A 144,179-nucleotide genomic window follows, 5' to 3' on the forward strand; every position below is an offset into this window, starting at 1 on the left:
CTGGATTCTTCTGTTACCAGGCTAAGTTGTTCTTCAGTTGTTTAACTATTTACTTGTAGGTTCAGACCAGTCTGAAATCCAGACCTGTTTTGTGCTACCATTCCACCCCTTGTACTCCGTGTCATATGACAAACATGTTTGGTATGACAAGGGGCGGCAAAGGAGCGTAATGTTAGCACAAACAGACTGGTACCCAGGCTAGGTTCGGAAGGTCTTACAGAACAGAAAAGGGCTAACAGAAGATAATAGTTATTTCTCTGAGATCACAGGGAGAAACCAGTAACTAAGCTCTTAATAATGCAGTCTTTACATGACATTTCCTTACACACAGCTTGTCATTCATACGGCAAGAGACCGCTTGGCTTAGTATTTATGTTTCATGAACAACATGCCAAAACCGATTATTGTCTTATCTTCGCCTGACTGAAGCTTGTGTAAATTTGATAAGAGGATGGAAATATCATGAAAGAGTAACAGAGAAGGTAAATAAACTTTAAGGTTACTGTTCCACCGGTTACAGAACCAGGGGTGCTTATTAGTTCAGGATCAATATCCGGTTGATAGAGCTCCACATCAATATATTCCTAATCAATACGCCCACAACAGCTTTCTATCAGCATGAGAACAACACACATATACAATCCAAGCATCCAAAGCTAAATGACATTTTAATAAAGTCCTCCTTTACAAACAATTGGTAAAATGTTTGCACAATGGGGGAGGGGATAGTCAAATGAAATACTGAGCCTGATGCTTGGATATCATGGCGACGTAGCCCAGATCTGTTTCTGCTGGTGTGACAGAGACCATAAGCCGATGACATGGCAGCACAAACTGATCTGGGACCAGGCTAACGGAGATGGGGAACTCTAACAGGAGGATATTGCTCACAGGCTGAGCTGTATGAGCTAATGCAGTGCAGCGTATCTCTGCAGTCTTCTGCCTGGCGGCCATTTTGTTGATGTATGGTGTCACAACATCAGTGTGGAGAAGAAGGGGGACCTCTTCATCGTGGACCTCTTGTGTAGAACAAGGGCACATCTGTCTTCGGAAGGGTGACGTTCAGGACGCTTAGGGGGGTTTGTTCAAGATTAGGGTGGTACTAGATTAGGGTGGTACTAGATTAGGGTGGTACAGTGGGGATGAGTTATGGGGAGGAAGGTATGGGGTTTAGGTAAGGGTGGGGTAGTATGGGGTTTAGGTAAGGGTGGAGTAGTATGGGGTTTAGGTAAGGGTGGGGTAGTATGGGGTATCGGTAAGGGTGGGGTAGTATGGGGTTTAGGTGAGGGTGGGGTAGTATGGGGTTTAGGTAAGGGTGGGGTAGTAAGGGGTTTAGGTAAGGGTGGGGTAGTAAGGGGTTTAGGTAAGGGTGGGGTGGGGTAGTAAGGGGTTTAGGTAAGGGTGGGGTAGTATGGGGTTTAGGTATGGGTGGGGTAGTAAGGGGTTTAGGTAACGGTGGGGTAGTATGGGGTTTAGGTAAGGGTGGAAGGAGGACCAATGGTAGGGCTATAAGACTAAAGAGTATGGTTTAGGTTAGGGTATAGGCTATTGAGATATTGGGGTTCGGGGTTATTGGGGTTCAGTGTGAAGAGGATTTAGTTCAGAGCAGAGAAGGTCAGCCTGAACTCTTCTCCCTCCAGCAGTTTCCTGTGAAGAAAATATATATTAAAGTGTTGGTCATATCAATGTGTTGGTCATATCAATGTGTTGGTCATATCAATGTGTTGGTCGTATCAATGTGTTGGTCGTATCAATGTGTTGGTCGTATCAATGTGTTGGTCGTATCAATGTGTTGGTCGTATCATTGTGTTGGTCACATCAATGTGTTGGTCGTATCAATGTGTTGGTCGTATCAATGTGTTGGTCGTATCAATGTGTTGGTCGTATCAATGTGTTGGTCGTATCAATGTGTTGGTCGTATCAATGTGTTGGTCACATCAATGTGTTGGTCACATCAATGTGTTGGTCGTATCAATGTGTTGGTCGTATCAATGTGTTGGTCGTATCAATGTGTTGGTCGTATCAATGTGTTGGTCGTATCAATGTGTTGGTCGTATCAATGTGTTGGTCACATCAATGTGTTGGTCGTATCAATGTGTTGGTCGTATCAATGTGTTGGTCGTATCATTGTGTTGGTCATATCAATGTGTTGGTCGTATCAATGTGTTGGTCGTATCAATGTGTTGGTCGTATCAATGTGTTGGTCGTATCAATGTGTTGGTCGTATCAATGTGTTGGTCGTATCAATGTGTTGGTCGTATCAATGTGTTGGTCGTATCAATGTGTTGGTCGTATCAATGTGTTGGTCGTATCATTGTGTTGGTCGTATCAATGTGTTGGTCGTATCAATGTGTTGGTCGTATCAATGTGTTGGTCGTATCAATGTGTTGGTCGTATCAATGTGTTGGTCGTATCAATGTGTTGGTCGTATCAATGTGTTGGTCGTATCAATGTGTTGGTCGTATCAATGTGTTGGTCGTATCAATGTGTTGGTCGTATCAATGTGTTGGTCGTATCAATGTGTTGGTCGTATCAATGTGTTGGTCGTATCAATGTGTTGGTCACATCAATGTGTTGGTCGTATCAATGTGTTGGTCGTATCAATGTGTTGGTCGTATCAATGTGTTGGTCGTATCAATGTGTTGGTCGTATCAATGTGTTGGTCGTATCATTGTGTTGGTCGTATCATTGTGTTGGTCGTATCAATGTGTTGGTCGTATCAATGTGTTGGTCGTATCAATGTGTTGGTCGTATCAATGTGTTGGTCGTATCAATGTGTTGGTCGTATCAATGTGTTGGTCGTATCAATGTGTTGGTCGTATCAAACACAAGTTGTTGTAGATCCAGGTTGACATGTTTGACAGTAAAGCATTTCGTTGTGTTGTGTATTTCTTGCTGCATACTGTGCGTATGACAAATTAACCTTGATGTAATTTGATAGTGGCTGAGAGTGGCTGAGAGTGGCTGAGAGTGGCTGAGAGTGGCTGAGAGTGGCTGAGAGTGGCTGAGAGGGGCTGAGAGTGGCTGAGAGTGGCTGAGAGTGGCTGAGAGTGGCTGAGAGTGGCTGAGAGTGGCTGAGAGTGGCTGATAGTGGCTGAGAGTGGCTGAGAGTGGCTGAGAGTGGCTGAGAGTGGCTGAGAGTGGCTGAGAGTGGCTGAGAGTGGCTGAGAGTGGCTGAGAGTGGCTGAGAGTGGCTGAGAGTGGCTGAGAGTGGCTGAGAGTGGCTGATAGTGGCTGAGAGTGGCTGAGAGTGGCTGAGAGTGGCTGATAGTGGCTGAGAGTGGCTGAGAGTGGCTGAGAGTGGCTGATAGTGTCTGACCAAGGTTAAGGTTACCTGTATGCCGCGATCTCAATGTCCAGAGCCATTTTAACATTGAGAAGGTCCTGGTACTCTCTGAGGTAGCGAGACATCTCCTGCTTTGCCTCGTTGATGTCGCACTCCAGATCGTTTATCCTCACCTGAAACAACAGACCATTTATCCTCACCTGAAACAACAGACCATTTATCCTCACCTGAAACAACAGACCATTTATCCTCACCTGAAACAACAGACCATTTATCCTCACCTGAAACAACAGACCATTTATCCTGAAACAACAGACCATTTATCCTGAAACAACAGACCATTTATCCTGAAACAACAGACCATTTATCCTCACCTGAAACACACAGACCATTTATCCTGAAACAACAGACCATTTATCCTGAAACAACAGACCATTTATCCTCACCTGAAACAAACAGACCATTTATCCTGAAACAACAGACCATTTATCCTGAAACAACAGACCATTTATCCTGAAACAACAGACCATTTATCCTCACCTGAAACAACAGACAATTTATCCTGAAACAACAGACCATTTATCCTGAAATAACAGACCATTTATCCTCACCTGAAACAACAGACAATTTATCCTGAAACAACAGACCATTTATCCTGAAACAACAGACCATTTATCCTGAAACAACAGACCATTTATCCTGAAACAACAGACCATTTATCCTGAAACAACAGACCATTTATCCTGAAACAACAGACCATTTATCCTGAAACAACAGACCATTTATCCTCACCTGAAACAACAGACCATTTATCCTGAAACAACAGACCATTTATCCTGAAACAACAGACCATTTATCCTCACCTGAAACAACAGACCATTTATCCTGAAACAACAGACCATTTATCCTCACCTGAAACAACAGACCATTTATCCTGAAACAACAGACCATTTATCCTCACCTGAAACAACAGACCATTTATCCTGAAACAACAGACCATTTATCCTGAAACAACAGACCATTTATCCTGAAACAAACAGACCATTTATCCTGAAACAACAGACCATTTATCCTGAAACAACAGACCATTTATCCTCACCTGAAACAACAGACCATTTATCCTGAAACAGACCATTTATCCTGAAACAACAGACCATTTATCCTAAAACAACAGACCATTTATCCTGAAACAACAGACCATTTATCCTGAAACAACAGACCATTTATCCTCACCTGAAACAACAGACCATTTATCCTGAAACAACAGACCATTTATCCTGAAACAACAGACCATTTATCCTGAAACAACAGACCATTTATTCTGAAATAACAGACCATTTATCCTCACCTGAAACAACAGACCATTTATCCTCACCTGAAACAACAGACCATTTATCCTCCTGAAACAACAGACCATTTATCCTCACCTGAAACAACAGACCATTTATCCTGAAACAACAGACCGTTTATCCTCACCTGAAACAACAGACCATTTATCCTCACCTGAAACAACAGACCATTTATCCTCACCTGAAACAACAGACCATTTATCCTGAAACAAACAGACCATTTATCCTGAAACAACAGACCATTTATCCTGAAACAACAGACCATTTATCCTCAACTGAAACAACAAACCATTTATCCTGAAACAACAGACCATTTATCCTCACCTGAAACAACAGACCATTTATCCTGAAACAACAGACCATTTATCCTGAAACAACAGACCATTTATCCTGAAACAACAGACCATTTATCCTCACCTGAAACAACAGACCATTTATCCTGAAACAACAGACCATTTATCCTCACCTGAAACAACAGACCATTTATCCTCACCTGAAACAACAGACCATTTATCCTGAAACAACAGACCATTTATCCTGAAACAAACAGACCATTTATCCTGAAACAACAGACCATTTATCCTGAAACAACAGACCATTTATCCTGAAACAACAGACCATTTATCCTCAACTGAAACAACAAACCATTTATCCTGAAACAACAGACCATTTATCCTCACCTGAAACAACAGACCATTTATCCTGAAACAACAGACCATTTATCCTGAAACAACAGACCATTTATCCTGAAACAACAGACCATTTATCCTCACCTGAATCAACAGACCATTTATCCTGAAACAATAGACCATTTATCCTGAAACAACAGACCATTTATCCTGAAACAACATTTATCCTGAAACAACAGACCATTTATCCTGAAACAACAGACCATTTATCCTCATTTATCCTGAAACAACAGACCATTTATCCTGAAACAACAGACCATTTATCCTGAAACAACAGACCATTTATCCTGAAACAACAGACCATTTATCCTGAAACAACAGACCATTTATCCTGAAACAACAGACCATTTATCCTGAAACAACAGACCATTTATCCTGAAACAACAGACCATTTATCCTGAAACAACAGACCATTTATCCTGAAACAACAGACCATTTATCCTGAAACAACAGACCATTTATCCTGAAACAACAGACCATTTATCCTGAAACAACAGACCATTTATCCTGAAACAACAGACCATTTATACAACAGACCATTTATCCTGAAACAACAGACCATTTATCCTGAAACAACAGACCATTTACTGAAACAACAGACCATTTATCCTGAAACAACAGACCATTTATCCTGAAACAACAGACCATTTATCCTGAAACAACAGACCATTTATCCTGAAACAACAGACCATTTATCCTGAAACAACAGACCATTTATCCTGAAACAACAGACCATTTATCCTGAAACAACAGACCATTTATCCTGAAACAACAGACCATTTATCCTGAAACAACAGACCATTTATCCTGAAACAACAGACCATTTATCCTGAAACAACAGACCATTTATCCTGAAACAACAGACCATTTATCCTGAAACAACAGACCATTTATCCTGAAACAACAGACCATTTATCCTGAAACAACAGACCATTTATCCTGAAACAACAGACCATTTATCCTGAAACAACAGACCATTTATCCTGAAACAACAGACCATTTATCCTGAAACAACAGAAACAACAGACCATTTATCCTGAAACAACAGACCATTTATCCTGAAACAACAGACCATTTATCCTGAAACAACAGACCATTTATCCTGAAACAACAGACCATTTATCCTGAAACAACAGACCATTTATCCTCACCTGAAACAACAGACCATTTATCCTGAAACAACAGACCATTTATCCTGAAACAACAGACCATTTATCCTCACCTGAAACAACAGACCATTTATCCTGAAACAACAGACCATTTATCCTCACCTGAAACAACAGACCATTTATCCTGAAACAACAGACCATTTATCCTCACCTGAAACAACAGACCATTTATCCTGAAACAACAGACCATTTATCCTGAAACAACAGACCATTTATCCTGAAACAACAGACCATTTATCCTGAAACAACAGACCATTTATCCTGAAACAACAGACCATTTATCCTCACCTGAAACAACAGACCATTTATCCTGAAAAACAGACCATTTATCCTGAAACAACAGACCATTTATCCCCTGAAACAACAGACCATTTATCCTAAAACAACAGACCATTTATCCTGAAACAACAGACCATTTATCCTGAAACAACAGACCATTTATCCTCACCTGAAACAACAGACCATTTATCCTGAAACAACAGACCATTTATCCTGAAACAACAGACCATTTATCCTGAAACAACAGACCATTTATTCTGAAATAACAGACCATTTATCCTCACCTGAAACAACAGACCATTTATCCTCACCTGAAACAACAGACCATTTATCCTGAAACAACAGACCATTTATCCTCACCTGAAACAACAGACCATTTATCCTGAAACAACAGACCGTTTATCCTCACCTGAAACAACAGACCATTTATCCTCACCTGAAACAACAGACCATTTATCCTCACCTGAAACAACAGACCATTTATCCTGAAACAACAGACCATTTATCCTGAAACAACAGACCATTTATCCTGAAACAACAGACCATTTATCCTCACCTGAAACAACAGACCATTTATCCTGAAACAACAGACCATTTATCCTCACCTGAAACAACAGACCATTTATCCTGAAACAACAGACCATTTATCCTGAAACAATAGACCATTTATCCTGAAACAACAGACCATTTATCCTCACCTGAAACAACAGACCATTTATCCTGAAACAACAGACCGTTTATCCTCACCTGAAACAACAGACCATTTATCCTCTCCTGAAACAACAGACCATTTATCCTGAAACAACAGACCATTTATCCTGAAACAAACAGACCATTTATCCTGAAACAACAGACCATTTATCCTGAAACAACAGACCATTTATCCTGAAACAACAGACCATTTATCCTCAACTGAAACAACAAACCATTTATCCTGAAACAACAGACCATTTATCCTCACCTGAAACAACAGACCATTTATCCTGAAACAACAGACCATTTATCCTGAAACAACAGACCATTTATCCTGAAACAACAGACCATTTATCCTCACCTGAATCAACAGACCATTTATCCTGAAACAATATCCTGAAACAATAGACCATTTATCCTGAAACAACAGACCATTTATCCTGAAACAACAGACCATTTATCCTGAAACAACAGACCATTTATCCTCACCTGAAACAACAGACCATTTATCCTGAATCAACAGACCATTTATCCTGAAACAACAGACCATTTATCCTGAAACAACAGACCATTTATCCTGAAACAACAGACCATTTATCCTCACCTGAAACAACAGACCATTTATCCTGAAACAACAGACCATTTATCCTCACCTGAAACAACAGACCATTTATCCTGAAACAACAGACCATTTATCCTGAAACAACAGACCATTTATCCTGAAACAACAGACCATTTATCATCACCTGAAACAACAGACCATTTATCCTGAAACAACAGACCATTTATCCTGAAACAACAGACCATTTATCCTCACCTGAAACAACAGACCATTTATCCTGAAACAAACAGACCATTTATCCTCAACTGAAACAACAGACCATTTATCCTGAAACAACAGACCATTTATCCTGAAACAACAGACCATTTATCCTGAAACAACAGACCATTTATCCTGAAACAACATACCATTTATCCTGAAACAACAGACCATTTATCCTGAAACAACAGACCATTTATCCTGAAACAACAGACCATTTATCCTGAAACAACAGACCATTTATCCTGAAACAACAGACCATTTATCCTCACCTGAAACAACAGACCATTTATCCTGAAACAACAGACCATTTATCCTGAAACAACAGACCATTTATCCTGAAACAACAGACCATTTATCCTGAAACAACAGACCATTTATCCTGAAACAACAGACCATTTATCCTGAAACAACAGACCATTTATCCTGAAACAACAGACCATTTATCCTGAAACAACAGACCATTTATCCTGAAACAACAGACCATTTATCCTCACCTGAAACAACAGACCATTTATCCTGAAACAACAGACCATTTATCCTGAAACAACAGACCATTTATCCTGAAACAACAGACCATTTATCCTGAAACAACATACCATTTATCCTGAAACAACAGACCATTTATCCTGAAACAACAGACCATTTATCCTGAAACAACAGACCATTTATCCTGAAACAACAGACCATTTATCCTGAAACAACAGACCATTTATCCTCAACTGAAACAACAGACCATTTATCCTGAAACAACAGACCATTTATCCTGAAACAACAGACCATTTATCCTGAAACAACAGACCATTTATCCTGAAACAACAGACCATTTATCCTGAAACAACAGACCATTTATCCTGAAACAACAGACCATTTATCCTGAAACAACAGACCATTTATCCTGAAACAACAGACCATTTATCCTCACCTGAAACAACAGACCATTTATCCTGAAACAACAGACCGTTTATCCTGAAACAACAGACCATTTATCCTGAAACAACAGACCATTTATCCTGAAACAACAGACCATTTATCCTGAAACAACAGACCATTTATCCTGAAACAACAGACCATTTATCCTGACCATTTATCCTGAAACAACAGACCAACTGAAACAACAGACCATTTATCCTCATTTACCTGAAACAACAGACCATTTATCCTGAAACAACAGACCATTTATGAAACCAGACCATTTACCTGAAACAACAGACCATTTATCCTGAAAAACAGACCATTTATCCTGAAACAACAGACCATTTATCCTGAAACAACAGACCATTTATCCTCACCTGAAACAACAGACCATTTATCCTGAAACAACAACAGACCAGATTTATCCTGAAACAACAGACCATTTATCCTGAAACAACAGACCATTTATCCTGAAACAACAGACCATTTATCCTCACCTGAAACAACAGACCATTTATCCTGAAACAACAGACCATTTATCCTCACCTGAAACAACAGACCATTTATCCTGAAAAAACAGACCTCCTGAAACAACAGACCATTTATCCTGAAACAACAGACCATTTATCCTGAAACAACAGACCATTTATCCTGAAACAACAGACCATTTATCCTGAAACAACAGACCATTTATCCTCACCTGAAACAACAGACCATTTATCCTGAAACAACAGACCGTTTATCCTCACCTGAAACAACAGACCATTTATCCTCTCCTGAAACAACAGACCATTTATCCTGAAACAACAGACCATTTATCCTGAAACAACAGACCATTTATCCTGAAACAACAGACCATTTATCCTCAACTGAAACAACAAACCATTTATCCTGAAACAACAGACCATTTATCCTCACCTGAAACAACAGACCATTTATCCTGAAACAACAGACCATTTATCCTGAAACAACAGACCATTTATCCTGAAACAACAGACCATTTATCCTCACCTGAATCAACAGACCATTTATCCTGAAACAACAGACCATTTATCCTGAAACAACAGACCATTTATCCTGAAACAACAGACCATTTATCCTGAAACAACAGACCATTTATCCTCACCTGAATCAACAGACCATTTATCCTGAAACAACAGACCATTTATCCTGAAACAACAGACCATTTATCCTGAAACAACAGACCATTTATCCTCACCTGAAACAACAGACCATTTATCCTGAAACAACAGACCATTTATCCTCACCTGAAACAACAGACCATTTATCCTGAAACAACAGACCATTTATCCTGAAACAACAGACCATTTATCCTGAAACAACAGACCATTTATCCTGAAACAACAGACCATTTATCATCACCTGAAACAACAGACCATTTATCCTGAAACAACAGACCATTTATCCTGAAACAACAGACCATTTATCCTGAAACAACAGACCATTTATCCTGAAACAACAGACCATTTATCATCACCTGAAACAACAGACCATTTATCCTGAAACAACAGACCATTTATCCTGAAACAACAGACCATTTATCCTCACCTGAAACAACAGACCATTTATCCTGAAACAAACAGACCATTTATCCTGAAACAACAGACCATTTATCCTCACCTGAAACAACAGACCATTTATCCTGAAACAACAGACCATTTACCCTCACCTGAAACAACAGACCATTTATCCTCACCTGAAACAACAGACCATTTATCCTGAAACAACAGACCATTTATCCTGAAACAACAGACCATTTATCCTGAAACAACAGACCATTTATCCTGAAACAACATACCATTTATCCTGAAACAACAGACCATTTATCCTCACCTGAAACAACAGACCATTTATCCTGAAACAACAGACCATTTATCCTGAAACAACAGACCATTTATCCTGAAACAACAGACCATTTATCCTGAAACAACAGACCATTTATCCTGAAACAACAGACCATTTATCCTCACCTGAAACAACAGACCATTTATCCTGAAACAACAGACCATTTATCCTGAAACAACAGACCATTTATCCTGAAACAACAGACCATTTATCCTCACCTGAAACAACAGACCATTTATCCTCACCTGAAACAACAGACCATTTATCCTGAAACAACAGACCATTTATCCTGAAACAACAGACCATTTATCCTGAAACAACAGACCATTTATCCTGAAACAACAGACCATTTATCCTGAAACAACAGACCAAAGAAATCAGGTCCAAGGGCCTGTGTTCCAAACGACACCCTAAGTGTTCCCTATGTAATGCATTACCCTGGACCAGAGCCCTGTGTAGTACACTACATGGGAAATTAGGTGGTATTGAGATGCAGCCCAGGTCTCAGACCAGATCTTTATTATTCTAAATATAGAAACAGTGGAAGGACATATTCAGCTGAATAACAGCTTTGGTGTGACCTTCCTCTGTCATTTTGTCTCCTTATGGAGGTGTCCATGAATACTGACAAACCTTGGAGACCTTCACCTCTACACAATGACCACGACGACTCCCTGCACAGACTGATCTATTACTACTGAGGAGAGAGAGGAGGAGGTGGGGAGGAGTGGATAGGTGGGGGGGAGGAGGAGAAGTGGGGGGGAGGAGAGAAAGGAGCAGGTGGGGAGGAGTGGAGTGGAAAGGTGGGGGAGGAGGAGAAGTGGGGGGTGGAGGAGATGTGGGAGAGGGGAGGAGAGAAAGGAGCAGGTGGGGAGGAGTGGAATGGATAGGTGGGGAGAGGTGGGGGGAGGAGGAGATGTGCGGGAGGGGAGGAGAGGAGAGAGAGGAGCAGGTGGGGAGGAGTGGAGTGGAGAGACGGGGGAGGTGATGTGGGGGGTGGATGTAGGAGAGGAGAGGTGGGGGAGGAGGAGGAGAGGTGGGGTGGGTGGAGGAGAGGTGGGGGTTGGGGAGGAGAGGAGAGGTGGGGGTTGGGGAGGAGAGGAGAGGTGGGGGTTGGTTGAAGAGAGGTGGGGGTTGGAGAGTAGAGGTGGGGGTTGGAGAGTAGAGGTGGGGGTTGGAGAGTAGAGGTGGGGGTTGGAGAGTAGAGGTGGGGGTTGGAGAGTAGAGGTGGGGGTAGGAGAGTAGAGGTGGGGGTAGGAGAGGAGAGGTGGGGATAGGAGAGGAGATGTGGGGGAGGTGGGGGTTGGGGAGGAGAGGTGGGGGTAGGAGAGGAGAGGTGGGGATATGGAGAGGTGAGATGGGGTAGGAGAGGAGAGGTTGGGGTTGGAGAGGAGAGGTTGGGGTTGGAGAGGAGGGGTTGGAGAGGAGGGGTAGGGGTTGGGGAGGAGAGGTGGGGGTTGGGGAGGAGAGATGAGGTGGGGTAGGAGAGGTGAGGTGGGGGTAGGAGAGGAGAGAAGGGGGTAGGAGAGGAGAGGTTGGGGTTGGGGTAGGAGAGGAGAGAAGGGGGTTGGGTAGGAGAGGTGGGGGTTGGAGAGGTGAGAAGGGGGTAGGAGAGGAGAGGTTGGGGTAGGAGAGGAGAGCTGGGGGTTGGAGAGGAGAGCTGGGGGTAGGAGAGGAGAGAAGGGGGTAGGAGAGGATAGGTTGGGGTAGGAGAGGAGAGGTGGGGGTTGGAGAGGAGAGGTGGGGGTTGGAGAGGAGAGGTTGGGGTAGGAGAGGAGAGAAGGGGGAAGGAGAGGAGAGGTTGGGGTAGGAGAGGAGAGGTGGGGGTAGGAGAGGAGAGAAGGGGGTAGGAGAGGAGAGAAGGGGGTTGGAGAGGAGAGAAGGGGGTTGGGGAGGAGAGGTTGGGGTAGGAGAGGAGAGGTGGGGGTAGGAGAGGAGAGAAGGGGGTAGGAGAGGAGAGAAGGGGGTTGGAGAGGAGAGAAGGGGGTTGGGGAGGAGAGAAGGGGGTTGGGGAGGAGAGGTGGGGGTAGGAGAGGAGAGAAGGGGGTTGGGGAGGAGAGGTGGGGGTTGGGGAGGAGAGGTGGGGGTAGGAGAGGAGAGCTGGGGGTTGGAGAGGAGAGCTGGGGGTTGGAGAGGTGGGGGTAGGAGAGGAGAGCTGGGGGTAGGAGAGGAGAGGTGGGGGTAGGAGAGGAGAGAAGGGGGTAGGAGAGGAGAGAAGGGGGTTGGGGAGGAGAGGTGGGGGTAGGAGAGGAGAGAAGGGGGTTTGGGAGGAGAGCTGGGGGTAGGAGAGGAGAGGTGGGGGTAGGAGAGGAGAGAAGGGGGTTGGGGAGGAGAGGTGGGGGTAGGAGAGGAGAGAAGGGGGTAGGAGAGGAGAGGTGGGGGTAGGAGAGGAGAGAAGGGGGTTGGGGAGGAGAGGTGGGGGTAGGAGAGGAGAGAAGGGGGTTGGGGAGGAGAGGTGGGGGTAGGAGAGGAGAGGTTGGGGTAGGAGAGGAGAGGTTGGGGTAGGAGTGGAGAGAAGGGGGTAGGAGAGGAGAGAAGGGGGTTGGGGAGGAGAGGTGGGGGTAGGAGAGGAGAGGTGGGGGTAGGAGAGGAGAGGTGGGGGTAGGAGAGGAGAGAAGGGGGTTGGAGAGGAGAGAAGGGGGTTGGGGAGGAGAGGTGGGGGTAGGAGAGGAGAGAAGGGGGTAGGAGAGGAGAGAAGGGGGTTGGGGAAAGCTGGTGCAGTGAAACACTTTCCATATAGAGTAGGGACCAAATCAGAGTCACAGCAGCGTCAGAGTAAGCTACCCCGTGAGCTGCTAGCAGCCTGCTACTGCTCTTTCACATGATCACATCTATATCTACAAGAGTTTTTGGCTATGTTCTTACCCCAGTTTGAAATGGTCACATTATGACACCTATACCTTTGTCACTGTGTACCTTATCTCCTTCTCAGACCATGTACCTCTCCCCCCTGGTTCTATACCTCTCCCCCTGGTTCTATACCTCTCCCCCTGGTTCTATACCTCTCCCCCCTGGTTCTATACCTCTCCCCCCTGGTTCTATACCTCTCCCCCCTGGTTCTATACCTCTCCCCCCTGGTTCTATACCTCTCCCCCCTGGTTCTATACCTCTTCCCCCTGGTTCTATACCTCTTCCCCCTGGTTCTATACCTCTCCCCCCTGGTTCTATACCTCTCCCCCCTGGTTCTATACCTCTCCCCCTGGTTCTATACCTCTCCCCCCTGGTTCTATACCTCTCCCCCGGTTCTATACCTCTCCCCCCTGGTTCTATACCTCTCCCCCCTGGTTCTATACCTCTCCCCCTGGTTCTATACCTCTCCCCCTGGTTCTATACCTCTCCCCCTGGTTCTATACCTCTTCCCCCTGGTTCTATACCTCTTCCCCCTGGTTCTATACCTCTCCCCCTGGTTCTATACCTCTCCCCCCTGGTTCTATACCTCTCCCCCTGGTTCTATACCTCTCCCCCCTGGTTTTATACCTCTTCCCTCTGGTTCTATACCTCTCCCCCCTGGTTCTATACCTCTCCCCCCTGGTTCTATACCTCTTCCCTCTGGTTCTATACCTCTTCCCCTGGTTCTGATTGATTGAGGGTTCTATACTTCTTCCCCTGGTTCTATACCTCTTCCCCCTGGTTCTATACCTCTTCCCCCTGGTTCTGATTGATTGAGGGGTTCTATACTTCTTCCCCCTGGTTCTGATTGATTGAGTGGTTCTGTACCTGATACTTTGTGACCTCTTCCCCTGGTTCTGATTGATTGAGTGGTTCTGTACCTGATACTTTGTGACCTCTTCCCCTGGTTCTTATTGATTGAGGGGTTCTATACTTCTTCCCCCTGGTTCTGATTGATTGAGTGGTTCTGTACCTGATACTTCGTGACCTCTTCCCCCTGGTTCTGATTGATTGAGTGGTTCTGTACCTGATACTTTGTGACCTCTTCCCCCTGGTTCTATACCTCTTCCCCCTGGTTCTGATTGATTGAGTGGTTCTGTACCTGATACTTCGTGACCTCTTCCCCCTGGTTCTATACTTCTTCCCCCTGGTTCTGATTGATTGAGTGGTTCTGTACCTCTTCCCCCTGGTTCTGATTGATTGAGTGGTTCTGTACCTGATACTTCGTGACCTCTTCCCCCTGGTTCTGATTGATTGAGGGGTTCTATACTTCTTCCCCCTGGTTCTGATTGATTGAGTGGTTCTGTACCTGATACTTCGTGACCTCTTCCCCCTGGTTCTGATTGATTGAGTGGTTCTGTACCTGATACTTCGTGACCTCTTCCCCCTGGTTCTGATTGATTGAGTGGTTCTGTACCTCTTCCCCCTGGTTCTATACCTCTTCCCCCTGGTTCTGATTGATTGAGTGGTTCTGTACCTGATACTTCGTGACCTCTCCCCCCTGGTGCTCTTCCAGCTCCTCCAGCTGTTTGTTCAGCGACTCGATGACGTTCCGCAGGGCCTCGATCTCAGAAGAGCGTGATTGGAGCAGCCGACGGTATTCCATGGTCTCCTCCCGGATGGAGCGCACCGCCTCGTTGTTCTTCGACGCCATCTCCGCCACGGACTCAAACTTCCCCCGGTACCAGTCCTCGGCCGCCTGCATGTTCTTATTGGCCAGCCGCTCGTACTGCGCCCGGATCTCCTTGAGTGCCGCAGACAGGTCTGGCCTGCTCACCTCCAAGTCAACACACACGTTAGCCGCCACAACCTGGGCCTGCAGCTCCGCCTGCTCCTCCTCAAACACCTTCTTCAGGAAGCCCATCTCCTCGGCCAGGGAGACAACGCTGGCCTCTGCATCGCAGTTAGACAGCATGGCCCGCCCCACTTCCTCCCGGGCCCTCTGCAGGGCCTCCTCCGCATCCGCACGGCACTGCGCCTCCTCCTCATAGCGCTCCTTCAGCTGCCCGTACACGTCCTTCAGGTAGTCCCTCTCTGCCTCCATGCGCATCTTATCTCCTGTCTTCTGGTCGATTGCAGCCCTGAGGCTCCGGGCTTCACCCTCGTAGAGCCCCTGAAGACGAGACGGGTCCCTCTGCCTCCGCCTGAGAGCCTCCAGCTCTGCCAGAAGGGCCCGGTTCTGCTGCTCCAGGCGCCTCACCTTGTCGATGTAGGTGGCGAAGCGGTCGTTGAGGCCCACCAGCTGCTCCTTCTCCTGACTGCGGAGCCCCAGCAGCTCTGTGTTGAGGCTGGAGGCCTCGGCCAGGTCCATCCGCGCAGACGCGTCTGGCAGTGAGGAAGAGGCGGGTGGACGCTGCTTCCCAGCCGCCAGGCCCAGGGCTCGGGAGGAAGAGGAGGAGTAGAGAGGGGAGTACATGAAGGATTTGGTGGTGGAAGGTCGAGAAGAGCCTCGGTAGCTGTCCCAAGTGCGGCGGTAGGAGATATAAGGATCGTAGCTCATGATGGATGTTTTGTTGGTTTATTTTTTCAAGATTTTTTTTTTGTTAAATGTAGGATGTTTTTTTTTGTTTCAGATGTTAATTTTTTTTTAAAGTCCCCCTTGTTCTGCAGACCATCGGTGAGGATGAGCGAGTGTCTAGCACTGCACCAGCTCAGCGACACTGCAGAGCCCTCGTTTATATACAGCCAGCCCGCCCCCCCCCCCCCCCCCACCAGTGTCTGTGTGTGTGATGCATCAGGAATGTCAGCACCACAACGACCAATAGGAAAGTGCTGCAGTGAGATCACAGGGAGATTGGTATTCTGTCTCACACTCAGCACTATGAAGCAAAGGAGATGTGGAAGGGCATGTTTTTACATTTGCTGCTATATATATATATATATATATATATATATATATATATAGAGAGAGAGAGAGAGAGAGAGAGAGAGAGAGAGAGAGAGAGAGAGAGAGAGAGAGAGAGAGAGAGAGAGAGAGAGAGAGAGAGAGAGAGAGAGAGAGAGAGAGAGAGAGAGAGAGAGAGAGAGAGAGAGAGAGAGAGAGAGAGAGAGAGAGAGAGAGAGAGAGAGAGAGAGAGACGCTATATGTGTTGACAAACAAAATCTAGATAAGTTTAAAAAAATAGTTTAGCCAATATCATGAATCTGTAAGTCAGGGTTCCCCAACTGGTGGCTGAATTTGCTACAGTAATGTAGTGATATCTACCACAACCCTTTACAGACAGAACACAGCTACAGTAATGTAGTGATATCTACCACAACCCTTTACAGACAGAACACAGCTACAGTAATGTAGTGATATCTACCACAACCCTTTACAGACAGAACACAGCTACAGTAATGTAGTGATATCTACCACAACCCTTTACAGACAGAACACAGCTACAGTAATGTAGTGATATCTACCACAACCCTTTACAGACAGAACACAGCTACAGTAATGTAGTGATATCTACCACGACCCTTTACAGACAGAACACAGCTACAGTAATGTAGTGATATCTACCACAACCCTTTACAGACAGAACACAGCTACAGTAATGTAGTGATATCTACCACGACCCTTTACAGACAGAACACAGCTACAGTAATGTAGTGATATCTACCACAACCCTTCACAGACAGAACACAGCTACAGTAATGTAGTGATATCTACCACAACCCTTCACAGAACACAGCTACAGTAATGTAGTGATATCTACCACAACCCTTTACAGACAGAACACAGCTACAGTAATGTAGTGATATCTACCACGACCCTTTACAGACAGAACACAGCTACAGTAATGTAGTGATATCTACCACGACCCTTTACAGACAGAACACAGCTACAGTAATGTAGTGATATCTACCACAACCCTTTACAGACAGAACACAGCTACAGTAATGTAGTGATATCTACCACGACCCTTTACAGACAGAACACAGCTACAGTAATGTAGTGATATCTACCACAACCCTTTACAGACAGAACACAGCTACAGTAATGTAGTGATATCTACCACAACCCTTTACAGACAGAACACAGCTACAGTAATGTAGTGATATCTACCACGACCCTTTACAGACAGAACACAGCTACAGTAATGTAGTGATATCTACCACAACCCTTTACAGACAGAACACAGCTACAGTAATGTAGTGATATCTACCACAACCCTTTACAGACAGAACACAGCTACAGTAATGTAGTGATATCTACCACAACCCTTTACAGAACACAGCTACAGTAATGTAGTGATATCTACCACAACCCTTTACAGACAGAACACAGCTACAGTAATGTAGTGATATCTACCACAACCCTTTACAGACAGAACACAGCTACAGTAATGTAGTGATATCTACCACAACCCTTCACAGACAGAACACAGCTACAGTAATGTAGTGAGATCTACCACAACCCTTTACAGAACACAGCTACAGTAATGTAGTGATATCTACCACAACCCTTTACAGAACACAGCTACAGTAATGTAGTGATATCTACCACAACCCTTCACAGAACACAGCTACAGTAATGTAGTGATATCTACCACAACCCTTCACAGAACACAGCTACAGTAATGTAGTGATATCTACCACAACCCTTCACAGAACACAGCTACAGTAATGTAGTGATATCTACCACAACCCTTTACAGACAGGTTAAATGTGATGGACGTTAGTCCCATTTCAGAAGCCTCATTTCTTTACAGCTATTGAGAAAGGCCGCCGTAGGCAGACATGGCTCTCAAGAGAAGACAGGCTATGTGCTCACTGCCCACAAAATGAGGTGGAAACTGAGCTGCACTTCCTAACCTCCTGCCCAATGTATGACCATATTAGAGAGACATATTTCCCTCAGATCACACAGATCCACAAAGAATTAGAAAACAAATCCAATTTTGATAAACTCCCATATCTACTGGGTGAAATTCCACAGTGTGACATCACAGCAGCAAGATTTGTGACCTGTTGCCACGAGAAAAGGGCAACCAGTGAAGAACAAACACCATTGTAAATACAACCCATATTTATGCTTATTTATTTTATCTTGTGTCCTTTAACTATTTGTACATTGTATATATATATATATAATATGACATTTGTAATGTCTTTACTGTTTTGAAACTTCTGTATGTGTAATGTTTACTGTTCATTTTTGTTGTTTTTCACCTTATATATTCACTTTGTATGTTGTCTACCTCACTTGCGTTGGCAATGTTAACACATGTTTCCCATGCCAATAAAGCTCTTGAATTGAATTGAATTGAGAGACAGAGAGACAGAGAGAGACAGACAGACAGACAGACAGACAGAGAGACAGACAGACATTTGCTGCAATATACATATTGAGAGAGAGAGAGAGAGACAGAGAGAGAGAGACACAGAGAGACAGAGAGAGAGAGAGAGAGAGAGACAGAGAGAGACAGACAGACAGACAGACAGACAGACAGACAGACAGACAGACAGACAGACAGACAGACAGACAGACAGACAGACAGAGAGACAGACAGACATTTGCTGCAATATACATATTGAGAGAGAGAGAGAGAGAGACAGAGAGAGACAGACAGACAGAGAGAGAGACAGAGAGAGACAGACAGACAGACAGACAGACAGAGGCTATATGTGTTGACAAACTAAATCTAGATAAGTTTTAAAAATAGTTTAGCCAATATCATGAATCTGTAAGTCAGGGTTCCCCAACTGGTGGCTGAATTTGCTACAGTAATGTAGTGATATCTACCACAACCCTTTACAGACAGAACACAGCTACAGTAATGTAGTGATATCTACCACAACCCTTTACAGACAGAACACAGCTACAGTAATGTAGTGATATCTACCACAACCCTTTACAGACAGAACACAGCTACAGTAATGTAGTGATATCTACCACAACCCTTTACAGACAGAACACAGCTACAGTAATGTAGTGATATCTACCACAACCCTTTACACACAGAACACAGCTACAGTAATGTAGTGATATCTACCACAACCCTTCACAGACAGAACACAGCTACAGTAATGTAGTGATATCTACCACAACCCTTCACAGAACACAGCTACAGTAATGTAGTGATATCTACCACAACCCTTTACACACAGAACACAGCTACAGTAATGCAGTGATATCTACCACAACCCTTCACAGACAAGTTAAATGTGATGGACGTTAGTCCCGTTTCAGAAGCCTAATTTCTTTACAGACAAGTTAAATGGCCGTTCGTATCTCCAGAGAAGGTTTCGTGTCGGTAGTTACAGATCTGTACTGTACCCTAACAGACAGCCAAACAATGCCATAGCCGAGGCGCTTTCAAGGGGCCATTTTCCATTCATGTCTGAAAAGAATAATCGATAAAGGCTACTGTGATTTCACATGAGGCAAAAACTAAGAGTAGGCTACCCCATCCTCGCAAGACTGGCCCGACGATACAGTACCTCTGTATTCCGGAGACATCTGTGCCATGAATAGGAAGGAGAGAGAGGAAGGGCAGGTTTCTCTGCCCATATGTTTCGGTAATCTGCATCTCGTCATGTATTGTCTTGCGTGCCTTTCAAATTCACCAAAGTAGCCTAAAGTTCGCCTATCCTATTTCATTTGAATTACACAACTTTCTCTTTATAGCTTATTGACTATTACACAAAATAATATGTTTCGTGATAACTGCATTGTGATTTTTAATTCAGTGTATTTTTCTTAACGTTAAGGATCTCAACTTCGTTTTAACGTTTAAATGTTCACACCCCAACCTTTAGTGCCTGCTGAGGATAGTATTGTAAGGACCTGACTAAATCATAAAGGAACAATTGTCCTGTAAGGGTCTTCCTCCTCTTCATCAGATGAAGAGGAGAGGCGAAAAGCATCAGAGGACCAATGTGCGGCGTGGTAAGTGTCCATGGTTCTTTTTAATACGTAAATGTACACATGAACAACTGAATACAAAAACAAGAAATGTGAAAACCTAAACAGTCCTATCTGGTGCAAACACAGAGACAGGAACAATCACCCACAAACACACAGTGAAACCCAGGCTACCTAAGTATGATTCTCAATCAGAGACAACTAACGACACCTGCCTCTGATTGAGAACCATACTAGGCCGAAACATAGAAATACCCAAATCATAGAAAAACAAACATAGACTGCCCACCCCAACTCACGCCCTGACCATACTAAATAATGACAAAACAAAGGAAATAAAGGTCAGAACGTGTCCAGACAGAGGATTGAGTTAATGAATTGATGGTTAATTAAACTTTACACAGGCTACTGTTTGGCCGTAGCCCACGCCAAATAAATGAAGGATACCCCACAAGCCAACCGTGACCTTCTCTTGTGAAGCCTAGACGTAAGAGAGAGAACAAAGGCTAAACTTGGTCTTAACTTCCAATGCTCCATCCCCCTGCCCAACCCCCCTCCACACCACTCCACCAACCGCCAGGGTGCCCGGCATCAGAACATCCCAGGCATTCCTGTGATTGGCAAATAGCAGGTTGATTGGCATGTCGGACGCTGGGAACTGGTAAGTACAACACAACCACCTAATAGCCTAACACATAACACGGGTCGCTACAGTATCTTCTGTCCTGGGGAGTTTTGCCTGCTGAGGATCTTCTGTCCTGGGGAGTTCTGCCTGCTGAGGATCTTCTGGCCTGGGGAGTTCTGCCTGCTGAGGATCTTCTGGCCTGGGGAGTTCTGCCTGCTGAGGATCTTCTGGCCTGGGGAGTTCTGCCTGCTGAGGATCTTCTGGCCTGGGGAGTTTTGTCTGCTGAGGATCTTCTGTCCTGGGGAGTTTTGTCTGCTGAGGATCTTCTGGCCTGGGGAGTTTTGCCTGCTGCTGAGGATCTTCTGTCCTGGGGAGTTCTGCCTGCTGAGGATCTTCTGGCCTGGGGAGTTCTGCCTGCTGAGGATCTTCTGGCCTGGGGAGTTCTGCCTGCTGAGGATCTTCTGTCCTGGGGAGTTTTGCCTGCTGAGGATCTTCTGGCCTGGGGAGTTTTGCCTGCTGCTGAGGATCTTCTGTCCTGGGGAGTTCTGCCTGCTGAGGATCTTCTGGCCTGGGGAGTTCTGCCTGCTGAGGATCTTCTGGCCTGGGGAGTTTTGCCTGCTGAGGATCTTCTGTCCTGGGGAGTTTTGTTAAGAGCCCTGAGCTTGCTCTAAAGTTAATATGCATCGTTTTGCCAGTACGTTTATGGAAACATCTACCAAGGTCAAATTAGTTTTATATTTCATATTTGCTGGATATTTGGTTTTTTATATAGCTATATAGCATGCCATGGCTGTGAAAAGAGTATATTCTGAATCGAGGGTGGATGGAAAACAATCCACAATCCTCATCTCTATCAACATGTTAAATGTGCAACCAGAGGGAAACAATTCTAGACCATCTGAACTCCACACACAGAGACGCATAAAACGCTCTGACCACTTACGAGCAAAAATTAAAGCAGGAAGAACCAGTGACTCGGACTATAGAAAAGTGGTCAGATGAAGCAGATGCTAAACTACAGGACTATTTTGCTAGCACAGACTGGAATACGCCCCCAGGTGGTGAGGGTAGGTAGCAACACACCTGCCACTCATACCCCCCAAAAACTATTTTACGCTATAAAAGTAGCGAGGCTACATACAGACACTGGTTAGTCAGGCTGATTGAGGTAGTATGTACATGTAGATATGGTTAAAGTGACTATGCATATATTATGAACAGAGAGTAGCAGTAGTGTAAAAGAGGGGTTGGTGGGACACAGTGCAGATAGCCCGGTTAGCCAATGTGTGGGAGCACTGGTTGGTGGGACACAGTGCAGATAGCCCGGTTAGCCAATGTGTGGGAGCACTGGTTGGTGGGACACAGTGCAGATAGCCCGGTTAGCCAATGTGTGGGAGCACTGGTTGGTGGGACACAGTGCAGATAGCCCGGTTAGCCAATGTGTGGGAGCACTGGTTGGTGGGACACAATGCAGATAGCCCGGTTAGCCAATGTGCGGGAGCACTGGTTGGTGGGACACAGTGCAGATAGCCTGGTTAGCCAATGTGTGGGAGCACTGGTTGGTGGGACACAGTGCAGATAGCCCGGTTAGCCAATGTGCGGGAGCACTGGTTGGTGGGACACAGTGCAGATAGCCCGGTTAGCCAATGTGCGGGAGCACTGGTTGGTGGGACACAGTGCAGATAGCCCGGTTAGCCAATGTGTGGGAGCACTGGTTGGTGGGACACAGTGCAGATAGCCCGGTTAGCCAATGTGCGGGAGCACTGGTTGGTGGGACACAGTGCAGATAGCCCGGTTAGCCAATGTGTGGGAGCACTGGTTGGTGGGACACAATGCAGATAGCCCGGTTAGCCAATGTGCGGGAGCACTGGTTGGTGGGACACAGTGCAGATAGCCCGGTTAGCCAATGTGCGGGAGCACTGTTTGGTGGGACACAGTGCAGATAGCCCGGTTAGCCAATGTGTGGGAGCACTGGTTGGTGGGACACAGTGCAGATAGCCCGGTTAGCCAATGTGCGGGAGCACTGGTTGGTGGGACACAATGCAGATAGCCCGGTTAGCCAATGTGTGGGAGCACTGGTTGGTGGGACACAGTGCAGATAGCCCGGTTAGCCAATGTGCGGGAGCACTGGTTGGTGGGACACAGTGCAGATAGCCCGGTTAGCCAATGTGCGGGAGCACTGGTTGGTGGGACACAGTGCAGATAGCCCGGTTAGCCAATGTGCGGGAGCACTGGTTGGTGGGACACAGTGCAGATAGCCCGGTTAGCCAATGTGCGGGAGCACTGGTTGGTGGGGGCAATTGAGGTAGTATGTACATGAATGTTTAGTTAAAGTGACTATGCATATATTATAAACAGAAAGTGGCAGCAGCATAAAATAGGGTTTGGCGAGAGTTGGCGGGGGGAACAATGCAAATAGTCTGGGTAGCCATTTGATTACCTGTTCAGGAGTCTTATGGCTTGGGGGGTAAAAACTGTTGAGAAGCCTTTTTGTCCTAGACTTGGTACTCCGGTACCGCTTGCCATGCAGTAGTAGAGAGAACAGTCTATGACTGGGGTGGCTGGAGGTCTTTGACCATTTTTAGGGCCTTCCTCTGACACCGCCTGGTATAGAGGTCCTGGATGGCAGGCAGCTTAGCCCCAGTGATGTACTGGGCTGTACGTACCACCCTCTATAGGGCCTTCCTCTGACACCGCCTGGTATAGAGGTCCTGGATGGCAGGAAGCTAAGCCCCAGTGATGTACTGGGCTGTACACACTACCCTCTGTTGTCGGCTTTGTTGTGCCCTCTTCATGACTGTGTTGGTGTGTTTGGACCATGTTCGTTTGTTGTTGTTGGACACCAAGGAACTTGAATCTCTACCTCAGTGGTCACCAACCGCTTGACTGGTCAATCTCCAAGGCATTAGTAGTCGATCTCCAAGGCATTAGTAGTCGATCTGTAAGGTATTAGTAGTCAATCTCCAAGGTATTAGTAGTCGATCTGCAAGGCATTAGTAGTCGTTCTGCAAGGCATTAGTAGTCGATCTCCAAGGTATTAGTAGTAGATCTCCAAGGTATTAGTAGTAGATCTGCAAGGTATTAGTAGTAGATCTCCAAGGTATTAGTAGTCGATCTGCAAGGCATTAGTAGTCGATCTGCAAGGCATTAGTAGTCGATCTCCAAGGCATTAGTAGTCGATCTCCAAGGTATTAGTAGTAGATCTCCAAGGTATTAGTAGTAGATCTGCAAGGTATTAGTAGTCGATCTCCAAGGCATTAGTAGTCAATCTGCAAGGCATTAGTAGTCGATCTCCAAGGCATTAGTAGTCGATCTGTAAGGTATTAGTAGTCGTGTAAGGTATTAGTAGTCGATCTGCAAGGCATTAGTAGTTGATCTGCAAGGTATTAGTAGTTGATCTGCAAGGTATTAGTAGTCGATCTGCAAGGCATTAGTAGTTGATCTGCAAGGTATTAGTAGTAGATCTCCAAGGTATTAGTAGTTGATCTGTAAGGTATTGGTAGTCGATCTGCAAGGTATTAGTAGTCGATCTGCAAGGCATTAGTAGTTGATCTGCAAGGTATTAGTAGTCGATCTGCAAGGTATTAGTAGTCGATCTGCAAGGCATTAGTAGTTGATCTGCAAGGTATTAGTAGTCGATCTGCAAGGCATTAGTAGTTGATCTGCAAGGCATTAGTAGTTGATCTGCAAGGCATTAGTAGTTGATCTGCAAGGCATTAGTAGTTGATCTGCAAGGCATTAGTAGTCGATCTGCAAGGCATTAGTAGTCGATCTGCAAGGCATTAGTAGTCGATCTGCAAGGCATTAGTAGTCGATCTCCAAGGTATTAGTAGTCGATCTGCAAGGCATTAGTAGTCGATCTGCAAGGCATTAGTAGTCGATCTCCAAGGTATTAGTAGTCGATCTCCAAGGCATTAGTAGTCGATCTGCAAGGCATTAGTAGTCGATCTGCAAGGCATTAGTAGTCGATCTGCAAGGCATTAGTAGTCGATCTGCAAGGCATTAGTAGTCGATCTGCAAGGCATTAGTAGTCGATCTGCAAGGCATTAGTAGTCGATCTGCAAGGCATTAGTAGTCGATCACATTTTAGTACTGTTAGGGGTAGATGCACTTGATTTAGCATCCCTAGTGCCGGGACAGACACATGAACCTTTTCATGTGTCTGAGTGTAGAATTCTGCCCAGAGAGAAAATCAAGTGCACCTATTGGCCTAACACTGGTCAATCAGATAGCTCAAATCACTGTGTCTGCACAGTTTCCTCGAACCGTAGGCTGTAATAAGAAGCCTCTAGTACACAGCAAAGTTAAAACTGTGAGATTCCAAAACTTTTTAAACCGTGACTAGAGAGAGACTCAACGATTAGAGGACAGAGCTGTTGTTTTTCTGAGTAAGTTCATGTTTAAGTCGTTATTCTGCACTGTCAACACTTTTATAAGCCATAAAATGCACATTCTCCCTACTTCCACTGACACTACAAAAAGGACTGCATTAGAAATTCATGAGAATAGGACAGGGTTTACAATAAGCTTGTTATTATTTTTTTAATATCGAGGAATATTTCACCTTCTCTGATTTATAGGAGTAACAACATGAATTGATGCATGAGGCAGAAATAATGCAGTGCGACTTGAGTTTCGCCATCAGCTGGAAAGATGGTCCCCTTTTCTCATCGGAGGGAGGGAGGGTTGGGAGATGGGGGGGGACGGTGAGTCAGATGAGAGGCAGCCTCACCGCTGCCCCCCCCCCCTCCCCTCCCCCATACAGGCCAATTTAGCCCTATTGATATAGACCAATTTATCCCATTTCATATAGGCCAATTCCCACGAGTGCAAAGAGTTAAACAAAGTGTGGCTTGACGATGATACACTACATACACTATACGACCAAACATATATGGACACCTGCTCATCAAACATCTCTTTCCAAAATCATGGCCATTAATATGGAGTTGGTCCCCCCTTTGCTGCTATAACAGCCTCCACTCTTCTGGGAAGGCTTTCCACTAGATGTTGGAACATTGCTGCTATAACAGCCTCCACTCTTCTGGGGAGGCTTTCCACTAGATGTTGGAACATTGCTGCTATAACAGCCTCCACTCTTCTGGGAAGGCTTTCCACTAGATGTTGGAACATTGCTGCTATAACAGCCTCCACTCTTCTGGGAAGGCTTTCCACTAGATGTTGGAACATTGCTGCTATAACAGCCTCCACTCTTCTGGGAAGGCTTTCCACTAGATGTTGGAACATTGCTGCTATAACAGCATCCACTCTTCTGGGAAGGCTTTCCACTAGATGTTGGGACATTGCTGCTATAACAGCATCCACTCTTCTGGGAAGGCTTTCCACTAGATGTTGGGACATTGCTGCTATAACAGCCTCCACTCTTCTGGGAAGGCTTTCCACTAGATGTTGGGACATTGCTGGTATAACAGCCTCCACTCTTCTGGGAAGGCTTTCCACTAGATGTTGGGACATTGCTGTGGGGGACTTGCTTCCATTCAGCCATGAGCATTAGTGAGGTCAGTCACTGATGTTGGGCGATTAGGCCTGGCTTGCAGTCAGCGTTCCAATTCATCCCAAAGGTGTTTGCTGGGGTTGAGGTCAGGGCTCTGTACAGGCCAGTCAAGTTCTTCCACATATATCTCGACAAACCATTTCTGAATGGACCTCACTTTGTGCACCGAGGCATTGTCATGTTGGAACAGGAAAGGGCCTTCCCCAAACTGTTGCCACAAAGTTGGAAGCACAGAATTGTCTACAATTTCATTGTATGCTGTAGAGTTAAGATTTCTCTTCACTGGAACTAAAGGGACTAGCCCAAACCATGAAAAACAGCCCCAGATCATTATTCCTCTTCCACCAAACTTTACAGTTGGCACTATGCATTCGGGCAGGTAGTGTTCTCCTGGCAGCTGCCAATCTCAGATTCGTCTGTCGGCCTGCTCCAGAGTCCAATGGCGGCGAGCTTTACACCACTCCAGCCAATGCTTGGCATTGCACATGGTGATCTTAGGCTTGTGTGCAGCTGCTCAGCCATGGAAACCCATTTCATGAAGTTCCCGACAGACAGCTCTTGTGCTGAAGTTGCTTCCAGAGGCAGTTTGGAACTCTGTAGTGAGTGTTGCAACCGAGGACAGATGATTTTTACAGCTACACGCTTCAGTACTTGGCGGTCCCGTTCTGTGAGCCTGTGTAGCCCACCACTTTTTGGAAAGGTGGCATCCTATGACGGTGCCACATTGAAACTCACTGAACTCTTCAGTAAAGCCCGTGTTTGTCTATGGAGATTGCATGGCTGTGTGCTCAATTTTATACACCTGTTAGCAACGGGTGTGGCTGAAATAGCTAAATCTACTAATTTGTCCACACACATTTGAATATATACTGTATGTTTCTTTATACATTTTGTCTAAAATTCCCCCTGTCATAAAGACCAACCATAAATTGTTTTTGTACAACCCAATACAATAGGGAGTTACGGTAGTGTAAATACACCCTTGTTGCTAAAAGCAGCTAGGGCAGATCCATTGAGACCAGCTCCATTTTGAAGTAGTACATTTTCTTCTTGAACTACTTATATGAGTTGGCAAATAAACTGAAGGGTGCACACTGCCCTCTGGAGGGTGTTGTCTGAACAGGTTTAAAGACAAGGTTGGGGATTTACTGCCCCCTAGAGGGTGTTGTCTGAACAGGTTTAAAGACAAGGTTGGGGATTTACTGCCCCCTGGAGGGTGTTGTCTGAACAGGTTTAAAGACAAGTTTGGTGATATACTGCCCCCTAGAGGGTGTTGTCTGAACAGGTTTAAAGACAAGGTTGGGGATTTACTGCCCCCTGGAGGGTGTTGTCTGAACAGGTTTAAAGACAAGGTTGGGGATTTACTGCCCCCTAGAGGGTGTTGTCTGAACAGGTTTAAAGACAAGGTTGGGGATTTACTGCCCCCTAGAGGGTGTTGTCTGAACAGGTTTAAAGACAAGGTTGGGGATTTACTGCCCCCTGGAGGGTGTTGTCTGAACAGGTTTAAAGACAAGGTTGGGGATTTACTGCCCCCTGGAGGGTGTTGTCTGAACAGGTTTAAAGACAAGGTTGGGGATTTACTGCCCCCTGGAGGGTGTTGTCTGAACAGGTTTAAAGACAAGGTTGGGGATTTACTGCCCCCTGGAGGGTGTTGTCTGAACAGGTTTAAAGACAAGGTTGGGGATTTACTGCCCCCTGGAGTGCTGCCCCCGTGAAAGTTGAAGCCAACAGCGCAGTCGTGAGGCCCAGGTGACAGCATTTACTTCCCAGGTCATGATCTAGTGATGCTTTTAAGACAGCTGGGACCTCTGGTAAAAACAATGACATGACATCCGTGATGTCACAGAGTTTCTGTCTTAGAATTTATTGTTTTTAGGACCTTTTACCAACAGGCTTATTGATTTTAGAGAGCATGCATTTGTTTATGACTTACCTGAAAATTCAGCCCTCCAGAGGACTGGCCTGCTGCTTTTAATACGCAGTACCATCTTGATTTTATTTATGATCCTATTCTGCCACCTAGCGACATTTTAAAGGTACTGCACGTTAAGAACACATTTATTGAGACATTGAAAGGGCATACAGGAACTAAACAGTTTACTTTAACCCTATCGAATATAAAACCTAACATGCTTAGTCTAACCCACCAGTAACCCTAACCTGCTTAGTCTAACCCACCAGTAACCCTAACCTGCTTAGTCTAACCAACCAGTAACCCTAACCTGCTTAGTCTAACCCACCAGTAACCCCAACCTGCTTAGTCTAACTCACCAGTAACCCTAACCTGTCTAACCCACCAGTAACCCTAACCTGCTTAGTCTAACTCACCAGTAACCCTAACCTGTCTAACCCACCAGTAACCCTAACCTGCTTAGTCTAACTCACCAGTAACCCTAACCTGCTTAGTCTAACTCACCAGTAACCCTAACCTGTCTAACCCACCAGTAACCCTAACCTGCTTAGTCTAACTCACCAGTAACCCTAACCTGTCTAACCCACCAGTAACCCTAACCTGCTTAGTCTAACTCACCAGTAACCCTAACCTGTCTAACCCACCAGTAACCCTAACCTGCCTAACCCACCAGTAACCCTAACCTGCTTAGTCTAACTCACCAGTAACCCTAACCTGCTTAGTCTAACTCACCAGTAACCCTAACCTGTCTAACCCACCAGTAACCCTAACCTGTCTAACTCACCAGTAACCCTAACCTGTCTAACCCACCAGTAACCCTAACCTGCTTAGTCTAACTCACCAGTAACCCTAACCTGCTTAGTCTAACTCACCAGTAACCCTAACCTGTCTAACCCACCAGTAACCCTAACCTGCTTAGTCTAACTCACCAGTAACCCTAACCTGTCTAACTCACCAGTAACCCTAACCTGTCTAACTCACCAGTAACCCTAACCTGCTTAGTCTAACTCACCAGTAACCCTAACCTGCTTAGTCTAACTCACCAGTAACCCTAACCTGTCTAACTCACCAGTAACCCTAACCTGTCTAACCCACCAGTAACCCTAACCTGTCTAACCCACCAGTAACCCTAACCTGCTTAGTCTAACTCACCAGTAACCCTAACCTGTCTAACTCACCAGTAACCCTAACCTGTCTAACCCACCAGTAACCCTAACCTGTCTAACCCACCAGTAACCCTAACCTGCTTAGTCTAACTCACCAGTAACCCTAACCTGTCTAACCCACCAGTAACCCTAACCTGCTTAGTCTAACTCACCAGTAACCCTAACCTGTCTAACCCACCAGTAACCCTAACCTGCTTAGTCTAACTCACCAGTAACCCTAACCTGTCTAACCCACCAGTAACCCTAACCTGTCTAACTCACCAGTAACCCTAACCTGTCTAACCCACCAGTAACCCTAACCTGTCTAACCCACCAGTAACCCTAACCTGCTTAGTCTAACTCACCAGTAACCCTAACCTGTCTAACCCACCAGTAACCCTAACCTGTCTAACTCACCAGTAACCCTAACCTGTCTAACCCACCAGTAACCCTAACCTGTCTAACCCACCAGTAACCCTAACCTGTCTAACCCACCAGTAACCCTAACCTGTCTAACCCACCAGTAACCCTAACCTGTCTAACCCACCAGTAACCCTAACCTGTCTAACTCACCAGTAACCCTAACCTGTCTAACCCACCAGTAACCCTAACCTGTCTAACCCACCAGTAACCCTAACCTGTCTAACCCACCAGTAACCCTAACCTGTCTAACCCACCAGTAACCCTAACCTGTCTAACCCACCAGTAACCCTAACCTGTCTAACTCACCAGTAACCCTAACCTGTCTAACCCACCAGTAACCCTAACCTGTCTAACCCACCAGTAACCCTAACCTGTCTAACCCACCAGTAACCCTAACCTGTCTAACCCACCAGTAACCCTAACCTGTCTAACCCACCAGTAACCCTAACCTGCTTAGTCAACTACTGAACGGCTCCGACTCACCTATTGCTGCTCATTGAACTCTATGACTCGACTACACAGCTGATTCCTGCTGGCCTGTTCATTAACACTGCACCTCATTTTGTTAATCTGTCGGCCCCAGCCTCGAACTCAGGTCCTGTGTGTACCTAACTGACCCTCTCTGCCCATTCATCACCATTTACTCGTTGTCGTCTTCGCTCTCCCGACCAACACCCCATGGTTGCTTTACACCCATCTCTAATGTCAATATGCCTTGTCTACTGCTGTGTTGGTTATTTACAATTGTTTTATTTCACTGTAGATCCCCCAGTCCCGCTCAACATGCCTTAGATAGCTCTTTTGTCCCACCCCCATGCATGCAGAGACCTCACCTGGCTTAACTGGTGCCTCCAGAGACGCAACCTCTCTCATCGTCACTCAACGCCTAGGTTTATCTCCACTGTATTCACATCCTACCATATCCCTGTCTGTACGTTATGCCATGAATCTATTCTACCACGCCCAGAAATCTGCTCCTCTTATTCTCTGTTCCCAATGCACTAGACGACCAGTTCTTATAGCCTTTAGCCGTACCCTTATCCTACTCCTCCTCTGTTCCTCTGGTGATGTAGAGGTTAATCCAGGCCCTGCAGTGCCTAGCTCCCCTCCTATTCCCCAGGTGCTCTCATTTGTTGACTTCTGTAACAGTAAAAGCCTTGGTTTCATGCCTACTCCCTAAGTTTGTTTTACTCACTGCTTTAGCACACTCCTCCTCTGTTCCTCTGGTGATGTAGAGGTTAACCCCTAACACCTATTCCCCAGGAACTCTCATTTGTTGACTTCTGTAACAGTAAAAGCCTTGGTTTAATGCATGTTAACATCAGAAGCCTCCTCCCTAAGTTTGTTTCATTCACTGCTTCAGCACACTCTGCCAACCCTGATGTCTGAGCCTTGTCTGAATCCTGACTTAGGAGGTCCACCAAAAACTATGACATTTCCATCCCCAACTACAACATTTTCCGTCAAGATAACAGATCGCTGCCCACACCTGTTCGCCTGTCCAGCATCACTCCTCTAGACGGCTCTGACTTAGAATACGTGGACAACTACAAATACCTAGGTGTCTGGTTAAACTGTAAACTCTCCTTCCAGACTCACATTAAACATCTACAATCCTAAATTAAATCTAGAATCGGCTTCCTATTTCACAAACAAAGCCTCCTCTCATGCTGCCAAAGATAACCTCGTGAAACTGACTATCCTACCGATCCTTGACGATGTCATTTACAAAATATCCTCCAACACTCTACTCAGCAAATTGGATGTAGTCTATCTTAGAGCCATCCGTTTTGTCATCAAAGCCCCATATACTACTCACCACTGCGACCTGTATGATCTCGTTGGCTGGCCCTCGCTACATATCCGTCGCCAAACCCATTGGCTCCAGGTCATCTACAAACCTTTGCTAGGTAAAGCCCCGCCTTATCTCAGCTCACTGGTCACCATAGCAGCACCCACTCGTAGCACTCGCTCCAGCAGGTATATCTCACTGGTCACCCCCAAAGCCAATTCCTCCTTTGGTCGTCTTTCCTTCCAGTTCTCTGCTGCCCATGACTGGAACGAATTGCAAAAATCTCTGAAGCTGGAGACTCACGTCTCCCTCACGAGCTTTAAGCACCAGCTGTCAGAGCAGCTCACAGATCACTGCACCTGTACTTAGCTTGTAAACAGCCCATCTATCTACCTACCTCATCCCCATACTGGTATGTATTTATTTTGCTCCTTTGCACCCCAGTATGTCTACCTGCACATTCATCTTCTGCCGATCTACCATTCCAGTGTTTAATTGCTATATTGTAATTACTTCGCCACCATGGCCTATTTATTTCCTTAACTTACCTCATTTACACTCACTGTATATAGACTTTTTGTTTTCTTTTGTTCTACTGTATTATTGACTGTATGTTTTGTCTATTCCATGTGTAACTCTGTGTTGTTGTATGTGTCGAACTGCTTTGCTTTATCTTGGCCAGGTCACAGTTGTAAATGAGAACTTCTCAACTAGCCTACCTGGTTAAATAAAGGTGTTCTCAACTAGCCTACTTGGTTAAATAAAGGTGTTCTCAACTAGCCTACTTGGTTAAATAAAGGTGTTCTCAACTAGCCTACTTGGTTAAATAAAGGTGTTCTCAACTAGCCTACCTGGTTAAATAAAGGTGTTCTCAACTAGCCTACCTGGTTAAATAAAGGTGTTCTCAACTAGCCTACCTGGTTAAATAAAGGTGTTCTCAACTAGCCTACCTGGTTAAATAAAGGTGTTCTCAACTAGCCTACCTGGTTAAATAAAGGTGTTCTCAACTAGCCTACCTGGTTAAATAAAGGTGTTCTCAACTAGCCTACCTGGTTAAATAAAGGTGTTCTCAACGAGCCGACCTGGTTAAATAAAGGTGTTCTCAACTGGCCTACCTGGTTAAATAAAGGTGTTCTCAACTAGCCTATCTGGTTAAATAAAGGTGTTCTCAACTAGCCTACCTGGTTAAATAAAGGTGTTCTCAACTAGCCTACCTGGTTAAATAAAGGTGTTCTCAACTAGCCTACCTGGTTAAATAAAGGTGTTCTCAACTAGCCTACCTGGTTAAATAAAGGTGTTCTCAACTAGCCTACCTGGTTAAATAAAGGTGTTCTCAACTAGCCTACCTGGTTAAATAAAGGTGTTCTCAACTAGCCTACCTGGTTAAATAAAGGTGTTCTCAACTAGCCTACCTGGTTAAATAAAGGTGTCCTCAACTAGCCGACCTGGTTAAATAAAGGTGTCCTCAACTAGCCTACCTGGTTAAATAAAGGTGTTCTCAACTAGCCTACCTGGTTAAATAAAGGTGTTCTCAACTAGCCTACCTGGTTAAATAAAGGTGTTCTCAACTAGCCTACCTGGTTAAATAAAGGTGTTCTCAACTAGCTTACCTGGTTAAATAAAGGTGTTCTCAACTAGCCTACCTGGTTAAATAAAGGTGACTATATTCCCTCTTTTTGAAACACTTCTGCGTCATCATGTTTATTTTCCAGATGTTGGTGTGTTTCTAAATATACCTGTATAAGCAGCTATCCCCAGTCTAGTGTACAGTAGTATAGACCTTTCCTTTGAATGGCTGTTGTCTGGAACTATTCTAACCCTAAACACTGAGGAGTGGCTTCCGTCTGGCCACTCTACCATAAAGGCCTGATTGGTTGAGCCCTGCAGGGATGGTTGTCCTTCTGGAAGGTTCTCCCTTCTCCATAGAGGAACTCTGGAGCTCTGTTAGAGTGACCATCGGGTTCTCGGTCACCTCCCTGACCAAGGCCCTTCTCCCCGAATTGCTCAGTTTGGCAGGACGCTCAGCTCTAGGAAGAGTCTTGGTGGTTCCAAACTTCAGTCAGAATGCACTGTATAGGAAAGACATTTCAAAACAAACTTGATTTATTTATTTTGTTGACTATGTGTCTTTCCATGTATGAATCTGTTATTCAATGCGGCTTAGACTCTAGGTAATTTCTTTCTGATTGAGCCGACATCTGAAATGTGTCATCCCGAACACGGTAACATTGCCTTAAAGCTGCATGATCAACATGCCTGATCAGATTAAATCCAAGGATTACAAAGCTTTTGACTAGAAGATAATGTATCAGTTGTGAGCTCAAGATTTCTACGCTGACTTCACAACAGGCTTTTTGAAGATGTTGACGTTTCCAAGTCTTAAAGTCAGATACAGATATACTATTCTACTATTCTACTATTATACTATTCTTGGCATCCCAGAACAGAAACTCTCTGGTATTCTTGGCACCCCAGAACAGAAACTCTCTGGTATTCTTGGCATCCCAGAACAGAAACTCTCTGGTATTCTTGGCACCCCAGAACAGAAACTCTCTGGTATTCTTGGCATCCCAGAACAGAAACTCTCTGGTATTCTTGGCACCCCAGAACAGAAACTCTCTGGTATTCTTGGCATCCCAGAACAGAAACTCTCTGGTATTCTTGGCACCCCAGAACAGAAACTCTCTGGTATTCTTGGCACCCCAGAACAGAAACTCTCTGGTATTCTTGGCATCCCAGAACAGAAACTCTCTGGTATTCTTGGCACCCCAGAACAGAAACTCTCTGGTATTCTTGGCACCCCAGAACAGAAACTCTCTGGTATTCTTGGCACCCCAGAACAGAAACTCTCTGGTATTCTTGGCACCCCAGAACAGAAACTCTCTGGTATTCTTGGCACACCAGAACAGAAACTCTCTGGTATTCTTGGCACCCCAGAACAGAAACTCTCTGGTATTCTTGGCACCCCAGAACAGAAACTCTCTGGTATTCTTGGCATCCCAGAACAGAAACTCTCTGGTATTCTTGGCATCCCAGAACAGAAACTCTCTGGTATTCTTGGCATCCCAGAACAGAAACTCTCTGGTATTCTTGGCACCCCAGAACAGAAACTCTCTGGTATTCTTGGCATCCCAGAACAGAAAATCTCTGGTATTCTTGGCATCCCAGAACAGAAAATCTCTGGTATTCTTGGCACCCCAGAACAGAAACTCTCTGGTATTCTTGGCACCCCAGAACAGAAACTCTCTGGTATTCTTGGCATCCCAGAACAGAAACTCTCTGGTATTCTTGGCATCCCAGAACAGAAACTCTCTGGTATTCTTGGCATCCCAGAACAGAAACTCTCTGGTATTCTTGGCACCCCAGAACAGAAACTCTCTGGTATTCTTGGCATCCCAGAACAGAAAATCTCTGGTATTCTTGGCATCCCAGAACAGAAAATCTCTGGTATTCTTGGCACCCCAGAACAGAAACTCTCTGGTATTCTTAATATAATAATAATATAATAATATATGCCATTTAGCAGATGCTTTTATCCAAAGCGACTTACAGTCATGTGTGCATACATTCTACGTATGGGTGGTCCCGGGAATCGAACCCACTACCCTGGCGTTACAAGCGCCATGCTCTACCAACTGTGCTACAGAAGGACCATCTTGGCATCCCAGAACAGAAACTCTCTGGTATTCTTGGCATCCCAGAACAGAAAATCTCTGGTATTCTTGGCACCCCAGAACAGAAACTCTCTGGTATTCTTGGCACCCCAGAACAGAAACTCTCTGGTATTCTTGGCACCCCAGAACAGAAACTCTCTGGTATTCTTGGCACCCCAGAACAGAAACTCTCTGGTATTCTTGGCACCCCAGAACAGAAACTCTCTGGTATTCTTGGCATCCCAGAACAGAAACTCTCTGGTATTCTTGGCATCCCAGAACAGAAACTCTCTGGTATTCTTGGCATCCCAGAACAGAAACTCTCTGGTATTCTTGGCATCCCAGAACAGAAAATCTCTGGTATGTTACTTTCTATCCACAAGAAATGACAGTACATCAACACACGTTTCACTGTTCTTGACTGATTGGCTTATTTGGTAATGCAGGTAGTATGTTAGCGTCTTGGTAATATTAGGTTCCTGTGTTGTTTTAAAGGTAATGCATTAGGTTCCTGTGTTGTTTTAAAGGTAATGCATTAGGTTCCTGTGTTGTTTTAAAGGTAATGCATTAGGTTCCTGTGTTGTTTTAAAGGTAATGCAGTAGGTTCCTGTGTTGTTTTAAAGGTAATGCATTAGCTTCCTGTGTTGTTTTAAAGGTAATGCATTAGGTTCCTGTGTTGTTTTAAAGGTAATGCATTAGGTTCCTGTGTTGTTTTAAAGGTAATGCATTAGGTTCCTGTGTTGTTTTAAATGTAATGCATTAGGTTTCTGTGTTGTTTTAAAGGTCATGTATTAGGTTTTTGTGTTGTTTTAAATGTAATGTATAAAGATTCCTGTGTTGTTTTAAAGGTAATGTATTAGGTTCCTGTGTTGTTTTAAAGGTAATGCATTAGGTTCCTGTGTTGTTTTAAATGTAATGCATTAGGTTTCTGTGTTGTTTTAAAGGTCATGTATTAGGTTTCTGTGTTGTTTTAAAGGTAATGCATTAGGTTCCTGTGTTGTTTTAAAGGTAATGTATAAAGATTCCTGTGTTGTTTTAAAGGTAATGTATTAGGTGCCTGTGTTGTTTTAAAGGTAATGCATTAGGTTTCTGTGTTGTTTTAAAGGTAATGCATTAGGTTCCTGTGTTGTTTTAAAGGTAATGTATAAAGATTCCTGTGTTGTTTTAAAGGTCATGTATTAGGTTCCTGTGTTGTTTTAAAGGTAATGCATTAGGTTCCTGTGTTGTTTTAAAGGTAATGCATTAGGTTTCTGTGTTGTTTTAAAGGTAATGCATTAGGTTCCTGTGTTGTTTTAAAGGTAATGCATTAGGTTCCTGTGTTGTTTTAAAGGTAATGCATTAGGTTCCTGTGTTGTTTTAAAGGTAATGCATTAGGTTCCTGTGTTGTTTTAAAGGTAATGTATAAAGATTCCTGTGTTGTTTTAAAGGTAATGCATTAGGTTCCTGTGTTGTTTTAAAGGTAATGCATTAGGTTCCTGTGTTGTTTTTAAAGGTAATGTACAAAGATTCCTGTGTTGTTTTAAAGGTAATGCATTAGGTTCCTGTGTTGTTTTAAAGGTAATGCATTAGGTTCCTGTGTTGTTTTAAAGGTAATGCATTAGGTTCCTGTGTTGTTTTAAAGGTAATGCATTAGGTTCCTGTGTTGTTTTAAAGGTAATGCATTAGGTTCCTGTGTTGTTTTAAAGGTAATGCATTAGGTTCCTGTGTTGTTTTAAAGGTAATGCATTAGGTTCCTGTGTTGTTTTTAAAGGTAATGCATTAGGTTCCTGTGTTGTTTTTAAAGGTAATGCATTAGGTTCCTGTGTTGTTTTAAAGGTAATGCATTAGGTTCCTGTGTTGTTTTTAAAGGTAATGCATTAGGTTCCTGTGTTGTTTTTAAAGGTAATGCATTAGGTTCCTGTGTTGTTTTAAAGGTAATGCATTAGGTTCCTGTGTTGTTTTTAAAGGTAATGCATTAGCTTCCTGTGTTGTTTTAAAGGTAATGCATTAGCTTCCTGTGTTGTTTTTAAAGGTAATGTATCCACAGGTATACAGACACACAACACAGTCAGTCAGTCAGTCTGTTGTTTAATGTATAATAGTCTAATGAATATCCCTTATCTCAGTGTGGCATAACAATCCTTAAGCACCTGGAAACACTGGACAATAATACATTCACAAATATGATTCACTTTCTGGTCTGTGCTGTATCAGGCCGAATCCGACCCGAGGTAAGAGCTCGTAAATGGAACATTATTCCCTTTTCATGTACCCTGTCTTGTCTATTCTGACCTTGAACATCAGCATGAGAATAGCACCCTGTCTGTGGGGTGGATGGTTTAACACTTGACTAGGGGTGGATGGTGTAACACTTGACTAGGGGTGGATGGTTTAACACTTGACTAGAGGTGGATGGTGTAACACTTGACTAGGGGTGGATGGTGTAACACTTGACTAGGGGTGGATGGTGTAACACTTGACTAGAGGTGGATGGTGTAACACTTGACTAGAGGTGGATGGTGTAACACTTGACTAGGGGTGGATGGTGTAACACTTGACTAGGGGTGGATGGTGTAACACTTGACTAGGGGTGGATGGTGTAACACTTGACTAGGGGTGGATGGTGTAACACTTGACTAGAGGTGGATGGTGTAACACTTGACTAGAGGTGGATGGTGTAACACTTGACTAGAGGTGGATGGTGTAACACTTGACTAGAGGTGGATGGTGTAACACTTGACTAGGGGTGGATGGTGTAACACTTGACTAGGGGTGGATGGTGTAACACTTGACTAGGGGTGGATGGTGTAACACTTGACTAGGGGTGGATGGTGTAACACTTGACTAGAGGTGGATGGTGTAACACTTGACTAGAGGTGGATGGTGTAACACTTGACTAGAGGTGGATGGTGTAACACTTGACTAGGGGTGGATGGTGTAACACTTGACTAGAGGTGGATGGTTTAACACTTGACTAGAGGTGGATGGTGTAACACTTGACTAGGGGTGGATGGTGTAACACTTGACTAGAGGTGGATGGTGTAACACTTGACTAGAGGTGGATGGTGTAACACTTGACTAGAGGTGGATGGTGTAACACTTGACTAGAGGTGGATGGTGTAACACTTGACTAGAGGTGGATGGTGTAACACTTGACTAGAGGTGGATGGTGTAACACTTGACTAGAGGTGGATGGTGTAACACTTGACTAGAGGTGGATGGTGTAACACTTGACTAGAGGTGGATGGTGTAACACTTGACTAGAGGTGGATGGTGTAACACTTGACTAGGGGTGGATGGTGTAACACTTGACTAGGGGTGGATGGTTTAACACTTGACTAGAGGTGGATGGTGTAACACTTGACTAGAGGTGGATGGTGTAACACTTGACTAGAGGTGGATGGTGTAACACTTGACTAGAGGTGGATGGTGTAACACTTGACTAGGGGTGGATGGTGTAACACTTGACTAGGGGTGGATGGTTTAACACTTGACTAGAGGTGGATGGTGTAACACTTGACTAGAGGTGGATGGTGTAACACTTGACTAGAGGTGGATGGTGTAACACTTGACTAGAGGTGGATGGTTTAACACTTGACTAGGGGTGGATGGTGTAACACTTGACTAGGGGTGGATGGTGTAACACTTGACTAGGGGTGGATGGTTTAACACTTGACTAGAGGTGGATGGTGTAACACTTGACTAGGGGTGGATGGTGTAACACTTGACTAGAGGTGGATGGTGTAACACTTGACTAGAGGTGGATGGTGTAACACTTGACTAGGGGTGGATGGTTTAACACTTGACTAGAGGTGGATGGTTTAACACTTGACTAGGGGTGGATGGTGTAACACTTGACTAGGGGTGGATGGTTTAACACTTGACTAGGGGTGGATGGTGTAACACTTGACTAGGGGTGGATGGTGTAACACTTGACTAGGGGTGGATGGTTTAACACTTGACTAGAGGTGGATGGTGTAACACTTGACTAGGGGTGGATGGTGTAACACTTGACTAGAGGTGGATGGTGTAACACACTTGACTAGAGGTGGATGGTGTAACACTTGACTAGAGGTGGATGGTTTAACACTTGACTAGGGGTGGATGGTGTAACACTTGACTAGAGGTGGATGGTGTAACACTTGACTAGAGGTGGATGGTTTAACACTTGACTAGGGGTGGATGGTGTAACACTTGACTAGGGGTGGATGGTGTAACACTTGACTAGAGGTGGATGGTGTAACACTTGACTAGAGGTGGATGGTGTAACACTTGACTAGGGGTGGATGGTTTAACACTTGACTAGAGGTGGATGGTTTAACACTTGACTAGGGGTGGATGGTGTAACACTTGACTAGGGGTGGATGGTTTAACACTTGACTAGAGGTGGATGGTGTAACACTTGACTAGAGGTGGATGGTGTAACACTTGACTAGGGGTGGATGGTGTAACACTTGACTAGAGGTGGATGGTTTAACACTTGACTAGAGGTGGATGGTGTAACACTTGACTAGAGGTGGATGGTGTAACACTTGACTAGGGGTGGATGGTGTAACACTTGACTAGGGGTGGATGGTGTAACACTTGACTAGGGGTGGATGGTGTAACACTTGACTAGGGGTGGATGGTTTAACACTTGACTAGAGGTGGATGGTTTAACACTTGACTAGGGGTGGATGGTGTAACACTTGACTAGGGGTGGATGGTGTAACACTTGACTAGAGGTGGATGGTTTAACACTTGACTAGGGGTGGATGGTTTAACACTTGACTAGAGGTGGATGGTGTAACACTTGACTAGGGGTGGATGGTTTAACACTTGACTAGGGGTGGATGGTTTAACACTTGACTAGGGGTGGATGGTGTAACACTTGACTAGAGGTGGATGGTGTAACACTTGACTAGAGGTGGATGGTTTAACACTTGACTAGAGGTGGATGGTTTAACACTTGACTAGGGGTGGATGGTTTAACACTTGACTAGGGGTGGATGGTGTAACACTTGACTAGGGGTGGATGGTGTAACACTTGACTAGAGGTGGATGGTGTAACACTTGACTAGGGGTGGATGGTTTAACACTTGACTAGAGGTGGATGGTGTAACACTTGACTAGGGGTGGATGGTGTAACACTTGACTAGAGGTGGATGGTTTAACACTTGACTAGGGGTGGATGGTGTAACACTTGACTAGAGGTGGATGGTTTAACACTTGACTAGAGGTGGATGGTGTAACACTTGACTAGGGGTGGATGGTGTAACACTTGACTAGAGGTGGATGGTTTAACACTTGACTAGGGGTGGATGGTTTAACACTTGACTAGAGGTGGATGGTGTAACACTTGACTAGGGGTGGATGGTGTAACACTTGACTAGAGGTGGATGGTGTAACACTTGACTAGGGGTGGATGGTTTAACACTTGACTAGGGGTGGATGGTGTAACACTTGACTAGAGGTGGATGGTGTAACACTTGACTAGGGGTGGATGGTTTAACACTTGACTAGAGGTGGATGGTTTAACACTTGACTAGGGGTGGATGGTGTAACACTTGACTAGAGGTGGATGGTGTAACACTTGACTAGAGGTGGATGGTGTAACACTTGACTAGAGGTGGATGGTGTAACACTTGACTAGAGGTGGATGGTGTAACACTTGACTAGGGGTGGATGGTTTAACACTTGACTAGAGGTGGATGGTGTAACACTTGACTAGAGGTGGATGGTGTAACACTTGACTAGAGGCGGATGGTGTAACACTTGACTAGAGGCGGATGGTTTAACACTTGACTAGAGGTGGATGGTGTAACACTTGACTAGAGGTGGATGGTGTAACACTTGACTAGAGGTGGATGGTGTAACACTTGACTAGAGGTGGATGGTTTAACACTTGACTAGAGGTGGATGGTGTAACACTTGACTAGGGGTGGATGGTGTAACACTTGACTAGGGGTGGATGGTGTAACACTTGACTAGGGGTGGATGGTGTAACACTTGACTAGAGGTGGATGGTGTAACACTTGACTAGGGGTGGATGGTGTAACACTTGACTAGGGGTGGATGGTGTAACACTTGACTAGGGGTGGATGGTGTAACACTTGACTAGAGGTGGATGGTGTAACACTTGACTAGGGGTGGATGGTTTAACACTTGACTAGGGGTGGATGGTTTAACACTTGACTAGAGGTGGATGGTTTAACACTTGACTAGGGGTGGATGGTGTAACACTTGACTAGGGGTGGATGGTGTAACACTTGACTAGAGGTGGATGGTTTAACACTTGACTAGAGGTGGATGGTTTAACACTTGACTAGGGGTGGATGGTGTAACACTTGACTAGGGGTGGATGGTTTAACACTTGACTAGAGGTGGATGGTGTAACACTTGACTAGGGGTGGATGGTGTAACACTTGACTAGGGGTGGATGGTGTAACACTTGACTAGGGGTGGATGGTTTAACACTTGACTAGAGGTGGATGGTTTAACACTTGACTAGAGGTGGATGGTGTAACACTTGACTAGAGGTGGATGGTTTAACACTTGACTAGAGGTGGATGGTGTAACACTTGACTAGGGGTGGATGGTGTAACACTTGACTAGAGGTGGATGGTTTAACACTTGACTAGGGGTGGATGGTGTAACACTTGACTAGGGGTGGATGGTTTAACACTTGACTAGAGGTGGATGGTTTAACACTTGACTAGAGGTGGATGGTGTAACACTTGACTAGAGGTGGATGGTGTAACACTTGACTAGAGGTGGATGGTGTAACACTTGACTAGGGGTGGATGGTGTAACACTTGACTAGAGGTGGATGGTGTAACACTTGACTAGGGGTGGATGGTGTAACACTTGACTAGGGGTGGATGGTGTAACACTTGACTAGAGGTGGATGGTTTAACACTTGACTAGGGGTGGATGGTTTAACACTTGACTAGAGGTGGATGGTGTAACACTTGACTAGGGGTGGATGGTGTAACACTTGACTAGAGGTGGATGGTGTAACACTTGACTAGGGGTGGATGGTTTAACACTTGACTAGGGGTGGATGGTGTAACACTTGACTAGAGGTGGATGGTGTAACACTTGACTAGGGGTGGATGGTTTAACACTTGACTAGAGGTGGATGGTTTAACACTTGACTAGGGGTGGATGGTGTAACACTTGACTAGAGGTGGATGGTTTAACACTTGACTAGGGGTGGATGGTTTAACACTTGACTAGGGGTGGATGGTTTAACACTTGACTAGGGGTGGATGGTTTAACACTTGACTAGAGGTGGATGGTGTAACACTTGACTAGGGGTGGATGGTGTAACACTTGACTAGAGGTGGATGGTTTAACACTTGACTAGAGGTGGATGGTGTAACACTTGACTAGAGGTGGATGGTGTAACACTTGACTAGAGGCGGATGGTGTAACACTTGACTAGAGGCGGATGGTTTAACACTTGACTAGAGGTGGATGGTGTAACACTTGACTAGAGGTGGATGGTGTAACACTTGACTAGAGGTGGATGGTGTAACACTTGACTAGAGGTGGATGGTGTAACACTTGACTAGAGGTGGATGGTGTAACACTTGACTAGGGGTGGATGGTGTAACACTTGACTAGGGGTGGATGGTGTAACACTTGACTAGGGGTGGATGGTGTAACACTTGACTAGAGGTGGATGGTTTAACACTTGACTAGAGGTGGATGGTGTAACACTTGACTAGGGGTGGATGGTGTAACACTTGACTAGGGGTGGATGGTGTAACACTTGACTAGGGGTGGATGGTGTAACACTTGACTAGAGGTGGATGGTGTAACACTTGACTAGGGGTGGATGGTTTAACACTTGACTAGGGGTGGATGGTTTAACACTTGACTAGAGGTGGATGGTTTAACACTTGACTAGGGGTGGATGGTGTAACACTTGACTAGGGGTGGATGGTGTAACACTTGACTAGAGGTGGATGGTTTAACACTTGACTAGAGGTGGATGGTTTAACACTTGACTAGGGGTGGATGGTGTAACACTTGACTAGAGGTGGATGGTGTAACACTTGACTAGAGGTGGATGGTTTAACACTTGACTAGGGGTGGATGGTGTAACACTTGACTAGGGGTGGATGGTGTAACACTTGACTAGAGGTGGATGGTGTAACACTTGACTAGAGGTGGATGGTGTAACACTTGACTAGGGGTGGATGGTTTAACACTTGACTAGAGGTGGATGGTGTAACACTTGACTAGGGGTGGATGGTTTAACACTTGACTAGAGGTGGATGGTGTAACACTTGACTAGAGGTGGATGGTGTAACACTTGACTAGGGGTGGATGGTGTAACACTTGACTAGAGGTGGATGGTTTAACACTTGACTAGAGGTGGATGGTGTAACACTTGACTAGAGGTGGATGGTGTAACACTTGACTAGGGGTGGATGGTGTAACACTTGACTAGGGGTGGATGGTGTAACACTTGACTAGGGGTGGATGGTGTAACACTTGACTAGAGGTGGATGGTGTAACACTTGACTAGAGGTGGATGGTTTAACACTTGACTAGAGGTGGATGGTGTAACACTTGACTAGGGGTGGATGGTGTAACACTTGACTAGGGGTGGATGGTGTAACACTTGACTAGAGGTGGATGGTGTAACACTTGACTAGGGGTGGATGGTTTAACACTTGACTAGAGGTGGATGGTGTAACACTTGACTAGGGGTGGATGGTGTAACACTTGACTAGAGGTGGATGGTGTAACACTTGACTAGGGGTGGATGGTTTAACACTTGACTAGGGGTGGATGGTGTAACACTTGACTAGGGGTGGATGGTTTAACACTTGACTAGGGGTGGATGGTGTAACACTTGACTAGAGGTGGATGGTTTAACACTTGACTAGGGGTGGATGGTTTAACACTTGACTAGGGGTGGATGGTGTAACACTTGACTAGGGGTGGATGGTTTAACACTTGACTAGGGGTGGATGGTTTAACACTTGACTAGGGGTGGATGGTTTAACACTTGACTAGAGGTGGATGGTGTAACACTTGACTAGGGGTGGATGGTGTAACACTTGACTAGAGGTGGATGGTTTAACACTTGACTAGGGGTGGATGGTTTAACACTTGACTAGGGGTGGATGGTGTAACACTTGACTAGGGGTGGATGGTGTAACACTTGACTAGGGGTGGATGGTGTAACACTTGACTAGGGGTGGATGGTGTAACACTTGACTAGAGGTGGATGGTGTAACACTTGACTAGGGGTGGATGGTGTAACACTTGACTAGGGGTGGATGGTGTAACACTTGACTAGGGGTGGATGGTGTAACACTTGACTAGGGGTGGATGGTGTAACACTTGACTAGGGGTGGATGGTGTAACACTTGACTAGAGGTGGATGGTGTAACACTTGACTAGAGGTGGATGGTGTAACACTTGACTAGGGGTGGATGGTGTAACACTTGACTAGGGGTGGATGGTGTAACACTTGACTAGGGGTGGATGGTGTAACACTTGACTAGAGGTGGATGGTGTAACACTTGACTAGAGGTGTGGATGGTGTAACACTTGACTAGAGGCGGATGGTTTAACACTTGACTAGGGGTGGATGGTTTAACACTTGACTAGGGGTGGATGGTTTAACACTTGACTAGAGGTGGATGGTTTAACACTTGACTAGGGGTGGATGGTTTAACACTTGACTAGAGGTGGATGGTGTAACACTTGACTAGGGGTGGATGGTGTAACACTTGACTAGGGGTGGATGGTTTAACACTTGACTAGAGGTGGATGGTGTAACACTTGACTAGAGGTGGATGGTGTAACACTTGACTAGAGGTGGATGGTGTAACACTTGACTAGAGGTGGATGGTTTAACACTTGACTAGAGGTGGATGGTGTAACACTTGACTAGAGGTGGATGGTGTAACACTTGACTAGAGGTGGATGGTGTAACACTTGACTAGAGGTGGATGGTTTAACACTTGACTAGAGGTGGATGGTGTAACACTTGACTAGGGGTGGATGGTGTAACACTTGACTAGGGGTGGATGGTGTAACACTTGACTAGGGGTGGATGGTGTAACACTTGACTAGAGGTGGATGGTTTAACACTTGACTAGAGGTGGATGGTGTAACACTTGACTAGGGGTGGATGGTGTAACACTTGACTAGGGGTGGATGGTGTAACACTTGACTAGGGGTGGATGGTGTAACACTTGACTAGAGGTGGATGGTGTAACACTTGACTAGGGGTGGATGGTGTAACACTTGACTAGGGGTGGATGGTTTAACACTTGACTAGGGGTGGATGGTGTAACACTTGACTAGGGGTGGATGGTGTAACACTTGACTAGGGGTGGATGGTGTAACACTTGACTAGGGGTGGATGGTGTAACACTTGACTAGAGGTGGATGGTGTAACACTTGACTAGGGGTGGATGGTGTAACACTTGACTAGGGGTGGATGGTGTAACACTTGACTAGGGCTGGATGGTTTAACACTTGACTAGGGGTGGATGGTGTAACACTTGACTAGGGGTGGATGGTGTAACACTTGACTAGGGGTGGATCGTTTAACACTTAAGAATTAGATCTTGACTATGATCTATAGCAGAACTGCATGGAGAGCAACGAGGTTGATAAAGGAGGTGTCTTTACATCTGAGCCATAATAGCTTTTGTGACAGCATGGGCGGCACCATTAAAGACATTCTCTATGACTTCTATGAGTTGGTTAACAAACATGCATACTGCCCCCTGGAGGCTGTGTCTGTACAGGTATAAAGACAAGGTTGGGGATTTACTGCCCCCTGGAGGCTTTGTCTGTACAGGTATAAAGACAAGGTTGGGGATTTACTGCCCCCTGGAATTACGGAATGTTTGCTCAGGAGTATAATTCATTGGCTGATCCCTCCTGATGACCTGGGCGGAATCATGTGATCATTCCTTAACCAATAGGAAGTCCCACCCAGTTGACTACTTCAGTATGGTGAAAGTCCTCAATGGCGCTGCTGTGCTTTAGGGCTTTAGGGCACTAGAGCTGTCTATCTAAGTCTATGAGGAGAGGCAGTAGAATGGTTCTCTGACTGATGCCTCATGCTGTTAGAACAATGAGGTCTTCTCCTGGAGCACCTTTCAAAACTAGACTGGCTATAAAAATAAAACTTCATTCATAACTTGAACAAAACATTAATGAAAAAGGTTGCATATCAATAAATCACACATTAAGACTTGTTGTATGAAAGCTTATGAATTGTTCTCCTGTCACGCAATGTAACATAATATACTCACATTTGAACAAAACATCTAAAGTAAGTTTGTTTTTGAAAACAAAGCACCGAGTATTCCAGTATAATATAATAATAATCCTAACTGAGACACACACCAACACATTCACAATACAACATGACTTTGGCATGGATCCTTCAGATCAGACTGCTGCCTTGTGGAATTTAGGCGTGTGATTGGTTGGTTGCTTTGTGATCTGATGATGAATGGTTGGTTCTGATAGGTAGCTAGGTGACGAAGGGTGATTGGTTGTCCCATTGTTTAACATGATGAAAGGCATCAGCCCTCCTCTTTGGTTGGTACATGGGTCTGGAACAGCTTGGTGTGTTGCTAGGAGGATTATGAGATCTGATTGTTGAACTGCCCTGGGTACTTCTCAAACCTCCTCTCTGCCTCCTCACTGAAGGCATCACCTGTAGGGGCAATGACACAACAGAACACAATAGTCAGAGACAGAAAGCAATGGAAGAGTCTGGTACAAGAGACAAAAGGCAATGGAAGAGTCTGGAACAAGAGACAGAAAGCAATGGAAGAGTTTGGAACAAGAGACAAAAGGCAATGGAAGAGTCTGGAACAAGAGACAGAAAGCAATGGAAGAGTCTGGAACAAGAGACAGAAAGCAATGGAAGAGTCTGGAACAAGAGACAAAAGGCAATGGAAGAGTCTGGAACAAGAGACAGAAAGCAATGGAAGAGTCTGGAACAAGAGACAGAAAGCAATGGAAGAGTCTGGAACAAGAGACAGAAAGCAATGGAAGAGTCTGGAACAAGAGACAGAAGGCAATGGAAGAGTCTGGAACAAGAGACAAAAGGCAATGGAAGAGTCTGGAACAAGAGACAGAAAGCAATGGAAGAGTCTGGAACAAGAGACAGAAAGCAATGGAAGAGTTTGGAACAAGAGACAAAAGGCAATGGAAGAGTCTGGAACAAGAGACAGAAAGCAATGGAAGAGTCTGGAACAAGAGACAGAAAGCAATGGAAGAGTTTGGAACAAGAGACAAAAGGTATTGGAAGAGTCTGGAACAAGAGACAGAAGGCAAGAGTCTGGAACAAACTAGGGAAGTGTTTCCCAAACCCGTCAAGGTCAGTAACAGTATGCCCTAATAGACCCAGGTCAGTATGATCTTATAGACCCAGGTCAGTATGATCTTATAGACCCAGGTCAGGATGCCCTAATAGACCCAGGTCAGTATGATCTTATAGACCCAGGTCAGTATGATCTTATAGACCCAGGTCAGGATGCCCTTATAGACCCAGGTCAGTAACAGGATGCCCTAATAGACCCAGGTCAGTATGATCTTATAGACCCAGGTCAGTAACAGGAAGCCCTTATAGACCCAGGTCAGTAACAGGATGCCCTAATAGACCCAGGTCAGTAACAGGCTGCCCTAATAGACCCAGGTCAGTAACAGGATGCCCTAATAGACCCAGGTCAGTAACAGGATGCCCTTATAGACCCAGGTCAGTATCAGGATGCCCTTATAGACCCAGGTCAGTAACAGGATGCCTTTATAGACCCAGGTCAGTATCAGGATGCCCTTATAGACCCAGGTCAGTATGATCTTATAGACCCAGGTCAGTAACAGGATGCCCTAAAAGACCCAGGTCAGTATGATCTTATAGACCCAGTTCAGTAACAGGATGCCCTTATAGACCCAGGTCAGTAACAGGATGCCCTAATTGACCCAGGTCAGTAACAGGATGCCCTTATAGACCCAGGTCAGTAACAGGCTGCCCTAATAGACCCAGGTCAGTAACAGGCTGCCCTTATAGACCCAGGTCAGTAACAGGCTGCCCTAATAGACCCAGGTCAGTAACAGGATGCCCTTATAGACCCAGGTCAGTATCAGGATACCCTTATAGACCCAGGTCAGTAACAGGATGCCCTTATAGACCCAGGTCAGTATGATCTTATAGACCCAGGTCAGTAACAGGATGCCCTTATAGACCCAGGTCAGTATCAGGATGCCCTTATAGACCCAGGTCAGTAACAGGATGCCCTAATAGACCCAGGTCAGTAACAGGATACCCTTATAGACCCAGGTCAGTAACAGGATGCCCTAATAGACCCAGGTCAGTAACAGGCTACCCTTATAGACCCAGGTCAGTAACAGGATACCCTTATAGACCCAGGTCAGTATGATCTTATAGACCCAGGTCAGTAACAGGATGCCCTTATAGACCCAGGTCAGTAACAGGATGCCCTAATAGACCCAGGTCAGTATCAGGATGCCCTTATAGACCCAGGTCAGTAACAGGATGCCCTAATAGACCCAGGTCAGTATCAGGATGCCCTAATAGACCCAGGTCAGTATGATCTTATAGACCCAGGTCAGTAACAGGATGCCTTTATAGACCCAGGTCAGTATCAGGATGCCCTTATAGACCCAGGTCAGTAACAGGATGCCCTTATAGACCCAGGTCAGTTTTCCATGACAAATATAGAGGTAGAGCTTCTCACCCATATGGCAATTGTGAAGCCAGATCCGGTGTCCGTCGTATTTGCAATTGCATTTCATGGCATTGTTGGTGAAGTCACTCTCTGCCACTTCAAAGTTTGGATTGATCACAATCTGAAATGATGGAACAGCAAACACAATTTGTAAATAATATTGAGTTCACATCATTAAGCCACTGTTCTTCTGTCACTCCGTAGTCTGCACTTAGTCTGACTTTTCAAAGGGTCCAATTAAATGCAGACAGAATATCGGCAGCACAAGTTTGATTTTGATACTTTTTGGGGAAGCACTGTTTGACAACTCATACGTGTAGTTTGCAATATTTATAACCTCACGCAGTTTCCAGTTTTTCGATGTTTAGTCTGATTCATGGCCTCCCCACGATGTTTTAACAGCAATAGAAGACAAGGTTGTTCACCTGTAGGATGTAGTTTCCTGGTTTGATGTCAGTGATGTCGATCCACTGGCAGTCGATGTCATGGCGATACAGGTCCCAACACCCCACGGTGATGCCCTGCTCTCCGAAGTTAGCACACTCATACCTCTTAGAGATACCTGGAGAACACAGAACCCTCATACCTCTTAGAGATACCTGGAGAACACAGAACCCTCATACCTCTTAGAGATACCTGGAGAACACAGAACCCTCATACCTCTTAGAGATACCTGGAGAACACAGAACACTCATACCTCTTAGAGATACCTGGAGAACACAGAACCCTCATACCTCTTAGAGATACCTGGAGAACACAGAACACTCATACCTCTTAGAGATACCTGGAGAACACAGAACCCTCATACCTCTTAGAGATACCTGGAGAACACAGAACCCTCATACCTCTTAGAGATACCTGGAGAACACAGAACACTCATACCTCTTAGAGATACCCGGAGAACACAGATTACACCAATTAGACCTCTACCACCAACAATTACACATCCTCCAAAACAGGATACAGAATGTTCCACTTTGAATGTTGGATAAGATATCCCTGATCTTAACACCCAAATAAAGACAGTTTGATTGGCTGGCCATCTAGTGGAGTATGTTTTGATTGGCGGGACCTCCAGTAGTCTACTCTGATTGGCTGGACCTCCAGTAGACTCTGTTCTGATAAGTTTCCCTCCCAGACTCACCTTCGTGACACTCCGTGTCCTCCAGACAGAAGGAAGCCTTGTGTCCCTCAGCCACCTTGGTCCCGTTGGACGACAGCAGGTCATAGTGGGTGAAGATGTCCATGCTGTGGTAGTGGCTGCATAGGGAACAGAAAACAGTTGAACCTCAGATCTGACAGTATAGGTCAGGGGTATCTGATCTGACAGTATAGGTCAGGGGTATCTGATCTGACAGTATAGGTCAGGGGTATCTGATCTGACAGTATAGGTCAGGGGTATCTGATCTGACAGTATAGGTCAGGGGTATCTGATCTGACAGTATAGATCAGGGGTATCTGATCTGACAGTATAGGTCAGGGGTATCTGATCTGACAGTATGGGTCAGGGGTATCTGATCTGACAGTATGGGTCAGGGGTATCTGATCTGACAGTATAGGTCAGGGGTATCTGATCTGACAGTATAGGTCAGGGGTATCTGATCTGACAGTCAGGGGTATCTGATCTGACAGTATAGATCAGGGGTATCTGATCTGACAGTATAGATCAGGGGTATCTGATCTGACAGTATAGGTCAGGGGTATCTGATCTGACAGTATAGGTCAGGGGTATCTGATCTGACAGTATAGGTCAGGGGTATCTGATCTGACAGTATAGATCAGGGGTATCTGATCTGACAGTCAGGGGTATCTGATCTGACAGTATAGGTCAGGGGTATCTGATCTGACAGTATAGGTCAGGGGTATCTGATCTGACAGTATAGGTCAGGGGTATCTGATCTGACAGTATGGGTCAGGGGTATCTGATCTGACAGTATAGGTCAGGGGTATCTGACAGTATAGGTCAGGGGTATCTGATCTGACAGTATAGGTCAGGGGTATCTGATCTGACAGTATAGATCAGGGGTATCTGATCTGACAGTATAGGTCAGGGGTATCTGATCTGACAGTATAGGTCAGGGGTATCTGATCTGACAGTCAGGGGTATCTGATCTGACAGTATAGGTCAGGGGTATCTGATCTGACAGTATAGGTCAGGGGTATCTGATCTGACAGTATAGGTCAGGGGTATCTGATCTGACAGTATGGGTCAGGGGTATCTGATCTGACAGTATAGGTCAGGGGTATCTGATCTGACAGTATAGGTCAGGGGTATCTGATCTGACAGTATAGGTCAGGGGTATCTGATCTGACAGTCAGGGGTATCTGATCTGACAGTATAGATCAGGGATATCTGATCTGACAGTATAGGTCAGGGGTATCTGATCTGACAGTATAGGTCAGGGGTATCTGATCTGACAGTATAGATCAGGGGTATCTGATCTGACAGTATAGATCAGGGGTATCTGATCTGACAGTATAGGTCAGGGGTATCTTATCTGACAGTATGGGTCAGGGGTATCTGATCTGACAGTATAGATCAGGGGTATCTCATCTGACAGTATAGATCAGGGGTATCTGATCTGACAGTATAGGTCAGGGGTATCTGATCTGACAGTATAGATCAGGGGTATCTGATCTGACAGTATAGGTCAGGGGTATCTGATCTGACAGTATAGGTCAGGGGTATCTGATCTGACAGTATAGGTCAGGGGTATCTGATCTGACAGTATAGATCAGGGGTATCTGATCTGACAGTATAGGTCAGGGGTATCTGATCTGACAGTATAGATCAGGGGTATCTGATCTGACAGTATAGATCAGGGATATCTGATCTGACAGTATAGGTCAGGGGTATCTGATCTGACAGTATAGATCAGGGGTATCTGATCTGACAGTATGGGTCAGGGCTATCTGATCTGACAGTATGGGTCAGGGGTATCTGATCTGACAGTATGGGTCAGGGGTATCTGATCTGACAGTATAGATCAGGGATATCTGATCTGACAGTATAGATCAGGGGTATCTGATCTGACAGTATAGGTCAGGGGTATCTGATCTGACAGTATAGGTCAGGGGTATCTGATCTGACAGTATAGGTCAGGGGTATCTGATCTGACAGTATGGGTCAGGGGTATCTGATCTGACAGTATGGGTCAGGGGTATCTGATCTGACAGTATAGGTCAGGGGTATCTGATCTGACAGTATAGGTCAGGGGTATCTGATCTGACAGTATGGGTCAGGGGTATCTGATCTGACAGTATAGGTCAGGGGTATCTGATCTGACAGTATGGGTCAGGGGTATCTGATCTGACAGTATGGGTCAGGGGTATCTGATCTGACAGTATGGGTCAGGGGTATCTGATCTGACAGTATAGGTCAGGGGTATCTGATCTGACAGTATGGGTCAGGGGTATCTGACAGTATAGGTCAGGGGTATCTGATCTGACAGTATAGGTCAGGGGTATCTGATCTGACAGTATGGGTCAGGGGTATCTGATCTGACAGTATAGGTCAGGGGTATCTGATCTGACAGTATAGGTCAGGGGTATCTGACAGTATGGGTCAGGGGTATCTGATCTGACAGTATAGGTCAGGGGTATCTGACAGTATGGGTCAGGGGTATCTGATCTGACAGTATAGGTCAGGGGTATCTGATCTGACAGTATAGGTCAGGGGTATCTGATCTGACAGTATAGATCAGGGGTATCTGATCTGACAGTATAGGTCAGGGGTATCTGATCTGACAGTATGGGTCAGGGTATCTGATCTGACAGTATAGATCAGGGGTATCTGATCTGACAGTATAGATCAGGGGTATCTGATCTGACAGTATAGGTCAGGGGTATCTGATCTGACAGTATAGATCAGGGGTATCTGATCTGACAGTATAGGTCAGGGGTATCTGATCTGACAGTCAGGGGTATCTGATCTGACAGTATAGATCAGGGGTATCTGATCTGACAGTATGGGTCAGGGGTATCTGATCTGACAGTATAGATCAGGGATATCTGATCTGACAGTATAGGTCAGGGGTATCTGATCTGACAGTATGGGTCAGGGGTATCTGATCTGACAGTATAGGTCAGGGGTATCTGATCTGACAGTATAGGTCAGGGGTATCTGATCTGACAGTATAGGTCAGGGGTATCTGATCTGACAGTATAGGTCAGGGGTATCTGATCTGACAGTATGGGTCAGGGGTATCTGATCTGACAGTATAGGTCAGGGGTATCTGATCTGACAGTATGGGTCAGGGGTATCTGACAGTATGGGTCAGGGGTATCTGATCTGACAGTATAGGTCAGGGGTATCTGACAGTATGGGTCAGGGGTATCTGATCTGACAGTATAGGTCAGGGGTATCTGATCTGACAGTATAGGTCAGGGGTATCTGATCTGACAGTATAGGTCAGGGGTATCTGATCTGACAGTATAGGTCAGGGGTATCTGATCTGACAGTATAGGTCAGGGGTATCTGATCTGACAGTATGGGTCAGGGGTATCTGATCTGACAGTATAGGTCAGGGGTATCTGATCTGACAGTATAGGTCAGGGGTATCTGATCTGACAGTATGGGTCAGGGGTATCTGATCTGACAGTATAGGTCAGGGGTATCTGATCTGACAGTATGGGTCAGGGGTATCTGATCTGACAGTATAGATCAGGGGTATCTGATCTGACAGTATAGATCAGGGGTATCTGATCTGACAGTATAGGTCAGGGGTATCTGATCTGACAGTATAGATCAGGGGTATCTGATCTGACAGTATAGGTCAGGGGTATCTGATCTGACAGTCAGGGGTATCTGATCTGACAGTATAGATCAGGGGTATCTGATCTGACAGTATGGGTCAGGGGTATCTGATCTGACAGTATAGGTCAGGGGTATCTGATCTGACAGTATAGGTCAGGGGTATCTGATCTGACAGTATGGGTCAGGGGTATCTGATCTGACAGTATAGGTCAGGGGTATCTGATCTGACAGTATAGATCAGGGGTATCTGATCTGACAGTATAGGTCAGGGGTATCTGATCTGACAGTATAGGTCAGGGGTATCTGATCTGACAGTATGGGTCAGGGGTATCTGATCTGACAGTATGGGTCAGGGGTATCTGATCTGACAGTATGGGTCAGGGGTATCTGACAGTATGGGTCAGGGGTATCTGATCTGACAGTATAGGTCAGGGGTATCTGACAGTATGGGTCAGGGGTATCTGATCTGACAGTATAGGTCAGGGGTATCTGATCTGACAGTATAGGTCAGGGGTATCTGATCTGACAGTATAGGTCAGGGGTATCTGATCTGACAGTATAGGTCAGGGGTATCTGATCTGACAGTATAGGTCAGGGGTATCTGATCTGACAGTATAGGTCAGGGGTATCTGATCTGACAGTATAGGTCAGGGGTATCTGATCTGACAGTATAGGTCAGGGGTATCTGATCTGACAGTATGGGTCAGGGGTATCTGATGCCATAGTTGCCATAGTTACCCGTGACAGGCGTGCCAGACCCAGGAGTGGCGTCCGGCCTTGGGCCTGAAGTCGGCCCGTCCGATGTTGTGGATCTGAGAGGAGAACCGCAGCAGGCGGCGGTGTCCGTAGGGCCAGTTAGCACTAGCAGCAGACTTAGACAGACAGTTCTCCTCCGCTGCGCAGTACAACATGTGGAGCGGGCGGTCCTCAATGTACACGGACTGCTGGACCAGGGGAGCATTCAGGACCAGGTCAGACGCAGCTGGGAGGAGAGGAGGAGGAGAGGAGATGAGGGACGAGGAGAGGGGGAGGAGAGGAGGAGGATGGGAGACGAGGGAAGAGGAGATAGGAGGAGAGGAGGAGGAGGGGGGAGGAGGAGGAGGATGGGAGACGAGGGAAGAGGAGATAGGAGGAGGAGGAGAGGAGGAGGAGGATGGGAGACGAGGGAAGAGGAGATAGGAGGAGAGGAGTAGGAGGATGGGAGACGAGGGAAGAGGAGAGGAGGGGGAGGAGGAGAGGAGGAGGAGAGGAGGAGAGGAGGAGGAGGGGGAGGAGGAGAGGAGGATGGGAGACGAGGGAAGAGGAGATAGGAGGAGAGGAGGAGGAGAGGAGGAATGGTCAAACTGTCAACATGTACTGCGCAGTAGTTTCCATTGCCACTTGTTTTATGTTGGCTGTTTAGAACAGTGGGGTCAGTTTAGCTAAACCCAGGGTGCGTCAGAGTGGGGTCAGTTTAGCTAAACCCAGGGTGCGTCAGAGTGGGGTCAGTTTAGCTAAACCCAGGGTGCGTCAGAGTGGGGTCAGTTTAGCTAAACCCAGGGTGCGTCAGAGTGGGGTCAGTTTAGCTAAACCCAGGGTGCGTCAGAGTGGGGTCAGTTTAGCTAAACCCAGGGTGCGTCAGAGTGGGGTCAGTTTAGCTAAACCCAGGGTGCGTCAGAGTGGGGTCAGTTTAGCTAAACCCAGGGTGCGTCAGAGTGGGGTCAGTTTAGCTAAACCCAGGGTGCGTCAGAGTGGGGTCAGTTTAGCTAAACCCAGGGTGCGTCAGAGTGGGGTCAGTTTAGCTAAACCCAGGGTGCGTCAGAGTGGGGTCAGTTTAGCTAAACCCAGGGTGCGTCAGAGTGGGGTCAGTTTAGCTAAACCCAGGGTGCGTCAGAGTGGGGTCAGTTTAGCTAAACCCAGGGTGCGTCAGAGTGGGGTCAGTTTAGCTAAACCCAGGGTGCGTCAGAGTGGGGTCAGTTTAGCTAAACCCAGGGTGCGTCAGAGTGGGGTCAGTTTAGCTAAACCCAGGGTGCGTCAGAGTGGGGTCAGTTCAGGGTGTGTCAGAGTGGGGTCAGTTCAGGGTGTGTCAGAGTGGGGTCAGTTTAGCTAAACCCAGGGTGTGGCAGAGTGGGGTCAGTTCAGGGTGCGTCAGAGTGGGGTCAGTTCAGGGTGTGTCAGAGTGGGGTCAGTTCAGGGTGTGTCAGAATGGGGTCAGTTCAGGGTGTGTCAGAGTGGGGTCAGTTCAGGGTGTGTCAGAGTGGGGTCAGTTCAGGGTGTGTCAGAGTGGGGTCAGTTCAGGGTGTGTCAGAGTGGGGTCAGTTCAGGGTGTGGCAGAGTGGGGTCAGTTCAGGGTGTGTCAGAGTGGGGTCAGTTCAGGGTGTGTCAGAGTGGGGTCAGTTCAGGGTGTGTCAGAGTGGGGTCAGTTCAGGGTGTGTCAGAGTGGGTCAGTTCAGGGTGTGTCAGAGTGGGGTCAGTTCAGGGTGTCAGAGTGGGGTCAGTTCAGGGTGTCAGAGTGGGGTCAGTTAAGGGTGTGGCAGAGTGGGGTCAGTTCAGGGTGTGGCAGAGTGGGGTCAGTTCAGGGTGTGTCAGAGTGGGGTCAGTTCAGGGTGTGTCAGAGTGGGGTCAGTTCAGGGTGTGTCAGAGTGGGGTCAGTTCAGGGTGCGTCAGAGTGGGGTCAGTTCAGGGTGTGTCAGAGTGGGGTCAGTTTAGCTAAACCCAGGGTGCGTCAGAGTGGGGTCAGTTTAGCTAAACCCAGGGTGCGTCAGAGTGGGGTCAGTTAAGGGTGTGTCAGAGTGGGGTCAGTTCAGGGTGTCAGAGTGGGGTCAGTTAAGGGTGTGGCAGAGTGGGTTCAGTTCAGGGTGTGTCAGAGTGGGGTCAGTTCAGGGTGTGTCAGAGTGGGGTCAGTTCAGGGTGTGTCAGAGTGGGGTCAGGTGTGGGAAGCTAATTTACTGAATTTCTACACAATTTACAAACTCTAAACTGGAGAATTTGTCGTGCTCGTTGCTATTTGTCGTGCTCGTTGCTATTTGTCGTGCTCGTTGCTATTTGTCGTGCTCGTTGCTATTTGTCTTGCTCGTTGCTATTTGTCTTGCTCGTTGCTATTTGTCGTGCTCGTTGCTATTTGTCGTGCTCGTTGCTATTTGTCGTGCTCGTTGCTATTTGTCGTGCTCGTTGCTATTTGTCGTGCTCGTTGCTATTTGTCGTGCTCGTTGCTATTTGTCGTGCTCGTTGCTATTTGTCGTGCTCGTTGCTATTTGTCGTGCTCGTTGCTATTTGTCGTGCTCGTTGCTATTTGTCGTGCTCGTTGCTATTTGTCTTGCTCGTTGCTATTTGTCTGTGCTGTTGCTATTTGTCGTGCTCGTTGCTATTTGTCGTGCTCGTTGCTATTTGTCGTGCTCGTTGCTATTTGTCGTGCTCGTTGCTATTTGTCTTGCTCGTTGCTATTTGTCGTGCTCGTTGCTATTTGTCGTGCTCGTTGCTATTTGTCGTGCTCGTTGCTATTTGTCTTGCTCGTTGCTATTTGTCGTGCTCGTTGCTATTTGTCGTGCTCGTTGCTATTTGTCGTGCTCGTTGCTATTTGTCTTGCTCGTTGCTATTTGTCTTGCTCGTTGCTATTTGTCGTGCTCGTTGCTATTTGTCGTGCTCGTTGCTATTTGTCGTGCTCGTTGCTATTTGTCGTGCTCGTTGCTATTTGCCGTGCTCGTTGCTATTTGCCGTGCTCGTTGCTATTTGTCGTGCTCGTTGCTATTTGTCGTGCTCGTTGCTATTTGTCGTGCTCGTTGCTATTTGTCGTGCTCGTTGCTATTTGTCGTGCTCGTTGCTATTTGCCGTGCTCGTTGCTATTTGTCGTGCTCGTTGCTATTTGTCGTGCTCGTTGCTATTTGTCGTGCTCGTTGCTATTTGTCGTGCTCGTTGCTATTTGTCGTGCTCGTTGCTATTTGTCTTGCTCGTTGCTATTTGTCTTGCTCGTTGCTATTTGTCGTGCTCGTTGCTATTTGTCGTGCTCGTTGCTATTTGTCGTGCTCGTTGCTATTTGTCGTGCTCGTTGCTATTTGTCGTGTGTGTTGCTATTTGTCGTGCTCGTTGCTATTTGTCATGCTCGTTGCTATTTGTCGTGCTCGTTGCTATTTGTCGTGCTCGTTGCTATTTGTCGTGCTCGTTGCTATTTGTCGTGCTCGTTGCAATTTGTCGTGCTCGTTGCTATTTGTCTTGCTCGTTGCTATTTGTCGTGCTCGTTGCTATTTGTCGTGCTCGTTGCTATTTGTCTTGCTCGTTGCTATTTGTCGTGCTCGTTGCTATTTGTCGTGCTCGTTGCTATTTGTCGTGCGCGTTGCTATTTGTCTTGCGCGTTGCTATTTGTCGTGCTCGTTGCTATTTGTCGTGCTCGTTACTATTTTTGTCGTGCTCGTTGCTATTTGTCGTGCTCGTTGCTATTTGTCGTGTTCGTTACTATTTGTCGTGCTCGTTGCTATTTGTCGTGCTCGTTACTATTTTTGTCGTGCTCGTTGCTATTTGTCGTGCTCGTTGCTATTTGTCGCGCGCGTTGCTATTTGTCGTGCTCGTTGCTATTTGTCGTGCTCGTTGCTATTTGTCTTGCTCGTTGCTATTTGTCGTGCTCGTTGCTATTTGTCGTGCTCGTTGCTATTTGTCGTGCTCGTTGCTATTTGTCGTGCTCGTTGCTATTTGTCGTGCTCGTTGCTATTTGTCGTGCTCGTTGCTATTTGTCGTGCTCGTTGCTATTTGTCGTGCTCGTTGCTATTTGTCGTGCTCGTTGCTATTTGTCGTGCTCGTTGCTATTTGTCGTGCTCGTTGCTATTTGTCGTGCTCGTTGCTATTTGTCTTGCTCGTTGCTATTTGTCTTGCTCGTTGCTATTTGTCGTGCTCGTTGCTATTTGTCGTGCTCGTTGCTATTTGTCGTGCTCGTTGCTATTTGTCGTGCTCGTTGCTATTTGTCGTGTGTGTTGCTATTTGTCGTGCTCGTTGCTATTTGTCGTGCTCGTTGCTATTTGTCGTGCTCGTTGCTATTTGTCGTGCTCGTTGCTATTTGTCGTGCTCGTTGCTATTTGTCGTGCTCGTTGCAATTTGTCGTGCTCGTTGCTATTTGTCTTGCTCGTTGCTATTTGTCGTGCTCGTTGCTATTTGTCGTGCTCGTTGCTATTTGTCTTGCTCGTTGCTATTTGTCGTGCTCGTTGCTATTTGTCGTGCTCGTTGCTATTTGTCGTGCGCGTTGCTATTTGTCTTGCTCGTTGCTATTTGTCGTGCTCGTTGCTATTTGTCGTGCTCGTTGCTATTTGTCGTGCTCGTTGCTATTTGTCGTGCTCGTTGCTATTTGTCGTGTTCGTTACTATTTGTCGTGCTCGTTGCTATTTGTCGTGCTCGTTACTATTTTTGTCGTGCTCGTTGCTATTTGTCGTGCTCGTTGCTATTTGTCGTGCTCGTTGCTATTTGTCGTGCTCGTTGCTATTTGCCGTGCTCGTTGCTATTTGTCTTACTCGTTGCTATTTGTCTTGCTCGTTGCTATTTGTCGTGCTCGTTGCTATTTGTCGTGCTCGTTGCTATTTGTCTTGCTCGTTGCTATTTGTCGTGCTCGTTGCTATTTGTCGTGCTCGTTGCTATTTGTCGTGCTCGTTGCTATTTGTCGTGCTCGTTGCTATTTGTCTTGCTCGTTGCTATTTGTCGTGCTCGTTGCTATTTGTCGTGCTCGTTGCTATTTGTCGTGCTCGTTGCTATTTGTCGTGCTCGTTGCTATTTGTCGTGCTCGTTGCTATTTGTCGTGCTCGTTGCTATTTGTCTTGCTCGTTGCTATTTGTCGTGCTCGTTGCTATTTGTCGTGCTCGTTACTATTTTTGTCGTGCTCGTTGCTATTTGTCGTGCTCGTTGCTATTTGTCGTGTCCGTTACTATTTTTGTCGTGCTCGTTGCTATTTGTCGTGCTCGTTGCTATTTGTCGTGCTCGTTGCTATTTGCCGTGCTCGTTGCTATTTGCCGTGCTCGTTGCTATTTGCCGTGCTCGTTGCTATTTGTCTTGCTCGTTGCTATTTGTCTTGCTCGTTGCTATTTGTCGTGCTCGTTGCTATTTGCCGTGCTCGTTGCTATTTGCCGTGCTCGTTGCTATTTGTCGTGCTCGTTGCTATTTGTCGTGCTCGTTGCTATTTGTCGTGCTCGTTGCTATTTGCCGTGCTCGTTGCTATTTGTCGTGCTCGTTGCTATTTGTCGTGCTCGTTGCTATTTGTCGTGCTCGTTGCTATTTGTCGTGTTTCGTTGCTATTTGTCGTGCTCGTTGCTATTTGTCGTGCTCGTTGCTATTTGTCTTGCTCGTTGCTATTTGTCTTGCACGTTGCTATTTGTCGTGCTCGTTGCTATTTGTCGTGCTCGTTGCTATTTGTCGTGCTCGTTGCTATTTGTCTTGCTCGTTGCTATTTGTCGTGTGTGTTGCTATTTGTCGTGCTCGTTGCTATTTGTCGTGCTCGTTGCTATTTGTCGTGCTCGTTGCTATTTGTCGTGCTCGTTGCTATTTGTCGTGCTCGTTGCTATTTGTCGTGCTCGTTGCTATTTGTCGTGCTCGTTGCTATTTGTCTTGCTCGTTGCTATTTGTCGTGCTCGTTGCTATTTGTCGTGCTCGTTGCTATTTGTCTTGCTCGTTGCTATTTGTTGTGCTCGTTGCTATTTGTCGTGCTCGTTGCTATTTGTCGTGCGCGTTGCTATTTGTCTTGCTCGTTGCTATTTGTCGTGCTCGTTGCTATTTGTCGTGCTCGTTACTATTTTTGTCGTGCTCGTTGCTATTTGTCGTGCTCGTTGCTATTTGTCGTGTTCGTTACTATTTGTCGTGCTCGTTGCTATTTGTCGTGCTCGTTACTATTTTTGTCGTGCTCGTTGCTATTTGTGGTGCGCGTTGCTATTTGTGGTGCTCGTTGCTATTTGTCGTGCTCGTTGCTATTTGTCGTGCTCGTTGCTATTTGTCTTGCTCGTTGCTATTTGCCGTGCTCGTTGCTATTTGTCTTACTCGTTGCTATTTGTCTTGCTCGTTGCTATTTGTCGTGCTCGTTGCTATTTGTCGTGCTCGTTGCTATTTGTCTTGCTCGTTGCTATTTGTCGTGCTCGTTGCTATTTGTCGTGCTCGTTGCTATTTGTCGTGCTCGTTGCTATTTGTCGTGCTCGTTGCTATTTGTCTTGCTCGTTGCTATTTGTCGTGCTCGTTGCTATTTGTCGTGCTCGTTGCTATTTGTCGTGCTCGTTGCTATTTGTCGTGCTCGTTGCTATTTGTCGTGCTCGTTGCTATTTGTCGTGCTCGTTGCTATTTGTCTTGCTCGTTGCTATTTGTCGTGCTCATTGCTATTTGCCGTGCTCGTTACTATTTTTGTCGTGCTCGTTGCTATTTGTCGTGCTCGTTGCTATTTGTCGTGTCCGTTACTATTTTTGTCGTGCTCGTTGCTATTTGTCGTGCTCGTTGCTATTTGTCGTGCTCGTTGCTATTTGCCGTGCTCGTTGCTATTTGCCGTGCTCGTTGCTATTTGTCTTGCTCGTTGCTATTTGTCTTGCTCGTTGCTATTTGTCGTGCTCGTTGCTATTTGTCGTGCTCGTTGCTATTTGTCTTGCTCGTTGCTATTTGTCGTGCTCGTTGCTATTTGCCGTGCTCGTTGCTATTTGCCGTGCTCGTTGCTATTTGTCTTGCTCGTTGCTATTTGTCGTGCTCGTTGCTATTTGTCGTGCTCGTTGCTATTTGTCGTGCTCGTTGCTATTTGCCGTGCTCGTTGCTATTTGCCGTGCTCGTTGCTATTTGCCGTGCTCGTTGCTATTTGCCGTGCTCGTTGCTATTTGTCGTGCTCGTTGCTATTTGTCGTACTCGTTGCTATTTGCCGTGCTCGTTGCTATTTGCCGTGCTCGTTGCTATTTGTCGTGTGTGTTGCTATTTGTCGTGTGTGTTGCTATTTGTCTTGCTCGTTGCTATTTGTCGTACTCGTTGCTATTTGCCGTGCTCGTTGCTATTTGCTACATGGTCCTTCTGTGGCTCAGTTGGTAGAGCATGGTGCTTGTAACACCAGGGTAGTGGGTTCGATTCCGGGACCACCCATACGTAGAATGTATGCACACATGACTGTAAGTCGCTTTGGATAAAAGCGTCTGCTAAATGGCATATATTATTATTATATAAAAAACAGTTGTCATAGCCTGGTTCCTCTCTAGGTTTCTTCCTAGGTTTTGGCCTTTCTAGGGAGTTTTTCCTAGCCACCGTGCTTCTACACCTGCATTGCTTGCTGTTTGGGGTTTTAGCCTGTGTTTCTGTACAGCACTTTGAGATATCAGCTGATGTTAAATGTTAAATGTTAAAAGGGCTTTACAAATACGTTTGATTAATTGATTGACATTAGAACTCATGCATTATATAATTCATATAATTCACTGTTGTATTTCATTTTCCACTTTTTCAGAACTAAACACACGCTTGGTTAAAACAATTGCCAAGCAATACCTTAAAGTGCCTTAGCCCATTCACTGTGCCGTTCCTGCTCTAGGTGGTTATTAAACCACCGCAATCTGTCGTCCGTGCCCTCTCATCTCCACCCCCTCTCCCCCTCATCTCTTCCCCCTCTCCTCCTCTCATCTCCACCCCCTCCCCCCCCTCATCTCTTCCCCCTCTCCTCCTCTCATCTCCACCCCCTCCCCCCCTCATCTCTTCCCCCTCTCCTCCTCTCATCTCCACCCCCCCCCCTCATCTCTTCCTCCTCTCCTCATCTCTTCCCCCTCTCCTCCTCTCATCTCCACCCCCTCTCCCCCCTCATCTCTTCCCCCTCTCCTCCTCTCATCTCCACCCCTCTCCCCCTCATCTCTTCCCCCTCTCCTCCTCTCATCTCCACCCCCCTCATCTCTTCCCCCTCTCCTCCTCTCATCTCCACCCCTCCCCCCATCTCTTCCCCTCTCCTCATCTCTTCCCCCTCTCCTCCTCTCATCTCCACCCCCTCTCCCCCTCATCTCTTCCCCCTCCTCCTCCTCTCATCTCCACCCCTCCCCCTCATCTCTTCCCCCTCTCCTCCTCTCATCTCCACCCCTCCCCCTCATCTCTTCCCCCTCTCCTCATCTCTTCCCCTCTCCTCCTCTCATCTCTTCCCCCTCTCCCCCCTCATCTCTTCCCCCTCTCCTCTCCTCATCTCCACCCCCTCTCCCCCCCTCATCTCTTCCCCCTCTCCTCCTCTCATCTCCTCCCCCTCTCCTCATCTCCACCCTGACACCTTAAACGCCAGATGAGTACCAAGTGGAACACATGGAGCTAAGAAGAAGAATATCCAGCCCAACAGGTCCTCCAGGAACTCACTCTCTGAGCAGATGACCCCAGCAGAGAACTTGGCAGCAGTCTTCTGACAGCTGACAGTCCTGTGATGCTGGCAGTGGCTCAGAGACATCTCGTTTCCTATACAAAAGGAAGGGGATGTTATTAGACACTTTTCTGAAATTTACCAGTAAACTAATCAGATTTTTTTTTGTAATTTTCAAGGATTTTAAGGAATTTTCATAACATGTAAACTATATAAATACGTTTTTTTGTTTAATATTTGGTAAATTACCGGGAGTTTCACAACCCTACCTGTACATTTCACTCCACTCATCACCATCTCTGTCACGTTACTACTGTCCCAGTACCATGTTTCCTTAGCAACAGGAGAAACACAAACAAATAGCAGGAGTTTATCATCCAACCTTGATTTATCCAGGAAGTCCCATTGAGACCTATTTTACAAGGGACACTTGGCAATAGGTTATGATAATAATAATAATAATAATAATAATTGATTGGAGTGCTTTTCCTGTAGCTCAAAGAGCTTTATGTAGTAATGGGAAAACCTCTTCCTCTACCAATGTGTAGCACCCATCTGAAAGGTGCCAAAATGATTACCACACACCAGCTATCTTGGTGGAGAGGTGAGGGGTGAAACGATCACCGCACACCAGCTATCTTGGTGGAGAGGTGAGGGTGAAACGATCACCACACACCAGCTATCTTGGTGGAGAGGTGAGGGGTGAAACGATCACCACACACCAGCTATCTTGGTGGAGAGGTGAGGGGTGAAACGATCACCACACACCAGCTATCTTGGTGGAGAGGTGAGGGGTGAAACGATCACCACACACCAGCTATCTTGGTGGAGAGGTGAGGGGTGAAACGATCACCACACACCAGCTATCTTGGTGGAGAGGTGAGGGGTGAAACGATCACCACACACCAGCTATCTTGGTGGAGAGGTGAGGGGTGAAACGATCACCACACACCAGCTATCTTGGTGGAGAGGTGAGGGGTGAAACGATCACCGCACACCAGCTATCTTGGTGGAGAGGTGAGGGGTGAAACGATCACCACACACCAGCTATCTTGGTGGAGAGGTGAGGGGTGAAACGATCACCACACACCAGCTATCTTGGTGGAGAGGTGAGGGGTGAAACGATCACCACACACCAGCTATCACCACACACCAGCTATCTTGGTGGAGCTATCTTGGTGAGGTGGTGAAACGATCACCACACACCAGCTATCAGATCACCACACACCAGCTATCTTGGTGGAGAGGTGAGGGTGAAACGATCACCACACACCAGCTATCTTGGTGGAGAGGTTAGGGGAGATCACCACACACCAGGTGGAGAGGTGAGGGTGAAACGATCACCACACACCAGCTATCTTGGTGGAGAGGTGAGGGTGAATCTGGTGGAGAGGTGAGGGGTGAAACGATCACCACACACCAGCTATCTTGGTGGAGAGGTGAGGGTGAAACGATCACCACACACCAGCTATCTTGGTGGAGAGGTGAGGGGTGAAACGATCACCACACACCAGCTATCTTGGTGGAGAGGTGAGGGGTGAAACGATCACCACACACCAGCTATCTTGGTGGAGAGGTGAGGTGAGGGTGAAACGATCACCACACACCAGCTTTCTTGGTGGAGAGGTGAGGGGTGATATGTCAAAAAGGTTAGCATAGCTAGGTTTCCATCCAATTGGCAACACATTTTCACATGAATATTCTCAAATATGCATGAAAACAATTTTCTCATTTTACCCCAAGAGTTGTGTTTCCATCAAATTGGCTTGTTGCGGATAAAAGGCTGTGTGTGATGGCGTAGTGCACATAAAAATACTGTTTGCGGTTAAATTCCCATGTCGCAAGTTAAATAGGTTTCCATCTCATTTTAAAATCTACTGATGGTTTTGTCTACAGCGAATGTCACCTCTGGTCTTGACACTGGCGCTCTATGATGACATCACTGGCACTCTAGTCAGATACAGGGGGGTATAGTCTACATGATGACATCACTGGTGCTCTAGTCAGATACAGGGGGGTATAGTCTACATGATGACATCACTGGTGCTCTAGTCAGATACAGGGGGGTATAGTCTACATGATGACATCACTGGCGCTCTATGATGACATCACTGGTGCTCTAGTCAGATACAGGGGGGTATTGTCTACATGATGACAACACTGGCGCTCTATGATGACATCACTGGCGCTCTATCCAGATACAGGGGGGTATTATCTACATGATGACATCACTGGCGCTCTATCAGATACAAGGGGGTATAGTCTACATGATGACATCACTGGCGCTCTATCCAGATACAGGGGGGGTATAGTCTACATGATGACATCACTGGTCAGATACAGGGGGGTATAGTCTACATGATGACATCACTGGCGCTCTAGTCAGATACAGGGTGGTATAGTCTACATGATGACATCACTGTGCTCTATGATGACATCACTGGCGCTCTTGTCAGATACGTTGGGGTAACCTACATGATGACATCACTGGCGCTCTATGATGTTATAACTGGCGCTCTAGTCAAATACAGTGCGGGGAGCCTACCTACATGATGACATCACTGGCACTCTAGTCAGACACAGTGCGGGGAGCCTATCTACATGATGACATCACTGACGCTTTATACTACCTGTCCTAGCTCTATACTACCTGTCCCAGCTCTATACTACCTGTCCCAGCTTTATACTACCTGTCCCAGCTTTATACTACCTGTCCCAGCTTTATACTACCTGTCCCAGCTCTATACTACCTGTCCCATCTCTATACTACCTGTCCCAACTCTTTACTACCTGTCCCTGCTCTATTTGACCTGTCCCGGCTCTATACTACCTGTCCAGGCTCTATACTACATGTCCCGGCACTATACTACCTGTCCCAGCTCCATACTACCTGTCCCGTCTCTATACTACCTGTCCCGTCTCTATACTACCTGTCCCGGCTCTATACTACCTGTCCCATCTCTATACTAGCTGTCCCGGCTCTATACTACCTGTCCCGGCTCTATACTACATGTCCCGGCACTATACTACCTGTCCCAGCTCCATACTACATGTCCCGGCTCTATACAACCTGTCCCTGCTCTATACTACCTGTCCCAGCTCTATACTACCTGTCCCAGCTTTATACTACCTGTCCTAGCTCTATACTACCTGTCCCAGCTCTATACTACCTGTCCCAGCTTTATACTACCTGTCCCAGCTTTATACTACCTGTCCCAGCTTTATACTACCTGTCCCAGCTCTATACTACCTGTCCCGGCTCTATACTACCTGTCCCATCTCTATACTACCTGTCCCAACTCTTTACTACCTGTCCCTGCTCTATTTGACCTGTCCCGGCTCTATACTACCTGTCCAGGCTCTATACTACATGTCCCGGCACTATACTACCTGTCCCAGCTCCATACTACCTGTCCCGTCTCTATACTACCTGTCCCGTCTCTATACTACCTGTCCCGGCTCTATACTACCTGTCCCATCTCTATACTACCTGTCCCGGCTCTATACTACCTGTCCCGGCTCTATACTACATGTCCCGGCACTATACTACCTGTCCCAGCTCCATACTACATGTCCCGGCTCTATACAACCTGTCCCTGCTCTATACTACCTGTCCCAGCTCTATACCACCTGTCCCAGCTTTATACTACCTGTCCCAGCTCTATACTACCTGTCCCGGCTCTATACTACCTGTCCCAGCTTTATACTACCTGTCCCAGCTCTATACTACCTGTCCCGGCTCTATACTACCTGTCCCAGCTCCATATTACCTGTCCCTGCTCTATAGTACCTGTCCCAGCGTTATACTACCTGTCCCAGCTCCATACTACGTGTCCCTGCTCTATACTACCTGTCCCGGCTCTATACTACCTGTCCCAGCTCAATACTACCTGTCCCTGCTCTATAGTACCTGTCCCAGCTCCATACTACCTGTCCCTGCTCTATAGTACCTGTCCCGGCTCTATACTACCTGTCCCGGCTCCATACTACCTGCCCCGGCTCTATAGTACCTGTCCCGGCTCTATACTACCTGTTCCGGCTCTATACTACCTGTCCCTGCTCTATAGTACCTGTCCCAGCTCTATACTACCTGTCCCTGCTCTATAGTACCTGTCCCAGCTCTATACTACCTGTCCCAGCTTTATACGACCTGTCCCAGCTCTATAGTACAGTATCATACTTCCAACACACATCATACTGTGAAGGAATTGATTTCTGCTTCTCCCAGTCTTACTCACAGTGATGGCATGCATGGAGTATCCCAGGCCTAGCTGTCTGCAGACCACCATGGCCTCTTTAGTGGTCCAGCTGGCAGAACACACCGTGCCCCACCGCGCCCCCACCTGAACCTCCACACGGCCCTCATAGTACGTCCTGCCTCCCACGATACGCACCTGTAAAGGGGCCCTAGGGGATGTCAGTGAGAGGGCACCTCCTGTCTCAACTCCAGTCCTAGAATACCCCCAACAGTACTGGTTGTTGCTGTAGCTGCGGACCACCTGATTAAACTAGTAAGTTAATCATCAAGCCCTTGACTAGTTGAATCAGAGGTGTTTGTTCGGGATAGTCGAGGACTGGAGATGAGAAACACTGCTGTAGCCTGTCTGTGCTTCCTCCACAGTCTAGTCTGTGCACAGTCCTAAGGGTCAGGGGTTTGCTGATGCAGCAACAGCTGTGGGGTTCATAGACTCACAGGATAACATGTCAGGATAACATGTCAGGATAACATGTCAAGGTGAACATGTCAAGGTGAACATGTCAGGGTGAACATGTCAGGGTGAACATGTCAGGGTGAACATGTCAGGGTGAACATGTCAGGGTGAACATGTCAGGGTGAACATGTCAGGGCGAACATGTCAAGGTGAACATGTCAGGGTGAACATGTCAAGGTGAACATGTCAAGGTGAACATGTCAGGGTGAACATGTCAGGGTGAACATGTCAGGGTGAACATGTCAGGGTGAACATGTCAGGTGAACATGTCAGGGCGAACATGTCAAGGTGAACATGTCAGGGTGAACATGTCAAGGTGAACATGTCAGGGTGAACATGTCAAGGTGAACATGTCAGGGTGAACATGTCAGGGTGAACATGTCAAGGTGAACATGTCAGGGTGAACATGTCAGGGTGAACATGTCAAGGTGAACATGTCAGGGTGAACATGTCAAGGTGAACATGTCAGGGTGAACATGTCAGGGTGAACATGTCAGGGTGAACATGTCAGGGTGAACATGTCAGGGTGAACATGTCAAGGTGAACATGTCAAGGTGAACATGTCAGGGTGAACATGTCAGGGTGAACATGTCAGGGTGAACATGTCAGGGTGAACATGTCAGGGTGAACATGTCAGGGTGAACATGTCAAGGTGAACATGTCAAGGTGAACATGTCAAGGTGAACATGTCAGGGTGAACATGTCAAGGTGAACATGTCAGGGTGAACATGTCAAGGTGAACATGTCAAGGTGAACATGTCAGGGTGAACATGTCAAGGTGAACATGTCAAGGTGAACATGTCAGGGTGAACATGTCAGGGTGAACATGTCAGGGTGAACATGTCAAGGTGAACATGTCAGGGTGAACATGTCAGGGTGAACATGTCAAGGTGAACATGTCAAGGTGAACATGTCAGGGTGAACATGTCAGGGTGAACATGTCAGGGTGAACATGTCAGGGTGAACATGTCAAGGTGAACATGTCAGGGTGAACATGTCAGGGTGAACATGTCAGGGTGAACATGTCAAGGTGAACATGTCACGGTGAACATGTCAGGGTGAGTCATGGAGCGGGGAGCCACATTGGTTCCTTCCTGGTGGGTTGGGGGAACCAATGAGATGTCTCTACCTGGCATGTTATGGTTGGCTGTTATGGTTAACTCTCTCGTGATGAACAGCCTGAGGGTTAACTCTCTCGTGATGATGTAGGGATGAACATGTGATGAGGTAGCCTGAGGTCATGGATGCGGGTAGCCTGAGAGTTCACTTCGTGATGGGTTGAGAGATTAACACTCTCGTGATGAGGTAGCCTGAGAGATTAACACTCTCGTGATGAGGTAGCCTGAGAGGTTAACACTCTCGTGATGAGGTAGCCTGAGAGATTAACACTCTCGTGATGAGGTAGCCTTAGAGATTAACACTCTCGTGATGTGGTAGCCTGAGAGATTAACACTCTCGTGATGAGGTAGCCTTAGAGATTAACACTCTCGTGATGTGGTAGCCTGAGAGATTAACACTCTCGTGATGAGGTAGCCTTAGAGATTAACACTCTCGTGATGTGGTAGCCTGAGAGATTAACACTCTCGTGATGAGGTAGCCTGAGAGATTAACACTCTCGTGACGAGGTAGCCTGAGAGAGGAGTCCAAATGTCACGGTTCTCCAACCATGAGGATATCGTTTTGGTCCAAGACTAGTGGTATTCAAACGTTTTCCGCACCCCAAATCTACCGAAACAACCTTCAAATCGGTACATTTGGATTTTTACATCGACAAATAAACCTTTTTATCAAAAAGAAAAACAAACCAATAAATACATTTACTCAATAAAGTTGTATCTTTCAAAATATCTTTCTCAAAAACATTCGTATATTGTTCCTTACAATAATATGTACTCTTATAAAATGTATTTTATATATATATATACTAAACTAAAATATAAACATGTAAAGTGTTGGTCAGATGTTTTATTCGCACAAAAAAGCTTATTTCTCTCAAATTTTGTGCAGAAATGTGTATACATCCCTGTTAGTAAGCCCTTCACCTTTGCCAAGATAAGCCAGCCACCAGGTGTGGCATATCAAGAAGCTAATTGAACAGCATGATCATTACACAGGTGCACCTTGTGCTGGGGACAATAACAGGCCACTCTAAAATGTGCAGTTTTGTCACACAACACAATGTCACAGATGTCTCAAGTTTTGAGGGAGTGTGCAACTGGCGTGCTGACTGCAGGAATGTCCACCAGAAGCGTTGTTTTAGAGAATTTGGCAGTACATTCAACCGGCCTCACAACCGCAGACCACATGTAACCACCCAGGACCTCAACATCCGGCTTCTTCACCTGGGGGATCGTTCTAGACCAGCCAGCCGGACAGCTGATGAAACTGAGGAGTATTTCTGTCAGTAATGAAGCCCTTTCGTGGAGAAAAACTCAGCCGACTTTGAATACCACTGTTTGAGACGGTTTGAGACAGAGGTCCCTAGTCATGAGGTCCCTAGCCATGAGGTCCCTAGTCATGAGGTCCCGAGCTAGAGGTCCCTAGCCATGAGGTCCCTAGCTAGAGGTCCCTAGCCATGAGGTCCCTAGCCATGAGGTCCCTAGCTAAAGGTCCCTAGTCATGAGGTCCCTAGCCATGAGGTCCCTAGCTAGAGGTCCCTAGCCATGAGGTCCCTAGCTAGAGGTCCCTAGCCATGAGGACCCTAGCCATGAGGTCCCTAGCCATGAGGACCCTAGCCATGAGGTCCCTAGCCATGAGGTCCCTAGCCATGAGGTCCCTAGCCATGAGGTCCCTAGCCAGAGGTCCCTAGCCATGAGATCCCTAGCCATGAGATCCCTAGCCATGAGGTCCCTAGCCATGAGGTCCCTAGCCATGAGATCCCTAGCCATGAGGTCCCTAGCCATGAGATCCCTAGCCATGAGATCCCTAGTCATGAGGTCCCTAGCTAGAGATCCCTAGCCATGAGGACCCTAGCCATGAGGTCCCTAGCCATGAGGTCCCTAGCCATGAGGTCCCTAGCTAGAGGTCCCTAGCCATGAGGTCCCTAGCTAGAGGTCCCTAGCCATGAGATCCCTAGCCATGAGGTCCCTAGCCATGAGATCCCTAGCCATGAGGTCCCTAGCCATGAGGTCCCTAGCTAGAGGTCCCTAGCCATGAGGTCCCTAGCCATGAGATCCCTAGCCATGAGGTCCCTAGCCATGAGGTCCCTAGCTAGAGGTCCCTAGCCATGAGGTCCCTAGCTAGAGGTCCCTAGCCATGAGATCCCTAGCCATGAGATCCCTAGCCATGAGGTCCCTCGCTAGAGGTCCATAGCCATGAGATCCCTAGCCATGAGGTCCCTAGCCATGAGATCCCTAGCCATGAGGTCCCTAGCCATGAGATCCCTAGCCATGAGGTCCCTAGCCATGAGGTCCCTAGCTAGAGATCCCTAGCCATGAGGTCCCTAGCTAGAGGTCCCTAGCCATGAGGTCCCTAGCCATGAGATCCCTAGCCATGAGGTCCGTAGCCATGAGGTCCCTAGCTAGAGGTCCATAGCCATGAGGTCCGTAGCCATGAGGTCCCTAGCCATGAGATCCCTAGCCATGAGGTCCCTAGCTAGAGGTCCATAGCCATGAGATCCCTAGCCATGAGGTCCCTAGCCATGAGATCCCTAGCCATGAGATCCCTAGTCATGAGGTCCCTAGCTAGAGATCCCTAGCCATGAGGTCCCTAGCCATGAGGTCCCTAGCCATGAGGTCCCTAGCCATGAGATCACTAGCCATGAGATTCCTAGCCATGAGGTCCCTAGTCATGAGGTCCCTAGCCATGAGGTCCCTAGCCATGAGGTCCCTAGCCATGAGATCCCTAGCCATGAGATCCCTAGCCATGAGATCCCTAGCCATGAGGTCCATAGCCATGAGGTCCCTAGCCATGAGATCCCTAGCCATGAGGTCCCTAGCCAGAGATCCCTAGCCATGAGGTCCCTAGCCAGAGATCCCTAGCCATGAGGTCCCTAGCCATGAGGTCCCTAGCCATGAGATCACTAGCCATGAGATTCCTAGCCATGAGGTCCCTAGTCATGAGGTCCCTAGCTAGAGGTCCCTAGCCATGAGGTCCCTAGCCACGAGGTCCCTAGCCATGAGGTCCCTAGCCATGAGATCCCTAGCCATGAGATCCCTAGCCATGAGGTCCATAGCCATGAGGTCCCTAGCCATGAGATCCCTAGCCATGAGATCCCTAGCCATGAGGTCCCTAGCTAGAGGTCCCTAGCCATGAGATCCCTAGCCATGAGGTCCCTAGCCATGAGATCCCTAGCCATGAGGTCCCTAGCCATGAGGTCCCTAGCCATGAGATCCCTAGCCATGAGGTCCCTAGCCATGAGGTCCCTAGCCATGAGATCCCTAGCCATGAGGTCCCTAGCCATGAGGTCCCTAGCTAGAGGTCCCTAGCCATGAGGTCCCTATCCATGAGATCCCTAGCCATGAGATCCCTAGCCATGAGGTCCCTAGCCATGAGATCCCTAGCCATGAGATCCCTAGTCATGAGGTCCCTAGCTAGAGATCCCTAGCCATGAGGACCCTAGCCATGAGGTCCCTAGCCATGAGGTCCCTAGCCATGAGGTCCCTAGCTAGAGGTCCCTAGCCATGAGGTCCCTAGCCATGAGATCCCTAGCCATGAGGTCCCTAGCTAGAGGTCCATAGCCATGAGATCCCTAGCCATGAGGTCCCTAGCCATGAGATCCCTAGCCATGAGATCCCTAGCCATGAGGTCCCTAGCTAGAGGTCCATAGCCATGAGATCCCTAGCCATGAGGTCCCTAGCCATGAGATCCCTAGCCATGAGATCCCTAGTCATGAGGTCCCTAGCTAGAGATCCCTAGCCATGAGGTCCCTAGTCATGAGGTCCCTAGCTAGAGGTCCCTAGCCATGAGGTCCGTAGCCATGAGGTCCCTAGCCATGAGATCCCTAGCCATGAGGTCCCTAGCTAGAGGTCCATAGCCATGAGATCCCTAGCCATGAGGTCCCTAGCCATGAGATCCCTAGCCATGAGATCCCTAGTCATGAGGTCCCTAGCTAGAGATCCCTAGCCATGAGGTCCCTAGCCATGAGATCACTAGCCATGAGATTCCTAGCCATGAGGTCCCTAGTCATGAGGTCCCTAGCCATGAGGTCCCAAGCCATGAGGTACCTAGCCATGAGGTCCCTAGCCATGAGATCCCTAGCCATGAGATCCCTAGCCATGAGGTCCCTAGCCATGAGATCCCTAGCCATGAGATCCCTAGCCATGAGGTCCATAGCCATGAGGTCCCTAGCCATGAGATCCCTAGCCATGAGGTCCCTAGCCAGAGATCCCTAGCCATGAGGTCCCTAGCCAGAGATCCCTAGCCATGAGGTCCCTAGCCATGAGGTCCCTAGCCATGAGATCACTAGCCATGAGATTCCTAGCCATGAGGTCCCTAGTCATGAGGTCACTAGCTAGAGGTCCCTAGCCATGAGGTCCCTAGCCACGAGGTCCCTAGCCATGAGGTCCCTAGCCATGAGTTCCCTAGCCATGAGATCCCTAGCCATGAGGTCCATAGCCATGAGGTCCCTAGCCATGAGATCCCTAGCCATGAGATCCCTAGCCATGAGGTCCCTAGCCATGAGATCCCTAGCCATGAGGTCCCTAGCCATGAGATCCCTAGCCATGAGGTCCCTAGCCATGAGGTCCCTAGCCATGAGATCCCTAGCCATGAGGTCCCTAGCCATGAGGTCTCTAGCCATGAGATCCCTAGCCATGAGGTCCCTAGCCATGAGGTCCCTAGCTAGAGGTCCCTAGCCATCAGGTCCCTATCCATGAGATCCCTAGCCATGAGATCCCTAGCCATGAGGTCCCTAGCCATGAGATCCCTAGCCATGAGATCCCTAGTCATGAGGTCCCTAGCTAGAGATCCCTAGCCATGAGGACCCTAGCCATGAGGTCCCTAGCCATGAGGTCCCTAGCCATGAGGTCCCTAGCTAGAGGTCCCTAGCCATGAGGTCCCTAGCCATGAGATCCCTAGCCATGAGGTCCCTAGTCATGAGGTCCCTAGCTAGAGGTCCCTAGCCATGAGGTCCGTAGCCATGAGGTCCCTAGCCATGAGATCCCTAGCCATGAGGTCCCTAGCTAGAGGTCCATAGCCATGAGATCCCTAGCCATGAGGTCCCTAGCCATGAGATCCCTAGCCATGAGATCCCTAGTCATGAGGTCCCTAGCTAGAGATCCCTAGCCATGAGGTCCCTAGTCATGAGGTCCCTAGCTAGAGGTCCCTAGCCATGAGGTCCGTAGCCATGAGGTCCCTAGCCATGAGATCCCTAGCCATGAGGTCCCTAGCTAGAGGTCCATAGCCATGAGATCCCTAGCCATGAGGTCCCTAGCCATGAGATCCCTAGCCATGAGATCCCTAGTCATGAGGTCCCTAGCTAGAGATCCCTAGCCATGAGGTCCCTAGCCATGAGATCACTAGCCATGAGATTCCTAGCCATGAGGTCCCTAGTCATGAGGTCCCTAGCCATGAGGTCCCAAGCCATGAGGTACCTAGCCATGAGGTCCCTAGCCATGAGATCCCTAGCCATGAGATCCCTAGCCATGAGATCCCTAGCCATGAGATCCCTAGCCATGAGGTCCCTAGCCATGAGATCCCTAGCCATGAGATCCCTAGCCATGAGGTCCCTAGCTAGAGGTCCCTAGCCATGAGATCCCTAGCCATGAGGTCCCTAGCCATGAGGTCCCTAGGCAGAGGTCCCTAGCCATGAGGTCCCTAGCCATGAGGTCCCGAGCCATGAGGTCCCTAGCCATGAGGTCCCTAGCCAGAGATCCCTAGCCATGAGGTCCCTAGCCATGAGGTCCCTAGCCATGAGGTCCCTAGCCAGAGATCCCTAGCCATGAGGTCCCTAGCCAGAGATCCCTAGCCATGAGGTCCCTAGCCATGAGGTCCCTAGCCATGAGATCCCTAGCCATGAGGTCCCTAGCCATGAGGTCCCTAGGCAGAGGTCCCTAGCAATGAGGTCCCTAGCCATGAGGTCCATAGCCAGAGATCCCTAGCCATGAGGTCCCTAGCCATGAGGTCCCTAGTCATGAGGTCCCTAGCCAGAGGTCCCTAGCTAGAGGTCCCTAGCCATGAGGTCCCTAGCCAGAGGTCCCTAGCTAGAGGTCCCTAGCCATGAGGTCCCTAGCCAGAGATCCCTAGCCATGAGGTCCCTAGCCATGAGGTCCCTAGCCATGAGATCCCTAGCCATGAGGTCCCTATCCATGAGGTCCCTAGCCATGAGGTCCCTAGTCATGAGGTCCCTAGCCAGAGGTCCCTAGCTAGAGATCCCTAGCCATGAGGTCTCTAGCCAGAGATCCCGAGCCATGAGGTCCCTAGCCATGAGGTCCCTAGCCATGAGGTCCCTAGCCATGAGGTCCCTAGCCAGAGGTCCCTAGCTAGAGGTCCCTAGCCATGAGGTCCCTAGCCAGAGATCCCTAGCCATGAGGTCCCTAGCCATGAGGTCCCTAGCCATGAGGTCCCTAGGCAGAGGTCCCTAGCCATGAGATCCCTAGCCATGAGGTCCCTAGGCAGAGGTCCCTAGCCATGAGATCCCTAGCCATGAGGTCCCTAGCCAGAGGTCCCTAGCCAGAGATCCCTAGCCATGAGGTCCCTAGCTAGAGGTCCCTAGCCATGCGATCCCTAGCCATGAGGTCCCTAGCTAGAGGTCCCTAGCCATGAGATCCCTAGCCATGAGGTCCCTAGCCAGAGGTCCCTAGCCAGAGGTCCCTAGCCATGAGGTCCCTAGCCAGAGATCCCTAGCCATGAGGTCCCTAGCCAGAGGTCCCTAGCCATGAGGTCCCTAGCCATGAGATCCCTAGTCATGAGGTCCCTAGCCATGAGGTCCCTAGCCAGAGGTCCCTAGCCATGAGGTCCCTAGCTAGAGGTCCCTAGCTAGAGGTCCCTAGCTAGAGGTCCCTAGCTAGAGGTCCCTAGCCATGAGGTCCCTAGCCATGAGATCCCTAGTCATGAGGTCCCTAGCCATGAGGTCCCTAGCTAGAGGTCCCTAGTCATGAGTGTGTCCTGTAGCTCAGTTGGTAGAGCATGGCGCTTGTAACGCCAGGGTAGTGGGTTCGATTCCCGGGACCACCCCTAGAATGTATGCACACATGACTGTAAGTCGCTTTGGATAAAGCGTCCGCTAAATGGCATATATTATTATTATATTAGGTCCCTAGCCAGAGGTCCCTAGCCAGAGATCCCTTGCCATGAGATCTGCGGAACAAATCCGAGGTTGGAGATTCATGGTAATTGTAGTCCGTGGTTATAACCTGGTTTAAGCATGTTCTATTAGCACTGTACAAGCCGTTAGCTTGGTTAATACACCTACTTGCAGGCCGTGGTTAGCGTAGCCTAGCCCCAGCTGTCTGCAGGCCACCATGGCCTCCTTGGTGCCCCAGGCCCCTCCACAGATCAGCCCCCAGCTCCTGGTCCCGTTAGCCTCTGTGCTCAGCACCTCCACCCGCCCCTCATACCGCGTACGGCCCCCTGTCAGGCGGATCTGTGGTTGGGCAGACGGGTTAGGAAGCGGAGGGCAGGGGGAGTGTGTGGATTGGGGTTAGTATGGGCGATTACGGTCTGTCTGAACACAGGGCGTTTATCCAGACATACAGCACTTTGATTCAATCAGTTCTGCCTGAAACCCCACCTCTTTAAGGAATACCTAGGATAGGATAAGTAATCCTTCTCACCCCCCCCCCCTTCTAAGATTTAGATGCACTATTGTAAAGTGGCTGTTCCACTGGATGTTATAAGGTGAATGCACCAATTTGTAAGTCGCTCTGGATAAGAGCGTCTGCTAAATGACTTGAATGTAAATGTTAACCCTTCGATAACCGACAACTGCATAGCAGTTTTATTGTTTTTATTTAGGCGATATCGGAGATGGAACTGCGTTAAATCAGCAAGCAGCTCCCGGCGTTATCCCTATTGCGGACGTTGCCATTGGACGTTCCCATTGGACGTTGCCATTGGATGTTGCCATTGGACGTTGCCATTGGATGTTGCCATTGGACGTTGCCATTGGATGTTGCCATTGGATGTTGCCATTGGACGTTGCCATTGGATGTTGCCATTGGATGTTGCCATTGGACGTTGCCATTGGATGTTGCCATTGGACGTTGCCATTGGACGTTGCCATTGGATGTTGCCATTGGACGTTGCCATTGGATGTTCCCATTGGATGTTGCCATTGGATGTTGCCATTGGATGTTGCCATTGGACGTTGCCATTGGATGTTGCCATTGGATGTTGCCATTGGATGTTGCCATTGGATGTTGCCATTGGATGTTGCCATTGGATGTTCCCATTGGATGTTGCCATTGGATGTTGCCATTGGACGTTGCCATTGGATGTTGCCATTGGACGTTGCCATTGGATGTTGCCATTGGATGTTGCCATTGGATGTTGCCATTGGATGTTGCCATTGGATGTTGCCATTGGATGTTGCCATTGGACGTTGCCATTGGATGTTCCCATTGGATGTTGCCATTGGATGTTGCCATTGGATGTTGCCATTGGATGTTGCCATTGGATGTTGCCATTGGATGTTGCCATTGGACGTTCCCATTGGACGTTGCCATTGGATGTTGCCATTGGACGTTGCCATTGGATGTTCCCATTGGACGTTGCCATTGGATGTTGCCATTGGATTAGTAATAATCCCACATGGCCTTGACACAATTTGGAACAGTGGAATGTTGTAAACTTTAACACAGTTCCACCTCTGTCACTGCCAAAATCACAGCAATGCGGGAGTCAGCTATCTGTTAAGGCTCGATCTGATTGAATCTCTGCCATCCAAATGGCACCCTATTCCCTATATAATGTACTACTTTTTACCAGGGCCCATAGGGGCTTTGATCAAAAGTAGTGCACTTTGTAGGGATTAGGGTGCATTTGGGACGGATACTTTGATTTATGGGTTAAAGGCATGTGTCTGGTGAGAGTAAAGGACGTCATGACACACATCACAGAGTCAGGATGCGTCCAGGTTTACGTCTCTCATCACAATACTACTTGTATTGAACATTACTGAGGCAAACACTCCTGCTCGATCAGGAATCTATTACCAATGTCAACACGTCATTAATCAATAAACAGTTTAAGATTCACAGTAAACAATATATCCCCCTCTTTGCTAAACTAAATTACTTGACTAAACTTTTACTTAGTTTGTTCTCTATGATCATATTAACATAATTTAATCAGTAAAACAGGATATGATAATGACTGCAATGAACAGAACAGAACATAATAGAAAAGAACAGAACAGAATAGAACAGAACAGAATAAATCAGAATAGAACAGAATAGAATAAATCAGAATAGAACAGAACAGAATAGAACAGAATAGAAAAGAACAGAACAGAATAGAAAAGAACAGAACAGAATAGAAAAGAACAGAACAGAATAGATCAGAATAGAACAGAACAGAACAGAACATAATAGAAAGGAACAGAACAGAATAGAAAAGAATAGAACAGAACAGAATAGAATAGAAAAGAACAGAACAGAATAGATCAGAATAGAACAGAACAGAACAGAATAGAAAAGAACAGAACAGAATAGAAAAGAACAGAACAGAATAGATCAGAATAGAACAGAACATAACAGAATAGAATAGAAAAGAACAGAACAGAATAGATCAGAATAGAACAGAACAGAACAGAACAGAACAGAATAGAATAGAAAAGAACAGAACAGAATAGATCAGAATAGAAAAGAACAGAACAGAACATAATAGAAAGGAACAGAACAGAATAGAAAAGAACAGAACAGAATAGATCAGAATAGAACAGAACAGAACAGAATAGAAAAGAACAGAACAGAATAGAAAAGAACAGAACAGAATAGATCAGAATAGAACAGAACATAACAGAATAGAATAGAAAAGAACAGAACAGAATAGATCAGAATAGAACATAATAGAAAAGAACAGAACAGAACAGAACAGAATAGAAAAGAACAGAACAGAATAGATCAGAATAGAACAGAACAGAACAGAATAGAATAGAAAAGAACAGAACAGAACAGAATAGATCAGAATAGAACAGAACAGAACAGAATAGAATAGAAAAGAACAGAACAGAACATAATAGATCAGAATAGAACATAATACAATAGAACAGAACAGAACAGATATAAAAGAACAGAACAGAATAGATCAGAATAGAACAGAACAGAACAGAATAGAAAAGAAACAGAACATAATAGAAAGGAACAGAACAGAATAGAACATAAAAGAACAGAACAGAACAGAACAGAACAGAACAGAAGAATAGAAAAGAACAGAACAGAACAGAATATAAAAAGAACAGAACAGAATAGATCAGAATAGAACAGAACAGAACAGAATAGAAAAGAACAGAACAGAACATCTGAAAGGAACAGTTAGAACAGAACAGAACAGAACAGAACATAATAGAAAAGAACAGAACAGAACATAATCAGAAAGGAACAGAACAGAATAGAAAAGAACAGAACAGAATAGATCAGAATAGAACAGAACAGAATCGAATAGAAAAGAACAGAACAGAATAGATCAGAATAGAACATAATTCAAAAGTTCAACAGAACAGAACAGTTTAGGTTAACAGAACAGAATGTAAAAGAACAGAACAGAATACTGTCATTCATATTCCATTCACCCAGTTCAATGTAACAGAACAGGTTTAGGTTACTGTCATTCATATTCAGAATAGTTCAATGTAACAGTGACAGTTTAGGTTACTAGAACAGAACAGAACAGAACAGAATAGAATAGTAAAAGAACAGAACAGAACAGAATATTCATAATAGAACAGAACAGAACAGAACAGAATAGAATAGAAAAGATCAGAACAGAACAGAACAGTGTAATCAGAATGACAGAACAGAACAGAACAGAACAGAATAGAATAGAATAGAATGAAAATAACAGAACAGAACATAATAGGTCAGAATAGAACATAATACAATAGAACAGAACAGAATAGAACATAATACAATAGAACAGAACAGTTTAGAACATAATACAATAGAACAGAACAGAACAGAACAGAATAGAATAGAAAAGAACAGAACAGAACATAATACCCAGTTCAATGTAACATAATAGGTTTAGAACAGAACAGAACAGAACAGAACAAGAATAACAGAACAGGTTTAGGTTACTGTCAGAATAGAACATAATACAATAGAATAGAACATAACAGTGACAGGTTTAGTTACTGTCATTCACCCAGAACATAATGAATAACAGAATAAATCAGAACATAATAGAATAGAACAGAACAGAACATAACAGAACAGAATAGAACAGAACAGAGATAAGTAGTTAGTCTCTGACCGAGTTCTCCAGAGCCATGTATGGCGTGTTGCACCTCACAGCGGCGTCTTCTACATGCTGGCAGTCCTCTGAGGTTATGTTCTTAAAGCCACAGTTCCACATGGACTTTTCCGTCCCCAGACACAGGACCTCATTCATGTGGATAGGACCCATCCCTAAAGACACACACAGACACACCAGTGGCAGTCGCCGACGTTTAAGATGAGGGAGGATATCGGATGACTGTCATTCATATTCTATTCACCAAGTTCAATGTAACAGTGACAGGTTTAGGTTACTGTCATTCATATTCACCCAGCTCAATGTAACAGTGACAGGTTTAGGTTACTGTCATTCATATTCCATTCACCCAGTTCAATGTAACAGTGACAGGTTTAGGTTACTGTCATTCATATTCACCCAGTTCAATGTAACAGTGACAGGTTTAGGTTACTGTCATTCATATTCACCCAGTTCAATGTAACAGTGACAGGTTTAGGTTACTGTCATTCACCCAGTTCAATGTAACAGTGACAGGTTTAGGTTACTGTCATTCATATTCACCCAGTTCAATGTAACAGTGACAGGTTTAGGTTACTGTCATTCATATTCACCCAGTTCAATGTAACAGTGACAGGTTTAGGTTACTGTCATTCATATTCACCCAGTTCAATGTAACAGTGACAGGTTTAGGTTACTGTCATTCATATTCACCCAGTTCAATGTAACAGTGATAGGTTTAGGTTACTGTCATTCATATTCACCCAGTTCAATGTAACAGTGACAGGTTTAGGTTACTGTCATTCACCCAGTTCAATGTAACAGTGACAGGTTTAGGTTACTGTCATTCATATTCACCCAGTTCAATGTAACAGTGACAGGTTTAGGTTACTGTCATTCTATTCACAGGTTTAGGTTATATTCACCCAGTTCAATGTAACAGTGATAGGTTTAGGTTACTGTCATTCATATTCACCCAGTTCAATGTAACAGTAACAGGTTTAGGTTACTGTCATTCACCCAGTTCAATGTAACAGTGACAGGTTTAGGTTACTGTCATTCATATTCACCCAGTTCAATGTAAGTGACAGGTTTAGGTTACTGTCATTCATATTCACCCAGTTCAATGTAACAGTGACAGGTTTAGGTTACTGTCATTCATATTCACCCAGTTCAATATAACAGTGACAGGTTTAGGTTACTGTCATTCATATTCACCCAGTTCAATGTAACAGTGACAGGTTTACGTTACTGTCATTCATATTCACCCAGTTCAATGTAACAGTGACAGGTTTAGGCTATTACATGACCCTCTAATTGTCCCTGTACCCATCATGAGGTTACTACAACCTATCCAGCCTATGAATGAATGTTTCCAACGTAAGTACACACAGGTCGAGAGAATTTAGAGTAATCAAGGTGTCAGACAGTGACACATTCACTAGCGCCTTGCACACTCTGGCCTGCATCTAGCTGATCTAGGGTGTAATCATTAGTCCAACTGTGGCAAACGAGAGTTTCTATTGGACAAATTCAGGTATGTTTAACCCCGTTTCGTTCCGTTTGCTTTTTTAGCAGAATCGGTGCAATGAATACACCCCTGATCACTCGCAAACACAGTTCACTTTCATACCAGTCACATACAAACAGCTCATTGTATATATAATTCCATTTATGAGCTCTGCTCCTCTCACATTTTCCCTTCGCTTGTGGACATCAGTGTAGAACACATCAGCAGTCTGTGAAAAAATATATGTACTGCAAAATATAGCTAGCTCTCTCTCTGTCTCTCTCTCTCTCTGTCTCTCTCTCTGTCTCTCTCTCTCTCTCTCTCTCTCTCTCTCTCTCTCTCTCTCTCTCTCCTCTGTCTCTGTGTCTCTCTCTCTCTCTCTCTCTCTCTCTCTCTCTCTCTCTCTCTCTCTCTCTCTCTCTCTCTCTCTCTCTCTCTCTCTCTCTCTCTCTCTCTCTGTGTCTCTCTCTCTCTGTGTCTGTCTCTGTGTCTCTCTCTCTCTCTCTCTCTCTGTGTCTGTCTCTGTGTGTCTCTCTCTCTATATATATATGTCTGTCTCTGTGTGTCTCTCTCTGTGTGTCTGTTTCTGTGTGTCTCTCTCTATATATATGTATGTCTCTGTGTGTGTCTCTCTCTCTCTGTGTGTGTGTCTCTCTCTCTCTCTGTGTGTCTCTCTCTCTCTGTGTGTCTGTCTCTGTGTGTCTCTCTCTCTGTGTGTGTCTGTCTTTCTCTCTCTCAGTCAACTACTCACCACATTTTATAAACTGCAGTGCTAGCTAGCTGTAGCTTATGCTTTCAGTACTAGATTCATTATCTGATCCTTTGATTGGGTGGACAACATGGCAGTTCATGCTGCAAGAGCTCTGATAGGTTGGAGGACGTCCTCCGGAAGTTGTCATAATTAGAGTGTCATTCTATGGAAGGGGTTGAGAACCCCGAGCCTCCTAGGTTTTGTATTGAAGTCAATGTACCCAGAGGAGGATGGAAGCTAGCTGTCCTCCGGCTACACCACGGTGCTACTCTACAGAGTGCTGTTGAGTCTACTGTAAACCTTCATTGCAACATTTTTATCAATTATTTGGTGACGCGAAAATATTTAGTATCGTTTTATCTTAAAAGGATCACTTTTTTCATTTTTCACTATTTTTGTTTTTATGAAATTCACTGAGGAGCATGGTCCTCCCCTTCCTCCTCTGAGGAGCATGGTCCTCCCCTTCCTCCTCTGAGGAGCATGGTCCTCCCCTTCCTCCTCTGAGGAGCATGGTCCTCCCCTTCCTCCTCTGAGGAGCATGGTCCTCCCCTTCCTCCTCTGAGGAGCATGGTCCTCCCCTTCCTCTGAGGAGCATGGTCCTCCCCTTCCTCCTCTGAGGAGCATGGTCCTCCCCTTCCTCCTCTGAGGAGCATGGTCCTCCCCTTCCTCCTCTGAGGAGCATGGTCCTCCTCCCCTTCCTCCTCTGAGGAGCATGGTCCTCCCCTTCCTCCTCTGAGGAGCATGGTCCTCCCCTTCCTCCTCTGAGGAGCATGGTCCTCCCCTTCCTCCTCTGAGGAGCATGGTCCTCCCCTTCCTCCTCTGAGGAGCATGGTCCTCCCCTTCCTCCTCTGAGGAGCATGGTCCTCCCCTTCCTCCTCTGAGGAGCATGGTCCTCCCCTTCCTCCTCTGAGGAGCATGGTCCTCCCCTTCCTCCTCTGAGGAGCCTCCTCTGAAGTGTCTATTCTACCGAACACTCCAAAACCAGCAGAGTCTCACACCGAAGTGGGATAGGACACTCAAACCCTTTTACTGCACCTGTACATAGCCCATCTATAACTTAGCCCAAACAACTACCTCTTCCCCTACTGTATTTATTTATTTATTTGGCTCCTTTGCACCCCATTATTTTTATTTCTACTTTACACATTCTTCCATTGCAAAACTACCATTCCAGTGTTTTACTTGCTATATTGTATTTACTTCGCCAGCATGGCCTTTTGTTACCTCCCTTATCTCACCTCATTTGCTCACATTGTATATAGACTTATTTTTCAAACTGTATGTTTGTTTATTCCATGTGCAACTCTGTGTTGCTGTATGTGTCGAACTGCTTTGCTTTATCTTGGCCATCTTGGTTAAAAAAATGTTTTTTAACCTTTATTTAACTAGGCAAGTCAGTTAAGAACAAATTATTTTCAATGACGGCCTAGGAACAGTGGGTTAGTGGGTCTATCTGTAAATAGCATTGTATCTGGTCAAAGACAGTTTTTTCCAGAAGTCTACTAAGGGTTTGTAACAGGCTGATTGGTCGGCTATTTGAGCCAGTAAAGGAGGCTTTACTATTCTTAGGTAGAGGAATGACTTTAGCTTCCCTCCAGGCCTGAGGACACACACTCTCTACTAGCCTTAATTTGAAGATATGGCAAATATGAGTGGCAATATCGTCTGCTATTATCCTCAGTAATTTTCCATCCAAGTTGTCAGGCTTGTCATTGTTGATAGACAACTATAATTTTTTCCCCTCTTCCACACTTAGAAGATTAAACCACAGTGCTCAGTCCTCACCTTGTCCCATGCGAGCTCCAGTCAGAGCCTCCTTGGCAGATCCGAAGCCCAGCTCCCTGCACACTACGCTGGCGGACAGCAGGGTCCAACGGTCGTCACACACCGTGCCCCACTCATTGTTCCTCAGTACCTCCACTCTGCCCTCACCCAGCTTGGCTCCACCCTTCAGCCTCACCGTACTCTGATGAGTGAAGGAGAGGAGAGGAGAGGAGAGGAGAGGAGAGGAGAGGAGAGGAGAGGAGAGGAGGGGGGAGAGACACACAGGGGGGAGAGGAGAGACAGGGGAGGAAGGGGAGGAGACACAGGGGAGGAGAGGAGACACAGGGGGGGAAGGGGAGGAGATACAGGGAGGAGAGGGAAACAAGGGAGGAGAGGAGGGGGAGAGACACACAGGGGAGGAGAGGAGACACAGGGCAGGAAGGGGAGGAGACACAGGGGAGGAGAGGAGACACAGGGGAGGAAGGGGAGGGATACAGGGGGGAGGAGACACAGGGGAGGAGGGAGGGGGAGAGAGACACAGGGGGGGAGGGAGGAGAGGAGACACAGGGGAGGAGAGGAGACACAGGGGAGGAAGGGGAGGAGACACAGGGGAGGAGAGGAGACACAGGGGAGGAGAGGAGGGGAGAGAGACACACAGGGGGAGGAGAGGAGACACAGGGGGAGGAAGGGGAGGAGACACAGGGGAGGAGAGGAGACACAGGGGAGGAAGGGGAGGAGATACAGGGGGGAGAGGAGAAACAAGGGAGGAGAGGAGGGGGAGAGACACACAGGGGAGGAGAGGAGACACAGGGCAGGAAGGGGAGGAGACACAGGGGAGGAGAGGAGACACAGGGGAGGAAGGGGAGGAGATACAGGGGAGGAGAGGGAGACACAGGGGAGGGAGGAGGGGGAGAGACACACAGGGGAGGGGAGGGAGGAGAGGAGACACAGGGGAGGGAGGAGACACAGGGGGGAGGAGACACAGGGGAGGAGAGGAGACACAGGGGAGGAGAGGAGGGGGAGAGACACACAGGGGAGGAGAGGAGACACAGGGGAGGAAGGGGAGGAGACACAGGGGAGGAGAGGAGACACAGGGGAGGAAGGGGAGGAGACACAGGGGAGGAGAGGAGACACAGGGGAGGAGAGGAGGGGGGAGAGACACACAGGGGAGGGGAGGGAGGAGAGGAGACACAGGGGAGGAGAGGAGACACAGGGGAGGAAGGGGAAGAGACACAGGGGAGAGGAGGAGACACAGGAGAGGGGAGGAGACACAGGGGAGGAGACACAGGGGAGGGGAGGAGAGGGGAGGAGACACAGGGGAGGGGAGGAGACACAGGGGAGGAGAGGAGACACAGGGGAGGAGAGGGGAGGAGACACAGGGGAGGGGAGGAGAGGGGAGGGGAGGAGACACAGGGAGGGGAGACACAGGGGAGGGGAGGAGACACAGGGAGGGGAGGAGACACAGGGAGGGGAGACACAGGGGAGGGGAGGAGAGGAGACACAGGGGAGGAGAGGAGACACAGGGGAGGGGAGACACAGGGGAGGGAGGGGAGGAGACACAGGGAGGGGAGACACAGGGGAGGGGAGGAGACACAGGGAGGGGAGACACAGGGGAGGGGAGGAGAGGAGACACAGGGGAGGAGAGGAGACACAGGGAGGGGAGACACAGGGGAGGGAGTGGAGGAGACACAGGGGAGAGAGAATCAAAAACTGTAGTTGAAGCTTCAAGTATATGCCAGTGAGATAAAAATGCACAGGTGTACCCACCCACCCAGGTACTTTACCGTGGTTTTCAGTTTCTTCTTCAGTCCGTTGTTGTGTACGTACTGTGGTCCAGGTACACAGCTGACCACGACTGGCATGCCGCCCTTACAGGAACCTGTGGCATTACCTATGGAGTCAGATTACACACAGAATTACCAAAATACACAGAACATAACTCACAAATACTCACAAATACACACCAATATATCACACATACAGTCTGATCATGGTGCTTGTTTGGGAGGTATGCTCAATAGATTTACATCATTCTGAGTCTCCCTCTATAATTACCCTTGTTGAACTCCAGGGGGCAGGCTGCCAGGTGGACCTCAGTGCCAACACATGCCACAGAGTGGAGGTGGTACTGGTTCTTCTGGCGCTCTGTGTTCAGCCTGGAGGGGTTTGAACGGGGGAGGAGGGGGGAGGAGGAGGGTGCAAAAAAGACGGTCTACAGTCTGAACACAAGGCTGAAGATCTGAGGAAATGACGGGCTACAGTCTGAACACAAGGCTGAAGCTCTGAGGAACTTGACTGTAGTCTGAACACAAGGCTGGAGCTCTGAGGAACTTGACTGTAGTCTGAACACAAGGCTGAAGCTCTGAGGAACTTGACTGTAGTCTGAACACAAGGCTGGAGCTCTGAGGAACTTGACTGTAGTCTGAACACAAGGCTGGAGCTCTGAGGAACTTGACTGTGTGCATCGGGGGTTTAGTCAATTCCATTGCAGTACCAGTCAAGTCAGAAAGTAAACCAAAGTCCAAATCCAAATGATTGTTAATTAAAAAGCAAATTGGACATGCAGTGTACTTGCTGAATTGACTCATTTAAATGTAATTGACCCCAACACTGGAGTAAGTGGAGTGATTTTATTATTCTCAGTTGCATATCACTGATACTCAGCTTTTCAGCTCCTCATATGATTGTTGCACCAGACACAGAGTCTGGCTGACTGTCTGTCAAATGTACAATGATGCACGTAGATGTTTTTCATTTATACTTGGATAAACTATGAACTCCTAAATCCTTTTCAAAACAATTGCAGCTGTATGGTTGGACGTCAAAACAAGACTTTCACAGAAAACCTGAAGTTACCTTTTGTCTTCGGTACAACGACGACCTTCTTATTTGTGCACCTACAGCCAAGATACAACCTGGCTTAGTAATATTTTATGCAGTATCTACCTGTATGTTTTCAACCACACATGAACAGCTGGATCCTAATGGACAGAGTTATAGTCCTACTGGTTCCCCCTGGACAGAGTTATAATCCTGCTGGTTCCCCCTGGACAGAGTTATAGTCCTACTGGTTCCCCCTGGACAGAGTTATAATCCTGCTGGTTCCCCCTGGACAGAGTTATAATCCTGCTGGTTCCCCCTGGACAGAGTTATATACCTACTGGTTCCCCTGGACAGAGTTATAGTCCTACTGGTTCCCCCTGGACAGAGTTACTGGTTCCCCTAGTCCTACTGGTTCCCCCTGGACAGAGTTATAGTCCTGCTGGTTCCCCCTGGACAGAGTTATAGTCCTACTGGTTCCCCCTGGACAGAGTTATAGTCCTACTGGTTCCCCCTGGACAGAGTTATAGTCCTACTGGTTCCCCCTGGACAGAGACATACCTACTGGTTCCCCCTGGTCAGAGTTAGACATACCTACTGGTTCCCCCTGGGCCCCTGGTTCCCCCTGGACAGAGTTATAGTCCTACTGGTTCCCCCTGGACAGAGTTATATACCTACTGGTTCCCCTGGACAGAGAGATATACCTACTGGTTCCCCTGGACAGAGTTATAGTCCCTGGTTCCCCCTGGACAGAGTTATAGTCCTACTGGTTCCCCTGGACAGAGAGAGTTATATACCTACTGGTTCCCCCTGGACAGAGTTATAGTCCTACTGGTTCCCCTGGACAGAGTTATAGTCCTACTGGTTCCCCCTGGACAGAGTTATAGTCCTACTGGTTCCCCCTGGACAGAGTTATAGTCCTACTGGTTCCCCCTGGACAGAGTTATAGTCCTACTGGTTCCCCCTGGACAGAGTTATAGTCCTACTGGTTCCCCCTGGACAGAGTTATAGTCCTACTGGTTCCCCCTGGACAGGGTTATATACCTACTGGTTCCCCCTGGACATAGAGATATACCTGCTGGTTCCCCCTGGACAGAGTTATAGTCCTGCTGGTTCCCCTGGACAGAGTTATAGTCTACTGGTTCCCCCTAGACAGGGTTCCCCTGGACAGGGTTATAGTCCTACTGGTTCCCCCTGGACAGAGTTATAGTCCTACTGGTTCCCCCTGGACAGAGTTATAGTCCTACTGGTTCCCCCTGGACAGAGTTATAGTCCTACTGGTTCCCCCTGGACAGAGTTATAGTCCTACTGGTTCCCCCTGGACAGGGTTATAGTCCTACTGGTTCCACCTGGACAGGGTTATAGTCCTACTGGTTCCCCCTAGACAGAGTTATAGTCCTACTGGTTCCCCCTGGACAGAGTTATAGTCCTACTGGTTCCACCGGGACAGGGTTATAGTCCTACTGGTTCCCCCTGGACAGAGTTTAGTCCTGCTGGTTCCCCCTGGACAGAGTTATAGTCCTACTGGTTCCCCCTGGACAGAGTTTTAGTCCTACTGGTTCCACCTGGACAGGGTTATAGTCCTACTGGTTCCCCCTGGACAGAGTTATAGTCCTGCTGGTTCCCCCTGGACAGAGTTATAGTCCTACTGGTTCCCCCTGGACAGAGTTATAGTCCTACTGGTTCCCCCTGGACAGAGTTATAGTCCTACTGGTTCCCCCTGGACAGAGTTATAGTCCTGCTGGTTCCCCCTGGACAGAGTTATAGTCCTACTGGTTCCCCCTGGACAGAGTTATAGTCCTACTGGTTCCACCTGGACAGAGTTATAGTCCTACTGGTTCCCCTGGACAGAGTTATAGTCCTGGTTCCCCTGGTTACCCCCTGGACAGAGTTATAGTCCTGCTGGTTCCCCCTGGACAGAGTTATAGTCCTACTGGTTCCCCCTGGACAGAGTTATAGTCCTACTGGTTCCCCTGGACAGGGTTATAGTCCTACTGGTTCCCCTGGACAGAGTTATAGTCCTACTGGTTCCCCCTGGACAGGGTTATAGTCCTACTGGTTCCACCTGGACAGAGTTATAGTCCTGCTGGTTCCCCCTGGACAGAGTTATAGTCCTGCTGGTTCCCCCTGGACAGAGTTATAGTCCTACTGGTTCCCCCTGGACAGAGTTATAGTCCTGCTGGTTCCCCCTGGACAGAGTTATAGTCCTGCTGGTTCCCCCTGGACAGAGTTATAGTCCTACTGGTTCCCCCTGGACAGAGTTATAGTCCTACTGGTTCCCCCTGGACAGAGAGACATACCTACTGGTTCCCCCTGGACAGAGTTATAGTCCTACTGGTTCCCCCTGGACAGAGTTATAGTCCTACTGGTTCCCCCTGGACAGAGTTATAGTCCTACTGGTTCCCCCTGGACAGAGTTATAGTCCTACTGGTTCCCCCTGGACAGAGAGACATACCTACTGGTTCCCCCTGGACAGAGTTATAGTCCTGCTGGTTCCCCCTGGACAGAGTTATAGTCCTACTGGTTCCCCCTGGACAGAGTTATAGTCCTACTGGTTCCCCCTGGACAGAGTTATAGTCCTACTGGTTCCCCCTGGACAGAGTTATAGTCCTACTGGTTCCACCTGGACAGGGTTCTAGTCCTACTGGTTCCACCTGGACAGGGTTATAGTCCTACTGGTTCCACCTGGACAGAGTTATAGTCCTACTGGTTCCCCCTGGACAGAGTTATAGTCCTACTGGTTCCCCCTGGACAGAGTTATAGTCCTACTGGTTCCCCCTGGACAGAGTTATAGTCCTACTGGTTCCCCCTGGACAGAGTTATAGTCCTGCTGGTTCCCCCTGGACAGAGTTATAGTCCTACTGGTTCCCCTGGACAGAGTTATAGTCCTGCTGGTTCCCCCTGGACAGAGTTATAGTCCTACTGGTTCCCCCTGGACAGAGTTATAGTCCTACTGGTTCCCCCTGGACAGAGTTATAGTCCTACTGGTTCCCCCTGGACAGAGTTATAGTCCTACTGGTTCCCCCTGGACAGAGTTATAGTCCTACTGGTTCCCCCTGGACAGAGTTATAGTCCTACTGGTTCCCCCTGGACAGAGTTATAGTCCTACTGGTTCCCCCTGGACAGAGTTATAGTCCTGCTGGTTCCCCCTGGACAGAGTTATAGTCCTGCTGGTTCCCCTGGACAGAGAGTCCTACTGGTTCCCCTGGACAGAGTTATAGTCCTACTGGTTCCCCCTGGACAGAGTTATAGTCCTGCTGGTTCCCCCTGGACAGAGTTATAGTCCTGCTGGTTCCCCCTGGACAGAGTTATAGTCCTACTGGTTCCCCCTGGACAGAGTTATAGTCCTACTGGTTCCACCTGGACAGGGTTATAGTCCTACTGGTTCCCCCTGGACAGAGTTATAGTCCTACTGGTTCCACCTGGACAGGGTTATAGTCCTACTGGTTCCCCCTGGACAGAGTTATAGTCCTACTGGTTCCACCTGGACAGGGTTATAGTCCTACTGGTTCCCCCTGGACAGAGTTATAGTCCTGCTGGTTCCCCCTGGACAGAGTTATAGTCCTGCTGGTTCCCCCTGGACAGAGTTATAGTCCTACTGGTTCCCCCTGGACAGAGTTATAGTCCTACTGGTTCCCCCTGGACAGAGTTATAGTCCTACTGGTTCCCCCTGGACAGAGACATACCTACTGGTTCCCCCTGGACAGAGTTATAGTCCTACTGGTTCCCCCTGGACAGAGTTATAGTCCTACTGGTTCCCCCTGGACAGAGTTATAGTCCTACTGGTTCCCCCTGGACAGAGTTATAGTCCTGCTGGTTCCCCCTGGACAGAGTTATAGTCCTACTGGTTCCCCCTGGACAGAGTTATAGTCCTACTGGTTCCCCCTGGACAGAGTTATAGTCCTACTGGTTCCCCCTGGACAGAGAGACAGACCTACTGGTTCCCCTGGACAGAGTTATGTCCTGCTGGTTCCCCCTGGACAGAGTTATAGTCCTACTGGTTCCACCTGGACAGGGTTATAGTCCTACTGGTTCCCCCTGGACAGAGTTATAGTCCTACTGGTTCCCCCTGGACAGAGAGACATACCTACTGATTCCCCCTGGACAGAGTTATAGTCCTACTGGTTCCCCCTGGACAGAGTTATAGTCCTGCTGTTATACCCATATGGTTCAGGTCAAAAGTAGTGCACTATGAATGGAACAGGCTGCCATTTGGGACAGATCCCGACACACAAAGACAACCATCATTCATCAGGAGGATATTAAGGGGAAATAGCTGCTTGTGGTTTTAGTTTACCTTTTGTTTAACCCAGAGGTGAATGGTTTAGCCCTAGCTTTAGCTTTGGGTGGCAGCCTGCAAAGTAAACATTGGTTAGATGATGATGATGATGATAAAAGCAATAGAAGAAAATATTAACCAAGTTAGTAACACATGTTACATTATGTGTTTGGGTACAACACAAAAACACACCATTAATTTCAGAAGTTAACAGAGCATTGTAGACGTTAACAGAAGGTAACAGAGCAGCACTTTAGAAGACTATAATGTGATCGTTATGTTATGTTCCCCACCCAACAGCATGTCTTATTGGAAACATTATGTTCCACACCCAACAGCATGTCTTATTGGAAACATTATGTTCCACACCCAACAGCATGTCTTATTGGAAACATTATGTTCCACACACCCAACAGCATGTCTTATTGGAAACATTATGTTCCCCACCCAACAGCATGTCTTATTGGAAACATTATGTTCCACACCCAACAGCATGTCTTATTGGAAACATTATGTTCCCCACCCAACAGCATGTCTTATTGGAAACATTATGTTCCCACCCAACAGCATGTCATTGGAAACATTATGTTCCACACCCAACAGCATGTCTTATTGGAAACATTATGTTCCACACCCAACAGCATGTCTTATTGGAAACATTATGTTCCACACCCAACAGCATGTCTTATTGGAAACATTATGTTCCCACCCAACAGCATGTCTTATTGGAAACATTATGTTCCACACCCAACAGCATGTCTGATTGGAAACATTATGTTCCACACCCAACAGCATGTCTTATTGGAAACATTATGTTCCACACCCAACAGCATGTCTTATTGGAAACATTATGTTCCACACCCAACAGCATGTCTTATTGGAAACATTATGTTCCACACCCAACAGCATGTCTGATTGGAAACATTATGTTCCTGATTGGAAACATTACCCAACAGCATGTCTGATTGGAAACATTATGTTCCACACCCAACAGCATGTCTTATTGGAAACATTATGTTCCACACCCAACAGCATGTCTTATTGGAAACATTATGTTCCACACCCAACAGCATGTCTTATTGGAAACATTATGTTCCACACCCAACAGCATGTCTTATTGGAAACATTATGTTCCACACCCACACATGTCTTATTGGAAACATGTCATGTCTTATTGGAAACATTATGTTCCACACCCAACAGCATGTCTTATTGGAAACATTATGTTCCACACCCAACAGCATGTCTTATTGGAAACATTATGTTCCACACCCAACAGCATGTCTTATTGGAAACATTATGTTCCACACCCAACAGCATGTCTGATTGGAAACATTATGGAAACATTATGTTCCACACCCTTCTTATTGGAAACAGCATGTCTTATTGGAAACATTATGTTCCACACCCAACAGCATGTCTTATTGGAAACATTATGTTCCACACCCAACAGCATGTCTTATTGGAAACATTATGTTCCACACCCAACAGCATGTCTTATTGGAAACATTATGTTCCACACCCAACAGCATGTCTTATTGGAAACATTATGTTCCCCACCCAACAGCATGTCTGATTGGAAACATTATGTTCCACACCCAACAGCATGTCTTATTGGAAACATTATGTTCCACACCCAACAGCATGTCTTATTGGAAACATTATGTTCCCACACCCAACAGCATGTCTTATTGGAATCATTATGTTCCCCACCCAACAGCATGTCTTATTGGAAACCTTCCACACCCAACAGCATGTCTGATTGGAAACATTATGTTCCACACCCAACAGCATGTCTTATTGGAAACATTATGTTCCACACCCAACAGCATGTCTTATTGGAAACATTATGTTCCACACCCAACAGCATGTCTTATTGGAAACATTATGTTCCACACCCAACAGCATGTCTTATTGGAAACATTATGTTCCACACCCAACAGCATGTCTTATTGGAAACATTATGTTCCACACCCAACAGCATGTCTTATTGGAAACATTATGTTCCACACCCAACAGCATGTCTTATTGGAAACATTATGTTCCACACCCAACAGCATGTCTGATTGGAAACATTATGTTCCACACCCAACAGCATGTCTTATTGGAAACATTATGTTCCACACCCAACAGCATGTCTTATTGGAAACATTATGTTCCACACCCAACAGCATGTCTTATTGGAAACATTATGTTCCACACCCAACAGCATGTCTTATTGGAAACATTATGTTCCACACCCAACAGCATGTCTTATTGGAAACATTATGTTCCACACCCAACAGCATGTCTTATTGGAAACATTATGTTCCACACCCAACAGCATGTCTTATTGGAAACATTATGTTCCACACCCAACAGCATGTCTTATTGGAAACATTATGTTCCCCACCCAACAGCATGTCTTATTGGAAACATTATGTTCCACACCCAACAGCATGTCTTATTGGAAACATTATGTTCCACACCCAACAGCATGTCTTATTGGAAACATTATGTTCCACACCCAACAGCATGTCTTATTGGAAACATTATGTTCCACACCCAACAGCATGTCTTATTGGAAACATTATGTTCCACACCCAACAGCATGTCTTATTGGAAACATTATGTTCCACACCCAACAGCATGTCTTATTGGAAACATTATGTTCCACACCCAACAGCATGTCTTATTGGAAACATTATGTTCCACACCCAACAGCATGTCTTATTGGAAACATTATGTTCCACACCCAACAGCATGTCTTATTGGAAACATTATGTTCCACACCCAACAGCATGTCTTATTGGAAACATTATGTTCCACACCCAACAGCATGTCTTATTGGAAACATTATGTTCCACACCCAACAGCATGTCTTATTGGAAACATTATGTTCCACACCCAACAGCATGTCTTATTGGAAACATTATGTTCCACACCCAACAGCATGTCTTATTGGAAACATTATGTTCCCACCCAACAGCATGTCTTATTGGAAACATTATGTTCCACACCCAACAGCATGTCTTATTGGAAACATTATGTTCCCCACCCAACAGCATGTCTTATTGGAAACATTATGTTCCCACCCAACAGCATGTCTTATTGGAAACATTATGTTCCACACCCAACAGCATGTCTTATTGGAAACATTATGTTCCACACCCAACAGCATGTCTTATTGGAAACATTATGTTCCCCACCCAACAGCATGTCTTATTGGAAACATTATGTTCCACACCCAACAGCATGTCTTATTGGAAACATTATGTTCCACACCCAACAGCATGTCTTATTGGAAACATTATGTTCACACCCAACAGCATGTCTTATTGGAAACATTATGTTCCACACCCAACAGCATGTCTTATTGGAAACATTATGTTCCACACCCAACAGCATGTCTTATTGGAAACATTAGCATGTCTTATTGGAAACATTATGTTCCCACACCCAACAGCATGTCTTATTGGAAACATTATGTTCCCACACCCAACAGCATGTCTTATTGGAAACATTATGTTCCACACCCAACAGCATGTCTTATTGGAAACATTATGTTCCACACCCAACAGCATGTCTTATTGGAAACATTATGTTCCACACCCAACAGCATGTCTTATTGGAAACATTATGTTCCACACCCAACAGCATGTCTTATTGGAAACATTATGTTCCACACCCAACAGCATGTCTTATTGGAAACATTATGTTCCACACCCAACAGCATGTCTTATTGGAAACATTATGTTCCACACCCAACAGCATGTCTTATTGGAAACATTATGTTCCACACCCAACAGCATGTCTTATTGGAAACATTATGTTCCACACCCAACAGCATGTCTTATTGGAAACATTATGTTCCACACCCAACAGCATGTCTTATTGGAAACATTATGTTCCACACCCAACAGCATGTCTTATTGGAAACATTATGTTCCACACCCAACAGCATGTCTTATTGGAAACATTATGTTCCACACATGTCCAACAGCATGTCTTATTGGAAACATTATGTTACCCACCCAACAGCATGTCTTATTGGAAACATTATGCTCCACACCCAACAGCATGTCTTATTGGAAACATTATGTTCCACACCCAACAGCATGTCTTATTGGAAACATTATGTTCCACACCCAACAGCATGTCTGATTGGAAACATTATGTTCCACACCCAACAGCATGTCTTATTGGAAACATTATGTTCCACACCCAACAGCATGTCTTATTGGAAACATTATGTTCCACACCCAACAGCATGTCTTATTGGAAACATTATGTTCCACACCCAACAGCATGTCTTATTGGAAACATTATGTTCCACACCCAACAGCATGTCTTATTGGAAACATTATGTTCCACACCCAACAGCATGTCTTATTGGAAACATTATGTTCCACACACCCAACAGCATGTCTGATTGGAAACATTATGTTCCACACCCAACAGCATGTCTTATTGGAAACATTATGTTCCACACCCAACAGCATGTCTTATTGGAAACATTATGTTCCACACCCAACAGCATGTCTGATTGGAAACATTATGTTCCCCACCCAACAGCATGTCTTATTGGAAACATTATGTTCCACACCCAACAGCATGTCTTATTGGAAACCTTATGTTCCACACCCAACAGCATGTCTTATTGGAATCATTATGTTCCACACCCAACAGCATGTCTTATTGGAAACATTATGTTCCACACCCAACAGCATGTCTTATTGGAAACATTATGTTCCACACCCAACAGCATGTCTTATTGGAAACATTATGTTCCACACCCAACAGCATGTCTTATTGGAAACATTATGTTCCACACCCAACAGCATGTCTTATTGGAAACATTATGTTCCACACCCAACAGCATGTCTTATTGGAAACCTTCAACACTAGCTAGGTTTCCAATAAGACATGCTGTTGGTTTCCGTCCAATCAGCGGTGACAGATATTCATGTGAATATTCTCAAATCTGCATTAAAAACAAAATGCACATTTTCCCCCAACAGTTGTTTCCATCACATTGACTTGTTGTAGATAAAAGGCTGTGTGATGACTTGGTGCACATGAAAATACTTTTTGCAGTTAAATTCCAATGTCCGAAGATGAATAGGTCTCATTTTAAACTTTACTGATGGTTTTGCCAATAGTGAATGTCACCTCTGGTCTTGGCACTGGCACTCTAAACTACACTGCTCAAAAAAATAAAGGGAACACTAAAATAACACATCCTAGATCTGAATGAATGAAATATTCTTATTAAAAACTTTTTTCTTTACATAGTTGAATGTGCTGACAACAAAATCAGACAAAAATGATCAATGTAAATCAAATGTATCAACCCATGGAGGTCTGGATTTGGAGTCACACTCAAAATGAAAGTGGAAAACCACACTACAGGCTGATCCAACTTTGATGTAATGTCCTTAAAACAAGTCAAAATGAGGCTCAGTAGTGTGTGTGGCCTCCACATGCCTGTATGACCTCCCTACAACGCCTGGGCATGCTCCTGATGAGGTGGCGGATGGTCTCCTGAGGGATCTCCTCCCAGACCTGGACTAAAGCATCCACCAACTCCTGGACAGTCTGTGGTGCAACGTGGCGTTGGTGGATGGAGTGAGACATGATGTCCCAGATGTGCTCAATTGGATTCAGGTCTGGGGAATGGGCGGGCCGGTCCATAGCATCAAGGTCTTCCTCTTGCAGGAACTGCTGACACACTCCAGCCACATGAGGTCTAGAATTGTCTTGCATTAGGAGGAACACAGGGCCAACCGCACCAGCATATGGTCTCACAAGGGGTCAGAGGATCTCATCTCGGTACATAATGGTAGTCAGGCTACCTCTGGAGAGCACATGGAGGGCTGTGCGGCCCCCCAAAGAAATGCCACCCCACACCATGACTGACCCACTGCCAAACCGGTCATGCTGGAGGATGTTGCAGGCAGCAGAACGTTCTCCACGGCGTCTCCAGACTCTGTCACGTCTGTCACATGTGCTCAGTGTGAACCTGCTTTCATCTGTGAAGAGCACAGGGCACCAGTGGCGAATTTGCCAATCTTGGTGTTCTCTGGCAAATGCCAAACGTCCTGCACGGTGTTGGGCTGTAAGCGCAACCCCCACCTGTGGACGTCGGGCCCTCATACCACCTAAATGGATTCTGTTTCTGACCATTTGAGCAGACACATGCACATTTGTGGCCTGCTGGAGGTAATTTTGCAGGGCCCTGGCAGTGCTCCTCCTTGCACAAAGGCGGAGGTAGCGGTCCTGCTGCTGGGTTGTTGCCCTCCTACGGCCTCCTCCAAGTCTCCTGATGTACTGGCCTGTCTCCTGGTAGCGCCTCCATGCTCTGGACACTACACTGACAGACACAGCAAACCTTCTTGCCACAGCTCGCATTGATGTGCCATCCTGGATGAGCTGCACTACTTGAGCCACTTGTGTGGGTTGTAGACTCCGTCTCATGCTACCACTAGAGTGAAAGCACCGCCAGCATTCAAAAGTGACCAAAACATCAGCCAGGAAGCATAGGAACTGAGAAGTGGTCTGTGGTCCCCACCTGCAGAACCACTCCTTTATTGGGGGTGTCTTGCTAATTGCCTATAATTTCCACTTGTTGTCTATTCCATTTGCACAACAGCATGTGAATTTATTGTCAATCAGTGTTGCTTCCTAAGTGGACAGTTTGATTTCACAGAAGTGTGATTGACTTGGAGTTACATTGTGTTGTATTAGTGTTCCCTTAATTTTTTTGAGCAGTGTGTATGTATATATATATATATATATATATATATATATATATATATATATATATATATATATATTTGTTTTCACCTTTATTTAACCAGGTAGGCTAGTTGAGAACAAGTTCTCATTTACAACTGCGAACTATAGAAATATAACTATGTTAAACTATAGAAATATAACTAAATATAACTATGTTAAACAATAGAAATATAACTAAATATAACTATATTAAACTATAGAAATATAACTAAATATAACTATGTTAAACTATAGAAATATAACTAAATATAACTATGTTAAACTATAGAAATATAACTAAATATAACTATGTTAAACTATAGAAATATAACTATGTTAAACTATAGAAATATAACTAAATATAATGTTATGTTAAACTATAGAAATATAACTATGTTAAACTATAGAAATATAACTAAATATAACTATGTTAAACTATAGAAATATAACTATGTTAAACTATAGAAATATAACTAAATATAACTATGTTAAACAATAGAAATATAACTAAATATAACTATATTAAACTATAGAAATATAACTATAGAAATATAACTAAATATAACTATGTTAAACTATAGAAATATAACTAAATATAACTATGTTAAACTATAGAAATATAACTAAATATAACTATGTTAAACTATAGAAATATAAGAAATATAACTATGTTAAACTATAGAAATATAACTAAATATAACTATGTTAAACTATAGAAATATAACTAAATATAACTATGTTAAACTATAGAAATATAACTAAATATAACTATGTTAAACTATAGAAATATAACTAAATATAACTATATTAAACTATAGAAATATAACTAAATATAACTATGTTAAACTATAGAAATATAACTAAATATTAAACTATAGAAATATAACTAAATATAACTATGTTAAACTATAGAAAATATATAACTATGTTAAACTATAGAAATATAACTAAATATAACTATGTTAAACTATAGAAATATAACTAAATATAACTATATTAAACTATAGAAATATAACTAAATATAACTATGTTAAACTATAGAAATATAACTAAATATAACTATGTTAAACTATAGAAATATAACTAAATATAACTATGTTAAACTATAGAAATATAACTATGTTAAACTATAGAAATATAACTAAATATAACTATGTTAAACTATAGAAATATAACTAAATATAACTATGTTAAACTATAGAAATATAACTAAATATAACTATGTTAAACTATAGAAATATAACTAAATATAACTATGTTAAACTATAGAAATATAACTAAATATAACTATGTTAAACTATAGAAATATAACTAAATATAACTATGTTAAACTATAGAAATATAACTAAATATAACTATGTTAAACTATAGAAATATAACTAAATATAACTATGTTAAACTATAGAAATATAACTATGTTAAACTATAGAAATATAACTAAATATAACTATGTTAAACTATAGAAATATAACTAAATATAACTATGTTAAACTATAGAAATATAACTAAATATAACTATATTAAACTATAACTATATAAACTAAATATAACTAAATATAACTATGTTAAACTATAGAAATATAACTAAATATAACTATGTTAAACTATAGAAATATAACTAAATATAACTATATTAAACTATAGAAATATAACTAAATATAACTATGTTAAACTATAGAAATATAACTAAATATAACTATATTAAACTATAGAAATATAACTAAATATAACTATGTTAAACTATAGAAATATAACTAAATATAACTATATTAAACTATAGAAATATAACTAAATATAACTATGTTAAACTATAGAAATATAACTAAATATAACTATATTAAACTATAGAAATATAACTGTTAAACTACGGAAATGAAATGCACATTCAAACAAGATTGACATTATTCACATAAAATGGGCTTTTCAAAAGGACTTCCTGCTTTAAAAGAGAATATCTTCTCAAAATGTAACACGCTTTTACATTTTTCACTCATGCCGTGGAAAGTTTACATACACTTAAATTGGAGTCACTAAAACTTGTTTTTCAACCACTCCACAAATTTCTTGTTAACAAACTATAGTTTTGGCAATTCGGTTAGGACATCTACTTTGTGCATGACAAGTCATTTTTCCAACAATTGTTTACAGACAGATTATTTAACTTATATTGTATCACAATTCCAGTGGGTCAGAAGTTTACATACATTAAGTTGACTGTGCCTTTAAACAGCTTGGAACATTCTGTAAAATGTCTTGGCTTTAGAAGCTTCTGATAGTTTCTTTGACATCATTTGAGCCAATCGGAGGTGTACCTGTGGGTGTATTTCAAGGCCTACCTTCAAAGTCCGGGTCTCTTTGCTTGACATCGTGGGAAAATCAAAAGAAATCAGCCAAGACCAAAGAAAACAAATTGTAGACCTCCACAAGTCTGGTTCATCCTTGGGAGCAATTTCCAAACACCTGAGGGTACCATGTTAATCTGTACAAACAATAGTACGCAAGTATAAACACCATGTGACCACGCAGCCGGCATACCGCTCAGGAAGGAGACTCATTCTGTCTCCTAGAGATGAACGTACTTTGGTGTGAAAAGTACAAATCAATCCCAGAATAAGAACAAAGGACCTTGCGAAGATGCTGGAGGAAACAGGTACAAAAGTATCAATATCCACAGTAAAACGAGTCCTATATCGACATAACCTGAACGGCCACTCAGCAAGGAAGAAGCCACTGCTCCAAAACCCCCATAAAAAAACTATGGTTTGCAACTGCACATGGGGACAAAGATCGTACTTTTTGGAGAAATGTCCTCTGGTCTGATGAAACAAAAATAGAACTGTTTGGCCATAATTACCATCGTTGTGTTTGAAGGAAAAAGGGGAGGCTTGCAAGCTGAAGAACACCATCCCAACCGTGAAGCACGGGGGTGGCAGCATCATGTTGTGGGGTGCTTTGCTGCAGGAGGGACTGGTGCACTTCACAAAATAAATCACCATCATGAGGGAAATTATGTGGATATATTGAAGCAACATCTCAAGACATCAGTCAGGAAGTTAAAGCTGGGTCGCAAATGGGTCTTCCAAATGGACAATGACCCCCAAGCATACTTCCAAAGCTGTGGTAAAATGGCTTCAGTTCAGGCTTCAAGTATTGGAGTGGCCATCACAAAGCCCTGACCTCAATCCAATAGAATATTTGTGGGCAGAACTGAAAAGGCGTGTGCGAGCAAGGAGGCCTACAAACCTGACTCAGTTACACCAGCTCTGTCAGGAGGAATGGGCCAAAATTCAACCAACTTATTGTGGGAAGCTTGTGGAAGGCTACCTGAAACGTTTGACCCATGTTAAACAATTTAAAGGCAACGCTACCAAATACTAATTGAGTGTATGTAAACTTCTGACCCACTGGGAATGTGATGAAAGAAATAAAAGCTGAAATAAATAATTCTGTCTACTATTATTCTGACATTTCACATTCTTGAAATAAAGTAGTGATCCTAACTAACCTAAGACAGGGAATTTTTACTAGGATTAAATGTCAGGAATTGTGAAAAACTGAGTTGAAATGTACTTGGCTAAGGTGTATGTAAACTTCCGACTTCAACTGTATGTGTGAGCCTGAGCTCTATGCCCACCAGATTAGTTGAGGTCACACCATGTTAGTTAGATGAGGCAGTGAGGGAATGAAAGCCATTTGTGTTACCCTACTGCACTACTATGGGCCCTGTTTGACTAGGAACGGTTAAATAAGCTAGAGTTAGTTAGAAGCTGGGTAAAGGTTCTAGAACGTTCTAGAAAGTTACTACTACTACTATGACCACTGCAGGAAACCCACTGTCAGAGTCCCAAACAGCACTACCATGTTATGGGCCCTGTTTTAGATGAGTGCACTACCAGCCCTGAGGGTGCACTAATGGGCCCTGTTTGAAAGCCAGCCCTGTAGTGCACTACCCTATGAGCCCTGTTTTAGAAGTAGTGCAACGCCCTGTTTAGAAAGTTACTACCTATGGGCCCTGTTTAGAAGTATGACCACCCTGGGCCTTGTTTAGAAGAACTACCCTATGGGCCCTGTTTAGAAGTAGTGCACTACCCTATCAGAGTGGGCCCCACTAATGGGCCCAGTGCACTACCCAGCCCTGTTTAGAAGTAGTGCACTACCCTGGGCCCTGTTTAGAAGTAGTGCACTACCTTATGGGCCCTGTTTAGAAGTAGTGCACTACCCTATGGGCCCTGTTTAGAAGTAGTGCACTACCCTATGGGCCCTGTTTAGAAGTAGTGCACTACCCTATGGGCCCTGTTTAGAAGTAGTGCACTACCCTATGGGCCCTGTTTAGAAGTAGTGCACTACGTAGAGATAGTGTGGCGTTTGGACGGCTGCCCCAGTCTTTGGGGGGGAGAGGGGCAGGACAGTGGGTTGTTCCCTGATGTAACTATACCTGGCACCAGCAGAAACATGAACCTTGGCTTTGACCTTTTGACCTTGGCTCTCTGCTGCTCTCTTTCGCAGACGGTTTCTGCAACGGAAACATCACCGACACATCACCGAGACACTAGTGATGGTGAACAGACGTTCACACACACACACACACACACACACACACACACACACACACACACACACACACACACACACACACACACACACACACACACACACACACACACACACACACACACACACACACATGCATGTGCAGACACACATTTTTCGGAAAGTATTCAGACCCCTTGACTTTTTACACATTTGGTTACGTTACAGCCTTGTTCTAAAAAAAATAATTATCTCTCATCAATCTACACACAATACCCCATAATGACAAAGCAAAAACAGGCTATTAGACATTTTTGCAAATGTAAATTAAAAAAATATTTTAAAAATGAAATATGACATTTACATGTATTCAGACCCTTTACTCAGCTATTTTCAGGTCTCTCCAGAGATTTTAAATTGGTGTTCAAGTCCGGGCTCTGGCTGGGTCACTCAATGACATTCAAAGACTTAGTCCACTTCTGGCGTTGTCTTGCCATGCTCTACCAACTGTGTGCTTAGCTGTGTGGTGATTGTCTTGTTGGAAGGTGAACCTTCACCCCAGTCTGAGGTCCTGAGAGCTCTGGAGCAAGGTTATCATCAAGGATCTCTGTACTTTGCTCTGTTCATTTTTCCCTCGATCTTAACTAGTTTCCCAGTCCATGCCGCTGAAAAACATCCCCACAGCATGATGCTGCCACCACCATGCTTCACCGTAGGGATGGTGCCAGGTTTCCTCCAGACATGACGCTTGGCTTTCAGGCCAAACAGTTCAATCTTGGTTTAATCAGACCAGAGAATATGCATCTCTAGGAAGAGTCTTGGTGGTTCCAAACCTTTTTCATTTAAAAATGATGAAGGCCACTGTGTTCTTGGGGTCCTTTAATGCTGCAGAAATGTTTTGGTAACCTTCCCCAGATCTGTGCCTCGACACAATCCTGTCTCGAAGCTCAATGGACAATTCCTTCGACCTCATGGCTTGGTTTTTGCTCTGACAGGTACCGTCAACTGTGGGACCTTATATAGACAGGTGTGTGCCTTTCCAAATCATGTCCAATCACTTGAATTTACCACAGGTGGACTCCAATCAAGTTGTCGAAACATCTCAAGGATGATCAATGGAAACAGGATGAACCTGACCTCAATTACGAGCCTCACAGTAAAGAGTCTGACTATGTCTGACTCCGCCAGGACAGCGGAGTCAATCACCACCTTCCGGAGACACCTGAAACCCCACCTCTTTAAGGAATACCTAGGATAGGATAAGTAATCCTTCTCACCCCCCTTAAAAGATTTAGATGCACTATTGTAAAGTGACTATTCTACTGGATGTCATAAGGTGAATGCACCAATTTGTAAGTCGCTCTGGATAAGAGCGTCTGCTAAATGACTTAAATGTAATGTAAATGTAGTACTTTACTATACTACACAGTCTATACAACAGTCTGTCTCCAGGAAACATACCAGTAACCTAACTACTATACTACACAGTCTATACAACAGTCTGTCTCCAGGAAACATACCAGTAACCTAACTACTATACTACACAGTCTATACAACAGTCTGTCTCCAGGAAACATACCAGTAACCTAACTACTATACTACACAGTCTATACAACAGTCTGTCTCCAAGAAACATACCAGTAACCTAACTACTATACTACACAGTCTATACAACAGTCTGTCTCCAGGAAACATACCAGTAACCTAACTACTATACTACACAGTCTATACAACAGTCTGTCTCCAGGAAACATACCAGTAACCTAACTACTATACTACACAGTCTATACAACAGTCTGTCTCCAGGAAACATACCAGTAACCTAACTACTATACTACACAGTCTATACAACAGTCTGTCTCCAGGAAACATACCAGTAACCTAACTACTATACTACACAGTCTATACAACAGTCTGTCTCCAGGAAACATACCAGTAACCTAACTACTATACTACACAGTCTATACAACAGTCTGTCTCCAGGAAACATACCAGTAACCTAACTACTATACTACACAGTCTATAAAACAGTCTGTCTCCAGGAAACATACCAGTAACCTAACTACTATACTACACAGTCTATACAACAGTCTGTCTCCAGGAAACATACCAGTAACCTAACTACTATACTACACAGTCTATACAACAGTCTGTCTCCAGGAAACATACCAGTAACCTAACTACTATACTACACAGTCTATACATCCTTTATGTCGTCAGAAACATTTGCCTGAAATGATAACCGCCTGTTGTATCTGGAAAAGCCTGGGTTGTTTTCCCTGTCCAGAATATCATACCGCTTCATGAAAAACCTCTGCTCTGTTCTGTTCTGCTCTATTCTATTCTATTCTATTCTATTCTGTTCTGTTCTGCTCTGTTCTGTTCTGTTCTGCTCTGCTCTGTTCTGTTCTGTTCTGTTCTGTTCTGCTCTGTTCTGCTCTGTTCTGCTCTGCTCTGTTCTGTTCTGCTCTGTTCTGTTCTGTTCTGTTCTGTTCTGTTCTGCTCTGTTCTGTTCTGCTCTGCTCTGTTCTGCTCTGCTCTGTTCTGTTCTGTTCTGTTCTGCTCTGTTCTGTTCTGCTCTATTCTGTTCTGCTCTGCTCTGTTCTGCTCTATTCTGTTCTGCTCTGTTCTGTTCTGCTCTATTCTGTTCTGTTCTACTCTGTTCTGCTCTATTCTGTTCTGCTCTATTCTGTTCTGTTCTGCTCTGCTCTGTTCTACTCTATTCTGTTCTGCTCTATTCTGTTCTGTTCTGTTCTACTCTGCTCTGTTTCTGCTCTATTCTGTTCTGTTCTGTTCTGCTCTGTTCTGCTCTATTCTGTTCTGTTCTGTTCTGCTCTATTCTGTTCTGTTCTGCTCTGCTCTGTTCTGTTCTGCTCTGTTCTGCTCTATTCTGTTCTGCTCTGCTCTGTTCTACTCTGCTCTGTTCTGCTCTATTCTGTTCTGCTCTGCTCTGTTCTACTCTGCTCTGTTCTGCTCTATTCTGTTCTGCTCTATTCTGTTCTGTTCTACTCTGCTCTGTTCTGCTCTATTCTGTTCTGTTCTGTTCTGCTCTATTCTGTTCTGCTCTGTTCTGCTCTATTCTGTTCTCTGTTCTGTTCTGTTCTGCTCTGCTCTGTTCTACTCTGCTCTGTTCTGCTCTCTTCTGTTCTGTTCTGCTCTGCTCTGTTCTGCTCTACTCTGTTCTGCTCTATTCTGTTCTGTTCTGTTCTACTCTGTTCTGCTCTATTCTGTTCTGCTCTGTTCTGTTCTGTTCTGTTCTGCTCTGCTCTGCTCTGTTCTGTTCTGCTCTATTCTGTTCTGTTCTGCTCTGCTCTGTTCTGCTCTATTCTGTTCTGTACTAATCTGTTCTGCTCTATTCTGTTCTGTTCTACTCTGTTCTGCTCTATTCTGTTCTGCTCTATTCTGTTCTTTTCTGTTCTGCTCTGCTCTGTTCTACTCTGCTCTGTTCTGCTCTATTCTGTTCTGTTCTGCTCTGTTCTGTTCTGCTCCATTCTGTTCTGTTCTGCTCCATTCTGTTCTGTTCTGCTCCATTCTGTTCTGTTCTGCTCCATTCTGTTCTGTTCTGCTCCATTCTGTTCTGTTCTGCTCCATTCTATTCTGTTCTGCTCCATTCTATTCTGTTCTGCTCCATTCTGTTCTGTTCTGTTCTATTCTGTTCTGTTCTGCTCTATTCTGTTCTGCTCTGCTCTGTTCTGCTGTGTTCTGTTCTGTTCTGTTCTGTTCTGTTCTGCTCTTCTGTTCTGCTCTGTTCTGCTCTGTTCTGTTCTGCTATGCTCTGTTCTGCTCTGTTCTGTTCTGTTCTGTTCTGTTCTGTTCTGCTCTGTTCTGCTCTGCTCTGCTCTGCTCTGTTCTGTTCTGCTCTGCTCTGCTCTGTTCTGTTCTGCTCTGTTCTGTTCTGTTCTGTTTTGCTCTGTTCTGCTCTGCTCTGTTCTGTTCTGCTCTGTTCTGTTCTGCTCTGCTCTGTTCTGCTCTATTCTGTTCTGCTATGCTATGTTCTGCTATGCTCTGTTTTGTTCGACTCTGTTCTGTTCTGCAAACAATTAACTAGCATCCCTTTCCTTCACTGTGTGCATAGAACACCCAAACCAAACAGCAAGAACACTAAAAAGACCTGTCCCAGAACCAAACACAAACATCTTAAGGACTCTTCTGTCTGTGGTTCATTGTGTGTGTGTGTGTTTGTGGATTTAGTGTGGATTTAATGTCTGAATATGGGAGCCCTGGTTACCAATGGAGTTTTCCTGCATTTCCATGGATGTTCTCTCTAAGAGAGCCCAGTAGTTACCATGGTTACTGTTGTTCTATCTAACAGAGCCCCGTAGTTACCATGGTTACTGTTGTTCTCTCTCTCTCTAAGAGAGCCCAGTAGTTACCATGGTTACCATTGTTCTCTCTCTCTTACAGAGCCCAGTAGTTACCATGGTTTCCGCTGTTCTCTCTAAGAGAGCCCAGTAGTTACCATGGTTACTGTTGTTCTCTCTAACAGAGCCAAGTAGTTACCATGGTTACTGTTGTTCTCTCTAACAGAGCCTAGTAGTTACCATGGTTACTGTTGTTCTCTCTCTAACAGAGCCCAGTAGTTACCATGGTTACCGTTGTTCTCTCTCTCTGACCGAGCCCAGTAGTTACCATGGTTGTTCTCTCTCTCTAAGAGAGCCCAGTAGTTACCATGGTTACCGATGTTCTCTCTAAGAGAGCCCAGTAGTTACCATGGTTACTGTTGTTCTTTCTCTCTCTAACAGAGCCCAGTAGTTACCATGGTTACTGTTGTTCTCTCTCTCTAAGAGAGCCCAGTAGTTACCATGTTTACTGTTGTTCTCTCTCTCTAAGAGAGCCCAGTAGTTACCATGGTTACTGTTGTTCTCTCTCTCTCTAAGAGAGCCCAGTAGTTACCATGGTTACTGTTGTTCTCTCTCTCTAAGAGAGCCCAGTAGTTACCATGGTTACTGTTGATTCTCGGTCAAATAGCTAGCAACAATGACAGAGCTGCCATGTGAGGAACTGTATGTGGGTTACTCGTTGTTGTCTTGTTATTGAGACCAATTGTTACCAGGTGTTTTGATTTGATTTTATGTCAATGCTAATATGGCTCTAACCAACAAATGTAACTCTATTTGAGAGACAACAAGTGCCCATTGTGCAAATGCATTTAGTTACAATAAACATATGGTTTACTGTTGTTCTGATTTCAACAGTTTTCCCAATAGTTGTGGTTACTGCTGTTTCTTCTCTAAACAACCAGTAGTTACCATGTTTACTGTTGTGAATCCCTGCTTCTCTACCTTAACAGAGCCCAGTAGTTACCATGGTAACTGTGTCTGCAAAATATTTAAAAGTTACCATGGTTACTGTTGTTCGCTCTCTGGTTGTTGTTCTCTCTCTCTCTCTCTCTCTCTAACAGAGCCCAGTAGTTACCATGGTTACTGTTGTGGCCGGAAGCCACCCGTTGTTATGATTCTGAACGGTCAAATAGCTAGCAACAATGACAAGAAGCTGCCATGTGAGGAACTGTATGTGGCTCGTTTCAGCTCGTTGTTGTCTTGTTATTGATACCATGTCTTGTTTTGAGGTTTTTTGATTGATTTTATGTCAATGCTAATATGGCTAAGCTAACCAACAAATGTAACACTGTATTTGAGAGACAACAAGTGCCCATTGTGCCAATGCATTTATGTTTACAATAAACAAATGGTGATGAAATATAGGTTACATGATTTCAACACCGTCTGTTTTACCCAATAGTTGTGCATGCGGCTGTTTTGTTGCTAAACAACCAACCTGTCGTTAATGACTGATATGAGTGAATCCCTGCTTCCTAGCTACCTTAAGATGAATGCACAAACTGTCACAAAAAGTCGCTGTGGATAACTGTGTCTGCAAAATATCAAAAATGTACATTTAAATGTATAACTCACTTGTAGAAGTTCTTGTTGACCTTTTTCTCGTCAGGGAACCCCAGCATACCACAGATGACCCGAGTGTTTTTGGAGGTCCATCCCACATCACAGATCTGGACCCAGCCGTAATTCCTGTGACTAAAGGCAGTAATAGTATCTGGTTCTACCACATAGTATCTGGTTGACGGGCATAATAGTTTGGTTGGGCACCACTGGTTGATTAAAGGCAGTAATAGCACCTTCTCAGTAATAGTACCTGGTTCTCATCCATCTGCACCTGTAAGGCGATGGGTTGTAAAGGGTAATAGTCCTGGTTGATACAGTAATAGTGCTGGGTTGACTAAAGGCCGTAATAGTAACCCCTCAGAGTAATAGTAAACAGGCCTCCTGACTGGTTGCCTAATCCAACATCCTGACTTGTAACTTTGATTAAAGGAACTGGTTGACTAAAGGGACTGGTTCTCAGTAATAGTAACTGGTTGACTAAAGATAATAGTAACTGGTTGTTAAACAGTAATAGGCTGGTTGTGAGTAATAGTAACTGTTGCTAAAGGCAGTAATAGTAACTGGTTGATTAAAGGGTAATGTCTTGCTAAACAGTAATAGTAACTGGTTGACTAAAGACAGTAATAGTAACTGGTTGACTATACAGAAGGCAGTAATAGTAACTGGTTGATTAAAGGCAGTAATGATCTGGTTGATTAAAGGCAGTAATAGTAACTGGTTGACCAGTAATAGTAACTGGCCCTAAAGGCAGTAATAGTAACTGGTTGATTAAAGGCAGTAATAGTATCTGGTTGACTAAAGGCAGTAATAGTAACTGGTTGACTGGTTGATTAAAGGCAGTAATAGTAACTGGTTGATTAAAGGCAGTAATAGTATCTGGTTGACTAAAGGCAGTAATAGTAACTGGTTGACTAAAGGCAGTAATAGTATCTGGTTGACTAAAGGCAGTAATAGTAACTGGTTGACTAAAGGCAGTAATAGTATCTGGTTGATTAAAGGCAGTAATAGTAACTGGTTGACTAAAGGCAGTAATAGTAACTGGTTGACTAAAGGCAGTAATAGTATCTGGTTGACTAAAGGCAGTAATAGTAACTGGTTGACTAAAGGAAGTAATAGTATCTGGTTGACTAAAGGCAGTAATAGTAACTGGTTGACTAAAGGCAGTAATAGTATCTGGTTGACTAAAGGCAGTAATAGTAACTGGTTGACTAAAGGCAGTAATAGTATCTGGTTGACTAAAGGCAGTAATAGTAACTGGTTGACTAAAGGCAGTAATAGTATCTGGTTGATTAAAGGCAGTAATAGTAACTGGTTGACTAAAGGCAGTAATAGTATCTGGTTGACTAAAGGCAGTAATAGTAACTGGTCGTGACTAAAGGCAGTAATAGTATCTGGTTGACTAAAGGCAGTAATAGTAACTGGTTGACTAAAGGCAGTAATAGTAACTGGTTGATTAAAGGCAGTAATAGTAACTGGTTGACTAAAGGCAGTAATAGTAACTGGTTGATTAAAGGCAGTAATAGTAACTGGTTGACTAAAGGCAGTAATAGTAACTGGTTGACTAAAGGCAGTAATAGTAACTGGTTGATTAAAGGCAGTAATAGTAACTGGTTGTGACTAAAGGCAGTAATAGTAACTGGTTGACTAAAGGCAGTAATAGTATCTAGTTGACTAAAGGCAGTAATAGTAACTGGTTGACTAAAGGCAGTAATAGTAACTGGTTGACTAAAGGCAGTAATAGTAACTGGTTGACTAAAGGCAGTAATAGTAACTGGTTGACTAAAGGCAGTAATAGTAACTGGTTGTGACTAAAGGCAGTAATAGTAACTGGTTGACTAAAGGCAGTAATAGTAACTGGTTGACTAAAGGCAGTAATAGTATCTGGTTGATTAAAGGCAGTAATAGTAACTGGTTGATTAAAGGCAGTAATAGTAACTGGTTGATTAAAGGCAGTAATAGTAACTGGTTGATTAAAGGCAGTAATAGTAACTGGTTGACTAAAGGCAGTAATAGTAACTGGTTGACTAAAGGCAGTAATAGTATCTGGTTGATTAAAGGCAGTAATAGTATCTGGTTGACTAAAGGCAGTAATAGTATCTGGTTGACTAAAGGCAGTAATAGTAACTGGTTGACTAAAGGCAGTAATAGTATCTGGTTGATTAAAGGCAGTAATAGTATCTGGTTGATTAAAGGCAGTAATAGTAACTGGTTGACTAAAGGCAGTAATAGTAACTGGTTGATTAAAGGCAGTAATAGTATCTGGTTGATTAAAGGCAGTAATAGTATCTGGTTGACTAAAGGCAGTAATAGTAACTGGTTGACTAAAGGCAGTAATAGTAACTGGTTGATTAAAGGCAGTAATAGTAACTGGTTGATTAAAGGCAGTAATAGTAACTGGTTGACTAAAGGCAGTAATAGTAACTGGTTGATTAAAGGCAGTAATAGTAACTGGTTGACTAAAGGCAGTAATAGTAACTGGTTGACTAAAGGCAGTAATAGTAACTGGTTGATTAAAGGCAGTAATAGTAACTGGTTGATTAAAGGCAGTAATAGTAACTGGTTGATTAAAGGCAGTAATAGTAACTGGTTGATTAAAGGCAGTAATAGTATCTGGTTGACTAAAGGCAGTAATAGTAACTGGTTGACTAAAGGCAGTAATAGTAACTGGTTGACTAAAGGCAGTAATAGTAACTGGTTGATTAAAGGCAGTAATAGTAACTGGTTGACTAAAGGCAGTAATAGTAACTGGTTGATTAAAGGCAGTAATAGTAACTGGTTGACTAAAGGCAGTAATAGTAACTGGTTGACTAAAGGCAGTAATAGTAACTGGTTGACTAAAGGCAGTAATAGTAACTGGTTGTCTAAAGGCAGTAATAGTAACTGGTTGATTAAAGGCAGTAATAGTAACTGGTTGACTAAAGGCAGTAATAGTAACTGGTTGATTAAAGGCAGTAATAGTAACTGGTTGATTAAAGGCAGTAATAGTAACTGGTTGACTAAAGGCAGTAATAGTATCTGGTTGACTAAAGGCAGTAATAGTAACTGGTTGATTAAAGGCAGTAATAGTAACTGGTTGACTAAAGGCAGTAATAGTATCTGGTTGACTAAAGGCAGTGATAGTATCTGGTTGACTAAAGGCAGTAATAGTAACTGGTTGACTAAAGGCAGTAATAGTAACTGGTTGACTAAAGGCAGTAATAGTATCTGGTTGACTAAAGGCAGTAATAGTAACTGGTTGACTAAAGGCAGTAATAGTATCTGGTTGACTAAAGGCAGTAATAGTAACTGGTTGACTAAAGGCAGTAATAGTAACTGGTTGACTAAAGGCAGTAATAGTATCTGGTTGACTAAAGGCAGTAATAGTAACTGGTTGACTAAAGGCAGTAATAGTATCTGGTTGACTAAAGGCAGTAATAGTATCTGGTTGACTAAAGGCAGTAATAGTAACTGGTTGACTAAAGGCAGTAATAGTAACTGGTTGACTAAAGGCAGTAATAGTAACTGGTTGACTAAAGGCAGTAATAGTATCTGGTTGACTAAAGGCAGTAATAGTAACTGGTTGACTAAAGGCAGTGATAGTATCTGGTTGACTAAAGGCAGTAATAGTAACTGGTTGACTAAAGGCAGTAATAGTATCTGGTTGATTAAAGGCAGTAATAGTAACTGGTTGACTAAAGGCAGTAATAGTAACTGGTTGACTAAAGGCAGTAATAGTATCTGGTTGACTAAAGGCAGTAATAGTAACTGGTTGATTAAAGGCAGTAATAGTATCTGGTTGACTAAAGGCAGTGATAGTATCTGGTTGACTAAAGGCAGTAATAGTATCTGGTTGACTAAAGGCAGTAATAGTAACTGGTTGTATAAAGGCAGTAATAGTATCTGGTTGACTAAAGGCAGTAATAGTAACTGGTTGATTAAAGGCAGTAATAGTAACTGGTTGATTAAAGGCAGTAATAGTAACTGGTTGACTAAAGGCAGTAATAGTATCTGGTTGACTAAATGCAGTAATAGTATCTGGTTGACTAAAGGCAGTAATAGTAACTGGTTGACTAAAGGCAGTAATAGTAACTGGTTTGTAACTGTGGATTCTTCATTCCCAGGCTGCGTTGCATTGAGTCAGATCAGACTGAGTGGGTGGAAGAGGAGAAGGCTGAACTCCTGGTTTGTTGTCTGTTCGCCAGACTGGTCAGATGAGGAGTCAGGAACACAGAGAGGAGGAGGAGCTGGAAGAGCAGGAGAAGCAATAGCCGGAGGATAAGAAGGAGGAGGAGGTGGAAGGAGGAGGAGCTGGAGGGGGAGGAGCTTGAGGAGTGGAGGAATTCCATGTTTAAGAAAATTAAAACTTCAACCCTTATGAAAGCTCTTGTTTAGAGAGCTCTTACCGTCCAATAAGGGGGAGGGAGAGAGGAAAAAGGAAACGGAAAAAGACTGGCAGTCTGGCACCTATGTGCTGTTCAACACTACAACTGTGTTGGACAATCCCTCACTAGCGGTTAACTTATGACACGGCCATGCTATAACATAGTGAATGGTCTATGAGAGTGTACTTGTAAACTGTGGTATAGGGCTCTCCAACCCTAATCTATTGAAACCCTACAGGAGGTTAGCTCTCCAGGAACAGGGTCGGAGTTAAAAACCTACAGGAGGGCAGCTCTCCAACCCGAATCTATTGAAACCCTACAGGAGGTTAGCTCTCCAGGAACACGGTCGGAGTTAAAAACCTACAGGAGGGCAGCTCTCCAACCCTAATCTATTGAACCCCTACAGGAGAGCAGCTCTCCAACCCTAATCTATTGAAACCCTACAGGAGGGCAGCTCTCCAGGAACACGGTCGGAGTTAAAACCTACAGGAGGGTTTCTCTCAAGGAACAGGGTTGGAGTTTTTTTATCTACAGGAGGGTTGCTCTCTAGGAACAGGGTTGGAGTTTAAACCTACAGGAGGGTTGCTCTCTAGGAACAGGGTTGGAGTTTAAACCTACAGGAGGGTTGCTCTCCAGGAACAGGGTTGGAGTTTAAACCTACAGGAGGGTAGCTCTCCAGGAACAGGGTTGGAGTTAAAACCTACAGGAGGGTCTCTCTCCAGGAACAGGGTTAGAATTAAAACCTACAGGAGGGTTGCTCTCCAGGAACAGGGTTGGAGTTAAAACCTACAGGATGGTTGGCTCTCTAGGAACAGGGTTGGAGTTAAAACCTACAGGAGGGTAGCTCTCTAGGAACAGGGTTGGAGTTTAAACCTACAGGAGGGTAGCTCTCTAGGAACAGGGTTGGAGTTAAAACCTACAGGAGGGTTGCTCTCCAGGAACAGGGTTGGAGTTTAAACCTACAGGAGGGTAGCTCTCTAGGAACAGGGTTGGAGTTAAAACCTACAGGAGGGTTGCTCTCCAGGAACAGGGTTGGAGTTTAAACCTACAGGAGGGTTGCTCTCCAGGAACAGGGTTGGAGTTAAAACCTACTGGAGGTAGGTAAAACCTACAGGTTTGGGTTTGCCCGGGGTAAAAGATCATTGTATATAAGAATTTGTTCTTAACTGACTTGCCTAGTTAAATAAATAAATAAACTGTACTATTTACAGTACATGTAATGTAGTGTTTACTACAGACAGACAGCAGACTGAATGTTGCATAATCCTACAGACTGTACCCTATGTAGAGTCTATGAACCCTGACATACTGTACCCTATGTAGAGTCTATGAACCCTGACAGACTGGACACTATGTAGAGTCTATGAACCCTGACAGACTGTACCCTATGTAGAGTCTTTGAACCCTGACAGACTGGACACTATGTAGAGTCTATGAACCCTGACAGACTGTACCCTATGTAGAGTCTATGAACCCTGACAGACTGGACACTATGTAGAGTCTATGAACCCTGACAGACTGTACCCTATGTAGAGTCTATGAACCCTGACAGACTGTACCCTATGTAGAGTCTATGAACCCTGACAGACTGGACCCTATGTAGAGTCTATGAACCCTGACAGACTGGACACTATGTAGAGTCTATGAACCCTGACAGACTGTACCCTATGTAGAGTCTATGAACCCTGACAGACTGGACCCTATGTAGAGTCTATGAACCCTGACAGACTGGACCCTATGTAGAGTCTATGAACCCTGACAGACTGGACACTATGTAGAGTCTATGAACCCTGACAGACTGTACCCTATGTAGAGTCTATGAACCCTGACAGACTGTACCCTATGTAGAGTCTATGAACCCTGACAGACTGGACCCTATGTAGAGTCTATGAACCCTGACAGACTGTACCCTATGTAGAGTCTATGAACCCTGACAGACTGGACCCTATGTAGAGTCTATGAACCCTGACAGACTGTACCCTATGTAGAGTCTATGAACCCTGACAGACTGGACACTATGTAGAGTCTATGAACCCTGACAGACTGTACCCTATGTAGAGTCTATGAACCCTGACAGACTGTACCCTATGTAGAGTCTATGAACCCTGACAGACTGGACCCTATGTAGAGTCTATGAACCCTGACAGACTGTACCCTATGTAGAGTCTATGAACCCTGACAGACTGTACCCTATGTAGAGTCTATGAACCCTGACAGACTGGACCCTATGTAGAGTCTATGAACCCTGACAGACTGTACCCTATGTAGAGTCTATGAACCCTGACAGACTGGACACTATGTAGAGTCTATGAACCCTGACAGACTGTACCCTATGTAGAGTCTATGAACCCTGACAGACTGTACCCTATGTAGAGTCTATGAACCCTGACAGACTGGACACTATGTAGAGTCTATGAACCCTGACAGACTGTACCCTATGTAGAGTCTATGAACCCTGACAGACTGTACCCTATGTAGAGTCTATGAACCCTGACAGACTGGACACTATGTAGAGTCTATGAACCCTGACAGACTGTACCCTATGAAGAGTCTATGAACCCTGACAGACTGTACCCTATGTAGAGTCTATGAACCCTGACAGACTGGACACTATGTAGAGTCTATGAACCCTGACAGACTGTACCCTATGTAGAGTCTATTAACCCTGACAGACTGTACCCTATGTAGAGTCTATGAACCCTGACAGACTGGACCCTATGTAGAGTCTATGAACCCTGACAGACTGTACCCTATGTAGAGTCTATGAACCCTGACAGACTGGACACTATGTAGAGTCTATGAACCCTGACATACTGTACCCTATGAAGAGTCTATGAACCCTGACAGACTGTACCCTATGTAGAGTCTATGAACCCTGATAGACTGGACACTATGTAGAGTCTATGAACCCTGACAGACTGTACCCCTATGAACCCTGACAGACTGTACCCTATTAACCCTGACAGACTGTACCCTATGTAGAGTCTATGAACCCTGGCAGACTGTACCCTATGTAGAGTCTATGAACCCTGACAGACTGGACACTATGTAGAGTCTATGAACTCTGACAGACTGGACACTATGTAGAGTCTATGAACCCTGACAGACTGTACCCTATGTAGAGTCTATGAACTCTGACAGACTGTACCCTATGTAGAGTCTATGAACTCTGACAGACTGTACCCTATGTAGAGTCCATGAACCCTGACTCATCTGAACCCTATAGACTCATATTAATCCACCAAGAACACAGTGTAATATTAATCAGTAGGCATAATCACTGTTAACATCCCAAATAGCATACTAATCCCTATATATTGCACTACTTTTGACCAGAGACCTGTGGATAAATTCCAATTCAAAATGCTCCTAAATCAAAAGCATTGAATAGAATTAGGGTTTCGATGTACTTCCTGAATTGACTGGAGTGTAAATGGAATTGACCCCAACCCACCTACTGCGCATGACAATACAATTAGTGCCTTACATCGATGATGTTGGAGTCGACAAAACCAGGAAGCCTCTCGTCCTTGCAGACGACTCCAGCGTCCTCGTCGTGTGTGCAGTCACTGTTGCCCCAACCCCGAGATTTACACAGCTCAATGCTCTTCTCTCCTCCGTTACACTGCACATTATCCAGCCAGATCTTCCCTGCATGGAGAGCAGACAGACTTTACAGTGGTAATCCACTCGCCTTTTCACCTCATTTAACACCTGATTTACTGAACTAAAGATGGAGGCTGATGACATCACGAGTTTCCATCAGACCAACACCTTGAATGCCAAGCTCCTTCCAGTTTGCAGTTGTCTAAAATAACACTTTATCACTTTTCAACAGGAAACGTTTAAAACGCCATGCTCTGACATACAACATATTAAATTATAATAATATATAAATAGAACATATTAAATTATAATAATATATAAATAAAACATTAAATAATATATAAACAGAACATATTAAATTATAATAATATATAAACAGAACATATTAAATTATAATAATATATAAATAAAACATATTATATAATATATAAACAGAACATATTAAATTATAATAATATATAAATAAAACATATTAAATCATATATAAACAGAACATATTAAATTATAATAATATATAAATAGCACATATTAACTAATAATAAATAAAACATATTAAATTATAATAATATATAAATAGAACATATTCAATTATAATAATATATAAACAGAACATATTAAAGTATAATAATTTATAAACAGAACATATTAAATAATATATAAACAGAACATATTAAATAATAATATATAAATAGAACATATTAACTAATAATAAATAAAACATATTAAATTATAATAATATATAAATAGAACATATTAAATTATAATAATATATAAACAGAACATATTCACTAATAATAAATAAAACATATTAAATTATAATATATAAATAGAACATATTATATAATAATATATAAACAGAACATATTATATAATAATATATAAACAGAACATATTATATAATAATATATAAACAGAACATATTATATAATAATATATAAACAGAACATATTATATAATAATATATAAACAGAACATATTATATAATACAATATAAACAGAACAGAACATTAAATAATAATAATACATAAACTGAACATATTATATAATAACATACACACAGAACATATTAAATAATAATATATAAACAGAACATATTAAATAATAACATATAAACAGAACATAATGATACATGCCATTTTGCAGTAGGTCCCTCACCTAGTCCCTTGCCGTACTTGGCACTATGTGTCCACCCCGTAGCGGAAACGAAGCCCAGCTGGCGACAGAGGACGTTGGCATTGGACAGAGAGAAGTCGTCATCACAGATGGTCCCCCACTCTCCCTTGTAGAAGACCTCGATGCGCCCCTCGTTGTGCTTCCGGGGGTACCCCACCAGACGAAACTGCAGCCGGTCATTCTGTGGTTTGGGAGAGGTGGTGCCCTGGGTAGGGGGCGTTGTTTGGGCCATGATCCAGGCTGGAAGCCAAACAGCTAACAGGAAGCTGATGACTGAACATTGCTGCCACCATCTTGAGGTCTTCATCTTTCTGACCTGTAGGGGCAGGGACAGGAGAGGTCAATAGGTCCCCTGGGAGGGATAGGAGAGATCAATAGGTCCCCTGGGAGGGGCAGGAGAGGTCAATAGGTCCCCTGGGAGGGGCAGGAGAGGTCAATAGGTCCCCTGGGAGGGACAGGAGAGGACAATAGGTCCCCTGGGAGGGACAGGAGAGGACAATAGGTCCCCTGGGAGGGACAGGAGAGGACAATAGGTCCCCTGGGAGGGACAGGAGAGATCAATAGGTCCCCTGGGAGGGGCAGGAGAGATCAATAGGTCCCCTGGGAGGGACAGGAGAGGACAATAGGTCCCCTGGGAGGGACAGGAGAGGACAATAGGTCCCCTGGGAGGGACAGGAGAGGACAATAGGTCCCCTGGGAGGGACAGGAGAGGACAATAGGTCCCCTGGGAGGGACAGGAGAGGACAATAGGTCCCCCGGGAGGGACAGGAGAGGACAATAGGTCCCCTGGGAGGGACAGGAGAGATCAATAGGTCCCCTGGGAGGGGCAGGAGAGGTCAATAGGTCCCCTGGGAGGGACAGGAGAGGACAATAGGTCCCCTGGGAGGGACAGGAGAGGACAATAGGTCCCCTGGGAGGGACAGGAGAGGACAATAGGTCCCCTGGGAGGGACAGGAGAGATCAATAGGTCCCCTGGGAGGGGCAGGAGAGATCAATAGGTCCCCTGGGAGGGACAGGAGAGGACAATAGGTCCCCTGGGAGGGACAGGAGAGGACAATAGGTCCCCTGGGAGGGACAGGAGAGGACAATAGGTCCCCTGGGAGGGACAGGAGAGGACAATAGGTCCCCTGGGAGGGACAGGAGAGGACAATAGGTCCCCTGGGAGGGACAGGAGAGGACAATAGGTCCCCTGGGAGGGACAGGAGAGATCAATAGGTCCCCTGGGAGGGACAGGAGAGGACAATAGGTCCCCTGGGAGGGACAGGAGAGATCAATAGGTCCCCTGGGAGGGACAGGAGAGATCAATAGGTCCCCTGGGAGGGACAGGGGAGGTCAATAGGTTAAAATTGGCATAAAAGCACACAGATTCATTTCCACAGGGCTGGGGGGGTGAAACAGAGATGCAGCTTGAGCCGCACCCACTTCAGCATATATAATCAACGAATTAACGAGGGCACACATCCAGTCATCTCCTTGTCTGAAGGACAAGTGGATAAACAGGTGAATGTGTGGCTGGTAATGACTCACTTCAACACCACTGTCGTCCCTCCCTGCTCTGTCTACTGTGTTTTGCTGTGCTTACTTCCTGTAGCAGATTGGTGGGCGGAGTAGGAGAGGTGGGCGGAGTAGGAGAGGTGGGCGGAGTTGGAGAGGTGGGCGGAGTTGGGAGGGTGGGCAGTGCTGATGGGGTACACCTGTGGGATAAAGCCACTGTTTCCCCATTCAGCAAGAGATTCCTCTCTCCATGCATACAGGTACCTTTTGGCTGTTTCTAATTTACTGACCTTCATGCCTCGTCTGATTATTGTTGTGAGTGTTTGCTTTATTTATGGAGAAATTCATTTAGTTATTCCTTTATTCAGAGTGTGGTTTCCCATTGGTACAATCTATTGTTGTGAGTGTTTGCTTTATTTATGGAGAAATTCATTTAGTTATTCCTTTATTCAGTGTGGTTTCCCATTGGTACAATCTTGAAACAGGTTTTAACACAACCCCTGCATATTTTATTTGGCGTACCCCGATGGCATTACCCCAGTTTAGAAATACATGCCCTATAACACACAGGAAATTATACCGAAACCTACCTATATACCTATACCTACCTCGGCATAAACACACCCCACCAAGCCCCAGGACAGCAACACAAACAGACCCCACAGAGCCCCAGGACAGCAACACAAACAGACCCCACAGAGCCCCAGTACAGCAACACAAACACACCCCACAGAGCCCCAGGACAGCAACACAAACACACCCCACAGAGCCCCAGGACAGCAACACAATTAGACCCAACCAAATCATGATTACTTGACCCATTGGAAAGAATTACCAAAAACAGACCAAACTAGAATGTGATTTGGCCCTAAACAGAAGGTACCCAGTGGCAGAACACATTACTATGTACAGACTCAGTGAGCATTGCCTTGCTATTGAGAGAGGTCGCCGTAGCGAGACCTGGCTCTCAAGAGAAGACAGGCAATGAGCACATTGCCCACAAAATGAGGTGGAAACTGAGCTGCCAAATATATGACCATATAAGGGCACATATTTCCCTCAGATTACACAGACCCACAAATTAGAAAACCAATACAATTTTGACAAACTGCCATATCTATTAGGTGAAATGCCACAGTGTGCAGCCACAGCAGCAAGATTTGTGGCCCGTTGCCATGTGAAACAAAGACAGAAACTAAGACAGTCGTGAGGAGAGCACGACAAAGCCTATTCCCCATCAGGATACTGAAAAGACTTGGCATGGGTCCTCAGATCCTCATAAGGTTCTACAGCTGCACCATCGAGAGCATCACTGCCTGGTATGGCAACTGCTCGGCCTCTGACCGCAAGGCACTACAGAGGGCAGTGCGTACGGCCCAGTACATTGGCATATCACTGTTGTATTCGGAGCATTTGACAAATACAGTTTGATTTGATTTGAAAAGGGCAACCGGTGGAACACAAACACCATTTCAAATACAACCTATATTTATCTGTTTATTTATCTTCCCTTTTGTACATTTTCACGTTGTTACAACACCGTACATAGTCAATAATATAACACTGGACATGTCTATTTTAATACTTTTGTGAGTGTAATGTTTACTTTTCATTTCAAATCAAATGTAATTTTGTCACGAGCCGAATAATAAAGTTGAAATGCTTACTTTACAAGCCCTTAACCAACAACGCAGGTCAGAAAATAAATGTCTAAATTAAATAGAAAAGTATAAATAATGAAAGATTTCACTTTGCAATGTAAAAATATGGTTTATTATATAGAGGTATGGTTATTATAACCAGCATAACCTCTCTATGTAGACTATTACATTATTATAACCAGCATAACCTCTCTATGTAGACTATTACATTATTATAACCAGCATAACCTCTCTATGTAGACTATTACATTATTATAACCAGCATAACCTCTATATGTAGACTATTACATTATTATAACCAGCATAACCTCTCTATGTAGACTATTACATTATTATAACCAGCATAACCTCTCTATGTAGACTATTACATTATTATAACCAGCATAACCTCTCTATGTAGACTATTACATTATTATAACCAGCATAACCTCTCTATGTAGACTATTACATTATTATAACCAGCATAATCTCTCTATGTAGACTATTACATTATTATAACCAGCATAACCTCTCTATGTAGACTATTACATTATTATAACCAGCATAACCTCTCTATGTAGACTATTACGTTATTATAACCAGCATAACCTCTCTATGTAGACTATTACATTATTATAACCAGCATAACCTCTCTATGTAGACTATTACATTATTATAACCAGCATAACCTCTCTATGTAGACTATTACATTATTATAACCAGCATAACCTCTCTATGTAGACTATTACATTATTATAACCAGCATAACCTCTCTATGTAGACTATTACGTTATTATTATAACCAGCATTATTATAACCAGCATCTCTCTGTAGACTATTACATTATTATAACCAGCATAACCTCTCTATGTAGACTATTACATTATTATAACCAGCATAACCTCTCTATGTAGACTATTACGTTATTATAACCAGCATAACCTCTCTATGTAGACTATTACATTATTATAACCAGCATAACCTCTCTATGTAGACTATTACATTATTATAACCAGCATAACATTATTATAACCAGCTAACCTCTCTATGTAGACTATTACATTATTATAACCAGCATAACCTCTCTATGTAGACTATTACATTATTATAACCAGCATAACCTCTCTATGTAGACTATTACATTATTATAACCAGCATAACCTCTCTCTGTGACTATTACATTATTATAACCAGCATAACTATTACATTATTATAACCAGCATAACCTCTCTATGTAGACTATTACATTATTATAACCAGCATAACCTCTCTATGTAGACTATTACATTATTATAACCAGCATAACCTCTCTCTGTAGACTATTACATTATTATAACCAGCATAACCTCTCTATGTAGACTATTACATTATTATAACCAGCATAACCTCTCTATGTAGACTATTACATTATTATAACCAGCATAACCTCTCTATGTAGACTATTACATTATTATAACCAGCATAACCTCTCTATGTAGACTATTACATTATTATAACCAGCATAACCTCTCTATGTAGACTATTACATTATTATAACCAGCATAACCTCTCTATGTAGACTATTACATTATTATCTATGTAGACTATTACATTATTATAACCAGCATAACCTCTCTATGTAGACTATTACATTATTATAACCAGCATAACCTCTCTATGTAGACTATTACATTATTATAACCAGCATAACCTCTCTATGTAGACTATTACATTATTATAACCAGCATAACCTCTCTATGTAGACTATTACATTATTATAACCAGCATAACCTCTCTATGTAGACTATTACATTATTATAACCAGCATAACCTCTCTATGTAGACTATTACATTATTATAACCAGCATAACCTCTCTATTCATTATTATAACCAGCATAACTATTACATTATTATAACCAGCATAACCTCTCTATGTAGACTATTACATTATTATAACCAGCATAACCTCTCTCTGTAGACTATTACATTATTATAACCAGCATAACCTCTCTATGTAGACTATTACATTATTATAACCAGCATAACCTCTCTATGTAGACTATTACATTATTATAACCAGCATAACCTCTCTATGTAGACTATTACATTATTATAACCAGCATAACCTCTCTATGTAGACTATTACATTATTATAACCAGCATAACCTCTCTATGTAGACTATTACATTATTATAACCAGCATAACCTCTCTATGTAGACTATTACATTATTATAACCAGCATAACCTCTCTCTGTAGACTATTACATTATTATAACCAGCATAACCTCTCTATGTAGACTATTACATTATTATAACCAGCATAACCTCTCTCTGTAGACTATTACATTATTATAACCAGCATAACCTCTCTATGTAGACTATTACATTATTATAACCAGCATAACCTCTCTATGTAGACTATTACATTATTATAACCAGCATAACCTCTCTATGTAGACTATTACATTATTATAACCAGCATAACCTCTCTATGTAGACTATTACATTATTATAACCAGCATAACCTCTCTATATAGACCATTACATTATTAACCAGCATAACCTCTCTATGTAGACTATTACATTATTATAACCAGCATAACCTCTCTATGTAGACTATTACATTATTATAACCAGCATAACCTCTCTATGTAGACTATTACATTATTATAACCAGCATAACCTCTCTATGTAGACTATTACATTATTATAACCAGCATAACCTCTCTATGTAGACTATTACATTATTATAACCAGCATAACCTCTCTATGTAGACTATTACATTATTATAACCAGCATAATGTAGACTCTATGTAGACTATTACATTATTATAACAGCATAACCTCTCTATGTAGACTATTACATTATTTTAACCAGCATAACCTCTCTCTGTAGACTATTACATTATTATAACCAGCATAACCTCTCTCTGTAGACTATTACATTATTATAACCAGCATAACCTCTCTATGTAGATTATTACATTATTATAACCAGCATAACCTCTCTATGTAGACTATTACATTATTATAACCAGCATAACCTCTATATGTAGACTATTACATTATTTTACCCAGCATAACCTCTCTCTGTAGACTATTACATTATTATAACCAGCATAACCTCTCTCTGTAGACTATTACATTATTATAACCAGCATAACCTCTCTATGTAGACTATTACATTATTATAACCAGCATAACCTCTCTATGTAGACTATTACATTATTATAACCAGCATAACCTCTCTATGTAGACTATTACATTATTATAACCAGCATAACCTCTATATGTAGACTATTACATTATTATAACCAGCATAACCTCTATACGTAGACTATTACATTATTATAACCAGCATAACCTCTCTATGTAGACTATTACATTGTTATAACCAGCATAACCTCTCTATGTAGACTATTACATTATTATAATCAGCATAACCTCTCTATGTAGACTATTACATTATTATAACCAGCATAACCTCTCTATGTAGACTATTACATTATTATAACCAGCATAACCTCTCTATGTAGACTATTACATTATTATAACCAGCATAACCTCTCTATGTAGACTATTACATTATTTTACCCAGCATAACCTCTCTCTGTAGGCTATTACATTATTATAACCAGCATAACCTCTCTCTGTAGACTATTACATTATTATAACCAGCATAACCTCTCTATGTAGACTATTACATTATTATAACCAGCATAACCTCTCTATGTAGACTATTACATTATTATAACCAGCATAACCTCTCTCTGTAGACTATTACATTATTATAACCAGCATAACCTCTCTATGTAGACTATTACATTATTATAACCAGCATAACCTCTCTATGTAGACTATTACATTATTATAACCAGCATAACCTCTCTATGTAGACTATTACATTATTATAACCAGCATAACCTCTCTATGTAGACTATTACATTATTATAACCAGCATAACCTCTCTATGTAGACTATTACATTATTATAACCAGCATAACCTCTCTATGTAGACTATTACATTATTTATAACCAGCATAACCTCTCTATGTAGACTATTACATTATTATAACCAGCATAACCTCTCTATGTAGACTATTACATTATTATAACCAGCATAACTCTATGTAGACTCTCTATGTAGACTATTACATTATTTATAACCAGACTATTACATTATTATAACCTCTCTATGTAGACTATTACATTATTATAACCAGCATAACCTCTCTATTTAGACTATTACATTATTATAACCAGCATAACCTCTATGTAGACTATTACATTATTATAACCAGCATAACCTCTCTCTGTAGACTATTACATTATTATAACCAGCATAACCTCTCTATGTAGACTATTACATTATTATAACCAGCATAACCTCTCTATGTAGACTATTACATTATTATAACCAGCATAACCTCTCTATGTAGACTATTACATTATTATAACCAGCATAACCTCTATGTAGACTATTACATTATTATAACCAGCATAACCTCTCTATGTAGACTATTACATTATTATAACCAGCATAACCTCTCTATGTAGACTATTACATTATTATAACCAGCATAACCTCTCTATGTAGACTATTACATATTACATTATTATAACCAGCATAACCTCTCTATGTAGACTATTACATTATTATAACCAGCATAACCTCTCTATGTAGACTATTACATTATTATAACCAGCATAACCTCTCTATGTAGACTATTACATTATTATAATAGACTATTACATTATAACCAGCATAACCTCTCTATGTAGACTATTACATTATTATAACCAGCATAACCTCTCTGTAGACTATTACATTATTATAACCAGCACCAGACTATTACATTATAACCTCTCTCTGTAGACTATTACATTATTATAACCAGCATAACCTCTCTCTGTAGACTATTACATTATTATAACCAGCATAACCTCTCTATGTAGACTATTACATTATTATAACCAGCATAACCTCTCTATGTAGACTATTACATTATTATAACCAGCATAACCTCTCTATGTAGACTATTACATTATTATAACCAGCATAACCTCTCTATGTAGACTATTACATTATTATAACCAGCATAACCTCTCTATGTAGACTATTACATTATTATAACCAGCATAACCTCTCTATGTAGACTATTACATTATTATAACCAGCATAACCTCTCTATGTAGACTATTACATTATTATAACCAGCATAACCTCTCTATGTAGACTATTACATTATTATAACCAGCATAACCTCTCTATGTAGACTATTACATTATTATAACCAGCATAACCTCTCTATGTAGACTATTACATTATTATAACCAGCATAACCTCTCTATGTAGACTATTACATTATTATAACCAGCATAACCTCTCTATGTAGACTATTACATTATTATAACCAGCATAACCTCTCTATGTAGACTATTACATTATTATAACCAGCATAACCTCTCTATGTAGACTATTACATTATTATAACCAGCATAACCTCTCTATGTAGACTATTACATTATTATAACCAGCATATTACATAACCTCTCTATGTAGACTATTACATTATTATAACCAGCATAACCTCTCTATGTAGACTATTACATTATTATAACCAGCATAACCTCTCTATGTAGACTATTACATTATTATAACCAGCATAACCTCTCTATGTAGACTATTACATTATTATAACCAGCATAACCTCTCTATGTAGACTATTACATTATTATAACCAGCATAACCTCTCTATGTAGACTATTACATTATTATAACCAGCATAACCTCTCTATGTAGACTATTACATTATTATAACCAGCATAACCTCTCTATGTAGACTATTACATTATTATAACCAGCATAACCTCTCTATGTAGACTATTACATTATTATAACCAGCATAACCTCTCTATGTAGACTATTACATTATTATAACCAGCATAACCTCTCTATGTAGACTATTACATTATTATAACCAGCATAACCTCTCTATGTAGACTATTACATTATTATAACCAGCATAACCTCTCTATGTAGACTATTACATTATTATAACCAGCATAACCTCTATGTAGACTATTACATTATTATAACCAGCATAACCTCTCTATGTAGACTATTACATTATTATAACCAGCATAACCTCTCTATGTAGACTATTACATTATTATAACCAGCATAATATGTAGACTATTACCTCTCTATGTAGACTATTACATTATTATAACCAGCATAACCTCTCTATGTAGACTATTACATTATTATAACCAGCATAACCTCTCTATGTAGACTATTACATTATTATAACCAGCATAACTCTCTAGACTATTCATTATTATAACCAGCATAACCTCTCTAGACTATTACATTATAACCAGCATAACCTCTCTATGTAGCATAGACTATTACATTATTATAACCAGCATAACCTCTCTCTGTAGACTATTACATTATTATAACCAGCATAACCTCTCTATGTAGACTATTACATTATTATAACCAGCATAACCTCTCTATGTAGACTATTACATTATTATAACCAGCATAACCTCTCTCTGTAGACTATTACATTATTATTAGCATAACCTCTATAGACTATTACATTATTATAACCAGCATAACCTCTCTATGTAGACTATTACATTATTATAACCAGCATAACCTCTCTCTGTAGACTATTACATTATTATAACCAGCATAACCTCTCTATGTAGACTATTACATTATTATAACCAGCATAACCTCTCTATGTAGACTATTACATTATTATAACCAGCATAACCTCTCTATGTAGACTATTACATTATTATAACCAGCATAACCTCTCATTATTATAATGTAGACTATTACATTATTATAACCAGCATAACCTCTCTATGTAGACTATTACATTATTATAACCAGCATAACATAACCTCTATGTAGACTATTACATTATTATAACCAGCATAACCTCTCTATGTAGACTATTACATTATTATAACCAGCATAACCTCTCTATGTAGACTATTACATTATTATAACCAGCATAACCTCTCTATGTAGACTATTACATTATTATAACCAGCATAACCTCTCTATGTAGACTATTACATTATTATAACCAGCATAACCTCTCTATGTAGACTATTACATTATTATAACCAGCATAACCTCTCTATGTAGACTATTACATTATTATAACCAGCATAACCTCTCTATGTAGACTATTACATTATTATAACCAGCATAACCTCTCTATGTAGACTATTACATTATTATAACCAGCATAACCTCTCTATGTAGACTATTACATTATTATAACCAGCATAACCTCTATTGTAGACTATTACATTATTATAACCAGCATAACCTCTCTCTGTAGACTCATTATTATAACCAGCATATCTCTCTCTGTAGACTATTACATTATTATAACCAGCATAACCTCTCTATGTAGACTATTACATTATTATAACCAGCATAACCTCTCTATGTAGACTATTACATTATTATAACCAGCATAACCTCTATGTAGACTATTACATTATTATAACCAGCATAACCTCTCTATGTAGACTATTACATTATTATAACCAGCATAACTATATGTAGACTCTCTATGTAGACTATTACATTATTTTAACCAGCATAACCTCTCTATGTAGACTATTACATTATTATAACCAGCATAACCTCTCTATGTAGACTAACTATTACATTATTATAACCAGCATAACCTCTCTATGTAGACTATTACATTATTATAACCAGCATAACCTCTCTATGTAGACTATTACATTATTATAACCAGCATAACCTCTCTATGTAGACTATTACATTATTATAACCAGCATAACCTCTCTATGTAGACTATTACATTATTATAACCAGCATAACCTCTCTATGTAGACTATTACATTATTATAACCAGCATAACCTCTCTATAGACTATTACATTATTATAACCAGCATAACCTCTCTATGTAGACTATTACATTATTATAACCAGCATAACCTCTCTATGTAGACTATTACATTATTATAACCAGCATAACCTCTCTATGTAGACTATTACATTATTATAACCAGCATAACCTCTCTATGTAGACTATTACATTATTATACATAATTATGTAGACTATTACATTATTATAACCAGCATAACCTCTCTATGTAGACTATTACATTATTATAACCAGCATAACCTCTCTATGTAGACTATTACATTATTATAACCAGCATAACCTCTCTATGTAGACTATTACATTATTATAACCAGCATAACCTCTCTATGTAGACTATTACATTATTATAACCAGCATAACCTCTCTCTGTAGACTATTACATTATTATAACCAGCATAACCTCTCTAACCTCTCTTTAGACTATTACATTATTATAACCAGCATAACCTCTCTATGTAGACTATTACATTATTATAACCAGCATAACCTCTATGTAGACTATTACATTATTATAACCAGCATAACCTCTCTCTGTAGACTATTACATTATTATAACCAGCATAACCTCTCTCTGTAGACTATTACATTATTATAACCAGCATAACCTCTCTATGTAGACTATTACATTATTATAACCAGCATAACCTCTCTATGTAGACTATTACATTATTATAACCAGCATAACCTCTCTATGTAGACTATTACATTATTATAACCAGACTATTACTATTTAACCAGCATAACATAGACTATTACATTATAACCAGCATAACCTCTCTCTGTAGACTATTACATTATTATAACCAGCATAACCTCTCTATGTAGACTATTACATTATTATAACCAGCATAACCTCTCTATGTAGACTATTACATTATTATAACCAGCATAACCTCTCTATGTAGACTATTACATTATTATAACCAGCATAACCTCTCTATGTAGACTCTCTATTACATTATTATAACCAGCATAACCTCTCTATGTAGACTATTACATTATTATAACCAGCATAACCTCTCTATGTAGACTATTACATTATAACTATTACCAGCATAACCTCTCTCTGTAGACTATTACATTATTATAACCAGCATAACCTCTATGTAGACTACATTATTATGTAGACTATTACATTATTATAACCAGCATAACCTAGACTATTTATTGTAGACTATTACATTATTATAACCAGCATAACCTCTCTATGTAGACTATTACATTATTATAACCAGCATAACCTCTCTATGTAGACTATTACATTATTATAACCAGCATAACCTCTCTATGTAGACTATTACATTATTATAACCAGCATAACCTCTCTATGTAGACTATTACATTATTATAACCAGCATAACCTCTCTATGTAGACTATTACATTATTATAACCAGCATAACCTCTCTATGTAGACTATTACATTATTATAACCAGCATAACCTCTCTATGTAGACTATTACATTATTATAACCAGCATAACCTCTCTATGTAGACTATTACATTATTATAACCAGCATAACCTCTCTATGTAGACTATTACATTATTATAACCAGCATAACCTCTCTATGTAGACTATTACATTATTATAACCAGCATAACCTATGTAGACTATTACATTATTAACCTCTCTATGTAGACTATTACATTATTATAACCAGCATAACCTCTCTATGTAGACTATTACATTATTATAACCAGCATAACCTCTCTATGTAGACTATTACATTATTATAACCAGCATAACCTCTCTATGTAGACTATTACATTATTATAACCAGCATAACCTCTCTATGTAGACATTATTATAACCAGCATAACCTCTCTATGTAGACTATTACATTATTATAACCAGCATAACCTCTCTATAGACTATTACATTATTATAACCAGCATAACCTCTCTATGTAGACTATTACATTATTATAACCAGCATAACCTCTCTATGTAGACTATTACATTATTATAACCAGCATAACCTCTCTCTGTAGACTAGTACATTATTATAACCAGCATAACCTCTCTCTGTAGACTATTACATTATTATAACCAGCATAACCTCTCTATGTAGACTATTACATTATTATAACCAGCATAACCTCTCTCTGTAGACTAGTACATTATTATAACCAGCATAAACTCTCTATGTAGACTATTACATTATTATAACAGCATAACCTCTCTATGTAGACTATTACATTATTATAACCAGCATAACTCAGCATTATTATAAACATAACCTCTCTATGTAGACTATTACATTATTATAACCAGCATAACCTCTCTATGTAGACTATTACATTATTATAACCAGCATAACCTCTCTATGTAGACTATTACATTATTATAACCAGCATAACCTCTCTATGTAGACTATTACATTATTATAACCAGCATAACCTCTCTATGTAGACTATTACATTATTATAACCAGCATAACCTCTCTATGTAGACTATTACATTATTATAACCAGCATAACCTCTCTATGTAGACTATTACATTATTATAACCAGCATAACCTAGACTATTACATTATTATAACCAGCATAACTATGTAGACTATTACATTATTATAACCAGCATAACCTCTCTATGTAGACTATTACATTATTATAACCAGCATAACCTCTATGTAGACTATTACATTATTATAACCAGCATAACTATGTAGACTATTACATTATTATAACCAGCATAACCTCTCTATTTAGACTATTACATTATTATAACCAGCATAACCTCTCTATGTAGACTATTACATTATTATAACCAGCATAACCTCTCTCTGTAGACTATTACATTATTATAACCAGCATAACCTCTCTCTGTAGACTATTACATTATTATAACCAGCATAACCTCTATGTAACTATTACATTATTATAACCAGCATCTCTGTAGACTATTACATTATTATAACCAGCATAACCTCTCTCTGTAGACTATTACATTATTATAACCAGCATAACCTCTCTATGTAGACTATTACATTATTATAACCAGCATAACCTCTCTATGTAGACTATTACATTATTATAACCAGCATAACTCTCTATGTAGACTATTACATTATTATAACCAGCATAACCTCTCTATGTAGACTATTACATTATTATAACCAGCATAACCTCTCTATGTAGACTATTACATTATTATAACCAGCATAACCTCTCTATGTAGACTATTACATTATTATAACCAGCATAACCTCTCTATAACCAGTAGACTATTACATTATTATAACCAGCATAACCTCTCTATGTAGACTATTACATTATTATAACCAGCATAACCTCTCTCTGTAGACTATTACATTATTATAACCAGCATAACCTCTCTATGTAGACTATTACATTATTATAACCAGCATAACCTCTCTATGTAGACTATTACATTATTATAACCAGCATAACCTCTCTATGTAGACTATTACATTATTATAACCAGCATAACCTCTCTATGTAGACTATTACATTATTATAACCAGCATAACCTCTCTATGTAGACTATTACATTATTATAACCAGCATAACCTCTCTATGTAGACTATTACATTATTATAACCAGCATAACCTCTCTCTGTAGACTATTACATTATTATAACCAGCATAACCTCTCTCTGTAGACTATTACATTATTATAACCAGCATAACCTCTCTCTGTAGACTATTACATTATTATAACCAGCATAACCTCTCTCTGTAGACTATTACATTATTATAACCAGCATAACCTCTCTATGTAGACTATTACATTATTATAACCAGCATAACCTCTCTATGTAGACTATTACATTATTATATAACCAGACTATTACATTATTATAACCTCTCTATGTAGACTATTACATTATTATAACCAGCATAACCTCTCTATGTAGACTATTACATTATTATAACCAGCATAACTCTCTGTAGACTATTACATTATTATAACCAGCATAACTCTATGTAGACTATTACATTATTATAACCAGCATGTAGACTATTACATTATTATAACCAGCATAACCTCTCTATGTAGACTATTACATTATTATAACCAGCATAACCTCTCTATGTAGACTATTACATTATTATATAACCAGACTAGTACATTATTATAACCAGCATAACCTCTCTATGTAGACTATTACATTATTATAACCAGCATAACCTCTCTCTGTAGACTATTACATTATTATAACCAGCATAACCTCTCTCTGTAGACTATTACATTATTATAACCAGCATAACCTCTCTATGTAGACTATTACATTATTATAACCAGCATAACTCTCTCTGTAGACTATTACATTATTATAACCAGCATAACCTCTCTATGTAGACTATTACATTATTATAACCAGCATAACCTCTCTATGTAGACTATTACATTATTATAACCAGCATAACCTCTCTCTGTAGACTATTACATTATTATAACCAGCATAACCTCTCTCTGTAGACTATTACATTATTATAACCAGCATAACCTCTCTATGTAGACTATTACATTATTATATAACCAGACTATTACATTATTATAACCAGCATAACCTCTCTATGTAGACTATTACATTATTATAACCAGCATAACCTCTCTATGTAGACTATTACATTATTATAACCAGCATAACCTCTATGTAGACTATTACATTATTATAACCAGCATAACCTCTCATAGACTATTACATTATTATAACCAGCATAACCTCTCTATGTAGACTATTACATTATTATAACCAGCATAACCTCTCTATGTAGACTATTACATTATTATAACCAGCATAACCTCTATGTAGACTATTACATTATTATAACCAGCATAACCTCTCTATGTAGACTATTACATTATTATAACCAGCATAACCTCTCTATGTAGACTATTACATTATTATAACCAGCATAACCTCTCTATACATTATTATAGACTATTACATTATTATAACCAGCATAACCTCTCTATGTAGACTATTACATTATTATAACCAGCATAACCTCTCTATGTAGACTATTACATTATTTTAACCAGCATAACCTCTCTCTGTAGACTATTACATTATTATAACCAGCATAACCTCTCTATGTAGACTATTACATTATTATAACCATTATTATAACCAGCATAACCTCTCTATGTAGACTATTACATTATTATAACCAGCATAACCTCTCTATGTAGACTATTACATTATTATAACCAGCATAACCTCTCTATGTAGACTATTACATTATTATAACCAGCATAACCTCTACCAGCATATGTAGACTATTACATTATTATAACCAGCATAACCTCTCTATGTAGACTATTACATTATTATAACCAGCATAACCTCTCTATGTAGACTATTACATTATTATAACCAGCATAACCTCTCTATGTAGACTATTACATTATTATAACCAGCATAACCTCTCTATGTAGACTATTACATTATTATAACCAGCATAACCTCTCTATGTAGACTATTACATTATTATAACCAGCATAACCTCTCTATGTAGACTATTACATTATTATAACCAGCATAACCTCTCTCTGTAGACTATTACATTATTATAACCAGCATAACCTCTCTATGTAGACTATTACATTATTATAACCAGCATAACCTCTCTGTAGACTATTACATTATTATAACCAGCATAACCTCTCTATGTAGACTATTACATTATTATATAACCTATGTAGACTATTACATTATTATAACATAACCTCTATGTAGACTATTACATTATTATAACCAGCATAACCTCTCTCTGTAGACTATTACATTATTATAACCAGCATAACCTCTCTATGTAGACTATTACATTATTATAACCAGCATAACCTCTCTATGTAGACTATTACATTATTATAACCAGACTATTACATTATTATAACCAGCATCTCTATGTAGACTATTACATTATTATAACATTATTATAACCAGCATAAGACTATTACATAACCTCTATGTAGACTATTACATTATTATAACCAGCATAACCTCTCTATGTAGACTATTACATTATTATAACCAGCATAACCTCTCTATGTAGACTATTACATTATTATAACCAGCATAACCTCTCTATGTAGACTATTACATTATTATAACCAGCATAACCTCTCTATGTAGACTATTACATTATTATAACCAGCATAACCTCTCTATGTAGACTAATACATTATTATAACCAGCATAACCTCTCTATGTAGACTATTACATTATTATAACCAGCATAACCTCTCTATTTAGACTATTACATTATTATAACCAGCATAACCTCTCTATGTAGACTATTACATTATTATAACCAGCATAACCTCTCTCTGTAGACTATTACATTATTATAACCAGCATAACCTCTCTCTGTAGACTATTACATTATTATAACCAGCATAACCTCTCTCTGTAGACTATTACATTATTATAACCAGCATAACCTCTCTATGTAGACTATTACATTATTATAACCAGCATAACCTCTCTATGTAGACTATTACATTATTATAACCAGCATAACCTCTCTATGTAGACTATTACATTATTATAACCAGCATAACCTCTCTATGTAGACTATTACATTATTATAACCAGCATAACCTCTCTATGTAGACTATTACATTATTATAACCAGCATAACCTCTCTATGTAGACTATTACATTATTATTATAACCTCTCTATGTAGACTATTACATTATTATAACCAGCATAACCTCTCTATGTAGACTATTACATTATTATAACCAGCATAACCTCTCTATGACTATTACATTATTATAACCAGCATAGACTACTATTACATTATTATAACCAGCATAACCTCTCTATGTAGACTATTACATTATTATAACCAGCATAACTCTATGTAGACTATTACATTATTATAACCAGCATAACCTCTCTATGTAGACTATTACATTATTATAACCAGCATAACCTCTCTATGTAGACTATTACATTATTATAACCAGCATAACCTCTCTATGTAGACTATTACATTATTATAACCAGCATAACCTCTCTATGTAGACTATTACATTATTATAACCAGCATAACCTCTCTCTGTAGACTATTACATTATTATAACCAGCATAACCTCTCTATGTAGACTATTACATTATTATAACCAGCATAACCTCTCTATGTAGACTATTACATTATTATAACCAGCATAACTCTCTATGTAGACTATTACATTATTATAACCAGCATAACCTCTCTATGTAGACTATTACATTATTATAACCAGCATAACCTCTCTATGTAGACTATTACATTATTATAACCAGCATAACCTCTCTATGTAGACTATTACATTATTATAACCAGCATAACCTCTCTATGTAGACTATTACATTATTATAACCAGCATAACCTCTCTATGTAGACTATTACATTATTATAACCATTATAACCAGCATAACTCTCTATGTAGACTATTACATTATTATAACCAGCATAACCTATGTAGACTATTACATTATTATAACCAGCATAACCTCTCTCTGTAGACTATTACATTATTATAACCAGCATAACCTCTCTATGTAGACTATTACATTATTATAACCAGCATAACTGTAGACTATTACATTATTATAACCAGCATCTGTAGACTATTACATTATTATAACCAGCATAACCTCTCTCTGTAGACTATTACATTATTATAACCAGCATAACCTCTCATTATTATAACCAGCAGTAGACTATTACTAATCTCATTGTAGACTATTTATTATAACCAGCATAACCTCTCTATGTAGACTATTACATTATTATAAACAGCATAACCTCTCTATGTAGACTATTACATTATTATAACCAGCATAACCTCTCTATGTAGACTATTACATTATTATAACCAGCATAACCTCTCTGTAGACTATTACATTATTATAACCAGCATAACCTCTCTATGTAGACTATTACATTATTATAACCAGCATAACCTCTCTATGTAGACTAGTACATTATTATAACCAGCATAACCTCTCTATGTAGACTATTACATTATTATAACCAGCATAACCTCTCTATTTAGACTATTACATTATTATAACCAGCATAACCTCTCTCTGTAGACTATTACATTATTATAACCAGCATAACCTCTCTATGTAGACTATAGTATAGACTACTCCATTCAGATAGTTTCCCCTACCTACAGTGTATAGGCTACACCATTCAGCTAGTATCCCCTACCTACAGTGTATAGGCTACACCATTCAGCTAGTATCCCCTACCTACAGTGTATAGACTACTCCATTCAGCTAGTATCCCCTTCCTACAGTGTATAGGCTACACCATTCAGCTAGTATCCCCTACCTACAGTGTATAGACTACTCCATTCAGCTAGTATCCCCTTCCTACAGTGTATAGGCTACACCATTCAGCTAGTATCCCCTACCTACAGTGTATAGACTACTCCATTCAGATAGTATCCCCTACCTACAGTGTATAGGCTACACCATTCAGCTAGTATCCCCTACCTACAGTGTATAGGCTACACCATTCAGCTAGTATCCCCTACCTACAGTGTATAGACTACTCCATTCAGCTAGTATCCCCTACCTACAGTGTATAGGCTACTCCATTCAGCTAGTATCCCCTACCTACAGTGTATAGGCTACACCATTCAGCTAGTATCCCCTACCTACAGTGTATAGGCTACTCCATTCAGCTAGTATCCCCTACCTACAGTGTATAGACTACTCCATTCAGCTAGTATCCCCTACCTACAGTGTATAGACTACTCCATTCAGCTAGTATCCCCTACCTACAGTGTATAGACTACTCCATTCAGCTAGTATCCCCTACCTACAGTGTATAGGCTACTCCATTCAGCTAGTATCCCCTACCTACAGTGTATAGACTACTCCATTCAGATAGTATCCCCTACCTACAGTGTATAGACTACTCCATTCAGCTAGTATCCCCTACCTACAGTGTATAGACTACTCCATTCAGCTAGTATCCCATACCTACAGTGTATAGACTACTCCATTCAGCTAGTATCCCCTACCTACAGTGTATAGACTACTCCATTCAGCTAGTATCCCCTACCTACAGTGTATAGACTACTCCATTCAGCTAGTATACCCTACCTACAGTGTATAGACTACTCCATTCAGCTAGTATCCCCTACCTACAGTGTATAGACTACTCCATTCAGCTAGTATCCCCTACCTACAGTGTATAGACTACTCCATTCAGCTAGTATCCCCTACCTACAGTGTATAGACTACTCCATTCAGCTAGTATACCCTTCCTACAGTGTATAGGCTACACCATTCAGCTAGTATCCCCTACCTACAGTGTATAGACTACTCCATTCAGCTAGTATCCCCTACCTACAGTGTATAGGCTACTCCATTCAGCTAGTATCCCCTACCTACAGTGTATAGGCTACACCATTCAGCTAGTATCCCCTACCTACAGTGTATAGGCTACTCCATTCAGCTAGTATCCCCTACCTACAGTGTATAGACTACTCCATTCAGCAGTATCCCCTACCTACAGTGTATAGACTACTCCATTCAGCTAGTATCCCCTACCTACAGTGTACAGGCTCCATTCAGATAGTTTCCCAAAGTATAGACTACTCCATTCCTGGTATCCCCTACCTACAGTGTATAGCTACTCCATTCAGATAGTATCCCCGAACAGTGTATAGACTACTCCATTCAGATAGTTTCCCCTACCTACAGAACAAGACAGTTAACCATTCAGCTAGTATCCCCTGAACTACAGTGTAGACTAACCATTCACTGTTCCCCTGAACCTACAGTGTATAACCCAGCTAGTTCCCCTACCTACAGTGTATAGACTACTCCAACCCAGCTAGTATACCCTGAACAAGGTGTTAACCATTCACTGTTCCCCTAAAAAGTGTATAGACTACCATTCAGCTGTTCCCTACCAAGTGTATAGACTACTCCATTCACTGTATCCCCTACCTACAGTGTATAGACTACTCCATTCAGCTAGTATACCCTTCCTACAAGGCAGTTACTCCATTCTGTATCCCCTACCTACAGTTAGACTACTACATTCAGGCTAGTTACCCTTCCTACAGTCCCCGGGCTACATCCCAAAGAAGCCGTTGGATGTTGAAGAGCTCCTCCGAACATATTGAAAAGATTTCAAGAGGCCGGCTGAACAAGGCGTGGTTAACCCACTGTTCCCTGAACAAGGCAGTTAACCCACTGTTCCCCCTGATTCAGGCAGTTAACCCACTGTTCCCGGGTGCTGAAGACGTGGATGTTGAAGACACACCTCTCTGATTCAGAGGGGTTGGGTTAAATGTGGAAGACACACCTCTCTGATTCAGAGGGGTTGGGTTAAACGTGGAAGACACACCTCTCTGATTCAGAGGGGTTGGGTTAAACGTGGGAGACACACCTCTCTGATTCAGAGGGGTTGGGTTAAACGTGGAAGACACGCCTCTCTGATTCAAAGGGGTTGGGTTGAACGCAGAAGACACATTTCAGTTGAATACATTCAGTTGGACAACTGACTAGGTACCCCCTTTTCGCACAACCACCAGCTATTGCGCTCATTATTCCAGCAGTGAAAATAGCAAAAATATTTCAGACACACCCCCGGACCTATAACCCTACAGCCAGCGCGAAGATAGGTTTGTAAAAAATGCCCTTTGAGTGACAGGCAATAGCGCTTGAAAGAAAATCAGTCATTTCCACATTTGAAGTGATCGTTACTAGTTAACAGACACAAAGTCATAATTACGGCTAAACTCCACCCATTTATTAAATGTATCTTTGTTAAACTCTTATTTTCACCTAACCATAACCTTATACCGAACCCTAAAGTAAGACCAAAAAGCAATTGTTGCGAATGCAGACTTTGTGGCTGTGTTATCTAGTGGAAACCACTTGAAGCCCTCTCTCCCTCGGATTTACGTGCAGAATAATACAAGATGCTCTGAGACTCTCTCTCTCTCTCTAAAGGACAATTGATGAAATGAGGCTATTAACGCTACACGATTACTACTATTATATAAATTATCAGGACACTTTTACAGGCAAATGCCAGATTAATACGTGAGAATTTCCTCAGGCACTAAGATTCAGACTACACACCAATATTGTAGTCATTAGCATTACAACACCAACGTGATGGTTCTGTGTTAGACAGGACAGACTTGCTTTTGGGACAGATATGAAAAGACAGCTATCATTACCTGTGCTGATAATATCCCAGACACGCCACGGGACCTATAAATTACTGTCCAGCTGTCTAACTTTCCGGCCGTCTGTCTAGCTCATTTAGGTTCATGTAGATGCTGATCTTTCTCAAACCACAACCTGAACGTTTCAAATGTTACCAAGTAGTTCGTCTACATTTGTAAAATGTATAATTTGGAAAGGAAGAATGAGGAGATGTATCTTAGCAAGTCCCACATCACTGCCCCGATGACATGTATTTTACTCTAACGGAAAAAGCTTGAACTTACCGGTTACAACGTGTCCAGCCTCGGGAGTTTTATAACGGTTTTAGATGGTTCCAGGGATAGACTTCTATACTAAATGGTATTTTCTCTGTTTTCAAACGTTGACAAAATAAAAATTGAAATGGTTTCGTCTTGATTTATGCACCTTATTAGAAACGTTCAGTGTGCGGGGCTTGGACCTCCTAGCCAATTGACTTTCATCCCGTCTGTCTGTACATTGCCAGCTGTACAGCCCTCAGCAGAGAGAGGAGGGAGAGCTGGAGCTGATTCGTCGATTTGTTGCACGACTTTAAAAGGGGGCGGATTTCCCTGAAGACACTGCCCCTTTCATGGATGATTTTGTAAGAGATTTTCCACTTTCATAACGCTTTTTTATAACATCAATAAAAATGTTCACAATAATTCATATTTATGTCTTTCTATTTCCAAGAAGATATTGAGAAAAATCTGACTTTCATTACCATTATTTAGGTTATGACAGCTTTCTAAAAACATTTTTCCTCGGATTTAATTTGGCTATCTTTCAATCGAAAACACGTGGATTTCCATTACAGAATTTGCAACAAGTAAAAGTAGGCTGTTTAAGCACCACCTGACATTAATAAAATCATTTATTTTCCATACCAAATAAATCTATTACAAACACTGTAATAAAAAAAAGGCACAAACAGGGTTATATGCACATTGTACATGTTATGTCACCAAAAGATGGAAACCTTGGTTTATGGAGTGAAAGATGGGTCTGATTTTAACGTTGCCAATGATTTCAAGTCTGTATGTAGGCAGCAGCCTCTCTGTGTTAGTGATGGCTGTTTAACAGTCTGATGGCCTTGAGATAGAAGCTGTTTTTCAGTCTCTCGGTCCCAGCTTTGATGCACCTGTACTGACCTCGCCTTCTGGATGATAGCGGGGTGAACAGGCAGTGGCTCGGGTGGTTGTTGTCCTTGATGATCTTTTTGGCCTTCCTGTGACATCGGGTGGTGTAGGTATCATGGAGGACAGGTCATTTGCGCCTGGTGATGCGTTGTGCAGACCGCACCACCCTCTGGAGAGCCTTGCAGTTGTGGGCGGTGCAGTTGCCGTACCAGGCGGTGATACAGCCCGACAGGATGCTCTCAATTGTGCATCTGTACTGACCTTGTTTGTGAGGGTTTTAGGTGACAAGCCAAATTTCTTCAGCCTCCTGTTGCGCCTTCTTCACCACGCTGTCTGTGTGGGTGGACCATTTCAGTTTGTCCGTGATGTGTACGCCAAGTAACTTAAAACATTTCACCTTCTCCACCGCTGCCCCGTTGATGTGGATAGGGGGGCGGTGCTAGTTACTGAGTTATCTGCACAGTTATAGCCCAGAAAATCCTGTAAAAGTCATAGTGTGGTGTGTATGCCAGTGGGCAGTTGCCAGAGGAGAGAGAGATTTTTGTGCAGCCGGTATTATAATGATATACAACAGACAAACTAGATAACCAGCCAAACTACACACCATATTTTGAATTGGCTATTTTGCTAGTTAACTATTAAGCTATGAGCATGCATTAATGTTAAAGTCATATGCAGTGTGTTGGATGATGCTGAGAATTGTTTATACTAGTCTTCTCTTTTCAGCAGTAGGCATTTACGTTCCAAACTGTACCTTGTTCCCGCAAAATAAAGGAAACACTTGAGTAAATAAGTGATACAAAGTATATGCTGTGTGGTGGGGTGCGTTTTCCTGGCATGGTTTAGGTCCACTAGTAGAATCTATGCCATGGAGCATTGAAGTTTTTCTGGATGCTCATGGAACCTTTTAATAAGACACTTTGTTGGTGTTTCCTTTATTTTAGTAGTTACGTGTGTGTGCTTGTGAGAGCATTTTAATACACTGTTATTTTGTTAAACTATTGATCCTCTGTCACAAAATGTAGCTCTCTGGTATATTGTGAACATTGAGATCCTGGTATGTAGCCTGTAGAAAGACAGACAATCCTATGAAGACATGCTTTTAATAAATGTCACTTTAATAATGCCACTTTAATCATGTTTACATATCTTACATTACTCATCTCATATGTGTAACGGCGTTCGTTTGTCGAAAGAGAGTCGGACCGAAATGCAGAGTGGTGGTTACTCATGTTCTTTAATGAATGATCGCGATACATGAAATAACTTATAAATGTACAAAACAACAAACGGAACGTGAAAACCTATACAGCCTGTCTGGTGAAACTACACGGAGACAGGAACAATCACCCACAAAATACACAGTGAAACCCAGGCTACCTAAATACGGTTCCCAATCAGAGACAACGAGAATCACCTGACTCTGATTGAGAACCGCCTCAGGCAGCCAAGCATATGCTAGACACACCCCTAATCAGCCGCAATCCCAATGCCTACAAAAACCCCAATACAACAACACAATAACCCCATGTCACACCCTGGCCTGACCAAATAATAAAGAAAACACAAAATACTAAGACCAAGGCGTGACAATATGTATATACTGTATTTTATACCATATATTGCATCTTGCCTATGCCGCTCGGTCATCACTCATCCATATACTGACATGTACATATTCTCATTCACCCCTTTAGATTTGTGTGTATTAGGTAGTAGTTGTGGAATTGTTAGATTACTTGTTACATATTACTGCACTGTCGGAACTAGAAGCACAAGCATTTCGCTACACTCGCATTAACATCTGCTAACCATGTGTATTTGACCAATGACACCGGATTTTTCATAAATGTGCTCGCTTTGATCTAAAACACCGCTCATGCCTGTCAAACGCGCTCAACACATCGCATCTGGAGGACTCTTTGATCTAATACCGGAGTAGCCTAATGGTGAAGGTGCATGAAGATATGACGTCATCGTTTTGAGCCCTACCCGGAGTAGCCTAATGGTGAAGGTGCATGAAGATATGACGTCATCGTTTTGAGCGCTACCCGGAGTAGCCTAATGGTGAAGGTGCATGAAGATATGACGTCATCGTTTTGAGCCCTACCCGGAGTAGCCTAATGGTGAAGGTGCATGAAGATATGACGTCATCGCTTTGAGCTACCCGGAGTAGCCTAATGGTGAAGGTGCATACCCATCGTTTTGAGGAGTAGCCTAATGGTGAAGGTGCATGAAGATATGACGTCATCGTTTTGAGCCCTACCCGGAGTAGCCTAATGGTGAAGGTGCATGAAGATATGACGTCATCGTTTTGAGCGCTACCCGGAGTAGCCTAATGGTGAAGGTGCATGAAGATATGACGTCATCGTTTTGAGCCCTACCCGGAGTAGCCTAATGGTGAAGGTGCATGAAGATATCGTTTTGACCGGAGTAGCCTAATGGTGAAGGTGCATGAAGATATTTTCGTTTTGAGCCCTACCCGGAGTAGCCTAATGGTGAAGGTGCATGAAGATATGACGTCATCGTTTTGAGCCCTACCCGGAGTAGCCTAATGGTGAAGGTGCATGAAGATATGACGTCATCGTTTTGAGCCCTACCCGGAGTAGCCTAATGGTGAAGGTGCATGAAGATATGACGTCATGAGCCCTCAGTAGCCTAATGGT

The 144,179-nt window shown here is 43.4% G+C and overlaps 2 protein-coding genes and 2 long non-coding RNA genes across 60 annotated transcripts in view; 2 read left to right on the forward strand and 2 right to left on the reverse strand.

Moving 5' to 3' along the window:
* Positions 1-16,620, reverse strand: part of si:dkey-33c12.3 (uncharacterized protein LOC335380 homolog) — a 16,770-nt gene extending 150 nt beyond the window's left edge. Inside the window, exons 1-3 of the mRNA XM_052514670.1 lie at positions 15,433-16,620; positions 3,335-3,459; positions 1-1,647 (exon numbers count right to left, since the gene is read on the reverse strand). The exon at positions 1-1,647 is cut by the window's left edge and continues 150 nt beyond it. Of these exons, the coding sequence (XP_052370630.1) occupies positions 1,596-1,647; positions 3,335-3,459; positions 15,433-16,455 (1,200 nt within the window). The 5' untranslated portion in view covers positions 16,456-16,620 and the 3' untranslated portion in view covers positions 1-1,595. The remainder of the gene's footprint in view (positions 1,648-3,334; positions 3,460-15,432) is intronic.
* A 21,306-nt stretch (positions 16,621-37,926) lies between these two features.
* LOC127927925 (uncharacterized) lies at positions 37,927-46,356 on the forward strand. Of its 50 annotated transcripts, XR_008129487.1 has the most exons (18): positions 37,927-38,572; positions 38,703-38,832; positions 38,937-39,092; positions 39,197-39,274; positions 39,353-39,690; positions 40,109-40,550; positions 40,993-41,174; positions 41,409-41,538; positions 41,669-41,746; positions 42,111-42,240; positions 42,345-42,448; positions 42,527-42,656; positions 43,125-43,202; positions 43,307-43,488; positions 43,879-44,034; positions 44,113-44,216; positions 45,623-45,934; positions 46,247-46,356. It is a non-coding gene; the product is annotated as an uncharacterized LOC127927925 (long non-coding RNA). The 50 variants fall into 50 exon arrangements; XR_008129492.1 differs by lacking the exon at positions 42,111-42,240 and having other exon boundaries at positions 41,409-41,564; positions 41,643-41,746; positions 42,319-42,448; positions 42,527-42,604; positions 43,125-43,228; XR_008129488.1 differs by lacking the exon at positions 42,111-42,240 and having other exon boundaries at positions 41,409-41,564; positions 41,643-41,746; positions 42,319-42,448; positions 42,527-42,604.
* On the reverse strand, positions 46,351-109,091 carry LOC118380199 (lysyl oxidase homolog 3B-like). Of its 7 annotated transcripts, XM_052514673.1 has the most exons (15): positions 108,989-109,091; positions 102,979-103,056; positions 91,806-91,862; positions 86,744-86,844; positions 86,473-86,579; positions 84,710-84,890; positions 80,685-80,839; positions 76,687-76,857; positions 63,891-63,954; positions 63,621-63,716; positions 55,071-55,314; positions 50,721-50,836; positions 50,002-50,138; positions 49,586-49,697; positions 46,351-47,538 (listed from the first exon to the last, which is right to left on the reverse strand). In XM_052514673.1, the coding sequence occupies exons 1-15, from the start codon at positions 109,033-109,035 to the stop codon at positions 47,465-47,467; spliced, it is 1,740 nt and encodes a 579-aa protein (XP_052370633.1). In that variant the 5' UTR covers positions 109,036-109,091; the 3' UTR covers positions 46,351-47,464. The 7 variants fall into 7 exon arrangements, with proteins under 7 accessions (XP_052370633.1, XP_052370634.1, XP_052370635.1 ...); XM_052514674.1 differs by lacking the exon at positions 91,806-91,862; XM_052514675.1 differs by lacking the exons at positions 91,806-91,862; positions 102,979-103,056.
* A 33,906-nt stretch (positions 109,092-142,997) lies between these two features.
* The window catches only part of LOC127927924 (uncharacterized), a 1,317-nt gene continuing 135 nt past the window's right edge, over positions 142,998-144,179 (forward strand). The window contains exons 1-3 of one of the 2 annotated variants that reach the window (XR_008129480.1): positions 142,998-143,645; positions 143,743-143,919; positions 144,018-144,118. This is a non-coding gene — a long non-coding RNA (uncharacterized LOC127927924). Of the gene's footprint in view, positions 143,646-143,742; positions 143,920-144,017; positions 144,119-144,179 lie in introns of those variants that run through there. The other variant, XR_008129481.1, reaches the window with a different exon arrangement.

The sequence above is a fragment of the Oncorhynchus keta genome, unplaced genomic scaffold (genome assembly GCF_023373465.1).
Source record: "Oncorhynchus keta strain PuntledgeMale-10-30-2019 unplaced genomic scaffold, Oket_V2 Un_scaffold_19088_pilon_pilon, whole genome shotgun sequence".
Lineage (NCBI taxonomy): Eukaryota > Metazoa > Chordata > Actinopteri > Salmoniformes > Salmonidae > Oncorhynchus > Oncorhynchus keta.

Excerpts from the sequence above, each read along its gene's own strand:
- LOC118380199 (XM_052514673.1), bottom strand. The coding sequence starts at position 109,035 with ATGCTGGGGTTCCCTGACGAGAAAAAGGTCAACAAGAACTTCTACAA. Across the intron at positions 63,717-63,890 it reads GAGTGGAGTGAAATGTACAG|GAAACGAGATGTCTCTGAGC; the intron begins GTAGGGTTGTGA and ends CCTTTTGTATAG. Across the intron at positions 50,139-50,720 it reads GGACACGGAGTGTCACGAAG|GTATCTCTAAGAGGTATGAG; the intron begins GTGAGTCTGGGA and ends TGTGTTCTCCAG.